We start from the raw sequence: 144,179 nt of genomic DNA, 5'->3' as shown, positions 1-144,179 counted from the left end.
AAGACTGAAAATTAAAATGCTATGTAAATCTCACAAGATTAGGGCATAAACTGCAGCAGGCAGTGGAATGGCTGAAGCTTCAAGAAGCTGGAAAAGCCTCTCTCCACATTATTCCTGATAATACAAAATCAATTTACATTGAATGAATTTTTTTCCAAATAACCATCCACCACATTCTATTTGATATTACTAATGAATGCAGAAATTGGATCTTAATACATGTCAGGGAAATATTCTGCGGAGGTTTTATTAGTTCTAAAAATATTTGGTGGCATCACAGTACTTTGTCATTAAAATTGCCAGGTTTTAGATAGATGATATAGATATTGTGGAATTGTAATGAGAATGCTGCGGTGCTGGCAGTGGCAGCATTTTGTTTTGAAATCTCAGATCCTTTTCGAGGGTTTTTGAAGCAGCGTGTATGAGATGCTGCCACCCCTTGCTTTCAGCTCTGCTATAGCTGAGAGCACGGCAGCAGTAAGGCAGGGTGGAGATGGTGCACGGGGACAAGGGAGGTATCAACCAGACCCACGGACAGCACTGAGCTCATATACGCGGCTCTGCCTCGGAGCTGCCTCGTCCTTCGCTGACACCCCTGAAGAAAAGGCAACAACAAACAATTAAATGAGTTTCTCCCAGCTGGGATGCAGCGGAGGCTCAGGGCTGCAGGGTCCCACCGCTCACCTCGTGCTTTGGGGGGTGCAGGGGCAGCAGCCGCTGGCTGAGGCTGCTTGTCCCAGGAATCCCAGCAAACCCCATCCAAAGGAAGGTATCTAGCATGTGGAGGGCGGGAAATCCCAAAGAGCCTGGCAAGGAAGTAAGACCTCCAGCCCCGCAGCACGCCCTGGGCTCACCATTCCTCTCACCACCTGGATGGCTGCTGAGATTGCCAGGAGCTGGCAGTGCGGCTGGATGGCACAGAGCCTAGGGAAATCGCTGCCGAGCCCTCTGCGTGTAGGGCATCCGCTTCGATCTGCCTCCGGTTAGGAGGAGGTGGAAGTCCCCTGCCTTGGCTGTTGCTTGGAGCTCCATCTGCAGCACTGATGAGGAAAGTATCATTCCTCCTGCGCGGAAGCCATTAATTCCCAGCTGCGGGAGAGTGATCCGGCATGGGGCAGAATCCAACCCGCTGCCTGGAGGAAGGTGCTGCGGAGAGCGGGCCTGGGGCTCCCGGCAGGTCTGTGTCGCCACATGCTATTTCTGACCTGCCCAAAAGCGCTGCTTATCTCTGCAGATTAAGGGCAGCCCGAGCGCGGGGCTCCCCTGCAGCCTCTCCGCGGGGCTGGGGCGACCAGGCAACCCCTCCCCTCCCCTGCTTCAGCTTCCTCACCTGGGGAATCAAGATAATAACATCTGCCCGTGGGAGCTTCATCACTTACAGCCAGTGGCTAAAATTGTCAGACCAAGAGAGAGAAAAGGGCCATGCATTGTTAGGTTTCCCATCAAGATTCTTGCCCCCCCCCCCCCCCCCCCCCCCTTTTATTAGTAAAAATCTACGTGAACTGAAAACGAGACACCTGGAAAAGAAAAAGATCCCCATGGGATCTAGATAAGACTCTGTTTGTGTGAGGCTTCCCACTGTCTTTATTCTGTTGTGCATACAGACAACAACACAGCTCCAGCTGAGAGGAGGAAGATCCCCAAAACGAGGGCTGTTGGAGGCAAAGTGGAGAGATGAGCTACAACAGCAGCATTAATACTTCTTTTGACATCCTTTTCAGACATGGTTACAGCTCCAATTTACTCTGCTACTGATTAATTTGATCAAACATTGTGAACAAATAATTTGTATTAAAAATCGTGTGAGTTCCACCCTTCCTGTAGTTGGCTTCAGGCAGGTATTTATTGGATAACATTGTCTCAGACTAGTGAATGTTGACATTTAATTAATATGGAAGCTTAGCATTGTGAATATGAAGAACAGAAAAAAGGCCCAAGAAAATCCTGTGATAATGAAAGGAGATGACAACCAGGTTCTGGTAGTCAGACATTTCTGTTGACATTGAGGGGTCAAATGTAGATATCTGGTGGAAGGCAGAAATAACGCTGCGGGTCAGGGTTTGCACGTACAGATAGCTCCACACAACGCCTGCCTTACACCCGAGCTGCTTGCACTTACACTGGCAGTGCTAGGGTGGATATTTTTGTCATGGTTATGCTAGGAAGATGCTACCAAGGTAGGGGGAGTGGTGTGATGTACCAGTACAGTCCTACAGCTGTGAATGCTCACCATACAACCATGGGATTGCTTTCCACAGAATTTAGAGGTTAAAAACGCCCAAAATTAGGCTAGTAAAATTGAGTCTGTGTTAGGGGATTAGGTACTGTGACCAAAAAAAGCAAAATTAGGCTAGTAAAACTGCATTTATATTAGGGGATTAGCCACCATGACCTACATGCCTATGTCAGCAGAACTCTGGAGTGTCTCAAAAGTACTTGTGTCCTGTCTAACTACCTGACAGGTAACATCCATGCTCATGAAAAGCAAACAAACTGCAAATAACTTAATTGTAATAAAAAGAGAATGGTTGATCATAGAAATGTAAGAGAAAGTGTTTCTCATGCATAAATCAGGAGCATGGGGTTGCCTGAATTTTCCATTCCATTAACTCTGCACTTTTTGAGTTGAGATGAAAATAGCTGGAGAAAGGAAATATTCTCTGCTGTACACTGAAGATACCACAAGGCATGTTAAATTGCTCTGTTTCTTTGTTGGGCATTAGCCTGCCACTAACTTCTGTTTATTATGTGGTTTACCTTACAAAGTAATTGTGTTCAGAATCCCATTTATTGCATGTGCAGGAAGGACATTGTTTTTTCCTTACATTAGTGGGCTTTATCCCCTATACTTTCATCTACTTCATGCTGAAATTTGACCAAAAAAAAAAAATTAAAAATGTGAGAGTGAGTCTTTTTCTCTGTTTCATGTTTAGATTCAACAGAGAGGTTTCTGCTTAGTGGAAACAGATATTCCATTAAAAGTCCACTGCTGCTGTATAATTTAAATGCTTTTTCGACACCACAAACTACCTCAAGCCAAACAGCTGGTGTTGACTAAGAACGGTATTTCAGCCTGTTACATGCTGTGATTATTACTTTCCAAACAAGAGTTTATACTTAATTTTCAGTGAAGATTAAATTAATTAGGATGGCAATGTGATACAGGAATAAGGAGGTGAGGGAAATTAACAGTTTTCACCTATTCTGAGATTTGTTTAATTAACTATTTTCATTTGGAAGTGGTGGTCTGGGACTATATCTTAGCAGTAATACTTCCTTTTGGGCAAACAGTACACTTCACAGGTCATGCAGGAAAACACAAGATCATCAGAAAGCTGATCAGTACTTTCATTTTGACTATGTGTGATATACTAAATGAAAAAAATCCTACTGAACAGATTTAAAAATCTACCTTTTCATAGCATGCATTGAAAATGAGTCATATCCTCCCAATAAGTAGGAACAATTGCAGTGCATGAAGAAATTGTATTCTGCTTGTTTATTGTATTTGAAGAAATTCCTTTCTCATGTTGCTGGAAAATTGTCACACTAGAGAAAGCAACTAATTCCTCTTCTCTCCATTAAAATGTAGTGAGCATTCTCCTAAACCATCAGTATTATTGCAATGTTTCTCTCTCCACAGATCAGGGACTATTTGTTTCTCATCAATACTAAAGTTTAGTGTTTAAAATATTATCTCTGCATTCATAATGAATTGTTGATAGAAAAAAAAATCTTCACTATCTTTTCAGTTGTCTTAAGATTTCATAAGTCATTTAAAAAAAGAAATAAAAATGAGAAACATCTGCTTTAGAGACCAACCCCTAACAATGTGATTCTACAACAATGCTGGCTGCCCTCACATGCCCTTAATGACCAGTTATTGGCAGTAACATAACTTAAGGTTTTAATTGATGTTTTAGCCAGGCTTTTGACTTCAGAGTAGTATTTGTAAAGATTCTAATTATCATGATATAGTAGAAATTAGAAGGCAATTTGTAAATGTTTAGATCATGATTAATACAGTAAAACTAGAGCAGCATGAACATGTATATAGCTTTACTTAGGGGAGCAATATGTGCTTAAAAAAATACCTAAAAATCACTGCAGATTCAGGTCTTAAGAGATAAAACGCCAGCAGTCTGACTAGATTTTCATTGCTACAGAAAGCTGGTGTGTAGTATGACTTGTATTCCACCAATCTCACAAATATAATTTGTATTCTGTCAATTATATAAACAAAATTAAGCTCTTCTCCTGTTTGAATCTCGACCACAAATGCATATTGAGAGATCTGAATGTATTAGTTATTTTAAAATATATAAGCAAGTAAATCTTAGTGTACAGCTTCTTCATGGGTTTTTGAGAAGCATCTGAGGTATTTTGACTGAGCCTTGAGGAATGTTTCTTTTCATGAAACACAGCCCTGGAAATCTGTATTTCCACCATGTGCCGTAGTAAATTCCAGATTCCCTTTCTGTGAAGATCTTCTCACTTTAAGTTAAAAATTACTGTATCAGTGACAGTGTCACCAAAACTGGACAATATTTTATCCCTCTGAAGTGCATTTGAAAACACTGGATAAAAAAGGAATGCAAACAAACTGAAAACAAATCAATTAAACAGCAGAACTGTTTTGTAGTAGCATTCTAAGGCATTCTCAGCCTTCTGCCTTAACACTCACTAGTTAAGAAAAGACCAATTTAGAGGTTGCATTTGCTGTTCCAAACAAGTGAGAAAAGCTTTAACTGTGCATTACTTACAGTTGTACAATTCCTTAAAAAATGTAGTCATTTAACATTTCCTGACCATAGCATTTTTGGTCATCTCCCAAACTGTACTTTTTGCATGCAAAAGCTAGCCATCAGAGTTTAAATAGGCTCCCCCCTACAATTCTTTTAAAAATTACTTTCCTTTCATAATTTTGGTACAACCTGAGGCACCTTTATTTCATAGAGGCAGAGAGGACAGAAGCAGTTTGTTTCTGGGCAGCACGGAGTACCTGTTTTGAGTTAGCTCTTGCTTGTCTGACTCCCCTGAATGATTCTATTGATTTCAAGGGGTCCACTTGCATGAGAAAAGTGAGCAGCAGAGACTGGATGCTCGTTTTATTGTTTCATCCAACACAGATTCATTTTATAGGATCAGTTATTCTGTGTGATGAATGGGAAGCGTAACTAAAAAATTGAGCCTAGAAATCTAATGTTAGCAGTGAGCGTATGAAAGTCTGATTGTGAAATATGATCCAGAATGCATTTACTAACAGACAAAACTCAAGACTCATTTCTCACACAAGCAGGACTGTTAAAGTCAGTAATACTTTGCTTTTCCATTACAGCCAACAGGATTTCTGCTGCACAAAGGCTAAGCAAAGCAAAGATAGAAAGATTTGGTACTTGGAGAAGTAATGCTTTCATTTGCTAAAACCTCATGTGTGCAGTAGGTAAAATTAATTTAATTGCAAATAAATGTCAAGAAATAAATTAATGAAATAATACTAGATTTTGCTAAAAGAATATGTTATGGGTAAGATATTCTTTTGTGTCAGTCTTCCTAAAGAGAGGGAAACAAAGGAAAATGGGTAGGGGAAAAAAAGGCTGTACTGAAAGCACATACAGAAATCAAACACAGGAAAACTGTTGGGGACTTAATAGTGCTAGAGGTAAATTGGCCACTATTCTTTCTATCAGAAAGGGACCAGAGAATTTGATTAAATTAAACAGGAGCCATTTCTTTGTTCCTGAGAACAGAGAAACCAGCATTTTAACCAGACAACTGAGACAGAGAACCCAGAAAAAAAAATCTATTAAAGAGATAACAAAGGAGAAAAGCACTTATACTAATTCTGTCAAAACTCATGAAGCATCCTGAGAGGTTTACAAAGGTGATATTCTTCTAAGGCACGTAGAGACAGCTATAGTAGAATATTTGTGGTAGGTCCAAAGGAGTGGTGATTTCCTTACAAGTTAAAGGCCCAGTAATCCCTATGAAATAAGCTAAAATGCTACATCTGTGAGGGTCAACAAAACAGCACAGCTGTGTGGCTTAGAAACTAAATGCCATAAAGACAAAAGCACTCAACCTCTGTAACACTGAAATTATTTCAAGAGGCTCTGTAGAAAGGCAGGCCAGCAGATTTGATGAATATTTTAGTTATTTTACCTAGAACAGGCACCTGTCATGTCCTAAAGAAGGGGCCAACACTAGTACTGATATAAATAATAAGAAAAAAAGCTTGTGCTTTCTTGAAGTTGGTAATATCAATTCAGTATCCTCTTATCTCCATGATAATTTATAATATTTACCAGAGTGTAAAATAAAACAAAACCCTTGCCCGAACCTATATTCACTTAAATCATTGTTCACCCTCAAGCAGAAAATAATTCTAGCTGTCTACAGTTATGTATTTGTCAGATTTTCAAATGTGAAGAAATAGTCAGTTATCCTGTAAAAAAAAAGTCTAATTCTCCGATTTCTGATAAATCCACACAGAATGTATTTTACAATGGTTTGTAAACTAAACACATTTTGTGCAAATACAAAGGTATCTTAGTAGGGCTAATTTAGGGTAGATACTGATTTGAGAGCAAAATATGACCCATCAGCTTCCATATTTAAGTTAATGCAAAGATTTATTAGTCCTCTAGGTAAACATTGACCTTGGCTTCACCTTGGTCAATATTTACTTCTCAAGTTAATAAATCTTTATATTAACTGCAATTGAAGTCACTCTCTGCTTAAAAGATAAAGACCAAACAGGTCCTCATATGAAGACAGCATTCGTCAGATAAACTCTGCAGCTTGATTTATCTTTTTGCCCACTTGCCTTAAAAAAATGGTAATCCATAGATGGTGAAAGATGTTCCTCTCTGGAGGGAAAGTGGTTTGGTTTTTTTGGTTTTTTAACCTGTAGATGTGTGCATTTTACTTATATTTTAAGGTAATGGCACCAGCTTTTTGTCTCTTGCACTTAGGAATCTTCAGTGTTTCCAGGATGTTACATGCCTACACAATCCATTTACCTATGGGCAAGCCTGGAGACTATTTTACTCAGTGGACAGCCCTCTTGCTCACTGATGCGGTTTCTATTCGGTTTCAAAAAGATGACATGTTTAACTTTTTGAAATTCATAGCTATTTTGGAAAAAGGTGCTGACTGGGGGTGATGAGAATGGCACTGCAATGAAACCAATAATAAACAAGTCAACTAACATGTGATGACCTTGCAAAAACAGGAAACGTTGAACTTATCAGAAGAGAAAAGACATCAAAGACTTGACTTAATCCAGCTACCAGAAATGGGAATCTGAATTACTGCAAAAGAAATTGTCTCAAGGAGCATTTGGATAAGTAGAAGATGAAGTTACAATTAGAGATTTTCTTGAAATTAAAAGTGAAAAGGAAAACCAGACAAGAACAGATTTACACATCTTCTCTTTCCATGATTTAAAACATTATTGCACTGATTAAAACCTCACCATGCTGTTTTCTCTGCATTTAACTCGTGCTTTTAAAAGCCAAAACAAACAACATATGTTTTGTCCATGGGTCTCTCTGATGGAGTCCGGATTAGATTATACCATAGTTCACTTTTTACTGGATTCTGAACAATATCAAGTCTTTCCACTTGCAGAAAAATTGAGGACTTGATGAGAAATACTCAATTACAGAGAAATTAAAAACTGAACTTTCAGAGAAAGAGAATCAAAACCGAAGTAACTTCAGAAACTAAATGGAAAAGGTGTTTCATTTTTTAAAACATATTTAAGATCTCAAATAAACATCAACCACTTCACTTATGCAGGCATTCCCTTTGAAGTCAATGGGATTAGCCATGGATAAAATTCATCCTAAATTCTGTGTAGAAAGACAGGTACAAAGTCACTTGAATCACTTAAATCCCACAGAGTCTCAGGCTTAAAAGCTGCAAAGGTTTCTTGTTAGTCCTTTGGACTGGAGTGCTCAAAATGTGGAAAACTGGGGGCAGGATTTGTCCTCACAGGGAGATGCTTTAAGTCTCTCCAGTTACAGTCCTCTCTTCCATCCATCTGTAGTTTCAGCATCCCCTTGTTTTCCCCATGCAGCGCTGATGAGTTTACAATGATGCTGTGATGCCTTTCTGCAGGCAGTGCAGGGAAATGTCATGCAAACTCCATTAATAAATCATCCTATTGGCATAAAGTCTTTGAATAGCACAGCCAGCTCTACTAGCAACACAATGTATTTGCATGGTGTTGTGCGTGTAAAAAGTATATATACTCATCTCTCAACCCCAAAAAACCTGATCCACGGTTTTATTTCTTTTTTTTCCCTTTCGTTGAAAACAGCAGCTTAGTCAGTAAATGACGAGGCATACAAAGGGATACAAGCTCTATAAAGCCAATGGTGACTGGTATAATACACCTCTGACTTTCATTGTAAATGATGTAACTATTCAGAGCTGTACTTCTCTCTACAGTTTCTTATTTCTAGTTCATGAAAATAAAACAGATAGAATTTCAACATAGTGATAAAATCTGCCAGGATTTTAAAAGAATTTTTAAAAGAATAAACTTTAATAAAGATGGTTTAATTTACTGGCATGAGAACTGGGGGCTGGGAATGTAGTCTGTTTGAAGGCTATACTGCGAGCAAGTGGCAGTCCTCAGAGACGGAAAACCAAACAAATTATGGCTGCTGACTCCCAATATTCCACTTTAATTGGTGGGGGTTGTCCTGAAGAAAGATACATGAGCCTTTCCCGGCGGCAACAGGAATGTGACATATACAAATACAGGGGCCCATTTGCTTTTGAGTCATTCACGCACCCGCATGAGACGTTCGCGCTGGGAGGCGGCCCGTGTGCCCCCCCGTGCCGCTCACGCCGCGGTGCCGGCGGCAGCGGACACGGCCCGCAGAGCTCAGAGCCCCGGCTCGGGACGCGGGACCACCCCCGCACCAGGAGCGCTCCCGCGCGGCTTCACCGCACTCCCGCCCGCCCCGCCGGGGCGGTTCCGTGCGCGGCCCGCGCCCGTCCGCAGGCTGCGGTGCGGGGGCTGCGCGGAGCCCTCCCGCCCGCTGCGGGCTCGGCCGCCCGGTTGCCATGGGACCGGCGCCGGCCGCCCCGGGTCCGCCGCTCCGCCGCCGCGGCACCGCTCCGCGCCCGGCACCCGCCGCCCTCCCGGAGCCGCCGGCTTGCGGCAAGGGCGAGGGGGGCTCCAGGGCGCTCCCGCTAATTTTAACAGCCTTCTTCTTTTTCTCTCCCCGAAATCAGGAGGCCGAAATTGCCGGAGAAGCGCCCCCGCCCCCGCGCCGGGGCTCTCGCCTTTGTTGTGCTGAGCCCGGCACCGGCGAAGGCGCCGCTAAATGAATGGTAAATTGTCTTTAAAAGGCGCTGGCGGGCGATGCCCGGTCCCCGGCGAGCCGGCGGCGGGGGCGGGGGGGAGGCCAATGCCTGGCGCTGGGACACAAGAGGCATATTGGGGAGGTTTCAGACACCTCTTTCCCCATTTAATCCCCTCTCACCCTGTCGTGACCGGTTCCCCGACACAAGGAGTGCCGAGCGAGCCGGACACATAGGGTAGGCAAGGGCGCATGTGTGTAATTAATAAAGTAAATTAAAGGGTTTTAAAAATTAATTCTACTCATTTAGTCACGAATCTGTTAATGAGGCATGGAAAGCCCCCGGGATCGATAGTCGGGAGTAAAACCGAAGTAGGTAAAGGAGGTGCCTGCTGAATGGTACAAGGTTTATAGAGGAAGTATCCGTATCTCAGGCGACATAAATATATATAAAAGGATGTGTATAAATCTTTGCCTGCTCTGGCGGGGTCTGGATTCCATCGGCACGATGGAGGCAGCCGCCGTCTCCCTAGTTTATGGCGCTCCGAACTTTCCCTTCGCCGGTACCGCGGGGCTTCAACCTTTGCTCCTCCGCATCCTCCCAGCCACAGGAGCCTCTGGCTCCTACCATAAATATTAATACTCTGCTCTAGTGCGAGGCATAATTATCTCCCCTTAATTGCAAATTCAACCAAAAATTGAGCCTGCTGTCATTCAGGCACCTCTAAATTATTGTAATTAGGGCTTTTTTTTTATGTCAAGTGAATCCCTGGGCTGAATGTTAGTCCTTGTATGCAGTAGTGCAACATGTAAACCATATGCTGTGCCGCTGCTCGGGAAACCCCACCGCCGGGAGAAGCCGCCCCTCGCCCCCGCTCCCGGGGACGGCTCGGCTCGAGGCAGGGAGTCCGGGCGGAGCGGAGCAGCCCTCGCGGAGTCCCGCGGGGTCTGCCGGCCGCGGCAGCGCCGTCCGGCACCGGGGGCGATGCGGGGGCGATGCTCCGCACCGGCACCCGCAGCTGCCGCCCCATTTCGGAACCGGCGTCGCGTCCCCCGCGGCCGCCGGGAAATCCCCTCTCGGAGAACCGACCCGCTCCCGCTGCTCGCCCCGGCCCTTTGTTCGCGGGTCGGAGGGGCCTGGGATGGGCTCTTGGAGCCAGGCAGGACGGGCTGGGCGAGCGCCGGTTCCTCAGTTGGGTGTTGAGCCGCCTTCCAGCGCCGGTGTGGGGGCTGCCGTCTGCAGGTGCTGCCCAGACTCGTGTCTGTTCCCATCGTCTTTTGGGAGTGAGAGAACGAGTCGGTCTCCAACACAGACCCCTTGAGTGGCCTGGCCCCCTGTCCCTGAGCCTGAAGCAAGGCTACCGGAGGGCACAGCGCAGCGCCGGGGTTGCAGATAGTGTTCCAGCCACGCCTCTTTCCTCACTCAACCAGCCCTCTGAGCAGCGGGCAGAGCGCTACTCCTGCGGCCTGTAGCCCTTCCCAAGGCACCTGGGTTCTAGGGCCTTCTTCAGCCTCAGGAGATAAGCTTTGTCTTTCTCCCCAGTGCGGTGGTAACTGGGGACTCTATTCCTGACCAAGGACATGCATCATTCTGTGTGAAGCTGGGGTGCTGTGCCGAAAGGAATACCAGGTTTGTTGGGCCAGCAAGACAGACAATAAGAAGGGAGCCCAAATTCCATGCTGAGGACCTTCTGCCAGGATGAAGGGAGCCTAGGTCTCTCTCCCCTATGAGAGTTATGCACTTCATGCAGTAATTCTCATACAAAATACATAAGGAACCTTTATGTCAGATCCTGGAGTTGCCCACTTGCATGTGATCTGCTAGTGCTAGTGTTTGCGAGTCTTATATCCTGCCTTCCAAGCTGAAAGGGTGAGAACTAATAATTTGTATGGAAACACGGCATCAAGCTTTCAGAAAACTGCTTAAAACCACAAGTTTTTAAATTGGGGCTCAGGAAATGATGTACCACAGCACTAGGTGCAAGAGCCATGTGAGTACAAAGTGTTGTTAACCAGACAGGAGATGCTGCTGGCTCTGCTTGTGATCTCATGTTTGGTGGCAAGGCTGTGTAAGGAGCTCTCCCCCCCTTATCTCCAGTTTATTCATTCCTGTCCTTGTGCTGCCTGCTGTGCTGGACTTCCAGAGCTATTTGTGTGGCCATGAGCAATGAAGACTGAAGGATTGTTATGACTATATTTTATTTCCCCCCCAGTTCTAATAACTCAGAATTCTACTGGGAATTTGTGCACCTCCCTTTCCTAGGCACATTCCTAAAATGTGCCTTCATTAGCACAAGTCACTCAGGACTCATCTGCAGCTTCTGATTTTCCAAGCCATGTGATGGAGTGCAGGATAGATGGAATTATAATCAGTGAAAAGTTTACTTTTCGTGATGTGTAGTGTTCTCAGTGGAAGGGTTTTTTCTGAGTAAGAAATTCACACAAGAGAATTCACATCAAAAGAAACAGTGCATCGAATGGAGCATTCAAAAGTAGGAAATGACAGGATGAAGCTTTTCCCTGTGAGTTACTATGGCCTTACAATAAAGGGCTTTTGGTCCATTTAGATTTTGAAATTTTACCTTATCTTTGCTGCAAGACTCTCTCATTTAATGCAGAAGATGCCACCTGCCCTGCAAGTGAGTCCAGACTGAGTTTCAATCTTTGTCCTGCCCTGGCAGGGGCTGCAGTGTTGGGCGGGGAACAGGAGCAGGCAGTGCTTTTGCTAAGGGGAAGCCCCACAGGCAGCAGCTTTGCCTCTGATGGGACAGCTCATCTGTCACCTGAGTTGGGCCCTGCCACAAACTTTTCTGAGATGGCTTTTCTGTCCTGTGCTTAGTTCTGGCCCTTAAGGAGCAGCTGAGACCTGAACTGAAGGGAATCTGATTTGGAAAAAGCTTCTGTTTAAGCCGTTGAGAGCTAAGCTGTGAATCCACGAAGTACTACAAAACATGAAAATATCACAAGACTCAGCTCTGAGGGTTTCCAGTTTGAAGATCCAAAACTCAAGGCACTGACATGTCTCGCTGTGCCTCACCTGGGGCCTCCCTGACCCTGCCCATGGCCCAGACTCCGTGCCAGCCCAGCCCGTGGCTGTTGGTCCCTGCCCCTTCCCTGCTGGCCCCAAGGGAGCAGCCAGCCCTTACTGCTCCCTAAAGAAAATCATTTGAGAGATCTGATGTTTCAGCTTTAATATTTTCCTTTCATTTTATGTCTTGCATATACAACTAAGAGAATAATGCCACCTTGCCTCTCAGTGATGTAGTGCAAATACATTAGTATTTCTAAAAAAATGAGCTGGCAAGGTGGGAAGGCCAGAGAAGGCCCCACAGAGAAAGTGGTGACAAAGTGAGTGCCTGGAAAGCTCCCACTGGAACACAGCTACAGCAGCTTCCATCTTAAGGCAACCACATGGGAGTGAAGAAATGGATACTTCTCATTTCATTCTTTCTTGTTGTCGTGAGCAGCTAAATTTCTTAAGAACAAAAAGGTGTTTTGAAAGTTACCAGACATATTAGCTGCTCTGTAAATAGCAAAATAATGCTATGCTGTGGTATTTTTCAGTCTGTGGCCTGTTACTTGCCTCCTCCCAAAATTTTGCTTGCTGAAGTGGTTTACAGTGGCAGAGGTGACCCTGTTCTGGCCCTGTTGAAGTCAATGGGAATTTCCCCCTGATTCATGAGTGCTAGTGTTCCCCACAGGGCAAAAAAAATTTGCATTCCTTTGCCTGCTTAAATTCAGCCAAGGTCAGTGCAGATTTGGTGAATCCTAAGTGTTACAGAAAGCTCTTTCCTTGAGCCTGCAGATACTGCCCCTGTTTGAGGTAAACTGAGTTGTGTTTTAAGTTCCAATTTTAGAAACAAACACAGATGTTAGAATTACCACCTATGAGCAGGAAACCAAGACGGTGTAAATGGGTCAAAATGCTGCCTAGGCTTGAGCCAGAGAAGTGTTTTATTTATGTAACAGAAACCATAGTTTGTTTAGAAGGGAAGTTTTAGATTAAATCATAGTCCTTTAGAAACCGGGGTAGTCAGTGATGCCTGTGTTGTTGTTAGTTCTCAGTAATTCTGCAGAGTTAACATCTGCTGTGTATTTTATTTGTACTGTGTATTATTTGCAACAGTGTTAATAACATTGTTTGCAATACTAATAATACCGGATTTCTGTGAACTTGTGCTGAACTGTGTGCAAGAAAATTATTTTGGATGGTACTCGTGGGGCCAGTAACATATCACCTGTGAATTTGCAGTTATTAATTAGCAGGCTTGGTTGGAAAGGCCACCATGCAGGAATAATGCCCTCAGCATTAAAGCTCAGCCTGAGCTTTGTCCCGGGGGCAGCATCCCACCCCGATGGGCAGGCGCCACAGCAGGAGGGATCCCGGAGGAATGGTGGTGGCTCTGCGGTGCCTGAAGTCGGTCTGACAGCATGGAAATGGCACTCAGATGTCTCTGGCCTGCTTGGTAATGGAGGAGGATGTGAGAAGAAAGAGAACGTTTCCAGAAGAAAGAGGACGTTTTTCCGGAGAATATATTTCTGTGCTGATGAAGAATTTCCGCTGAGTACCTTCGCAGCAAAGAAAAGCGGTTAATGAGATGCAGAGCTCCTCTTTGCCCAAGCTCTCACAGTGCGCTCCTTGCCAGGATCCAGCCCTTGCTAGCTGTTCTAACTTAGTCTCAACCCAGATTTTCTTTGTGCCCCCAAAAAAAGCAATTTTGGGAAGCAAGCCTTGTGCCCCGCAGCTCAGGAGAGGAAGGCAAGAGAGGGACCGTATCCCATGGAAACTGCAGGGGGCACAGTGTCATTACTAGAGGGCCGGGATAATTAGATGCTGTTAACTTGCCTACCCTAGCGACGAGCAGAGTGGGGCAGTGAGTGGCAGAAAACCAAGCCCCGGCTCTGATTACCCAGCCCTGTACAGCTGCCGTGGTGTGATGCCAAGCCAGAGCAGCGCCGAAGCCGCTGCGGACCCGAGGCAGCTCCTTGGCACGGCTGCACAGTGGCAGCGAGGCCTGTCGAGATGCCCCATGTCACGTCGGGGACACAGCCCGTGTCATCCCGTCACACAGCGCTCGCTCCTGCCTGCAGCAAAAGGGACGCTGCTCAGGAGGATGTGCTCAACACTCAGCATTGAAAATTTAAGGGAATAGGTTTGCCTCACCTTTCCAGAAATGTTAAAAAGCACTGAATATAAAAGAATTCTTGTTAACAGCATGCTTTCTGCTAATACAGAAATTGTTTTATCTTTGAAATATATTTGTTTGGAAGCCGAATACATTCACTGTTACTTTTGGTGTATTTTTCTTGCATGCAGCTGTGAGGGCACAGATCCCTCTCACCTGTTCTGGGTCAGCAGGATGAGGCATTTTCTTTTAGTGTGGGGACATAGATAGGGCCATTCGAATGGTATCTTGTGGCTTTTTTTTCCCCTGCAGAAATGCCTTGTATAGCTGACATCACCAGTTCAGCAATCTACAGTGCTGAATAATCGTAAACATGTTTGTCCTACTTATTCCCCTGGAGGATTTTTCCACCTAAGATATTTAAAGGAATATATTGCTGTGACATAGGTCTATTTCAGAAATACCGTCAGATTATAGTACTGTTAAAGTTCATGGATTTAGTAATTGTGTTCCCACAATTAAAACCCAAAAGGTTTTGCCTGTAGATACAGAACTCTTTACCAGCTGAAAATGCTAGAGCTGTCTAAGCAGAAACATTTATTTTATTTCGATAAAAACATCCTCTCATATTAAATATGTATATGTGAAGTGACTGTTTTGTGGTCTTAGAACTGACAAATCAGCTCTAGAAACATTTGTTTCTCTGGTGTGGCATCTCTGTGAAATATAGCTGGGTACATAAGGAGTTTGATACTGCTTGAGCACTTGCTCTTTCTATACCCTTGGGATAGTGTTAGATTTTGTAAATTTTCTCCCTGTAATATTTGTCTCAAGGGATCAGAACAAAAAGTACAAGCTGGTTTTTTTCAAATTATGTCCATGAAAATGACAGTTAAACAAGAGAAAAATACTAACAAATTTTAAAAATATAAGGATTGCTTCCTCTTATGTAAACTTAATCTTCAGGAAAACAGAGGAAAAGAGAAAATTATTGGGGAAATAGTGTTTCCAGAGCTTCCAGAAAGTGCTGTTAATAGTTTATTAGAATTTTTTGTAGTAATTCATAGAATTTCAACAAAAGCATTAATATTATTTAGTAATAATTATAGATTTATTAGTAATTATTAATTTTAGTTATTTCCTTGCTTTGTTTTTATCTGATACCAGTGTTATTTGCAGATTACCAGCCAAATAGAGCATTAGAATTTATTCAGATACTTTACTACAAAGCTAGTTAATTAAGGAAGTTTATGAAATGTTATCCAAAATACCCTGTTCATAACAGTACAGTGAGTTGGACCATATATCCTCCTAGTAAAAAAAAAAATGTATCTAGTACTTCTGCATATATTTAACACCAGAAGGATTCATTTAAGTTGGTAGAGGTTTCACCTATATTTAGGTGACTGCATTTTTAGCTAGTAAAGGAGTCAAGCAGAGAAGAACCTGCCAACTGCTTTCAGAGATGGAATTAGGAAAGGAGTCCAATGGAGAAGAATCTGCTGAGTACTTTTCATACATGGAGTTACTTATAATCCGTTTTCCAGCTCAGCAGGTTCCTGTGATGAAAGGGAACTGACTAGAGAAGATATGGGTGGGGGATTCCTGCAGGTGAGGCACGGCTCAGCTGCAGGGAAGATGAACCTTCCCCACGGTTTCTTCCCTCTGCCATGGCAGCACCACCTTGCCCTGACCTGGCCTGCTCTGCCCTGGTTGTCCTGGAGCAGTCGTGCCAGGCACATCTTGGAGGGACAGCTTTCTTCCCCTCCCTTGACTTCTGGCCTGTCAGCACCTTTCTGCATCTGGGGCTAAGCTCTGCTATTTCTGAGGGGAACCAGAACAAATAATTCTGCCCATCTGCCTTCACCCCTTCCAGCACTTCCTACAGATTTGTGTTTTGCGATTGATCCTGGGTTCCTAATGGAACTTTACTGTGAGTAAATATTCACGTGGTGTATTAGTGCCTGTTACCTTGGGGGATTTTACTTCCACTTTTCCTTGTGCAGGGTGCTTAGACCCCCTCTTCTACCTGAACTCCTGTTCCTCTGAAGATGTATAGGAAGTTCATAGCTCAAAGCAGTCTGTACCGCCCTGTTACATTTGGTTAAAGCTGGCCAGAGAATCTGCATGAGAACTGGATCATAGACATACAGAGACACATGGTGCCTTTGCATCTCGGTTTCCTTAGGAAACGAAGTTAAAAAGGACATCCGTATTTTTCCTAAGATCAGAAGCCAAATTAATACATCTGTGTCCATGGGGAAATCCTTCCTTTGTGACTCCTGTACTTAATAGCAGAAAACTTAAATGCGATACTTGAAGAAAATAATAGCTGGCTTCATGAGAGGCTACAAAACTTACAGGTCTGGCCAGTGTCCATGAAAGAGTTGGGTGGAAAACTTATTCCAGGGTCAGGAAGGAGAACAGCTATCCAGCCCAACCTAGGCATGCAGTTAGTTGTTCCTTGGCTCACACTTTTATGACTTGTTTTCCAAATTTTTATCACTTTTGTACAGCTTTCTATAAGGAAGCTGAGAGATTTAGAAAAGTGGGCATCAGAATTGCACATAGTAGTGGCCTTGGGAATGAATCATACTGTAGCAAAATCAATTCCTTTCACTCAATATTTCCATTTGCACCTTATGCCACAGGCTGGTGTTCTGGATGGCCTTTTCAACTTCCCTCTGAAAAACTAATTTTCAACATAGTCTTCTGTTCTTCCAGCATCCCCTGCATTTCTGATTTCCATTAAACTTTTCTGAAATATCCTGTAGGGCATTTATCAGAGCCTTATGAGCTCTGGTAAATGTCCTGTGTCCATTTATCAGAGCTCATAAGAACAACATGTTCCCTTCACTACTTTCTGCAGACCTTGGTTTTAGTGCCATGCACAAGCTCTTACTGACCAAGCTCTTATGACATTGAGTAGACCATTGATGAATAGATGAAAAGGCTGAGAACTACTCCCAGGAGAAGCCCTTACAGATATTTTCTAATTAAATGTCATCTTACATTTTGATATTCTTCATTAAGATAGTTTTTAATCTCTATATGCCTTATTATCTTTATATAAAGTATCACCTATTGTGTGGTTCCAAGTCAGACACCTAGGGGAGATCCAGCTGTACCAGCACAGCCTTCTTCTGCTTTCTACTCAGCTGTCCACTGATGTCAGGCAAAATGGTCCATACCTTCTGAGTAATTTTTCCGTGTTTTAAAACAAGGAGGCACAATTTGGCATTTGCTGTACTTTTAAGGGAACCAGGCTGTCCAGGCAGAGAGGTGAGAAGCTTGGTGTAGGTACAAGGGCTGTGGGTGGGCCTGAAATGCAGAGTGGAGGAGGGGGCAGAAAGTGGTCAATCCCAAAGAGAAAGGCTGGAAGTCTGTGTTGATTTTTAAAGCAGGGATGGGATCTATGGTTCCTAAATCTTTTTCAACCACAAAATAGCTGAGAAGTTTTCTGGTGAGTTGTGCCTTATGTTCCCTTCCAGTGCTGGTCCATGCAGATGTAACAACATACTCCTGCTGCCAGCTGCTTTCTCACCTCAGGTGGTGGATGTGTTTGTGGTGAACTTAAGGATGCCAGCCCCAGGGCTGGTGAGCCCTGTGGTTCAGCATCCATCCATCTAATACAATTGCTGCTTTTGGGGGGTTTTGCCTTCACTAAAATTTCTTCATTTGCCGTAGAGGTGGAATAGCCATTGTTTAATGATTAAAGCAGCCAAATGATGGTCTGGGAAACAGGGGCCTATCCTTGCCACTGCTGCAGGGCTCTACATTTTCCTGATGATATTATTATTTAAGCCAAATCTTCTCTAGGCAATCACTGTTTTCATGTTTGTGAAATAAGACCTGTGGCAATGCAAGATACTCAGAGGTGGAGTTGGTATGATGAGAGCTGTGCTTTGAATCTATGAAGTTCTATATAATGTCCAGTGCTTTGAAAATAGGTCACAGGCATCACAAAATCATTATTTGTCTTTTTTTCCCCTAACCTGCCTCCAGTTCATGGTCTCTAAAATGGGAGTAATAACCATGTCTCACATCTAATGTAGGAGAAAAATAACACAAAATTAGAGAAATTATACATTTGATGCAGTGATGAATGTCCATAGGGAAATGAGTAATTCCTTTAGGACAGTACAGTTTCAATAGCATGTACAAATAAAGTCTTGAATTATACCTTGAATAACAGGAAGAAAACAGAATTCTGGTCTTGTGTTTGTTAAATTAACACCGTCTTCTCTGCATGGAATAACATAAAGACCTTGTGGCTGAACAGTGTGCAATCATGTAATCAGAGATCATATATTTAAATCTGATAAACAGATAAGCATCTGGAGGCAAATCAAAGTTGCCCAGATCTTTAGTTCTACTGTTTTCCCAAATCCAGTGTCAGAAATCCACTAAAGTGTTAAATATTTTATTTCAATAGACTGCCTGAAAGATTATTTATCAGAAGAACAATATAAAGAACATCACGAGCTGTTTTGTGTGTCCGTCTCCCCATACTCCCTCCCTGCCTGTTGCCTTATACATGTCGTAAATCCTCTACATTGTTGCTCTCTAAGGAACTGTGCAACTGGTTCATTGTTCGTTTGTCAGTTTGCATATGCAAATGGCACAGCGCCATACATTTCAGCAGCAGAAAAAGCTGTTTCTATAATCAGGAAAACTAGCAATTAATGAGGTGGGAGTACGAGCAGATATTGCTATAGGCAGGAACAGCAGGCTTTTGTGCCGTTCCTCCATGACTTTCTGTGTCTCCGCCTGGGTTTTAAAACTGTTACGTAGTCGAGACAGCTCCTGGTCGTTGTCTTTCCAGTCAGTTCTGCCTTCCAAGGGCTCAGCACTATGTAAACAAGCAATTGAAAACTCATTCGCTCTGAGAATGAATTTGAAGGTGAGGAGACTCGATTAGAAAAAACTGACGTAACTGAATTGCTTTTAGAAATGTCGTTTCCTCAGCAGTGTGTTGCTCCCTGGGCTGCCTTACCACTGAAGGTGGGAAAATAGGAAACTGCAACAATTGAGGCAAACAACGACCAGAGATGAGCATGTGTGTGAGAGCTAGGAGACCCTGCCTGGAGGGACTGTGGACAGGAGATGCTTCATTCTGGACATTTGCTCTGCCATATCTTCTGTGTATACTTCCACATAACCCCTGTATTTATCTAGTAGCACTCTACTCTGGTATAAACTGACATATTTTACAAATGGTTTGGATTGTAGCATGGTATTTAAAAGGAAACACAGATGTTAGAGAGTAATTCAGAGAGGAAATGAAAAGAGGAAGAGCATCTGGAGACTTGAGTCTGGGCTGGAGCTCTGGTTGTTGGTTGATTTAGTACTCTGGGGTCTTTGCAATCAGATCTCTCCTTTCTGCTTTTAAGTAGGTGCTCCGAAGTATTCCCCAGCATACCTGACTTCGTTCTGGGTATGGGACTGTGCACTGTGTGAGTTTGAGGCTCTGGATAAAGCACAGACAGAGGAATTACTTTGATACCAACTCCAGTTGCAATAGTCACAGCCACAAGTTTCAGATCCCTTTCAGATCTTATCAACCTTCTAGTAACACTGGTGTTCACAAACAGTTGTCTGTTTTAGGAAAACTTTGGCAAAGGACAATCACCCAAAGAGAAGAGATTCTGGGGACTCTACCTAAGGGTTTTTTGTTTCAGTCACTGCCCTGAGTCCAGGTAAAGCTAGCAAGCCCGCTTCTTTCATAGGTTTAATAGACAGGCATGTGAGCATCTGCACAACAAACTGTTACACCACCTGTGGCGATGATAAATATTTTATACTGTGCAGAATTTGTGTCTTGGTTACAATTGCTTGCATGTTTCTGTTGTGCTTGTGTCTGTTTGCTGAGTTTGTGCAGATGGTATCTGTGCATCTGAACAGGCTTGACAGAAAATTCTTGTGTTATTTATCTTCTCTCAGGCTGAGGAATAGAGAGTTCAGGAACAGTTTTATGTTGGAAATGTAGTGGTGCAATGTAATCATAATTCCCTGGTATTTGTTGGGAGAGGTGTTTCCTTAACATCCCCACAGCCCTGTACTTGCTCTCCCTCAACCTCTCTTTGTCCTCAATGAAATGTGAGATTTAGTGAATTCTAAGGCATATACAAAGCCAGTCTCTTTACTCAGTTAATTTTATTATTTAAATAAATATTTTTATATTTTGTACCCTTCTGTTGACTTTGTCAATGCATAGCCCTGGAAATACTGAGCGATTTATCTTTTACTATCAGGGATGTAGTTTACGTCTCCTAGTAAGTAATATAGCTGTTATCTGTGTTTAATGTAGAAATTTCTTTCTTTCCTTGAGCTTTGGTGCTGTATATTATATGCTATCTGAATCTAGTCAGACTTAAAAGCATCATACAAGACATTGGATGGAGATCAACCTTAGGGTCAGTTCTTTGTTGTCTTTGGAGTTTGCCTGGAACAGTGTGAAGGAAAAAGTAGAATCAGTGAGATGAGGAAATGCAGGGCTTTTTTCTGCAGACTTTTTTTCCAATTTATATTTAAACTTACCAAAAAGAAAATTCTGAAGACAAAAATTCCTTTTTTCTTTTTTCTTTTTTCTTTTTTCTTTTTTCTTTTGAGATATTTCTTCCTTCCATTTTATTTTTTGTTGGGGGAATATTTTGTTCTGCTCTGGGGTATTGACCGTTTTAATCCTCTAAACATGATATTCAAGCCTCCTGGATGTTTCTGCCAGTGCAGCTAACTCAGGCTCCTAGGACTGCAGTGAGAGAAAAGTATGAGAATACATACAACACTTGTGGGGGCCAAAGGTATTAAAGGGTTCAGAGCCGGGTGGGTCCACTGAGGGCTATTAAACATAATGGCCCAGATGCGACTGTGGTGTTGGTGGAGATGGGGACTCTAAACACAAACTCTTTGGTTAGATCAGAAGATTTTGTAGTGTTATATATGTGGCTTTGGAAATATTTTTATTTAGTGTGTGTCTGTTTTCTAGATAACTAAATCATGTATGAGTGTTGTAAGTCTATCAGGGTTTTTATTTCTCAGAGATAGAAAAGAAAATGTACCCTTTACGTAGCTTCCTTTAAATAATATAACATATAGGAAAGTATAATAGGTTCAGCTCTAGGCAGGCTACACAATACTTGTTTTTGAGGCACTTGTTCTGTTCTTTTTGGAAATCCAGTGGAATATTATCAACATGAATAGGATTGAACCATAAATGCTTAAAACTATCAAAGCTAAATATGTGCAATTTAGCTAGCCACAAATTACATACAGTAATGAAAATACCACCAGCAGAACTTGTAAAGGAGTGTACATATGGGTTATGGTGAGCTTCAGCATTTAGAGGAAAAATGATGAAAAGAAAGAAGAAAAGCAAGCTGCTTATGGAAATCATTTTCTGGCTATCCTGGGTCATAAATAATCTGTGCCAAAATGCACAAAAAGCACTAAAAATATTTCTTCAATGCAGGTTTGACTGTTCTAGTATTTAAGTTTGCACAACTGCACAACTCCTGTGTGTGTAAGTTGCCTAATTTTTTAAATTGTTGTTATCCCTTCTGGTGTAATGAAGTTTCTATAGCTAGGACACAGAAAAGTTTGCAGCCTTGAGCCTTTTACAGAGTTAAAAATAAACTTCATACATAAAAAAAATCTTAATTTCTTTTTAAAACCAAATGACACCATTGTTGATTTTAAGTGAACAGGAACTTGTAGGTTGTTTTTACCCCACATCCATTGTCTTTTAAAGATAATGCAAGTTTTGATGGTGCCTTTATGCTCCATCATTCTCTTCATATTGTGAAAAATGCTTTCATGTTTCTGATAGGGAAATGATAATTTGCAATCTTGAAGAGATTGTCACATAAAGGAGACTGCATGTACTGAGCTGCATATGCTGCACAGATGAGGTAATGTCTGTGGTGCACACTTGAGATTAACCTGTTTGAAGCACAGAATACCATTTTAATGATGAACTAAAAACCAAAGGGGGGGTGTGTGTGTGAACATATTACTTTGGGCAAAAAGGTTAAGAAGGTTAAACGTGAAAGAAAAACACCATGCTGCAGAAATGAGCTGGAGAATTAATGCATTGTCAGAGGAAGTTTGGAGGAAAAAAAAGTATCTTCCCAACATGACATATGACTTAATGAGGGGCTGAAGAAATGTAGTGGAGGTGTAGAGGGAAAATAGGTAAAAATAATTCCTGTTTCCTCTTACCATCAGACTTCCAGGTGTTACATGTTTTCTTTGCCTCTTGAGTCTAATAAAAGACTTGTGGGAGTCAAAGAAAATATTTTTGCCTCTGTATTCTATTTTCCCCAATAATAGATATTCTGAGAAAAAAAAGGAAACACCATGGTAGTCTGAAAGCCATTCCTTTAGATGACATAGATTGCAAATTATTTTCTTCAGGACAAGCAGTGCAATCTTGGGTCATAGTTCAGCTTTTAAACCAGTTTTGATCAATTTTCACAAAACCAAGGCTTTAAGAAAAGTATTGCCAGACAGCTTCAAAATCTACTTACTATTGCAAGTGATATGTCGAAACATAACTTTTTGAAAATAATTGAGATATCATCAGTCCATATACTACCTGAAATAAACTGTTTTATATACAAAGAGGGGGAAGAGCATGTTTCATAAACTACAACACTGAAGCTTTAGAAATGCAGCACAGTATTGAATATCTAGATAGATTTAGTAATTGATGAGACTTTGTAGCCTAATGATTGAGAGATTTTTCATTTTCCAGATGTTAGGAATTTTAGCCTCTGTTGTGCAAAGAAAGTTCTTGCTTTAATTATTATATTTCTTTTAAACTGAAATTGTAAGCTGCTTTGCTAACATGCTGCATTTATCGTGACAGTTGTAAGAGTACACCTTCAAAAATGGATTTTGTGTAATTGCAAAAGTGGATAATAACAAATGTCAGCAAAACTTCAATTGTTTGTTGATGTCCCATTGCCATTAGTTACAATAATATACATTATATTTACAGGACAATTATATGAATATAGAAGTCCTTAGATAATTTTTTTATAATTGTAGAATCTAATTTTTGATAAACAAGTGGAAGAAACACCTATAATTAAACAACTGTACATAATGTTCATTAAACAACTGTACATAATGTTAATGGTTTTATGCCAGCCAGCAAGAATCTTTCCCCTGGGAAGGCAGCCAGAATACCAGCAGAAGCATGATGAAGGTCAGTGGACTTTAATTCAAGGATTAATGACATGAAGTGTGTCAGGGGGGGTTTAGACTGTATATCAGGGAAAGGTTCTTCCACTGGAGGGTAGCTGGGCACTGGAACAGGCTCCCCAGGGAAGTGGTCACAGCACCAAGCCTGACAGAGTTCAAAGAAACATTTGGACAATATTCTCAGTCACACGGTGTGACTCTTGGGGATGGTTCTGTGCAGGGCCAGGAGTTGAACTCGATGATCCCGGTGGATCCCTTCCAACTCAGCAGATTCTATGATTCTTTGCTGCTTCCAGTGAAACTGCAGCTGCAAGTGGTGATTTCAGTCGGTGCACCTTCCTGTACTGCACCTAGAGGAGTGGAGGGAGGAGTGGATTTGCTTCATATTACATATATTTCCTGGATTTGCTTCATATTACACTGTGGAACAGGGATTGGTGTCCTTGTGTCTCGCAGACCCGGCACCACCAGCGATGCAGCGGCTGCGCCGTGTTCACTCAAACCACGGAGCGAAGGCTGCCGTGCCATGCCATGGGGCTCTCCACACAAAACTGCTACACTTTTATTGTGCTTAGCCTGTGCAGTGAGCCTGAAGCTTCTGGAAAGTGTTGGATCCACTGTAAATGTGCAATAAATTTAGCACTTGGAAGTATTTTGGGCTTACTGTGGGTGTGTGAATCAGTTGTGCATTGTTAATGTTAAGTTGTGCAGCCTGTTAATGGCACATCTGAAGCTTCCAGGCAGTGTCTGACCCATGGTGTGTAATGTGCAGTCAGAATCACAGGTGGGGCTGGCTTGGGAGGGACCTTTGAAGACCAGCCAGTCCAACCCTGCTGTCTTGGGCAGGGTCACCTTTCACTAGGACCAGGCTGCTCAGAGTCCCCTCTGGCCTGGCTTCAACCATTTCCAGGGATGGGGCACCCTCAACTTCTCTGGACAACATGTTCACCTCCCTCACTGTAAAAAATTTATTTTTTATTCCTAATCTAAATGTTCCCTCTTTAGATTAAAGCCATCACCCTTGGCCCTATCACAGTTGATCTGGACAAAAACTTCAGGAAATGCATTTCATTTCCAAATGACAAGTAGCTGGAAAAGGGGCCTTGTTTGGGAAAATCTGGGCTAAGGCAGTCTAGTGCAGATTGCTGCAGAGCTGGTCAGTGCCTTCTGACAATCAGGGAGACTTCAGCCTTGTCTTAGTTTTGTTGTTCCTTTAAGAGGGTTGTGTAATGCCAGAAAAAAATTTAAAAAGTGGGTTTTTTTCATTATGGCTGTGCACTGTCTTCCCATAAGCTGTGTATGAGGCAGTGATGGAGTGGAGAATGTGGAGCTTCTGGAGACAAAGTATTTTGGGGAAACAGGTACAGGTGTGCATCCAAGAAAGCAAAGTGTGCTCTGCCTGTTTCAATGAATCAGCTGAAGAATGGATTTTTTTTTCTTTTTTTTAATCTCATTGGAAATAATTTTGCTTTCTAGTCTTGAACTTGGAGGCTATTTTTAATTTTAAGAGGATTTCTCTCTTGATGAGGTGATAACCTAAAACGGCACAGGAGGGTCTAACTCAGCTCTGTTTTACAGTCAAGCCTAGTAATACAAAAAGGAAGCTTGAAAAGAAATTGTTAACTTTACACATCCAAAGTTGTTCACTTTTCTGCATGTGTATTTATGGTTTTGAACATTACACTACAACTTACATGCCAAAGAAATACTTGGATCCCATGCAGTCCTCCAACTGCTTATCTATATCCAGAATGTCGCTGTATATGTAGAAATACACATATTGCATAAAAACCATCTTGGAGAAGAAGCAAGGAAAAACTGCCCAGCAAAGGACAGGAGGGGATCTGAGGATGGACTCCTAAAAACAATGAAGAAAATAATCGAATCATAGAATTGTTTAGGTTGGAAAAGACCTTTTAGATCATTGAGTCCAACCATTAACCCAGCACTGCTAAGTCCACCGCTAAACCATGTCCATAAGTGCCACATCTACATGTCTTTAAATATCTCCAGGGATGGGGAGTTGTAAAAGACTGAACTGTTAAGTGATAATGGCTCAAAACATTCCCTTATTTGTGGAGTGTGTAAGGGTGCTTTGTTGAGATGGAGGTGAGCTTTTGGGCATATAATAGCTACACCTCCGATCTGGTAAAACAGAGGGTGAAAGAATGAGGGCTTTGGGCAAGATAGGAGATGGATCCTGTGGAGACAGATTGTGCCTCTCCTCATGCTAAATTGTCCTCCCTTGCACAAACCACTGGGTTGTGGGGCTGCCCCTTCCTGCCCCTGGGGAAATACTGGGACACTGGCTGTGGCCTGGGGTGCTCATCTCTGCTGATGGGCTGTAACAGACTCCACGGCCGCTGATGCAATGGGCAGCTGTGCTGTCTTAGAAGGTGTCAAGGACTCCCAAGCATCCCATGATCAACACTATTGCATCAAGCTCCCCGCTGGAGGAGGTGCCTGGGCATTCCCACCTGAACCTGAGTGGATATAATCCCAGCAGATGGTGTGTTCCAGAGATTTTTCCCCACCACTTCTTCAGGACTTCCTCCTCCACCCGATGGATCTGCTCTGTGACCAGGACTACAAGCAGCCAAATCTTGTTGTGGGGCCTGTGGGTGATGAGATCTTCACTCCGTTCCTGTCTCTCTTCCTTTATTCTGTGCTTCACACTCTTGTCCCTTCTCTCTCTTTTCCCTTGTGCATGTCCTTGGATGATGTTGTTGCACTTTCATGTGGCAATGCTTTTATGTTGTTATATTACTATAGAAAATAATAACCAAAATGGCTACACACCTGCTTTCCTTTGCAACCAAACTGTTCTACAACAAATCCTATGTAGGTATGTTCACAGACACAGATCACTCAGGGTCGTTTCATTCTAATCTGCCCAAAGGGATCTATTAACAAGAACCTGGGTTACCCTCACCTTCTGTGGTGGGATGTAACAGGACTCCATCAATGCCCTGGGCAGCCTGTTCCAATGCTTGATAACCCTGTTGGTGAAGATTTTCTTCCTATTAGCCAATATGTAAACTGCCCCTGGTGCAACTTCAGGCCATTTCCTCTTGTCCTATCACGTATTACTTGGGAATAGAGACCAACTCCCACATTTTAAGTACCTCAGGAGAACCATGACTAGCAACTGCAGGACTTGTCCCAGTTGTTTATAGAATTTTTCATCTGCCTCTTCAGCCTGGTTGGGAGGTCTGTAACAGACCCCATCATGATACCTGCCAGGTTCTTAATCATAAAGACAATGCCAGTGGTACCATCATTAAGCTCCAGTCAAAACTGCCCCTAATATACAGGGCTTCCCCACTTTCTCTCCTTCCTTTCATATCCGTCCTGAAGAGTTTGTACCCCTCCATTGCAGCTCTCCAGTTGTGTGAGCCATCCCACCACTTCTGTCATGGCAAATATGTCACAGTTTTCCTGCTGAGCAATGGCTTCCAGCTGCTCCTGTGCGTTGCATTGGTGCAGATAGATTTGCACTGGTCACAAGGTTGAAGCCTGAACAAAAGCCAGAGGGCAGAAGGAATGTCACCACGTTGGGAAATATGCACTCACAGCTAATACTGTTGCTGCAGATGGATTTTTCAGGCACAATAGCTGGTAGCTGTCCCAGAACCAGCACAATTGGTACTTCTGCCCTACAAGCAGCTGATTGTGGGTGTTGAAATTGCTGCCTTAAAATCAAGTCAGGCCATGAACACCCCTTTTCTTTGTCCTTACTGTTTCTGTCTAGAGTGACTTCCAGGGCATCCTTAGTAACATTTCCCAGGCACATCCACCAAAGGTACCTACTTTTTTCACTTTGTTACCACAACAGCTGCATATTTCCCCCTGTTTGCAGCCCCCACCCTTGCCCTGAGGACATGATAGTAGGCTGTGAACTTCTGGAGTCAAGGATCAGTCCTTTAACTGCCATAAAAAGTAAAAAAAAATCAATCTCAATGAACCTTGGCATATTTTTCTAATTGATGAGAATGAGATGAAAGGGATAGCTGACTTCTGTGACCTCTGGAGGATAATTGTGTATCATGTGTTGCATGAATAAAGAGGTGTGCCATAGCTGCAAAAATGGGAATTGACACCATTCTGCTCTTTAACAACATCCACTGGTGTGTGACATCCAAGTACATTAACAGCTGTCACCCTTCATTTCTCTTCTGCTCACCTCCCACATACTTTGTTCATTTGCATGATGAAACTTGGTGAGTGAAAGAGTTTTATGCTTACAATTATTGAGATTCTTGTTCCAACTTATTTTCATAAATGCAACTGTAATTATTAGTCTGCTGGTACTCTTTCCATCTTCACCAGAGCAAGACAGCAGGAAACTCAGCAGAACATCTGGGCAGGTTCTTCTATATCTTGCTGTATTGGAACTTGGAGGAGGAGTCCCTTGACATAGGTCCACATTACAGGTAAGATCAAAGGAATAGGTTCTTCAGTGGTGCAAACTGACACGTACATTGTTAGGACTAAAATTGCTCTCCCAGGTTTTTTTTCCAATAAAATTATTTTGAGTTGATTTTGTGGTATTTCTTTCTCGGTCAAAAATGAGTAATATTGAAAAGGTTTTGAGAAAAATTGCTTCATATTATACATTTGTGAAAGAAACACTGCATTAAAGCTTTTGTGTCTGGCTGTAAACCAAGCTTCTGTCATGTCTAACTTCCCATGCAAGGTTTCAGAGCAACTAAAGCTGAAGAGCATCATCTTACTACACCATTTCAGTCAACTTAGAGTTGAAATGGTCATGCTTGTGTTTTAAATTATGTATTTAAGCATCTTTTGGAATTGAGAAGGTCTAACACAGACAGAGTGAGCTTGCTTTCCCTTCCCTTGGTTAGGATAGAGACTTCTCCTGTTGCATTGAGAAGCTGCACGGTACTAATTACACTAGGAAAACTAGCACATACTCTGTGTGTGTGCTGGAGCTGGATTTGTTCTGCTCTCATCTGGTCTGTGGGAATTTATTTAACAGTTGAAAGGATGTTTGAGCTGGCTGTTAAGTACTACAGGAGCATTAGGCAAATGGGACTGAAGATTCTGTTCAGGAGAAGGTCTGCTCAAACATCTGTCTTGATAACTAATTATACTCAATATAGTTATAGTCAGTAAACCTTTTGGTGAGAAGTTTGACTCTCCTTTTAAAGCTGCAATTATGCTGTAAAGCTTTTAGTACAAGAACAGTCATACTTCTTATGCTGGTACAAAGCAGAATAACTTCAATAAGCATCCTAAGGAAATACTGGGACGTGGGCTAACAACATAAGTACTTTTACCAAGATGTATCTAGATCCATGGTAACAAAGATTGGAAATATGAGTTTATGCTGGCACTGTTAAAACAGCAACACCTTTTAGTTTCACAGGGACTAATTTGTGTGAGTCATGGATGATGAAAAGGTTATGCTTGACGAACCTGGTTCAATAACTATTGAATTTAGATGCAGACTTTCCTGGGCTTTGGATCAAGTTATAATTTCGAACTCAAGTTATTTGTAAGTTAGAAAATATTTCAAATGCCTCTGGATTTCTTTTGATGTGCTGAATGTGTTCCAAAGTGAATAATGGTTTGAAGGAATAACATGTGCTTGACAGAGTGAACTTCAGAAATAGTACAACTTGCTTTTTACCACGGTAAATCTTTGCTATAGGGAAGTCATAGCTAAAGCCAGACCTGATTGTGACTGCACAGGGGGCAGTGCAAAGGAAGTTGATGAGACCATTTTCTATAACTCTGATTAAAAACCAGAGCAGTGCACTCCAGGCTGTGAATTAGTTTGGAAGGTAACATTTTGATTTGTGGAATAAACAAGAAGGGGCTAAAGCAGTTATTGTGAGCAGCTTGCTTGAAAACCACATTAAGCTACATAGGAGGTCTGTTTAAAATTACTTCGTTTAGCAAAAAAGCAACAATTACAATTAGAAACAGTTTGGCTGTTAACATCTAAAACTAATTTCCTAGCTGAGACTTCATGGAAATATCTGTATGATATGAAAGACCTAAACCCAAACATTGGTCAAAAAATCCTGAAAATATCCGGAAATATGTTTGTATGTGATCCTTGCCTGGTTTCTTTGAACTATCTAAACTTTTCCACCTTTTATTTTCAGGAGAAACTGTGAAATGTAGCCCTCTGGTTATGCTTGGCTGTGAAATTAGATTTCTAGGAGCTGGCAAGTCCGCTAGCTCTCTTATGAAAACTCTCTTCTTTAGTTGCTCCATGTAATGAGAGAATGTACGTTTGGAAACATAACAACAGTTTTTCCAACCACTCCTTTCTCCCAGACACAGCCTCTGTATTTATGTGGGCTGTGGGTGCAAAAGCTACGCCTGCCTGGGTGCCCACAAGGTCCAGCAAGCACAATTCTCTCTGAGCAGGGTTTCAGCAGGGTTTCTGTTCTACTCACAGCTTGTGTAACTCATTTACTCCCTGACTTTGGTTACTCTGATCCTATTATGTCCCAGCTGCATTCTTTACCCTGTCTGCCTATAAAGCACAGATTAATTTAAGCTGATAATTTTGATCTATAAAGCATTTAACAGCATAATGCTTGGCTGTTTGCAGATCATCTTCAGCCATCACCTTCTGGGTATGTGTGTATGTTTCCCACCCTCTTGCACAAAATTAGAGATCTATACTCCTCCTTACCAGGGTGCAGCCTGCTTTGTTTCTCACCTGTTTGAAAAAGCTTATTTTTTAGTTTTACTATGTAAAGAAATTTGACTAGTAACAACAGTTCTGTAACTTCTTTCTCCTCTTCTGTGAAGCCATGTTTGTCAAGAATCCAACAAATGCTGTTTCAGTAATAATCTTGGCAGTAAATGCACAGTTGCTCAGTGGTAATGTAGGGCACTGTGCCTTTGGAGAGGGTCTGGATAATGAGCCCTGTTCACCAGCACAAGAAAATATATGACAGTGATGCCATGAAGATTTTTTGCCTTTTCTTTTATACCCCTGTTACACCTTTTCTACAACTTCTGTATTCCTAGTGCTTTTTGCCTACATTCTTGGACTTATTTGCCAAGCTAAGAGACTAAACATTTTAGAAGCTTCATTGCTAGGGATCAGTGTGCCCCAGACCCCAAGGTCCTCTCCAGAATACATTCTGTAAACTAAGATAGAACCATCCAGGGAAAGGTTCCTTGGGGAGGGGGGCTCACTTGAGCCTCTCATTGGGGAATCTTTGATAGATGTGCTAATTAGTAAGACCTATAATGTTATACCCAATCTTTTGGGGTGTGCATTGGGGTGCATTCCACCTGGATGTGGTGTACCTAAGGATCCTTAAAATAAATACCAAGGTAAAATCCCATTTCCCCTTCTATTTGACTCTTGATTTTAAGACCAGGAAAAGGCATCAACAGCAGCTCATCTCTGGATGGTTTTAAGTACAGAACCCCATTTTGGGAAAGCATTTTGTATTTAAAACATTTGTATTCCAATTCTTCAGAATAACCATACATTTAAAACATGAGCCTTCAACTGCAATGGATATTATCAGACTGAGTGACTTCTAGGATATGAGTTGTGACCTGCTCTTCCACTGCAGCATCATGTAATGAATTGATGAGACACTTGATGCACCTTCCCCAAGAGGGCAAGTTAGAGCCCTGCTTGATAAATAAAGGCTGAACTGAGGGTTCAAAGCAAACCCCCAATACTTGAGAAGGAAGAGCTGCTCCATAGTGGACCTTAACAGAATGAGAGTGTTTTCACACCCATCTTCTCATCTGAAGAGCCTGTTCCTTTTATCAGCTCTCCCTTGCCCAAATGTGCCCATGAAAACAATTGTGTTAGGCCAGACAACTCAGCACTCTGAATGGAGCCACAAGGTGTGCTTGCAGGGACTGTGTCTGATGAAGAGGCTGAGTTAGAATGGTGGGAGATACAGGCTACACAGTGCTTGAGGAAATGTTTCTGTCAGAAGAATATCCCATCCAAACAAAGTGTTTCCACAGACTGGTTTGGGTCACAGAAAAAGCTTATTTTGATGATGGAAATGTTTCACGTGGCCATCTTCCTGCTCAGTCTTTTCTGTATTAGCATACTATCATATGATACAAGTCCAGCAGTTTAATTATGTTTTACAGGGTTATCTCCTTGAAGCTTTTACTGCCTTGCTTTCAAATATGCTGTGGGTTTGTTTGTTTTGGGTGGGTTTGTTTGTTTGTTTGTTTTTTAGGGTTGCTATTGTCTACTTTCTAGGCTGATCAGTTCTCTCTGATTTGTTCCACTGCTCTACTTCCAATCCTACACCATAGCACTTCTCCCATTATTTCAGGTGAGAAGGGAACTATTGTAAAATGCTTTTATGGTGTTGTCAACATAATATTTTATGCCTTTCCTTTTGCATTATAATCTTTATGGTCTGAGATTTTTCTCTGCTCCCATATGGGATTGTCCTCCCTGACCCCAGAGCAGATGCAGATGATGCCAAACCCAGGGAATTATGTTCTCTGTAGCTTCTTTGTATTTTGTTTCTCATTCTCAGCTTTATTTATTTACTGGCCTCAGTACTGTCTCTTCCTTGCTGCTTTAGAAAAGGTTTTTTGGTTTGTGCTCTCCTCTTACCCAAAATCCTTGTTACCACAATCTGTGGAACCCCACTAGTGACAGGCCTCCACTCCAGTCTGATGTCACCCCATTCACTGTAACCCTTTGTGCCCAACCCATGAGCCAGTTGCTCACCCCCCACATGATGTGTTTATCCACATGTGAGCTGGACATCTTGTGCAAAAGGACACTGTGAGAGACAGCATGGAAAGCTTTACTGAAATCCAAAAAAAGATCACATCAACTGGCTCCCCTTGATCAGCTAGGTGGGTTACCTTGACACAAAAGGAAATCACATCTGATTAGCAGGACTTTCCCCTCATGAAGCCATGCTGGCTGTGACCAGTGACTGTGTTGTACAGAAAGCACGTTTTTCTCCCTCCAGACCAGGACCTCCAAAAGCACCATTGTACTGCTGGGTCCAGTTTCAAGGCCACAAATGCACTCAGCTTTCTCCCTTCCAACTGACTCAGTGCCATCCCACTCTCCTGCATCCTGGGGTGAAAGAGCAGCCCAGCACAGTGATGCGGCAGCTTGTGGCATGTGAAACACAACTTGCAAACTTCTGCTCCAGAGCACTTCACAGTGTTATCAGATCAAACACTGTAATTCCTTCCACACAGATCTTTGCTGACTGAAGCAGCAGAGCAGTACTAAGCAGCCCAGCATGCATGTCACTGCTTAACTAAAGGCAGATTCTCTCCATTCTACCCTATGAAGAGATGATCATCATTGCACAGTACGACTTGATATTTTAACACCTTAAATACAAAGTCTTTGGTGTAGCTGATGTACAAATAAATTTCTATCTAAGACTTACTTTGGAACTAAGAGAAAAGAGTAAAGCCCTTCAAGGCATAAAATATTTAGTTTTGTTATGCAATTCCACAGTGTGAAGGAAGATAGGGCCCTGACCCAGAGTGTAAAGTTCAGTTTAGCCTGGTTAAAGTAGGCACTAATCAATCAGACCTACTTGGCAGAAAGGATTCTTATGCATCACTCAAATCCAAGGTGCTGGGATAAACAGGCACATCTCGGGAACACAGGACTTTCTCCTAACCAGAATCAAACATGACCCTGTTATCCTCAGGTGGTGGAAGACAAACTAGAATTGTTGTCAGCCCAGCAACTGGAGCCAGCCCTTCTCTCTGCCCTGGTACAACACATGCACTCTAGACATTAGAGTGACTGAGATATCCTCATAACAAAACAGCTTTATGCATCCACTTAAAAATACATAAAATGGAAAAGAAAGCAGAGTGCTTTGGCCTTGGGCAAGGTGAAATACCAGAAATGCAATGAGTTAAATTACCTTCCAGGCTTGTGTGGAAGTGCTAAACATCTTCAAAACAGAAGGTTCTTACACAAACACCATTTATTCCAACAGGACATACATTGCTAAATAAAACGAGTAACTACGAATGAATCAGATCAAGTTGGAACAAAGTAGAAGCTTTTTATAAGCTCAAAGCATATTGGGCAATAACTAAAATGCCTACAAATATTAAGAGCACTGGGTAAGAATGAATTTATGCCGCCTTGCAAGAAGTATTTTTTGTATCTTAATACCTATGGCCAAATAATTATTTTATTTGATTATCACTAATGGAGATGAGACAAGAAGCTGTGAAAAGGGAATATGATGAGAAAAGCTAAGATCATGATATTATTTACTTTGGGAAAAAAGAAAAGCAGTATAGTTGCAGTTATAGCAACAACCACAGCCAAGCATTAGCTGTGCTCATTTTGAAACTGCATTTCGGGCAAACAGCAATTATGATAATTATTTTTTATTAGATGGTAAACGAATGGCTAAGAAATTCTCAAAACAGAAATTCAAGAAGCACCATTTTACCTTTTTTTTTTTTTTTTTTTTAAATTAGGCATTACAGAAAATGGAATAGGCCATTCTGCCTTGCTCAAAGCATTTTGATAATTTTGTTAAATAAGAGAGGGAATATTCAATTTAATATGTGCAAAAGCTAATATTTACATTGTTCAGTACATAGAGGCAGGATCACATTAAGAGAAACTGGAAGAGAATAAACTGTTCTTAGGGTCCACTGTAGACAGAACAAATATTAATGAGCTTAAAGCATAGTAATGTAGTCAGGTAAGATTTTAGAAAAAAATCTTCATAATGATAGAGCTAGTGAGGCATGGGAAGAGATAGCACAGGGAAGTCATGGAACTACCCTCCCTGCAAAAGATTAACCCGATTTTCACCAATGTTTATTTACAGCTGAACTGCTCTGGGACACACTACAACTACCTCTTCAAGTCCTCTCCAGACCTGTTTTTTAACAGTTTTAATAAAGCAATTGTTAATGATTTAATCTCACACAAATGGCCTTTGTCACTTGGCATTGTAAGGGATATGATGATTGCCAGAAACAATTCCTGCCATAGAGACATCAGGACAGACAGAGATGAAACAGATTTCTGCTCTAAGTTTACTGCTCTCTATTTTTGTATTTTTTCCCCCCATTAAATATATGAGTTTGAGAGAAACCAAAAGGACAGCACATAGAGAGAGCAGACACTGGATAAAGGTAGGCTTTGAGACCATCAGAATGCAATCGTCCCACTTGATGCAGGGACTTGCCAACTAGTATTACTTTGGAAAAGAAGTGTGCACAAAGGAAGGAGCTGGAAATTCAGATTATATGTTTAGGTTATATAGTTGACATAGAAAATTATTGTTTCCAAGAATTTTTCATTTTTCTTTTGTTGCAGTCTTGCATTAACAAGCCAGCTGGATCTCCTACGTGGAATATCATCACTGCCTTCAGGAAAGATAACCTTTCCTTACACACTGCTATATACACACTTCTGCTAAAGACAGGGTCCTGCAGCTGCTTGCTGCCCCCCGTGGCTAATGGTCCATGTAACCTGAGCAGCATTCCTTGAGCACCATGCTCACACTAAACCCTCAACAGCTGGAGCAGCTGTGTGAAGTGCAACCCTGGATTACTACAGACATCATTAAGTGAGTAATTAAGAAGCTGAATCTCTCCACTCTCTATCATTTCACCTACTTTTAATAGAATAGCTCCTCAGCCACCTCGTCTTTGGGGTATATCTATCATTAATTCAGTCACGTATTTTACGAGTAATACTGCTGAAAATATTTTTTTGCTACATCTGTGCAATAAATTGAAAAGACCAGAAAGTGACAAATGTATTAAAAGAATTAAAAGTTAAGACAGAATAAAGACAAAAAGACACTTTTCTGCCATTTGCCCACGATGTGCAGCACAGACTGTCTCACGCACTGAAAGCCCCGACAATCAAAGTCTTGAAATTCTAGACCAAAAATCCCTGCCGCCTTCCCATGAAAGTTTGGACTTACTCCCAAATACTTTTAAAATAATTGTTTTAGCATAAGATTACAGATAGCACAGTTCTGCCAATCCTTCTATTAATTAACTGTTGTGGATGATCTTCCTGTTTTGTTGTTATTACTAGGATTTAGTCCACAGATTTGCCAATTACAAACCTCAGTATTCACTCTCAGAGGCAGTCTCAGCCCAAAACCCCAGAGACTAAATGTTTCAAGACCCTTAACATAAGCATGGAAGAAGCATGTTAAAATCTAGTGAAAACCTTCAAGTTTATGTTTTGTCTTACTTTTTTTCCTTTGTTATACAGGCATTTAACATCCAAAATTCACCTGTAAGCAATCAAAACCATAGGTGAAACACAAGAACAAAGGATTTACCTAGTGAGTCATCAAAGTGCTTTATTTTATAAAGCCTTGCTCATGTTTGGAGTGTAATCTAAGCACTAACATACACAATAATGAGTCTTCCTTGCCCCGTCCAAATAAACAGTTTATCAACAAGAATGAGTGACAAAAATGCTACACAGACAAAAGGAATGCTTTGCTGTAAATGTCTAAAATGGTTTAAAAATGTACACTCATTGGCCGCAATTAAATATGTACTCCAAGTACCTTATTTTTATTCCAAGGTCTCCCTGTGGCCTCATACCTTCAGAAGCTTCAGAAAACGAAACTTGGGTGAGAACGTAGACAACCAGGGTGTTTAGGGAGAGGACAAAAAAAAAAAAAAAATCAAGCCGCAGTACCAACTTATTTAAATACATACAATACAAAAGTATACACATACATTACAGTGCTGCAGACATCACTAAGTCAAACATAACAAAAAATCCTGTGGGAAAGGTCAGGGAAAGGAAAAAAAATTAGTACACAGCAACAGGAATAGTATTGCCTTTGGCCGCTGAAGAGAGTGTAATTAAGGGGTTGCTATTGTATGGGCTCGTCTGAAGTGAACCACAACACAGGTTATGCACAGTTGCAGCTGAGCAGCACTGACATTAGTTATGGAGAAGGCATGCTGGCACTCCTGATCCCAGTTAGAAATGATGAGAGGGAGGTTTGACTTCTCTTACGTTGCCTACAAAATCTAACAATTTCAATAAAGAAATTTTAAAGGCACAGCTTTAGCACAGTGTATAAGTAGATAAACTTTTAAGCATATGTAAATTTGTCTCTTTCAAGCATGGAGTCTTTCAGGGAAAATACAAGAGGAGAAGGAATACAATGTTTAAAAATTTTAAACAAGTTAAACATGATCAGCACAGTTTCAGGCAATGTACTATACAATCAAAATTGAGTAAATGGTAGGACAGGTCATTTTGATGCTGAAAGACAACCTTGGGAAAAATCCCTCTGAAATACCCTTTCGCATTTTATCATGAAAGAGTCTATGATGGAGGTGAGCGAGACATTCACTTTAGTACACTACTGCACATTACCTCTTGGAAGATGACAAACATTACTTCATTTGTACTGCAAAATAACTTTACATGTAAACTCAAAAGTCATATATTGTACACGGCTCTGAAATTCAGAAATATCCCTGCTTTCCTAATAATGTAAACAGTAAAATTCGGGGTTCATTTTTCAAGGGATAATCTATAATAAAATACCGCTGTTTCAACAGTACAACATAAGCATTTAAACTTCAAATTCCCAGTAAATTACAAGGGAATGGAATTTCTATCAGTGTGCACATCTTTCAGGATGGGTAGCAGATGGAGCTACTATTGCCCAAAACTATGCGCTTCTTCAGATAAGCTTTTTTTACACTTGCAACCTTATTAGCTCCTATATTGCAAGAATATAAAACAAATGAAAACTTCAGGTAACAAAGTGAAATAAGCAAAGTTTTCCCTTAATATAAGTTTACCATAGCAAAAATGTACACATAGCATGAATTACGTTAGCTCTTTGTAAGGTAAGAGATGCCAGCTCTCAGACGTCTGAGAGGCTGAACTTCCTGATGCAATGTGCTGAAAAAGAAGACAAAAACGGGAGAGGGAGGAAAGAAAAGGAAAAAACCCAACTGCTAAACCAAATGGGAAAAGCCTCTGGCACCAGATACTTTTTTTAAGGAGTGCCAGTGTGCCGGGTGTAACATTTGCAGTAAGGTCTTCATTATTATCGTCATCATCATCATCATGAAGAATACTGTCATGTATCTTTTTTCAAAAAATAAACTGATCCACAGTTTACAATTTGATATCAATATTGTAGATTTAACATGCATTTACTCTTCCCCACCCCCACCCCACGCCTCTTTACTCATTTATTCCACTTCAGCTGGTAGCATCAGAGTATTACTGTCACAGTGCACTCTGAGTAAGCTGTTCTATTTATTTAAATTATTTAAAATTTTTTTTTGCACACACAAAAGAGTCAGAAATAGCTAGAACTATGCTGGGAATATCAGGCAGCTGTTAAAGCGAGTACTCCACCCCACTTCAGTCATCTTTGCCAGCAGATGTAAACAAAGGGGTTTCTTTCTGTAAGATGAGCGCTTCTCTGAGTTCCATTTTTTCCCTACACTTGTAGCCACTGCTGCTGTCCCCAGGTCTCGTGTCTGTCCTATGTAACATGATAGGTTACGTCAAGATGTTGGCAATAAAGTCCAAGAAGCGCTTTGAATACTGTTCAGGATTAACAGTTGAAATTTCTGCACCAGCCTATACAGAGAATTGGGAGGAGAGAAGAAAGAAGGAAGAAGCAGTGTTTTATTTCATGCTTTTGTCACTGAGGATGTTACTCAATAAATTTCATATGCAGTTTCAGAAGCAAAGACTGGAAACACAGATTGTAATGGCCCTCAAGCAGAATCTTACTGGTGCCTTTTTAGGCTTCACAGGACACTGATAGCCAGTACTCACCACTGCAACAGCTATCTTCCATTTTTGAAATAATGCTCTTTTTACTTTCCATACTTCTCTTTACTTTTATTGTACTTCAGTCCTCTATATGAATTTTTACAGCACAATTAGCCATGCTACCCACTGATTCACCATCAGATTCTGGTCTCTTGAGCAGCAGTGCCTTCATACAGAGAAGACTGAATTGCCATACTTACATCTGGCATGTCAACACTTGTGTAACATGTACTGTTATCTGAATGCTAAATAGCCTCGTTTGAAATACATGGTAACACTAACACTTTTTCAACGTTTATGCATTTAAATCTGGACTCACTGAATAAACCATACAATTGTTATTTCAATGAAGTCATGATTTCATTCATATTTTTACTCTAGTTTTTCAGAGCCTTACCCACATTTTTATTTATATTTTTCCTGTTTTACAAAAGAGGAAAGTTGCATGCATGCAATTCATGAATGAACTTCAGTGTTTTGTGGCTCAGGATGGAGACAGTGAAATGAACAAAATGGATATCTGAAAGTAATGTTCTGTAATAAGTTCTAATCACAATCAGTTTCAATAATTATAGCTGTTGCTCACAACGTATTTCTATCCATTATTTAAGCCAGAAGTGTGAGTTTTTAAAGTCTGCTACTTTCAAAGTTCAATAATAATTGCCAGATAATGGCTGCATATGGTCTGCATCAACTTTCAGCTGCCCAGAGAGAGTAATGAAAGCATTGCTTTAGAGAGACAAAAAAATACCTCCTACAGGCCTTTGCAGGTCACATCATTCTCTACTGTAATTAAAAAGCCCTGAGCCCTTTGCGTAAAACTTCCCACAATGCCCTGACTCTTTAGATACTTAGACACAGGAGGGATTTTAGCCTCATGAATGAATATGCTCTCTTTAAAAAGTTTATGAAATTTGAACCTTAAATCACCACAGGAATGATAATGGTAGATATAAATCATAAATCTGGAAGACCGGGCTGTTTCACCACGGTTCTTTGCTGTCTGCTGCTAAGCAGCAATTTCAGTCAAAATTAAATAATGGCCGTCAAACAGAAGCCTTCACTGAACAGCCTCTGAATATTTAATATGTACATTTTATTTTTATGCCTAATTTTGCAAATTGTACTTTTTTTTTCTGAAGAAGTCTTCTAGAGTGAGCCACATTATATGTTGAAGAGCTAACTTTCAGCAGGCTGTACCAAATAACGAAACCATCATTAGGACCTGCATCTGAAATTAGATTCATGACAGCTTTCATAGAGCAGTGAACAGCTCTGTTTGCAAGAATAAGGTGCATGTCACAAATTTAGGACAAAATCTTAAAAAGCATCTCACTAGAGCTCTTTGTGGGTGAGAAAGCTGTGCATACAGCTGAAAACGGAGTTCCACTCTCAGCATGTCATGTGTAGCAGTTACTCTGTACATTTTTATTGCACATTAAACTTGAAAAGAATTCTGATCTACTTCCCCTTTCCCTAGATTTACTGAACTGTCCCGTAAGCAAAAATGCATGAATATAAATGGAGTAAGAGGAAGAAACCAACCCAGATACTTACCCCATGCTTTACTGTCTTTGCAGCATGGGCAGCTTTCTTTTTTGCATCATAATGAGTAAGAATGTCAATAATGGCCATAAAGTACACTTCCTTCCTGGGTGCATCTGCAAAGGCAAACACAGGGCAGTAAGAATGACTTCTGAAAACAACAAGTCCTCCTCCTAACAAAGGAGACTTGGCAAGACACAATCAGCAGCTAAGACAGGTCAATGTCACTCATAATGAAGATCGGTAAAAACTACAGGCTCAAGCTCTCCTTAATTGAGAGTTTAACTGCACTCATATATAATGCAAAACCCCCTAAATGAGTGTAAAAGAAAAAAATAGCATACAGAAATAGGAATTATTGCTCAGTTAAAGTAATGTGGATTACATCTTTCTTTGTGGAAAAATTACGAAGTGTTATATGAAAGGTAATGCTTCTGTGTCAACAAAAAGATCATATTCTCTTTATGAATAAAACCATGTATTTATCTGTGTCAATGCTTATGAAAAAAAAAACCACGTAACTCTCCTGTCTTGAACAGCCACAGGTAACTAGTTATACTTAGTTTTACACACTAATATCAAACTCAGTTTCAGGCTTCTTACACACTCCTTATGGTGACTTTCTTAGCTGGAGCATAGAAATTGGGTATGAGTGCACAAATTTTCAAAAAGCAACCAAAAAAGTGAAATATAATCTGGAATGCTTCTTTTCTCATTCATTTTAGACTGTGTTTAACAGTGTTACCTGCCAGAAAAGACCAATTCTAGATACTAGACTTCCTGAAGGGGATTAAAACCCCATGAATTAACTGCTGAAAACTGGTGAACCTGAACAGCTAAGCATTACAGAAATCTTCTCCTTTCTGCTGCACCAAAGAGCAAGTTTCCTTTTCCACAGAGTAAACTTCTATTTTCCAGTTTACATTTGCCTTTATATGGGTGCGAGGGCTTTAGGATTCTGATGCAAGAATCAAACCACCTTAACATAAAAATATTTCTTTTACTGCTTACTTTCATGGGATTTTATTCCATAAACATCAATAGCTGGATCAAATTCCCCTGGAGCCAAAGGCAGTGAGCTGTTCAGTGTATTTCCTGGACTGTCTGGAGGGGTTCCAATGGGGTGGGTCCCATCACTTTCACCTTCCTCTTCTCCATCATTCTCTTCACACTCTATTTCTTCCTGTTCAGCTCTTTCAACATCATGAATTCCAACCAGCAAGCTGTAGTCCATGAGTTTTAACTGAGCAAGGAACTAGAAAGTGATAATAAGCAATCTATCAATATTGCTGAAAAGCATAACCTCCACTTACAAACAGAAGTTACACAAAGGTGTCACCAGTTGAGGAAAACTTCTAAGGCACTTCTGACAGAGAGCAAAAGGGAAGATTAAGTGATAAAGCTGGCAAAGAGATACTTGATTTTATTAAAATGTAGTAACAGCACACAAATGACTTTAAACTTATACTGTAGCCCACTCCTCCAAAATCCTCAGGAAAAAAAAATTGTGTGTAGTGAAGAGCAGTGTGCTTGCAAACCAACGACGGTTACTCCTGTCTTGTGTTTCAGTTAAATTAGAGTCACAAAATACCATGAGTTGGAAGCGACCCCCAAGGATCATCGAGTCCAACCCTTGGCCCTGCTGCACAGAAACATCCCCAAGAGTCACACCATGTGCTTAAGAATATTGTCCAAATGCTTCTTGAACTCTGTCAGGTTTGGTGCCGTGACTACTCCTCATATGGCTTCCCCTCAAGGCCCTGCACCATCCTCTCAGCCCTCCTCTGGACAGCTTTATATCTTTGTTATGTTGTGGTGCCCAAGACCACACACAGCACTTGAGGTGGGGACTGCTCTGCCACTGCTCAGTGCCCAGACCAGCTTCTGTGCTATCAGGTGCACAGTGTGCTATGATTTGGTGCTGAACCCATCCTCTCAATCCCTTATAAGTCTTATTAAAGAATAATGAAAAAGTGTTCAATTATTCTTGCAGCAGAAAGCTGAGAAGTTTTACACCCTGAAGACATGAGATGATGTTGTATTCTCTTCACAGTGACAGGCTCATGATTTACATCACTTAAGCAAAACATGTAGTTGAATGAAAGGGTGGTTTTGAATAAAGAATAAGGATCGGAGATTTTAGAAAATTAAAAGATGAATACACTTGTGTACAAAATTATTTTAGTTGAGGAGAACAGAATAAGGCAGAAAGAGGAGGATGGAAATAAGGAAGGTATAAAAGCAGAAAAATGGGATAAACAGCTCAAGGGTGTGAGGGATAGGCAGGAGAGAGCTGTGCTGCAGCTTAAAAGCAGTACTGTGATTTCAGACTTGTGAAGTCCATGCTTATGGTACGCAGAGAAAGTGGCTGAAAATAAAAATTGCTTCAGTTTTTATAAACTCTAAATGGTTATAAAAAGGAAGTTACAGCAGACCAGGGAAGAAGGCATTTAAGCTAGACTTTGGCACAGAGATAGTGATGGTGATGAAAAAGGTGAGTATAAAATACTAGGTAATGAGAAACTCCAGTTTGTCAAAATCTGATTTTGAGAAAAGAGGTGAGCTGGAGATAGCTGTAAATTCAAGTGCTAGAAGAAATATTGTGAGATTGAGAAGAGGTTTTAAGAAGAAGAAACTGTTTTTTAATGATTTCAATATAATACAACAATAGACTCTTCACAAGACTAGAAAGGATCTAAATTTGAAGAGATGATGCACAACAATATACAAGACAAACAGATGAGACTAGCCAAAGGTGATGGGGTGAAAGAACTCCAGGCATATTGTTCACTACTTGCTAAATACAGGGGAAAAAAATCTACCAATAATAATACAGAACAGCATGAAAGAGAGTGGGCTCTTGGGAAAAAATGGCGAGCTACAGATTAGAAGAGAATGGCTCTTGGAAAAAAGTGTGCTGCTGCTAACAAAAAGACTTAAGGAGATCAGCACAAGGAAAAAAAAATCTGATTTTAGATGGAAAAAATATGTAGTCCATGGACACCTGCAATGGAGTGAGGAGGTGGGAAAATAGACAAGGGGACACCAAAACAGCAGTAATAATTTGTGTTTGCACACAGAAAGGGGACATATGACTTGATTAGGAGAGAAATATAGAAACAAAACTTACTGAAAAACAAAAACAGATATAAAGCCATATAACTCAGAATGGTACTCCATAATACGTTTAACTATAAATACTGATAGGATAATCATATACTAAGTGTTGCTGCATTTCTTTTCATTGTAGTGAAATGTGAGCATTTATACATTGGTTACAAAGTGTGTCTATCAATTATCTAATAAGGGCAAAAGAACCAGCAGAAGAAAAGCAAGGTTAAAGAACAGCTTGCCATTGTCAAAATCAGGAGCCAGATCACTTCACACCAGTGGTTTACATGGGTATTAAACAATTCTCTGTGTAAACTTCAAACCCATAAAAACAGCCTCTCAAGACATAATCTGGAATCTACCATTATATTCCCAGTCTGGTAAATGATATAGATCATACACTATCCACTTTTTGGGGTAAGAAAGTATCTTCCACATTCCTTCCACACACTTAAGATATTATCTGCAACATACTTACTGTAAAAGCAGTAGTCAGCAACAGCAGTACATGTTAAAAGAGCACAAAATTTTAACCCAAATAAACTTATCTCTAGAGCTGTGATACCAGTAGAGCACAGTATTTTAAATATAAAATAAACACACACTGATATTTCACAAAACATTTACGTTTTCATCATCCTCACCACCATAAATTTCCCATTGTTACTATGATGGGAAATTAGATTTCCTCAGAAGCAAATTACTGGGTAAATTCTAAAGTAACAGTATTTTGTTTTGTGCAACTAATGAGACACAGATCTGAAGAATTCAAAAAGTCAATTCACAGAGCTCTTTTGATATAAATAGCTGAAAGTCTTATTAAGTCACAGACACATTTTCCTACCAAGTCTCTTCCAAGTCTCTGCCTTTTTACTTGAAAACAGATTTTAGGCTTTGAGTATAAAGCTGCAAAATATTCTGTTTAGGAAAAATATTTTCGATTATGCAAACTAAAGGCAAGTTGTGTGAACGAGTTAGTCTGATATTTATTTTATTAGCTGAATAAAATCAGTAAAAATAATACATTAAATTCATACATTAACACTTTTCTTTCAAGTATTTACAATATTCAGCAAATTACAAATTTATATGAAAGACTACATTTAGATAATGAGAATCCAATTGCTGTATTCAGATTACTGAAGCACTCTACTGTTGTGATACTAAGAATGATTTAAAACTGGATTACTAATATGAAACAAAAAGGACATGCACAGCTGTGAGTGGGGGAGAAGCCCCTCCTCTCTTATGGACTACAGTCTGTATTTGGCCTTAGCCCTGGTGGACCTCCACCTGTAACATACAACCCACAATACTCACCTCTCTCTCAGGGGCATTTGGAAGCACTAGGCTTGTAAAGCATTTAAGTACTAAGCAGTGCCATCATTTTAACATCACATCATCAAGGCAGGAACAATGTATGGCAACCAGCTATGGCAGCAAGCCATTTATCACATCAGCAAAGCAGTGATCAACTCCTGAAAGTTTAAATTGTGTTTCATTTAAAATAGTCAGTGCTTACAGTCTTATAAACAAGAATTTTCATTAATGAATCACAGGTATGATTTCCTGGGATATCCATAATTTGCCACACATTTTAATCACATGCAACTGAACAGGCACATTCTTACCTCAACATCCTTTTTGAGTTTCTCAAGGAACATCTTTTTGTTACTCTCATCAATATGAATCTTTTGGCCATCATTAATAAAATCATTGTCTTTGAACGTCGGCAGATCTTTGGCCTGAAACAAATAAAAATTCCTGTAAGAGCAGGATTGCAAAGAGGAGTGTGGTGAAGCCGCTGCCCCGGCGCAGCCCCAGCTGGCAGCAGGGCCTCCAGAGATCCCTGGTACCTGAGAGGGCACCCCCAAGCTGCCTCTCCTTCACGGCATGAAGCTCTCCATAACTGCACCCACGAAGCTCTTTCCTTAGTTTATCCCTCCTGGAAACAGCCTAGAAGATATCTATTTACTGGGCAGCAAATGCAGCTACGACAAAATCTCCAACTCAGTACTGGATTTGCATTGAACACCGATTTGCAACAAGTTTCTTCCAAGATGTCATTTGTCAAAGTGACTGGCAATAAATGAAGTCAAAACACAATCTATACCTCATAAAGAGCCTACATCAGATCTTATAGATTGGATTGCATTTTGCACAACTACTGTGAATGTTTACAAGTGATTAATACCAAATAATTATTGAAAAGCATCAAATGAACATGAATTATGAAATTCTGCCTAAAAGTAGCAAATGCCAGAGAAGACCACTGCCTCTTCAATATGTAATTAAATATTCTTGATGTTGGAGCAACTTGATCATCTTCAATTCCCCCATGAAGTGATTTGTAACAGCGCTAAGGAAAGTCAGAGTAACCACTGGATTCAGTACTAACACAGCTCCGATGGGCTCAGTTTTTAAAGGGTAGTGACTGGAAGTTTACTCAAAAAACCACAGCAAACCAACAAACAAAAGAGCAGCTCCTTCAAGGCATTTGGTTGAGCAAACTAGTGGCAACAGTAACTCCTGCAATCAGAGCTTTTAAAAAATTGGCCCATTAAGAGCAATGAACAGCCTTTCTCCCCACCCCAGCTTCAATCAATAGTATGGAAGAACAGGTTTTCTTTACAAAGAAAACGTTAAGGAACAACCAGTGCTGCAATTCCTATGAACTGTCAGTGGCCATGAATTAGTGAGTATCCCGAGTAAGTAATTTCCCCTTAATCTGAAAGTCCTTCTGCTAGGAATTAAAGGCAGCTAACATCAGTTTACGGAAATGTCCTCCAGAAGTTCAACTAGTCAGACATTGCTTATAATCTTACTAGAGATGGTATTTTTCATAAAGTTTATTTTCTTCCTATGACATAGTAAGGAAAAGAATCTGAGAGGTTCTTTCCTCTGCTCCAATATATATTGGAAAGTACAGTATTAAAATGCGAGCACCACAGCAGACTCTGAAAGGCCCTTATAGATCTTCACAGTGGCCAAACTTTCTTTTTGCTGTTGGGCTGTGTGCACTGAGGTGGCCAAAATACTCAGTTCCCTGTCTGAATTCATTTTTTGGACCTGGAATTTGTGAATTGCTTAAGATCCCACAATGCTACTCTTGTTTCGAAAAGTGATCCTTTTTTTCCAATAACTGTTCAAAACCACTTAAGAAATTAGTAACATTGTAATAGTTATGAATCATTTATTAAATCAATGGCATCCTGATACCTAAGAAGTTTGGAAAAAAATAAGGTCCTAGTCCGGCTGCTCTGAGTTATTATTGTCTTCCATCTAGAACATTCTGATACATTAAAATACCCTCTAATAGAGATCCTCTATTTATATTTGAGACAAAAGGAAAACAAACACCCAAGCAGCTGAGATGGAGCTATAACCATTCATTCATCCCAGACTCCACCTCCATGGAGGAGTCGTTCAGCAGTGCTCTCCTGCTTTACTCAAAAACAATGCTGGACACTTTTAGAAGCTCACAATGAATTGTTTACCACAATATGACTGCACAGCATGCATTGATTTTCTTTCTGGCCTACTCAGTAAGAGGTTTAGGACACAAACAAGCAGGGGTAACATCAGATATGCATTCCAGGCTAACAGCTGTAGAGATTATCATACTCTAACTAGCATACTGTCCCACGGACAGGGATAATTCTGCAGAGGCAGGACTGTGGATCCCGGGATGTTGCCAACACCGGAGGATGGAATCCAGTGCGTGGGATGCTTAAGAATGGAGAGGAGATTTGGATGAAATAATTTAAGATGAAGCAATAATGAAAAGAATGCAGGAAACCAAGCTTCCTTCATTTTTAGCCCAAAATCACTAAACCCCCCCCCCCCAGCTTATTTTTCCACCGAGTATATCCAAGTTATTGATTAAATTAGGCAGAGGTTAAAGTGAAACAAACCCATTAACACAGAAAAAGAACCCTACTAGTGTCGTTTAAAGCTGGGGGGTGAGCACAGAGGAAGGATGTGCTTGTGGTTAAGGTGCTGAGACGTTTTTTTGCCTCTAGGCTCTGCCGCAGGCTTCCCGCAGAGCACAGTACCAGTCACCGGCGGGGGGTGTGAGGGGAAGCTGCCTCGCCACTGAGAACAGCCCTACAGTAGTAAAAATAAATTTAAATTACAAGCAGTGTCTTTTTTGGAAGATGCTAGGGATGGTAAGCCAGTTGTGCAGGTGCCATACTTCACTTTAACCTTGTCTCTGATCTATTTTTAATAAAAGTGAGCTTGCAAAGCTGACAGTGCTGCAGTTCTTGCCTGCCATCACAAGACCCAAGGGGTACTCCCAAGGACGGTCAGGGCAGTGAGTCAGCACTCCCAAAAAGCCAGACTCTCCACTGCCTTTGTATGCAGGTTCCCCCAGTCCATGGTAATACCTCTGAAGATATTTATCTGAGGTAATTTTTATTCACCCAAATATCCAGAGTTGTAAAGACTTGGCAAGTGTAGAACCACATAAGCTAAAAGCCAGTTCTGAAGCATGTGAAGAAAAAAGATGAAGTAATGGGTCTCATCTAAGAAACTGAAGCTAAAAAGCTCTGTGCCAGTGTGTGGTTGCCCTCACCACATTATTTGCATGATGCCTCCCAGCCTGTTCTCTTCCCTCTTTCCAGGTGTTATTAGACAAAACTTTTTATTTTTTTTTTTTTTTTGGTGTGCTAGGCAATATTATTCTCCCTATTCCTTTAAAGCTGAATAGTCCTAGGATACTGTTGTAGTCCCATATATTACTAATGACAGCCAGCAGTAGTAGTGATTCTAGTAGTACTTCAACTGAAATTTGTCTTAAAATTGATTTGTGAATTTAAGAATTGAAACCTACGAAATACTCAACTAGGAGGCGCTCTTGTAGTTATGCAAAATTAATAATACATTTATTAATTAAAAATCCTACTATTATTATTTTTATTATTAAAAATCCTACTATGTTCATTTTCTTACACACTGAAATAAACACAAATAGAATCACCTTGTGGAAGTTTAAAACATTCTCTGAATGAAAAAAAAATTGAGACTTTGCTTTAATGAAATAATTGATATGGTTAATTTTTTATGATGTCTCAAATATTTCCAATGAAGCAAAATCCTTGTTGGAAAAAGATTCTCCTAGAATGTAATTCATTATAATGAACATATTACTGTCATTAAAGAACTAAATATTTTAAGAGCTGCACAGGAGATGAGCATCTAACTACTTCCACTAAATTAATAATAGCTTTTCTTTCTGAACCACCTCCACTGTTTTTAATCCCCTACTTAAAGATACAAGAAAGGCATAACAGATTTTATAAATATTAAATATTTATTTATTAAAAAAGCATGTTATTGGCACACTTCAGGTTTGCATTCCAAATTTTACCATGGTCACAGAGAATTCTAATGGCAGGAAGATTTCACTGCCTTTGAGAGGCTGAAAATCAATAAAGATTTCTTAGTAACTAAGATGACAGAATGTGTAAAGCCTTATTCAAAATAAAAGTATAGGTTAAGAGCTGATACTGTTTTGAGTTAAAAAAATCTTGGAATGTAGGAACCAGCTGAAGCTTTACTTCTAGATGAACATGGAAATAGTTTTTGCATATTTCTTAGCACGTCTCAGTTCAGCATCCTATCCTAATGAGTTGAAATTAGTATTATCAATTCTGTTTCCCTAAAAGGATTTTGTGTGCATCCTGGCATCAGAAATAATGGTCTTAGCTAACATTAATGCTGACACATTTTGGAAGCAGCTTGCTAAAATAGCTGTAGGTCAGGTAGGTTTCCAAGTAAGTGATTGAAAAAGGAAAAAGACTAATTGTCCTAACAACCCAGAAGCAATTTCTCATCTAACAAAGGCAAAGTTTAGGTTTTAGGAGAAACATTGCACAGCAGCCTTATTTTTTCTTTGGAACTAGTCACAAGTCACATTATTTGCACAGCTAACCATGGAAAAATTTGGCTTACAATTTATAACTTTTGAAAACTATGCAAAACATCTGCCAAAAGTGAAGGTCCACACTCTGGACTTCTTTAACAGCAAATGGCCCACATACACTTTAATTTTTTAAAGTACTGGGCTCATCAGCATATATGGAAGGCAGTATTTGGAAAAAAATAAGGCTACAATGCTAAATATAGTTTGCAATAATTTGGAGCAGGTGATTTTGAATTGAATCAAAAGTTTGGAATCATTAGATACACAAGATGGAAGAATAACTTCCTTTGGAAGGCTGAATTACGCAGCTTCTTGCCTCCAATAGTTCTATGAGCTGGGTTCAATTTGTTGTACAAATTGCCTTGCCCTAGACAGCGGTTTCTATACAAACAAGGGTCTGCAGCTCCACTTGACATCACAGTATAAAAGGCAATGGAAATAGAGCTGTAACTCCAAAACAGGGCTTGAGGGGAAACACTGGAATGACTTTAACCAGTACAACAAGTATTTTTGTAGGAGAAAAAAAATTGTCAGGATGCTGTAGAATTAGCTAGGTATTCAAGCCTGCACCAAAATAGAAACTGTCTTTTTCAATGCTCAAGGAAATGCATCCAGAATTACCCCTAGCATTAATGTCTTCCTGCTGCAAAATGAACTTGCAACATATAAAATGCAACACAGAATTCCAGTTATTTAAAAAAATCTTTTAACACATGGAAAAGAGACTTCTAAACAAAAATGAAACAAAACACCCCTCACCCCCCAAAACCAAACAGATGCAAACTAGTGATTTGTTTTGAAAAACTGTAATGGGGCTGGGTGTCATGAGAAGGCTAAATGCTGAAACCAAGACCCTGAATGTCTATTCCTGTCTTTGCAGTGTGATGTTTTGAAAGTTATAATCTCTGTACATTGCAACCTCGAGATTTATTTCACAGATAAATCTAAGACACTTCACAAGTCTGTTGTGTGAGATCAGCACATGAAGCTGACTGAAAACACTAATAGGATAAGTAAAAAAATGCTGTTCTGAAATTAGCAATTCTAAACCAGCAGGAAAATATAGCTCAGATTTTGGAATGATCTACCTTGAATTAAGTGTTATGTAGTAACACCAAAAGTAAAAAAAAACTGAGTCAAGACTGAGTGATCCTGTTGCTATGCTCTGCTACTAAAGCCCTTCTTCCTTGGGTTATATTTTCCCCTCAGAAATCAGTTAATCACTATATGTTGTAATATATAAAGTAAAACACAAAGCTAATGTCTAGTGACAACTTCCAATCTAATTATCACAGCTAAGTATTCTGCACACAATTTAATTAAGATGTAACATAGCTGTCAACTATGGCAATCTTATTCCAAAAAGAAACTCAAATAGAAAATCCTTTGTTCAATTGTATTTACTACAGTTTTTCTGCATTTATGGTGATTTATGAAACAACACATACTAAAGAGGTGGCAATGCAACCAGTTTCAGATAGTTTAAAAACATGTAATAATCTCTGAAATTGCTTGAGTAAGATGAAATGTGGTGGGTATCAGTTCAGTTAGGTTTTATTTTTCTTCTTCAAATTTCTTTCTGAGCTGCTCACTCACAAGCAACAGCTTAGATTCTATCAGTACAAGTAGAGTCAGCTGTTACTACTAATTTGATATTCTGCTGCAAGTACAGCATAATTGTGAGCAGCCAGACCACCAGGGGAGTTCTGCATTATCCTCGTTTCACTTAAGAGGGCAAAACTGTCCAAAGAATGAATAGAAAATGCCCACTATAATAAAAATTTTTAAAAAGTAGTAAAGCCTGAAAAATAAAAAGTAGCAGCTGTTAGAATTTGACAACTGTTGAAACATACTGTTCTTTCAAAATCCAAGGCATCTGTAAGTGCATGTTACGATACATGCTGCCAAGCAAGTAATGACTTTATTATTGAAAGTATCATTTGTAACACAAATAAAAGGAATTGTGTGTTAAGGTGAGATTTGAAGGAATGGTGCTTGTTTCTGCACTGATTATCATGAAATATTGAAATGACAGTTTTCAGAGCTACTCATCAGTATGTTAGGATACTAAACAGCTGAAGACAGTCAAACAGGAGGTAAACTGCAAACAGCATGGAAAAGGACCATTCTCAATCAGACTTTTCATCCTAAAAACTGATCTTAAAAAATGTTTGAATACTAACACCTATTTTACACTACCAAACAAAAGTAGAATCGTATTTTTTTCTCCATTTTCTTATCCATTAAATATTTTTGCATATTTGTCTCTTGTTTATTAATTAAATAAAACTTTTAGTTTGATAGGAAGAAGACTTGAGAACATAAATTTCACCAAATTTGCCTTTACAAAGTAATTTATCTAAGATTTACAGTCTGCATTAGAATGTGACTGAAAGACTAGATCTTCTGTTTTCTGACTTCTGCAGTTTTAAGAGAAGTAAACATATTATTCTTGATATTCTGAAAACCATTTGATTACTTGAATGTTGTCATTTGAAACTCAGTATTAATTACTTAAAAGCCCATTTAAAAACTAGCCATTGCCAGACATTTTAGCCATACATTTAGCACCAAAAGCTTCCTTTCTTTTATTACTCTCTGATGTGAATAACCATACCTTTACCATCATTAATTGAAATTCTATTAATATTAATGTAATTTCAAGATAATAAATTGATGATTTAGCTTGCATCTGGCTAAAAATTAGTTAATAATTTACTACACTAGCCAAGGTTTTCAGATTGTCTGGTTTTGTTTAATCGCTCAGGACAATTTCTTCTATGAGAGGAGATGCCAAAATCTCTTCAGAGAATTTGCTAAAATGCCTCCCCACCCCCTCCCGCCCCCTTTTCAAGTCAGATTTTTCCAGTTGTTTTCAAATCTTAAGATTGATTTGAGATTCTCATAGATAACATCAAAAGGTTTGAAATACTGACATCTACTTAAGAGAAAATGGAAGTAAAAAAACATGCTACAGGGCTCCACTTGCCACTCAGGAATAATGGACTATTTACATATTCAGGTCGAGAGTTCTCAAGGTCCTGAAACCAGTGGCACATGTGCAGAGACACATCTCATGACAGCAGCTCTTTAGCACTGCTCAGTTTCAGAACTAAACTTTTGTTGTCTGTTCATATAAATATACAACACCCTTTTTATTTAAGCCTAAAAACTGTGTGTTAGAAACATTTGAGTAGTTTAAGTGAGTAAATCTGTTGTCATGCCTACTGCAGGAGTCAGATCATAGTGATGACAAATGTTCTGAACATCTGCAATCCACAGGCAAAATGTATTCTGGCCCTTTCAAATCAAACAGCAGACTCCAAAACTTAAACAAAACCCACGTAATAAGGAAAATACTAATTTTCCCTTGCTTGAATCCCTAAGAGTCTCAATGTGTAAAATGTTGTTCCCTCTATGAACATAGAAGACTACCCAATAATTCCCTCTCTTAGAAATCTTTGTTCTGAATGCAGGCTTGTCACTTCCCTGCTGCATTGCACTGGGGTTTTGAGGGGAATGATGAGAGACAGAAAGCTGTTCTGAAAGCCTCAGACTCTCTGTTTCCAACATCAATAAGCATTGTGCAGTTCCATCCCCAAGAAATCAAACTATTAAAATAGCAAAATAAGAATTAGGGGGGTGAAGTTTTTATGTATATTTTTCAGAGAAGTACTCAAAATCAAAGGGAAGGTTCTAGATGTGAAGTTGATAAGTTATGGTTTCACATAAAATTTAGAGAATAATTGTTGTATGCAGTTATATAAAACTACGTAATTTCATTTCAACTTAGCTATAAGCTAATTCAACAGTAATTTTGCCATGAACTTACACAGGAGCAAAATTAAGGCACTGTTTCTTTGAGGTTCTCACTCAATGTATTAACTACAGTATATGTGCACTATTAATAATCTATTTATTATGAGGCATATTCCTAAGACTGCTCAAAACTACTTCAGTAAACATCTGTATAGTATCAGCTCCTGTATAGCTGACTATACATAATATCATTAAATTTTATGTTACTATTCCAAGCATTAATGCTGCAACCTGAAGCAGTCCCATCCAAATAATATCCTCCTCGTTTCTGTCAGATTATTTTAATAGTACAGCAGAGGTTTTCAATGACATTAGGTATTGTTTGCAAGACACTGAAGGGTTAATCCCTCCCCTTTAAAAACACTACAGTTGCACCACTAAACAAGAACAAAAACAGATGACAAGGAAAGAATGGAGACCATTCAAGACATGATCTTGAGGGCCTGGTACAGCAAAAGAGAGCTAATGCTGACAATTGTAGCTGCAGATGGCATGTGGGGTGTGGTATTGCCTACTGCTGGAAGAAGAATTTTAAGTGTTCCATCATGCCTTAGGAAAGGTGGAAAAACTTGGCACAGAGTTTTTCGTGCAGCAAGAACTGACAGCTACTGCATGTCCCTTCCTTCTTTGTGCAGTTGTGTGATCTGTAGAAGACTCAGAGAGGCAGGTATGGTACAACTACTGCTTAGGAAAAAACCAAATTATCTGAATGGAATTTGGGGACAACATAAAATGAAGTCTCTTAAAAGCTGTTGAATGATCTCATGCTAATTCAGGAGGAATGTGCTTGGACAAATTAAGAAAACAAGGGCCATGGATTGTTAAACCTTACCCAAATTTGAGCTCTAAGAAGTCTTAGATGATGGAGACTATGTTCCACTTCCAATTATCTGCAGAATCTCCAGAGAAACCTCTCCTAAAATGCCATCTGGCTATTTTGCTAAAACCACAAAGAAAACCTGATTTTGAGAACATTAAATTTCCCAAATAAACTGAAGTTGGAGGTGAAGAAAAACAAAGCAACCTATTTCCTTTTAGAGCAAAGTTAGAGCAAAGAACTTTTCAGCCCAGAATTTGGGGGAGACTGTCTCTCATTATAGCTACATGTACATCCGAATCTGTCAGTCATTTGCTCATTTGTATGAACTTTACATACCCAAAGGTTCTCATAATACAAGGTGTGGTTCATCCTCGCATTCAGTTTAGAAGTGGTGTCCCATCACATAATTCCATTAACTGACAGAGTATTCATAAATCTCAATATTAAAAGAGGAAGAGAAAGAAGATGAAGCAGGAGAGAAGGGAACAAAGTTCTGATGTTTTCCTAGCACAAGGCAGGCCCTGAAGAAACTAAGAGAAGAGAAAAGGAAAAGGAGGAGGTAGAGGATTGGCTCACTTACCTCTGAAATTTCAACACCTTTGCAAACCAATATTCAAAGGTCTGCAGGAAATAGAGGAAAGATAAAGGAGGGATAAGGTAGAACTCAAGAGGGAAGAATATGGAAGAAAAAAAGGAAAGGGACAGAACAGCACTGGTTATGTTTGTTCTGAGTCTAGCTATCAGGTTAATTAATTGAAAAAGAAACAGAAATGCACCATACCTTTTCTTTGTCACTGGCTTCTCGAGCCACAGTAGAGCCCTGAAACAGAAAAAATGGATCTAAAAATGTGCATATGTCAGAAACTAATTTGAAAATGTTATGATAACAGGTCAAAAAGTGGATGAACTGTATCCTTTTGAACTTGAGAAATGTTTTAAAGAAAGGTGATACAGTAGGTAGAATGTCCAGGACTGCTGAACTGCTGCAATCATGTGAAGAAGATGCATCATGAGAGAAGAAAGATGGATTAAATCCTCAAATGCTCTACATCTATTGTCCTCCTAATTCCTGGAGCTTTTCCTCATCTCTCATCCTCATTTTGAATGTATGATGCTGGAAGTTCAGTTTGCTTGGCAGACTTCTCATCTTTTTGTGCCAATTTAGGTGCATGGATATGGAATAGCCTATTCTGTATAACTGTTCGGACATTTGTAATACACATTTGAAAAGGATGTCACACAATATAAACACAAAAAGTATTGAAAAGATCATAAAGTACAAACAAGAACAATGCATCTCACAGCAACATGGAGTAAAAAGAAGAGACCAACTGTGGATTCACAAGACTTACAGTGCTTGCCAAAGACATTTTGGATTTTTTTAAAATTTATTTTATAGATTAAAATTAGTAGGCAATATGGTGCTTTCTGAATAACCTGGAGCTGACAAAAAAAGGACTGTATATGTTTCCTTACAAATTTCTTGGAGCAGGACCACATCTTTAAATACCCAGCATTTGTTTATCACATAATAGCACTGCAAGAAATAGTAACTACAAATATGGTAACTGGACACTGAAAGATGGCTAAATTAGCTCTACTGTTTTTTAGGCGTGCATTGTGTAAAGAAGTGCTGGAGTGGAGTCCTACTAGTTTAAAGAATGTGAGGATACCCAACAACATCCTTTTATAGCATGTTTTACTCTGTTTACAGAAAGAAACTTAGAAAACTCAGAAAGGATGAAGAGAAAAGATGTATGGGACAGTATCTCTTGGTTATTATGTATGGCCCAGCAAGCAGGGAGTTCATTGAATTATTCTCCACTGATAATAAAGCCTGGTAAAAGCCTAACATTTTAGTTTACTCAGGAGACACTTTTTATATTGTCTTCTGTGCTCCAACAGACTACTAAAAAAGAGTCACAACAGTAAAAATTAAGGAGGATGTAAAATTTGACACTTGGCAACAAAATGACATTGAAATCATCATAACAAAATGCATCCATGGCCAAGAAAATACCTTTGAAATCCTATGCTGATCTGTGGTCTTTTTTTCTCATATCTACAGAGGTAGAGACTTGCGCTACAAAGCGAGTTCTAAGCTGGTGTCAAAAATATTCCTGTACAAAAAAGGACTCTGAATCTACAACTGCAGATGCCATAGCAAAGAATATCAAGAAAAAGTAATTTATAATATATGCAGTGTCATTATAAATCTGTTCAGTGAAGGAGTTTGTCTTGAGGAATATGATATTGATGTTAAATTAGAATTGCATGAGAAGTTAAAGCAATGCTGTCCAGCTGGACAAACTGAGTAGAGTACAGAAGCATTCACAGAGGCAAATAACAGCAAGAGCTGTTGACACCAATGTTAAGAACATACTGTATATAATTACAGTTTCTTTCTGTTGTGCTTTCATGCCCTTTTTAATGCATCTGGGCGTTGTGATGATCTAAATCACAGTTCTCTCAAATTAAAAGAAATAACTTTCTCTGGTAACAACTGCTGCCAATAATACTAAATATCAGAAAGTAAATTGTTGACAATCTGGAAATCAGTTCTTATAAATCAAGTTCAGTCAACTATCCAAGCAATTGCTAAGGAGACTTGACAGTAGAAAAGGATGGTGCACTACATATCATTATAAATCTCTTAATATAGAATGATAAATGAACATCTTAAACCAAGCTTGCAGATGCACTTAGTGGTTCAGCACATAGAAATGAAATGTATTAGAAAGAAGTAGGTTTCTAAGGGGATACTTTACCAAGGAAATTAAAATACAATCCCTTAGGTAGAAAGACTAAGACTACATTTTGGGTATTTGTTGTAAGCACTGTATATTAACTATTGTCAAAATTACAATGAGCAGATAAAGCTTCTGAAACAAAACAGATCTTACGATAAAAGCAGATGTTTTGGTTTTTTAAAGACTCTTCTCCTTTTCACTTGAATTATTTTTAAAAAATAACACAAATTATTAAGCTTTTGCAATAGTGATGTACTTTGTTAGTAGCATTTATTGGCTTAAATGATGCTATTTAGTCGTTTTATAAAAGCCCTCTGTAGAATCAACTGTGGCTTTCCATAATGTTGATAAAAACCTATAAGAAGCAGAATTATCATTGTACTAGTGTGAAGGTTTTACCTTTAACCACTAGCAACATTTAGCAAACCTACTGGGCTAAACTGCTGTCCTTAAAAATGCACAAAACAAATAAATTTGTATAATGTCTATGAAACCATCCTTTAGTTTTGATAAACCTAGGTGTAGAATTAAATCAGTTATGCTGGCTCTTGCATAACACAATTTTAAATTAATTAAAATTCTGAGCAATATTCAAGCATCAGCATAATCTAACATTTATAGTAAAGACTTTCAGCTACTTTGTCAGTTATTTAATCAGCAGTTATTTCTCACCTTTAAATCATATTTTCTATAAACAGATAAACGATGGCTGAACACATTTCTTGTAACAACCATATATACTTCAACTCCATCAACAGTAAGCCGGTACATGCCCAAAAACTGGGGAAGAAGTGTATTCCCATGACACTCCACAATAAACTGCAGAATGAAAAGAAAACACAGAAATGAGGATTGACATATATTATATAAATCTATATTTAGATTTTAAACATAAAATACCAAGAAACAACACATTTATTTGCTGAGCATCTGTGTGGTGACAAACCTTCAAAAAAATTATGCAAAAACAAACCCCTTCATCAGGAAGTTATTCTGCTTTTAGGCCAGTTTTTAAAAATCAAAATCTTGAACTGCTTAACTTATAACTCTTGACTTCCACAGACAATCTCACAGAAAGAGGAGACTCCATTTGACAGACCTTTTAACTCTTATGTTAATACAAAAAGCAAACCTAAGCAGATAGAATATTTGGTACTTATGTCAAAACCCAAATATTTTTTTTTTAATATCACACTGCTGTAATTTGTACTGTGTTGTCCCAGACCATATTTAAATTGTATGTTTCTCCATTCTCAGTATTTGTTTATTATGACGAACATTTATGGTGTTGTCACCAGCATGGGGTATTATTTATTATCACCAGCTTTCTGCTAGTTCCTATGCGGTGGTTGCATTTCAGGGTCAATAGAGCTGAGCAATGAAGTGCAAATTCCCTGTATTTTTTTATTTACAAATCCTTATATTTCCTTAAGGTCACTATATTCCATTACAAATGGGCTATTAACCTTGAAAAAATTTGCCACCTGCAACCTGCTTTTTTTTTTCTAATCACTTGCCTTACAAGTAATTGTTCTATTAGAAAGACCACTGGAGGAAGCAGAAAAAGCAGACACACATTGATGATGAGAACTATTGAAGGATGAATTTTAATTCCCAGAATAAAAATGCCCATACTATATTAATCCTACTCAACCACATTCACTTATGTATTTTGTGGAACCAAGGAAAAGTTAAGCCACAATGATGCAAACCAGAAAAGGACTCGCCAGCTTTCCTTTCTGTTAGTACCAAGTCTCAAATAGAGGAACTTGGAGAAAATGTAAAAATTCAAGGCCCAAATAGGAAACATGAAATCTAGCCAACAGTCAGCTTTTAAATTTTCATTGAATACTGAAGCTGCTGTTTCTTTTGTGCCAAAGTGACCCGGTTATTAGAAACACAGAAGCATTTTAGAAGCATTTAGAACAAGTTAACTGAAGAAGCCATTTGAATTGTTTAACAAAGGCAGGTAGTATTTGCTAACAAATACCGTATGTAACAAAGCTCTCAGAATCCTGGAGATTTTGCAATTTTGGGTTCCTCTGCTAATTCTAAGGAATTTTTCTCACTAACTTTAAATGGGAATCTGCACATATCACAGACAGACTTTTTAATTGGCAAAATAAAAATAGACTTAAGAGTCCTGAGACAATCCTGTCCACCAAGAAACAAAGGAAATGAACAAAACAGAAATTGTTGACTGTGAATTGAACCTAATTTTGATTGACACATGAGCCCTGTTGAATCTTGCTGGCACATTTTGGGCTGCAACTCTCCTTTCTGTCTGCACTGGAGCTGTACTGGAGGTTCAAGCCCTGAAGCAGAGAACAAAGTCATGATGTAGTTGTGCCACTTCACAGCAAAGCACATTTAAGCTCAAACTGCCTCTGAATAGGCAAAATATCTTAAGGCGCTGTACAGACTCAGTGAATACAAATCAGAATCTTAGGAAGGGAGTATGATTGTAATGCCCCAAAATGCAAACAAAAGCTTGGCAGTAAAAGGCCACAAAAGCAATGTCAGTCATAAGCGGTGGACAAAGATTAATCAGTTTGCACCTGAGAAGATTTCTGTATTTAAAAGATACGGAAGTTTTAAGTTGGAGTTCTCAAATTGGAAGATTTTCAGTCATAAGGCTGTTAACAACATCATAAAACAGTTATAATACATTACAGGATACACAGCTTATTTTGACCATCGTTTCTGTTAAAGATCCAATCATTAAAGTACTAATCCACACTAGCAAAAATACATTGATTTTTTTTTATAAACATCAAGTACTTGGCATATATCCTAAATGTAAATACTTTTATAAAGCTTTATAAAAAGTAGGAAGGGTTGTTTCTACAAAAATATTCACTGACTTCTACTTGAAGATGATTATGTTCTACAAGAATGATGAAAATGAATCTAGCTTCTAACAAGAGTTTAGTGTCATAGAATTCATAGCTACTCAACTCTTTAATGGACCCAGGCATTCCTAATCTTATGGCTTTTAACTACAGAATTTGAATTAAAATAAATACTATTGTTCCAGTTTTCCATATGAGGATCTGAGATGCAGAACCTTTATCTGAAATCATACAGAGAGTTTGTGCCATGTGAAGGAATGCCATCTAGGCATCTTGAGTACCAGACTAGTAACCCCCTGCCCTTCCTCTCAGCTGTGACTGCCACAGTATCGACACTTAAACCACCCCTTCAACCCTAGCTGCTGCTAATGCTCAGATTTTAACCTTTCTGGTCCTGAGTGTACCCATCTGTAAAACGGCAATGCCATTAACAGAACACGAGCAACATACCCACTGTAATATCAGAAAATAAATTATTTGGTTAGCAGTACATAACCCCCTCCCAGACTGTTCTGTATTATGCAATGAGGACAAAAAGGCCACTAATGAGAGTTGCCTCAGTACTACTTTTAAGTTAGGGTTTGCCATTTGCTACCACTGTTGTTTCATTTTCATAGTGTGCAAACAAAGCTTTCTGAAAGGGCAGTGTTACCAGAATGCAACACAAGACATGAAAAGCTCTGCTAGTACCACTCCTCTTGATAAAAAGGGACATGGCCATGTTCTTGCAGACTTCTAAGAGACCCACTCAAAGCAGGCCAGGTACTGCACAGTTGTTTCCTATTTGCTGCTGACTGGGGACACTTGTGCCATTGCAATTTAAAGAAAAGCCTCTAAAATTATTTCAGTGCTTCCTATGACAGTATTTCTTATCCTGATGGGAGGACAAAGGAAAGAGGAATGCCACTTGCTTTCAGCATCTACAAGGTTGGTCTAGAACTTCCTACCTTTGAAACTATCAATCCCCCATATCTGCATCACAGAGGAGGCAAAACGTGTCATCTGTTTGGGTGGGAGTCCAGCAGGACTTGCACTGGTGACTGTGGTTGGCAGATTTTCAATTTGTCCATCTTGATATAAAGAAGTGGCCATTTAGTCACCTCAAGGTGCTTTTTAGGAATGATTTCCTGAAGTTTCCCACTCACAGCTGGAAAAAAAGTGAGCCTAGAAAATAAGCCAGTACATGCTTAACAGGACCACTAAATTTCAGTGAAAGAAAAAGACCTTCACTCCTTTAATTTTTTCTGAAAAGAACATTTAAACAATTGTACTAAGCAGACTTGCTAAATAAAACTGTAATGCTCAGCTAATACATTTACAAGTCTTTATATGCAGTAACAAAATCCATCTTTTTTTAAATGAGTGTTGTAATAAACACCCCGTAATTTTTTTTATTAATTCAGACAATTTTCATGTTTGTGCACAGCACGAGGACAATATTATCATTAACATAGTAAAGTAACATCAGCATATTGACATGTTTTATCAGCTGTGCAGCACAGGTTCCAAATAAGGAAATTTCTGAGCTCTCTTGAACCCCATGCTTCAAGTTGAAAATTAGGAAGAAATTCTTTATGACCCTATTTTCTCATTAATTTTTGTATAAATACAGTTTCAAGATTTCTTAGTAAGAATGAAACTTTTCCTATCTCATTAGCTTCTTTCCGTATGGCAATGCTAGTAAGGTACATAAAAAGATAACAATGCATACCATTTATTGGCAAAGAAGTTATACTACTTTTGGCTCTTTTTGGAAAAACAGTAAAATTTCTGTTTCTACCATTTCTCCTCCTCCACTTGGAGATCATCTATGGAATGATTTGACATCAGTGAAGGTTAAATCTGAATTATATCTATCTTTGTTCTGTGTGAAAAGTCAACATTCCTATTTCTCACAGCCCTATTTTGTAAACATTAATTCAGAAATATACAACATGCTCATTCTCTGTTACCCCTTTATATATTATTTTCACAATTTTCTGAATCATGATTAAGGCAATTGTGCTTGAATTATCAAATGCTTTTACATGCTATACATGCACCTAGATACTTCCATTAAAGAAACTGAATAGCAAGTTACATAAAGATTTAAAACCATTTTGGACATTGTGCAGGACTAGACACTGATAGTAATTTTTGCACTCAACTTTTTCTTTTATATCCTCTTGTCTGCAATCAGAAATACCCTTCACCAATATATTTTGCACACAAACATTGATATGTGGAATCACTCCCCTCCAAAAGGATTGAGAATTTGTTAAGAGTTATAAATATTTCACTTATTGCCATTTTCCTGTACCCTAATAACTGAATATTATGCATTGGGTACTTATGTGATACATTGCAAGGATTAATTAGCCAAACTATATCACACACCAGAAAGTTACAGATTTTCAAGGCATATAAAGCTGTTTTCTTCAAGTAAGCCATGTAAGAAAGTAATTTAATTTGAAGAAATATTCAATAAATATACAGGTTTTTATATACAAGCTCTGTGATTCACAGCCTTACACTTCACATTGTTTCAGACATGGCCAGTTGTTTTTACTTCGAAGTGCAGTGTAATCACAATGTTACCACCACAGGTGACTATCCAGGGTGCAGATCTGTTACCAGGAACATTATACTTGTTATTGATGCAATTGAGTCACTGTGTGGACTAATCTCTTCTGAAAAGTGCTGTGCACAGCAGCAATAGCTTATATATACAAAACCCAATAAATACATAGAAAACATCTGCTGGTGAAACCCAGGCCTCAACAGAGCCAGTGCAGCCAAGTCCATTCTGCCATTTTGCGTAGTTATTTACCTATGAAATGTTGCATCTTTCAGGCAAGACTTTCAATGTGTTTTTTGGTTACAGTTCCAGTCTGTGTGGTCTCTTTGCATATCACCCCTCTACAATTCCATCTCACAACCACTCTAATGAGTTTCTCATTTTCGGGGTCATGGGAAGAGTGGGCCTCATGGATGCAAGTGAAATGTAGACTGCTTGGATGAGAACACATACATTCTCATCTCTACTTTTTCTGCTTCTCCTGTTTTTTCAGATCAAAGATGCTTTACAAGTCAGTTATCTTAGCACAGGGCAGAGGATATGTTTTGTGCTGCCTCTTGATTCTTACAAGAACTGCTGAAAGGCTTTTTTCAACTGCATTTCTTTGCAAACTTCCCAAAAATCTTCATCTCTTACTATTTCAGGACATACAGAGTCAGGGTCACCATTACATGGCATATATCCTTCTCCATTCATGTTTGTGTTTAAATAACCTTACATTATAGTGCCTTGCTTTGCCTTTTAACCTTTTCCCTTTTTTGTGATGCATATGGATGCAATTCATGAAGCAAAAGCAGGGATGGGGATTAGGAGGAAGCCACTGAACCTGTGCAAGCATTGATGTGGAGGAAGGATGATACAAACTTAAATGTAGTTCTGCTTCAGCAACCTACCAGCTTGAGCAGCCCATGCCAGTGCAAATTCCTAGGCACCAAGTCCCCACTTTCTTTTCTGGGACATTCTCCAGCCTACATTGTCACCAATTCTTTGACAAAATTGTTTTTAGTCTACTATAATGTTTTTCTGTTTCAATATTTATCTATTTATGATTTTAATTTTTCTCCTATGTTCCACACAACAATCTTCTGCTGTTCCTTGCTTCCTGTGCAGCCCTGAACTCTGTTCTTGGTACAATTTCCTCTATTTTCACCTGACTGCCTACATTTTCCCCCCTTTCATTTGCTTTCCTGTTTCTTTCATATTTTTTTCCCCTCCAGCAGCTAAGGTCATATTTTTCTGCTTTTGTTTTGTTTTGTATGCTGCCATTTCCCCTTTTTTGCTCATTCTATTCTTTCCTCCCATTCACTTCCCCATCACTCCACTGTTTGCTGCCTCTAGTAAATGGGCAGTCCCTCTCCTTTACCACTATTCACTATTTCTGCTGTTGCCAGGGAGACAGGCAGTGCAATAGGTGTCAGTTCTGCATACAATTACCTGCGCAGGGAAGAGAACTGTGCCACCAACAGGAACAGCTGCCTATAGAAAACCTAAAGGCTACCTGCACTCATGAGGAGCTTTATGCTGAAGGTTTGTACGCTAACAATTCCCTCTTGTTCATCTGCTTTGAGAAGGCATCTCTTTTCTTTACTAAAGTTACTTGGGTGTCAGCGCTGAGGAATAAGTCATCCCTTTTGAAGTAATTTTAATGAAAAAGAAAGAAAGGGTTTAAAAGGTGTTGGTTTATCCAAGACACTAAAACTGCTTTCATTTATTTTTAAAAATTTCTATCCTGCCCATCATCTGTTCTCAAAGAGCACAGTACTCCTCTTTTAGACCAATTTATGATTTAAAACAAGTTTATGTCACTGGAAAGGGCAGGATGTCTTGATTCTGACATTTCAGATACTATAAAATCTACCTTCAGAATTTTACTCAACTGATACTGATTTCTGCCTTTGAAAATAATATTTGTACTTTAGAAAATACCTACGAATACAGTAACATATACAATACATATTTTATATAAATTAATAAATTTTTTGCACCTGACAATATATGCAAAAGAAACAGATAACATAACTTGAATATATGATGAAATAGAAACTTTTCCTTTAGGAGGAAGCAGGGTATTACCCATTCCTTAAACAGGGTGAAATCCTGACAATACACTTATCACAGATGACTTCGCTGAACTCTCCCTTAACAATGTCAAGGGGAGCCGTAGGTTTAACTCCATTTTTCTGGTCCATGCTCTTGGGGTCAGGATCCTAGGTTAAAAACAAAATCGCACTAGATTTGGAGGTATTTCCAATGAATATTTGATTTTGCTCTCAAGTACTATTTAATATAAACATGCTTGATTAATTCACACAATTTTAAATGGCCCAACTAAATCTGTGAGCCCATACAGCAATAGTTTTCCTAATACTTGAAAATCTGACCCATTTGAGCATATCAATGGTTCTACTGCCTTTGATAAGTAAATGACATTCAGCTGAGTAACACCTAAGAGTGATGAGAAGAGTTCTACTAATAACTGACAATATACCAATAATACAAGCAGTCCAAAGTGATTGCAAATTATCATTAAAATGTGACTAAAAGGAGTATTTCAAACTATGTATCAAAAAATATTACTGTAGTTAGAACCTGACTAGCATGGAGATTCACTTAAGAACCTAGCATGCCATATATGTATTTGTATTTACCGTAACACTTCAAAACCTAGCTCTAGGACATTTTGTCTTACAAATGTAGATAGAAGGCTGATCCATGCATGATGGACTTTATAGTCTAGTCATAAACCACAGGACGCTTTGCTGCTTTAAACATGGAGAAAGGCATTATTCCTCCTGTTTGCTTAGTGGTTTGTTTTGCTTTTTTTCCCTTTTAACTTTGGGAAAGAAAATAATTATCTTTAGTGTTTCTACTCAATACTAAAAGTGTCAGACTCATCTGATGAGTTGACAGAAAGAGTCAGTGCTTAGACTGAAGTGTTCACCATCTGTCTGAGGTCGTGGGCCTGACTGCCACTAAAAAAAGGCATCATAAACAGGGAAATGAACTAATGCAACTCATCATTTTGGATAGCAAGTATAATTTACAATTGTCAAGATTATTATTTACAATTCAACAATTTTAAGTTGCAATCACTATGTATACATATGTGCTATTTCTGTAACTTCTCCTGACACTTCTTCAAGCCCAGTTCACTTTCAGTTATTTACACATTTCTACCATGTAGCCCTAGGCTTGGAAATTATCTTTGATCAGATCGTCTTTGATGATTTAAAAATACCAATCTAGACTTGGGATTTTTAAACTTACAAGTGTCTACAGGCCATGAACTATTCCCACTCCTTTTCTAATCTCCTACATACACAGACTGTATAACTACAACCTCGGTTCCTCTGAGCTCCAAAGAGCTGACAGGTTATTACACCTTCAGACAGATGGAGAGGGGAAGGACTAAAAGAACTGGATGGGCTTGTGAACTGTACCTCTCCATGATCTCCAGTTACTGATAAAATAACCTTTATTTCTACTTGCCAGTGGCAGTCTACATGTCTTTATCTAACCCTCTGGTGACTTGACAAAAAAATAACTAGTACTTGGAATTAGATTTTGGAGGTTCATGGGAAAAGCTGCTGTGCTACATTTCTCTGCCAATCACACAAACACCCAGATGCTTCATTGGTAGCTCTGTACTTCAAAAAGGTGCAAGGAAAACAACAGCTTTTTTTGCAAATGCCAGGATGAAAACTGTTCTGGTGAATGAAGGACACATCCAGCCTCACACTTCCGCCTCGTGATGGTCCCCTCTCCAGCATCCTTAGTTTCAAGATAGATGTCTCCTCTGGTGTTTATTGTTAAGCAGTTCAAGCTGTCTTGGAAAATATTTGATAAGGCTTGTTTGGTCCCTAAGCAAGGACAAAGGTGCTTTCAAGGTCTAGAATGATTCTATCAGCCTGGTCCTATTAGCCTTACTAAGGAAACAGGTGAGTAAATATGATGGTTTAAATGAAACTTACACAGTTTCAGCCTGGGGAAGAAACCTGGAATGAATTTGCAGAGGGGAAAAAACAAAACCTGAAAGATCATTTGTCATAAATGGCATGAATTTCACTCATATTTATGTCAGAAGTAATAGAAGATAATTACTGCCTTCTTGGGCAGGTGAAAGAGGGTGCAAGATAATGAAAGTTTACAAGCCCCTGTTCTTAATGGACAGATGATCTAACTTCAGTTCCTTTGGGGGAACAAGGGAGAAAAAGCCTAAAATTCACATGGATCACCTCCCTAGACTTCATGCACCTGAAAAAGGCTGTTTTTTCCAGGATGATCCTTGTACTACATAATTGGGTCTGCACGCTCCCTTTCTCAGAAGGCCGAACCTTTCAAATACAGCTCTGCTCTCAAAGCAGATTGGCACAGGGTATGCTGCAGAGGCATGCTTCCAGAAGTTCCAAACCATTCCCAATCACACTAGGGCTCTGAAACACACTTAGCTCGGCCAGGAATTTTCACATATGTGGTGACTGCTGCTGGCAATCAGTGAACTGAAGTTGGAGAAAAGCTAGCAAGCAGACTTTTCCCTAAAAATCCCATATTTGGTACTCTAGTGTGCAATTATTAACAATCAAGAAAGATACTGGACAGTAAGGTATGAAAATCAATAAAAGGAACTTGACACTTCCTCTATTGGTGGAAAACAGGATGCCAAAATGAAACTGAACTCACGAGAACTTGTTTTATTAACAAAGATTTCTACACGAGTACCAGTGCAGCATCTGAAGTCTTGTACTACTGCAACTGTGCCATCCTACAGAACCACAGAGTTACATCCACACCAGTGAAATAGACAGCGTCTTGGCTTGTCTTCAGGCATCAGTTCCAGCTGGAATGGAATAACTCACGTCTAAATTATAAAGCTCCCCTCTAAAAAAAGGATGCTTATATTCAAACTCCTAAGTAGAAATATTAGCTCATCTTAATTAACACCTTTGTTCTTGCCCAGAATTATTTGGGAGATAGTGAACTGGCCCAAATCAAAAACACAGTAGGGACCATTAATGAGCTCAAGTGCCAGTGGATGGTGTCTGACATTGCATTGTTTGCTAGCAGAAAGGTACGCTAAGGCCAGTCTGTGTGGGACAACTTGGTCAAGGGAATTATTAATACCTTCCCACTAGGATAATGGGGGTTTCCTAGACTTTGAAAAGCAAGTGAAGATAAGCTTCACATGCCTGAAAAACATCTAGAGAAATGGGAGGACAAACTGCTGTATCTAGTGATCCCAAGCATTCAATTTCCAGCAGCAACACAGAGGACACTGTGTTAGCTGTCATTACAGCTCGTGGATTTAATGTAGGTCTTGTTCAGTACATTGCTGAATATAATGAAATGAATTTATTTCAATAAAAAGTCCAGCTATTGAACTGTCTTTGTACTTGAGTGCTTCTGTACTTACAGTTTTGTACAGTGCTTTCAAGTTCCGAGACACGAAGAAATACAAGTTGTGTCTTTATGAATCTCTTGGAGGCACCAATGAGAGCTTTTTTACATGAAAGATTTTCCAGTATAAAGTGAAATTAGGTGCCTGGTAGAGGTAAATTTCAGATCATTTTTCCTTGTAACCTAGCCTAATATGAACTCTGATGTTGGAAAGCATTAATGACAAAAGATTCCAAATTATTAAGTTAATTCATGTTAGCACTGTCTTCATTGATAGTCTTGAAAGATTACTGTTTTGAAAAGCAAAACGACTTCTCAGCTGGATTGAGTCTCAAAATCTGTATCATTAATAGCAGCTTCTAATGCCAAACATGAAACAGACTAAAACTTTGATTCTGCTGTACAGCTTCACAGATCAAACCCTTTCAGCTCAAAACTAAAATGATAAGTTTGAAAACTCACATTTAAAAAAACCCCCAAAATACAATTAGATAATGGTTTAAAAATTTCTTTGGTAAAACTGTCATTAGAAGATGTCTTAAGAATATTTCTGAGAGTAATATTTCTTCACATTAGAAAAAACATATGATGGTCCTACATGTTATTTAAACAGAAGAACACCACAGGAAGAGAGAAGAGTTAACATCTAACTTCCTTGAAGGCTTCCCAAGTTACTCTGGACTTGGAAGGCCTTCAAAGATCTCACTTGGAGATTTATAAAGATGGGTGGCAATACCTTCAGTTCCAAGCACCCTGAAAGAATGCTTCGGCCTCCCGCTTCAGAAGTTAAAAATGGTTCTACAAAAGTAATGTATTAAAAAGAACCTACTACAAACAAGAACATTGCAGAACAAAAAATAAACCACCTAAACAACAATAAAAAAGCCCAACCCCAAAAGTCCTTAAGTCTTTACCTGGAATTCCAACTCACAGAAAGGAGAAGGAAGATGGAAAGAGGGACTAAAACCCCTTCCTATTATGTAGCATATTTTAGGTGATTTTTTTAGAGGCTTTTCTGACTTCTGCAGCTTTAGAACTTATTCAAACATGTAGGACTAAGAAAACTAGCACTGATTTTATTAAGGCTTTCTGTAATTCCCAGGTTCTGCTCTCCTCTGTGCCAACCAGACAAACTATACACCAGCACAGTATGGCAGCTATCAAGGCTGATTTGAGGGATCTCCACTGTTCATTTTTAACTTTACTGTTGTGTATGAAAATTCACATTATCAAAACCAATTTTTTTAATAGTAGGAATTTTACATTAATCATATCCAATTTTAATTTCTTATATAATACAACTTTATTCCTTTGAAATCTGTTGTGAAACACACAACATTCACAACATTCAGAAAGAAGAGGTCACCTGCAGCATTTATACACATGTACACAGATATCTCCAAGCAAGCCCAGAATAAAGTACCTTCAGGCCTGGGAGTCCACTAGCCAAAAGAAAGACCACCTTCTTAGTAAGGCAAAGGACCTCACAGCCTCCAAGTTATCTTTATCATGTAGACATATCTTTTTATGAAACGCTAGTGCAGATATTTAGAGAAGTCCATCCTTGTGAATTACAGACATACAATAAATTGCTGATGCAAACAGGAAAAATCTGAAGTGATTCTTTTTCCATAATTATTAATTTAAAACTTTTAAGACTAAAAGAGATTGGCATTATAATATTTAAGACAACATCCCACACCTTGGTAGAGTTCATATATTACCTGATGGTACTTCTTCAGTATGTTGTGCATTTCTGCTACATCTTCACTTGTTATAGTTTTGATGATATATCTTTTGTCGTAAGATGTATGAAAGCGGGCACCACTGCGTGCTTGGGAATCATTGGCAAGGGGTGCACTTCTTGTCAATGAATTCTGTCAATTGATTTAAAGCAAAAAAAGCATCACGTCAGACAAAAGTAGGTAACTTTTAATTAGAGCAAATATAAACAATTTACATTTAATTAAAAATATTTTTCAATACATAAGCACCAAGCTGAATTCCACAAAGCATGTATTCACAGACTACATTACCTTGAGAAAACACTTCAAAAATATTCTGAGAAGAAAAGCATATTTGAGGAGGAAGGTATTGCTCATCAGTGGTTCAAAACTCATTCTCAACATTTAATGAGAATTTACTGGACTTTGATACGTATGCATTACCAGCTTTTGGGCATACAATATACACTAATTAAAAACCCAAAAGGAACACTGCGTTACACCACAATAATTATAAATAGAGGATTCATCCATAATTACAGTTTCACTTTAAAACTAGGAGGATTTGCTCTTGAGACAGTGTACATAACCAAGATCTGTTACATAACCAAGAACACAGTTACATTTCTGAGTTCTAACACCAGAGCTATTCCAATGATTTCATATATAGAGTTAAGCAAATAGTATTGTACAATACTTCCTTTTGTAAAATAGACCTACCTCCATACTGTCTCAAGAGAGGAAAATTAATTAATGACTGTATAGCATTTAGAAGAAAAACTGCCAGAGATTAGGAACTATTTATAGAGTGAAGTTTAAAATTACTGGTGCTTGAACAGAAGCAGGAGAAGCCCTCTACTTTTTTCAGAGAGTAAGTAGTACTCAGGTAACATTTCTTTATCTTTATAAAAACAAACAAAAAAATCAGGCTAAGTATAACAACTTGTTTTTGCCTGGAAACATCTTTCTTTACCAGTAAGAACTTACGCCAATTGTTATCTACTTGAATTGCACTTAAAAATAAAAATAAGCAGCAACACACATGAGAAAACAACCATGTTCTTGGACCCCTCATGTATTTCCATAAATATGGACATACTCTGAAAAGGTTAAACAAGTTAATTATAGACTACTGGAACACTTCTATGTTTATAAAACAAACTTGCAGTAACCATCTGGTATATCCCTACTCACAGCAGAAAACCCCAGCTCCTGCTATCGTCCCTCATTGTACCATGCTGCACAAACAGCTCTTGCTAAACTGAAATACACCTCCCCTCTTTCCACATTCACACAACATAATGTTCTCCTTGCTAGGTGAAAAGCCATTTTATTTTTAAAGATAATTTAAATAAAATTTTATATATAAATGCAAACATTGCAGATTCCTAAACAGCAAAAGTTCAGCTCCAACAGTTACAGAATTAATGTTTGTGTGGTGTGGTAAGGCACCATGAACTAAGCCACAAAACAGATTTACACTAGAAGAATAATGATGCTTTAAGAGAGTAATTACCAATACATTTCATTTACCACACTCAGGTACCAAGCCAACACAATTTTATTTTTGTAAGACCTATATTTTTTTTGGAAGTTTTAACCATTGTTAAACTTGTTGGTTTATTTAGAAGTTTTAACCATTGTTAAACCTGTTCACACGCTCTATGGACTTCAGCAGGAGCTGGACATGCAGATTCAACCCCTGCGACAGAAGGTCAGTAATTATTATAAAGTAATAACCTCAACCAAGAAGTTTGGGCAACTATAGCCCCCAGTTTAAGAAGACACTTGAACACATACAATTATGTCTCTGTATTTTGGAGATCCATTGATTTCAACAGGCCTTCAAGCATTGCTAAATTTATCCCAACTGCGGGGTGCTTTCTGAAATCAATTTAATATGAAATAAAACCATTTTCCCACAAGGTTACCGAGTTCAGCAGAAATACTCAGGAGTAGCAGGAATAACAGTAAATCACCTAAAAGCACACAGCTCTACAAGGGCTTATTAGAATGAAAACCTTAATTATGACATGTAGGAGAAATAAATCTTTTGCACTTCTTCCTGTATATTTCTAGGCTTGTACAATGAACTAGAATAATTACTAACATCTATGATAAAAACTGACATCTTTCTCCATTATTCTCTCTATTCACTAGTGAAAGAAAGGATGGGGGTGCTTCCCTAAGGTTTATAAATCAACAATTTTCCTAGACTAATCAGAACAGAGCTTTAAGGACACCACTGCAGACACCGCAGTTCCTTCTCTGCACTGGCTTTTGGACAGCAAAACATTTTAACAGATATAAGTCCTGATACACCATCACCTCACATGATATTGAAGATAGTAGAGAATTTAAGTATTACAGCAGTTTTCTTTGCCTGTTTTCAGATGTTTTCTGTTGAAATTAATTTCCCGCCACTTCACCCCTGAAAAGTTTTTATGTACTGAAGTCTTTTCAAGGGAACAAGTATCATAAACCAATTAAATTTTCTTAATGCTACACCTGATACCCGTACTCCATTAATTTTCAAATTGAATTGTGGAGTTAGTGGTAGAAACCCTTTATGCTCTACAGTCAGAACTTGGTTTCTTTTCCAGGCCTATATTTAATAGTTCAAGATGAAGAGCTGATAATAGAAGTTAAAAGCCAAAAAAAGAGGATAAATTCAGTTGCCTTCATCACAAATTGGAAATACAATGTAATATAATAATTATTTTTAATTTTTAAAACAGTGAATGCATGGGTAACCATTAGTGTATGTAGTGAATTAAACTACTGCTAAGTTATTAGGCTATAATTCAGTTAGTAATAAGAAAGGCTACTAAGTAATTACTTGTTATTGTTCTCAGCATAAAAGGGTATGTTATTTTGAGGTTAACTATTGCAATAAAGCAGCAACCACAGTCTTCTGAATGTATTTTTCCCACAGAACTTTAGTCCTCAAACTCTAATCCATATATAAACCTTGAAAGCAATTAACCTGGCAAGAGATTTAAGTTGTTTAGCTATAAAAAGCTACAAAAGAGGGTATTGGCTAGTCTGCCACTGAACATCTGAAGGAGGAGAAGGCGGCAGATGTGAAGGACCTGAACTCAAAGTTTCAAATACTCTTAAGGTGTATTTTAATATGCTTCATGAAAACATTTTCATATTTAAGTGAAATACAGGCCTGGGCTGTACTGGGTATGAAAGAGATGCCAGTTGACTGGACATTAGAAAACGTGATGCCCATCTGCAAGAAGATCCAGGGAACTACAGGCCTGTCAGTCTGATCTCGGTGCCAGGGAAGGTCATGGAGCAGATCCTCGAGTGGCATCACATGGCACGTGCAGGACAACCAGGGGATGAGGCTCAGTCAGCAGAGGTTTGTGAAAGGTAGGTCCTGCTTGACTGACCTGATCTTCTGAGACAGGGTGACCTTCTTAGTGGATGAGTGAAAGGCTGTGGATGTGCCTACCTGGACTTCAGGAAACCCTCTGACATCAATTCCCACAGCATCTCCAGCTCAAGGCTTGGCTGGATGGGTACAAAACTGTCAGGAAGCCAGGCCCAGAGGGTGTTGGTGAAAGGAGTTAGATCCAGCTGGTGCCCGGTCACCAGTGCTGTTCCCCAGGGCTCGGTGCTGGGACCAGTTCTGTTTAATATCTTCATCAATGATCCAGATGGGGGGATCAAGGGCACCCTCAGTCAGTTTGCAGACACACTGAGCTGGGTGGGAGTGTTCATCTGCTGGAGGGCAGGAAGGCTCTGCACGGGGATCTGGACAGGCTGGATTGATGGGGAGAGGCCAGAGCTCTGAGGTTCAACAAGGCCAAGTGCCTGTGCCTGCCCTTGGGTCACAACAACCCCTGCAGTGCTACAGGCTGGGGACAGAGTGGATGGAAAGATGCAAGCTGGAAAAGGACCTGGGGGTGCTGGTCAACAGCAGCTGAACATGAGCCAGCGAGTGCCCAGGTGGCCAAGAGGCCAATGTCATCCTGGCCTGGATCAGCAACAGTGTGGCCAGCAGGACCAGGGCAGTGATCGTTCCCCTGTACTTGGCACTGGTGAGGCCCCACCTCAAATCCTGGGTCCAGTTCTGGGCCCCTCAATTCGGGAAGAACACTGAGGTGCTGGAAAGAGTCCAGAGAAGGGCAATGGAGCTGGTGAAAGGTCTGGAGCACAAGTCTGATGAGGAGCAGCTGAGGGAGCTGGGGGGGTTTAGCTTGGAGAAAACGAGGCTCAGGGGTGACCTTATCGCTTTCTACAACTGCCTGAAAGAAGGCTGCAGCCAGGTGGGACTCAGTCTCTTTTCCCAGGTAAAAAGCAGTAGGACAAGAGGAAATGTCCTTAAATTGCACCAAGGGAGGTTTAGATTAAATATTAGGAAATATTTCTCCACCAGAAGAAATTAATAAAGCCGTATTTTAAATCATCTTGAGAAAACTTTGAAAAGACACTGACTTTTTACAGATGCCTGTTTTTCCAGCAGTAGCTTTTTTCCCCTAATGAAAATTTATTCTGCCTAATTGCTAACTATAATGAAAGTCAATTTGCAAATACAACTATCATACCAAAAATGTCACTAACAAGAGAATATAATATATATCTGGATAATGATGTAGCGCACTTTACTTTTTCTTAATGTTTTAATGGATTACAAATAGTGATACATTTATTTTTTAGTAGATGGCTACTGTATTATGAGTTATCTATATCAAGATTAATTAAGAATGCACACAGCTATCATTTTACCATGCATATTAATTTGTCAGAATAAACCAACCAACTTTATGCTAAGCAGCATCTTTCCATACATGCACAGATAACCCAAGTGCCCTCTCTACAATACTTTGACTCTAGTAATAAACTAAGATCAGATGTTTAAACATTAAACATGTTTAAATAAAAACAATTAAATAATTAAATCTAATTAAATAACCTCTTTGATACTTTATTTTTACTAACTCCCCACTCTTGCGATAAGTCTCTCAGTACAATGCACTTTTCAGATACAGAATGTAGTTACTTCGAGCTTTAAAAGCATGTGGAACATTGAAGACATTTAATATTACTGTTTTCTGTGTTTTGTTTTGATACCTGCTCAAGTTTTTTAAATAAGCACAGTTTAAAAAGCAGAAAGATAAATCTAATTATATAATATTGTGCAATTACTGGTAATTGCCACTTTGTATTGATAAATACACAGCTAAGTTTTGTATGTCGATTATTTTATTTGTAATGGTTAATTCTCACTTCTGTGAGCAGAGAAAAGTTCAAATTCCTTCTAAAGTAAAGCTTCCAGGTACCTTGCAAAATACCCTGTCTCTCAACTATACTAGTTACATTTGTTCATAGATAGAAATCAGTCTTCAGTAAAATACATCTACTGTTGCCTGGTGATGACAACAATGAATCTTTAAGCAGAGAGATGACAAGAATTGGCTAGCACTGGTAAATCATCATTAACAAGTAAGATCAGGAAACAGCTTCACTGAAAGGATCAAACTAGGAGATTTTAGGGGCTTCAAAGAGGAAATTATATGGCTCTTTAAATCCACTGTGATTCTTCCCTTTTGATGTAGGTGAAGCTAACTTACTGTTGGACTCAGACTGTTCAGGCATCTCATGGAGCCAAATACTAACAAGTTAATAATACATATATTGGAATTGAAGAGATTCTTCATTAGAAAATGTTTCTTTTGTAAACTAAGACACAAAACAGCCAAGAAGGTCCCACACTTAAGCCGCTTTGAAGCACAGCCATTAGAAAACCTATAACCAGGAAGAACTATCAGAAACACCACGTGGTATCAAATTTCACTTTTAAGTTAGGCTTCAGATATATTCAGATAAGTAAAAAAGTTTAACTTATTCTGGGGTTATCTTGTGCAAGTTTTTATGTCATTGAAGTTTATCTTAATGCAGACAATAATAAGAAAGTTATGCAGTAGTGCTCATTAGACAGACTAAAGATACCCATTTATTTGAATTATACTATCCTGTTGTTCAGACAGCTATTGGACACAATGTATAGACTTTTCTCTTACTGTTGAATGCATTTTTTGAGATGATACATGGTAGAACATTCCTGGGATCCAGACAGCTTTTGCCAGAACACAGATAAATTTCAGTGATGATTTGTACAAAAAGTAAGAAAGTTGCACTGTAGACATCTGTGCACAAATTTGTTGGAAGCAAAGCTAATTGAACCTGTCTAAAGACCACTATAGGGCTTTTCCTCTGCTTCCTTGTGTCCAGCAGTAAACTCAGTTAAGAGAGACCCACTGGGATCCCTGGCAGCAGTATCTCCTTCTTAAGTGCAGCATCTCTAGTGGACTAGGAGGAAATAAATAATGAAACTTAAGCATCTCCCTTTTCCAAAAGGAAAATATAAACGGGGTTGAGGGAGGGGGAAAGGAGAGACATGGAGAGAGAGATCATGGCAAATACCAGATTGAATTCCCTCTGGCTCTGCTTCTTAATTAGGGGAAGACTAAGTGGAATATGAACAGATGGGAAATGAGCCACTCCTCACTTAGTACAGACATATCTATGAGCCACAAAGCGAGAAGAGAGAGGATATTCTTCAGATGGAGACAAAAAATGCCCAGCTCTTATCCTCCAAGAGACACAGGTTTGATGATCTAACAACCTTTGTATCATTACTTTCTGCTACGACACAGCACTTCCCTGCCATGCCAGGAGCCAGCAGAGCATGTGTCTAGCTGTACAATGTTGGAGGCACTAACCCCATTAAGTTAATAAAAATCAGCTGCTTATACAATAGCATTAGCGACCTCAAAATTCAAAGAAACAAGGGTCAGACTGCCCTGTCCTCTTCAGATTTTCCCAGCCTTCTCCAACTCTTCCACAGTGTGCCTTGGTTCTCTGGCACAATTAAAACATCTGTCAGCCACGCATACCCTGTTCCACTTAACAGCTTCACTTAGCAACTCACTGCAAGTCTCCTGCTCCGAGTGTGCGTGTTCTGCCAATTCCCGATTCACTTCTCATTTTGTGAGGTTTTAATCTTGTGCCTGCTGGTTTTTTGGTCTCAGGAGAAAGAAAAGGTTTTGTACTTTTAAAGTGTGAATACTTTCATGAGGTCACTTAAAGACTACACTAAATTACTTGTGTAATTACTTATACAACTGAAGACACATTTAACATGCCAAGCTCACAGATACCTCTACTAGATAAATTTCTCCATACATCCCCCTCTTTCCCAAATAATTTACCTCTGACAAGTCACTGGCTGGAAGCTTAAGTGCCCTTACATAAATGAATATAAAAAATATCACCCATACTGCACTGACTAGCAGGCAACTAGAAATATTAATTTGACCTTCAGTGCTGAGAGGCTGCAAATCACAAAGAATTTGTCCCATGCCACAGAATTAATTTCTGATAGAATAATAAAAGTTTTTAAAAAAAAGCTTTAAATATAAATTACTAACAGCTACACCATTTACTAGTACTTAATTTCCCAGAGAGTTCTCGATTAAAAAAAAAGTTAATCAGCACACCTAAATTACATGTCATAATTTCACCCAATAACAGCATATTCTTTAGCACATTACCTGAAAGGTTGTTTAATTTCACTATAGACCCACTCTATCTCCTCTTTCCCAAACTCAGCAATTTGCACAGAGTTTTATTTCCTACAATAAGTGTTAGGAAAGAAAAAAAGGTTTTTCCATAGGGGCTTTTAGGACCTGATCCACAACTCTTTGACATTTACAGGAGCTTCTTCTGGAGATTTTAACAAAATTTCATAAACTAGAATCCAACACAACTGCTACCCATCAGAAGTTATTTCATTTCATCCAGCAGTTCCTAAACTGAACTCCAATCTCTACTTTTGGATTAGGCATGTTCCAGAAAGGCAGTTCTGATTTTTTCCACTTTCAGAAGACCTAGATTCACCACTGTAGTTTTTCTAGTATTCAGCCATTTGTGTTGCTGAAAAGGTGAGTCTAATTTTGAATTTTAATTAGTTCCTTTTCTGGTGACTCATATTTATTTTTTTTCTTGAAGTACCTAGTATTCTTTTTCTGCAAAGGTACTCACATACTACTTCCTTCTTAACTCTAATCTTTTCAAGTGCAGCAGGTCAGACTCTTTCACTCCCAAGCACATGGCATTCTCTGTCCTTAAATTCCTTTCACACTTTTTCATTATTTTTTCTACATCCAAATTCCACCTTCCTTTTTAAAAGACTGCTAGCATCAAAACTATGCTTATTAGCTCCAGGTATAAAACAAGCAGATGTCAAAAAGAAGTTAGTACTCTTTCTGATCTTATTTTTATGCCTTATAATTTATCTACCCTAGGGTGCAGTTACTCCTTCTAGTCCGAAGGTCCCACCAGTGTTAAATTCTTTTGTCCTCTTTGACCTCTTGTTCCTTCTCAGAGCAACCACCTCCCTGAACACAGCCCTCATCTCTGTAGTTCTGTACTCCTTTTTTATCCATATAAGTATTCATCTCACTGTATTAAAAAGGATCTCATTTAGACAGGCTCAGAATGCCCAGTGATCGAAGTGGATTTTGTACAAAATCTTTGTCTTTATTCCACTTTGACATTTGAATGGATTTTGCATCCTCTCAAGGTTTCACTAAATGAAATGTCAATTGCTCGTTGACAATTAAATTTTGACTGTTGTAATTTAATCATCCATTATTTATATAATTTTTGGGGTTTTTTTATTACAAAGCTCTGCAATAATTAGAATTTTAAAAATCTAAGACACAAAACATCAAAGCAAATACTTCGTAAGAAGCATCCTCAAGAGTCCTTAGAAACCAGCTAAAACACTACCTAATGCTTTATCATTTGGAAGTCTATTGTTATGTTGCACATTGGTCAATACAAATAGCAACTTACTGTAATTAAATAACAGTAATGACATTACTCATTATGTTAGTTATACCAATAGCAGATATCAAAAAAACTAAGCTAATTTCCAGAAAGGCTTTGATTGTTTCTAAGAGTAATAAGTTAAGCTGTTTGGAGCTATTTTTTCCAATTGAAACTATTTTTGTGAAGAAGACACATGGAGCAAAGCCCCTGAACTACAGGAAGAACTTGTCCCCCTACTCACACCATAACTGCAAGCTATATTTGTAACTAGCAAAGTATTGCCCCCCTCTTCAAACTGCTGGTGAGACTCTTCTTCGTCTGCCCACTTTGCTTAAAACGTTCACAGCACGAATTTTTATCTCCACAGTGGGAGGCCAAGGATTAGCCCCAGTCTCCAAGAGGGTAGAGAGATTTAAAGGTCAATTTAATTAGCTCATTCTAATCTCTCGCACGCCTAATGTAAATGTCATTGTTTTCTAACTGCTACTTTAGCAGACAAGATTGTATTTTAGAAACTTTGAACATGTGAACTATGTGTTGGATCTAATACAAATACTCTGTGTAACTAATTTAAAAAGGAAGCCTAATAAAAATTGTCATTGAGTCAGAGCTTTTCCTAAGAAAAAGGGCAATAGGAAAATTCTGGTGGTAAAGCATAGAGAACTTTAGAACAACAGTAATCTTTCAAACTGACTGGCTTAACAGCTTTTCATTGATTTAAATCTTCCCCATTTCATGATGTCTGGACAAAGGCAAACAACAGTTTCTAGAGCTGTGATCTCATCCAAAAGCTGTGGAAAACTAAAATGAGCTTCACAAGCTCAACGCACCCTAAAGACAAATCAGATCACATCCCAGACTATTTAAGAGTGCCTCTGGGCAAGCTTTGCATGAACAAATAGGCAAAAACAAGTGCACAGATGATGCTCTGTGATGACTGAAATCATAGGTCAGTGGAAAAGCCTGGCAGTGGCTCATTACTGTTGGAGGATGATGTACACATGGTCTGGCTGTTCTTCTGCCGCAGCAGTTACAGTGGTGCTCTCTGGCCCAGGCACAGCTTCTCAACAAGACAAGTCTGGAGCTCCCCCCAGCCTTTTTTAATCTTTTTTACAAGACCTCAGGAATCATGGATATGGAAATTAGATCTGGATTACTGATTACAAAGGACATCAGAGAGACAGTGTCATACAACTGACACAGATGCTCCAAGGTTATTTGCTGTAAATTGAAACAAGCAGCCCACTTCTGAGATGATTTTCAGGACAGTGTTTTGTCAGTGACTTGTAGAGGGAAGAAAGGCAAAGCACTGGTGTTTCAATGTAACAACAGAAGCACCAAACCCAGAGATGTCTGGCTTGTCATACAGGGACAGGTAGGAAAGACCTTTGGGTCTATCTTGTATTCTGGCACTGTGCATTCTCTCCATTAAGCAGGTTCCTATCTGGAAACACTGTTGTGGAAGCATGACCAGGGAACACTGATCTCTGACACCGGAAGGTGTATAAGGAGTCTGGCATGGAGCAAAGCATACCTGACCTACCAGTAACATGCTACAAGGACATTCAGGCGTAACCTCCCCCTGCCTTTGCCAGAAGTATGGACAATTTTGCATTATGACTTTCTGTCAGCTCATAAGCATGGCTCTCAAAAGGCATATGGTGAATATCATGGGAGCACCAAAAGATGAGAACAGGATACCACTGGTCTTGTGGTGCACGCAGCAGAAATATGGAGCTTCTCCTATGATCTTGCCAAGATGTGGATGTACACACCCAAACACCTATGAACATTTATAAGAAAACTGTATTCAGGGAGTGATTGCTATGGTGAAAGATGTGAAAAACTTTGACAGAGAAAGGAAAAACATGAACTTTTTCTTTTTTGCATTGAGCTATCCTTCCAAGAGAAAGGTTATGGGTTCCTTAACATTTTTGAATGAGAGTTAATGAATAAAACATGAGGGTCTTTCCTAAATCAAGTTATCCTATTGAGACCATAGATATGGATTTGGAGCTGTCAGCTTAAGGCATACACTTGCTTTGGGAAGAGTCAGGGCTCCTTTTCTGGAAGTCTTTTCCCTTCAGCCCTGCAAAGCTTGGCTTGATGCCTTCCTTTCAATAGCTGTGTCTGTAAGAACTTGGGGAGCACCTATCAGTTTGTTCTTTTGATCTTGCCAGCACATGCTAAATTACTATTTTCTAGTTTGAATGCCTGGTTGTGAATGACACTCAGTTTAGTCAAGGAACAGCTGAAAGTAAGGCAAATTAAATGTTTTCTAGGAAAAACTGAGAGAAACCACAAGTTAGAATTTCTGTTGTCATATGTACTAAGGTTAAGTTCCACCACCTCTGAATTATTATTTGGGCTGACACGGCACCAAGTATTAGAATATTGGATTTAGATTGCAAAGGTCATTTTTTATGTGCTGGAAAGACTACAAACAGCACAGTTTTTGTTACTATGGCTGGTTCAACAATTTATTACCACCACTGTCTGTACCCATGGCAAGCAAGATGGCAGCAGTTCTGAATGTCTTGGTGTCAATGTCCATTTGGGATCCACAAACTGTATACTCTGCTACAGGAATCTCATCTGACAGATAAGCCCAAGAACTTTTCATGCACTGACAGACTTACCATGCTTAAAATAAAATTACTAGCGCTGGTATTTTCTTTACAAGACAGTTGTTGCTCCAATGATTTTTAATGCACTTTATTGAATTAACTGAAGAGATTGTCTTAGGAATAAGCTCCAGCTCCTAACATAGTTGTTGCTAACCTTGCTGTGTGTAGTTTGATGCTAGAGGTGGCTTGTTCTTTCCCAAAGCAAGGGCCAAGAAATAAAAGCATGAATTTCAGTGCAGAAGCACCAGCTGAGAGCTCTGATTAATATTTGTTCATCTGAAGAATCATCTTGGATTGCCAAGTAGTTTTTAAGTTCTTAAGATGATGGTTTTAGGACTGGGTAAGTCATGTAAAATGAGCCAAAAATATTTAGAGATTGGTAAGAATTTTGATGATCTGAAGCTTAGATACCTCAAAAGAAAATTATATTGAAGGCTGACATCTTAAAAACAAGCCTAGAATTCACATTGTTTTCCTGATGCCTTGTTATGAGTCCGGACTACAAATCCTTCTGCATAGAGAGCTCTGGGAGATTTTGAAAAGTCTCCTTAACAGCTTTATCAGAAGAAGTGAAAGATACTGAGTTCATATGGTTTGTTTTTAGGGAAATTGCTTAAAGGCAGGAATTGTCATTATTATTTTAGATTTCAATTTTTTATATGGAAAAATGCTTAGAGAAGTATCAAGCATAAGTAAATTAAAAAGAACTTACAGACCCATCTGCTAAAAGTTCTTTATGAATTCTTTGTACTGTACAGAGAATCTCTACAAACTGCTCCTGCAGACAGGAAAAGTCAGGTCTGAGCCTGTCTCCTATTACACTGAGTACTAAAACTTCAAGGGAAGTCAGTTGTGCTCTCCCTCATCCCCAGTAGAAGGCTCATTAGGTACCCTGGGACGCTGGTGCCCTCTGGTATGAGCAATTGTGCTTTATTGGGCAAGAACCCAGTCTTCCTCTTTTGCCTAGCAGAATCCAGATGTAGGATTCAGCAATAACTTTAAGCAAGAACAGATGTGTTGGAACACAGTAAAAAAAGATTCCCTTCCCAGAGCAACAGCAGTGGAAGCATTTGTAACAGTAGTAGATCCTATTTTTCTACAGATTGTTGGGGGGGGGTGTTAGGTGAGCTGCCTGTCTGCTAATCTCTTATAATTTTGCAGTTTACAGAAGCTAATCCTCTAATTCTTCTAATAGAACTCTACTCATGGATTTTCTAAGCTAAAAAAATTACGTCAACTGAGTTGAAAAGAAACCCTAAATAAAAACAGCTATCCCATTAATTGGAGGGGGTAGGGGGGGAGAAATCTTTTGTAGAATAACTTTTACAATGTCTAAAGCTGAGGGGGAATGCAGAAATTAAAATTAATTTAGTGCTGTAGTGAGGGACTTTACAGTATGTGTTTTCTAATCAATTTTTTTCTTTTCTACTAGAAATAGTTAATGCTCTCAAGTATTGTCCTGTGAATTTTAGAAGGTTTTTTTCAATTAAACAAGAAAACACTAACAAAAATACATAATTTACCCTACCAAGGCAAAATTGGTCATTACTTAATGCTCTGGCTCTTGGAATTATTTTGACACTTAAAAAAGGTATCTTCAATCAGAGATCCATGTATACTTTTCTTGTAACATCCAACAGTACAAAGCAAAACAATAGTCTCTTTTCCTTTGATAATTTATAGTCTTTGTAAATGGGTAAGATGGTTTCAAAGTTCTTCCATGATTTAAATGCAATTTTAATTCATACTGACTAATCATCACTTGTGTTCCCCTTTTTAAGAAAAAACAGCCAGACCAGTTTTTAATTTGATGCAGTAACAGTTTTAGAATTTTTTTTTATATAAGAATAAAATTTCGTAACATAATTAAAGACTTAGTTTATCATAACAAGTTTCTACAGGCAATCTTTGAATAAGACTCAAAGTTTCATTAACTTCATGCTATATTTTCTACACTGCTGTCCATAATAAAGCATGAATCACAAGGAAGTCCACACTCAGTATTAGCAGCTATGTATGTATCTCCATGAAACGTCAATCCCAGTTCAGTACTAAATATCTCTTGGAGATGCCCAACTAACTATGAAAGATAGAGAGATGCAGGACTGATTATCAAAAACATCTCAAAAAAGGGAGCTGGTTTGTGTCATGTGAAGGAAGGGAGTTCATCCCAGGAACTCTAATTGCCATTGCTAGAAATGGCTTCCTGTAAGTGAACCATATACAATTTAAGGAATTCCTTTGACTGTAAAGACTACTTGCAGGAAAAACATGTACTTTGTGAGATTTAAATCTCTCTTCAGAGAGAAAAGGAAGTCTCTGTAAGTCAAGTCCCATATTTTAATTATTCCACATGCGAACTAAGTCTATGGGTTAAGCAGTCCACAAAACTACTACAGAATGAGAAACACAATGTAAAGAATTCAAATTAGTATAGCTGACTACTTAGAGCATACTCTACCAATTTTTTTCATGAGGTAGGTTTTTGGGTTTTTTTAGTGTTTACTCATAAGGAAAGACTATTTGCCCTCTGGAACAACTCATCAAGGATATCAGCAGAACACTCTGAAAACAAAGGCATTTAAAAAGAATGTTCTTTGAGACTGTGACTGATGTGTCTGACTAATGAACAAGGTAATTGAGTTTATTTATCTTAACCAATCCTTTCTGGCTCAATAATAGGAATGACCTTGTTCACAATTGACTAGGACTCCATTCCTGAAAACCATTATATAAGAAAAACTATCCAGAGAAAGTAACTTAATATTTCTTCCATAAGCTTGCCTTCACTTCTACACTGCAAAGAACTTTACAATTTCAGGTTTGATTCTGAGTATAAGACAATCATTTTAACCAATAATAATTGGGATAACTTCCTTGAAGATAAAGATTATCTGAAAATAAGTACATATACTGAAACTCCTTTTGTCAAAATTAGATTCCCTTTTTAAATCACAGAGACTGTAACATTAAAATGAAAGCAACTCCTACTTTTAATAGGGATAATCCCTATCTTGCACATGGGATGACACAAATTTTCTTTATGTTTAGTTCTGTAAAAATAATTTAATTTTGAAACTGAGTTAAAAATACATTAATACTTGGAGCACTTAATTTATTTTCTTTTTAATCAGATTAGTCCAGTAGAAACAAAATTCAGAGTGATAAATTGCTTGGGCTGAGGAGAAAAACAATAGTGAAGGCAAACATTGTCTTCCCTTAGATTAAAACTAATATTCACTATCTTCTGTTTTTCACTAAATACACTTTAAATACTAAGTGACATTAATGTTTTTTTCTAATACATAATTTTGTTGTATCAAAAACCAGGATGTAGTTACTTGTTCTTATTTTGGATTGTTGATTGGTTACATTACCAAAAACCCACAACACATAGCTACAAAGAAGTATTTTTGGTTTTAATCTGAAAATATGGACCGTTTATCCAGTGACAGTTCTTTAATGCGGTTTTATCATTGTTATCATTAATAAATTCAAACAGCACTGTAACAATTACAACAGGAATTTCTGTTGTAGAACAACAGTGCAGATGGAAACATTTCACAGTGCTGTGGAATGCAGCATTTTTGATTATGCCAAGTTTGCCAGTTTTAACTCACTATAGCATCTTAAGTCTTCCAACATATTTACTGAACTGTAACTTCCATTGTCTAGTAATGTCAAAAGCCCATGTTCTAAAGATAGCAAGCATAAGTTGACATCACAATTTTAAGAGCAATCACATGTCTTCCTTCTTTGACACTCATCCTTTTCCTTTGTCAAGAAAAATGTAATCTTCATATAAGGGATCAAGTAACTTCTCAAACAATAGGATCCTGCTTGGTCCATGAGCAGAACTGAACCAGGGATGTAATTTGATATACCTGTTTAAACTGCTGGCCTCAGTCTTGGTGCATTTCCTTTTAAACAGTTCTTCATAAACAGGATAATAAAAAATTGTGGAATACAATCATGACAGCTCCACCAAAATAACAATCCTCTTCTCCCCCGACTGGCAAAATGTCTTAGCAAGGTTACAGTGGCCGTATGGTGAGGCCCATAACCTAATCTCTATCTACGTCCCTGCACATTTTAACCCACCTACACATTTCTAACACATTGTTTGATACTGAAAAGGGGAAAATTGGTAAAAAGGATTGTTGAAGGACTCAGATATAGATTTTGGCTGCAACATTTAGCTTGCTCCATTGGCAAGAATGGGAGTGTTACTGTACAAATGCATTTTGTACCATTTGTTTAATTACTTTAAACCATTTCTTAAAAATTCTTTAATGTATCTTAGTGACATTATAGATACAACTGCAGCTCACATCAAAACAGTTTAAAAGAGCAAAAGAGCATGAGAAGAAGTAGTACTGTGTTACACAGCAAGTATTCTTTAGGACAGGACACCTTGCAGTGTGACTGCAGAAGGAATTATCTCTGTGACTGAAACGCTGTGCATTAGGAACTGTTAATGGAAAAGGGAACTGTCAGTGAGAACTGGCAAATGAGGCTGAAGCAGAGTTCAAGGACTTTCTTTTGCAAAGGCAGAAAGAAACTCTGACTGCATGGAACTACCCTGCCAAATCTAGAGCAATTTCTTGGTTTGCAGTATCTGCTTTACACAAGCAATTTGTTTCCAGATCCTCTTAACAACGGGAAAATAAGACATGATGAAACAGGATGAAGCTGGCAGGCCACAGGTCACTCTTCTAACCAAAAAGAGCATGAGGGGGGAAAAAAAAGCGAAAAAAAAGCAAAGAAAAATCTGTGGTCATTTCAGAAACCACATCTCATACAGGCAGACCACTGAAGCAACTGAAGTAAGTGATTCAGCTGAATATAGAATCTCTTGTCAGTAGTGTCCAGACATTATTTTTCCTCCTTATTGCAAGAGATATTACCCTGCAACTTCAATAATGTGGCTTATATGGAGGTACTCTAATGGGAAACACAGAACTAAATATGGCAGAAGGAACCAGAAGACAGCTTGGGCAGGCCAAGAGGTAAAACAGAAACATTTATTTCACCAGTTTAGGCTTTTTCAAAGAGAACTTACCTGAAAGTCTTGATCATCAATTCCAAATCTTTCTCTTAGATTGCGGAAAACCATTGGACAATATTCCTTAAATTTGAAATGACTTGGCATGTTTTCTCTGAAAGAAGATAAAACCAATTCAATTTCATTATCGTGCATATATAATAAGTAACTCTAGAGAATTTTGTCTCAACGTTGTTCATAGAAAGCTGAAGGTAACAATCCTCTTACAATCTCTTCTAATGCTTTCGTTTTTTCAGTGAGATTGGGTTATTTTGTTTTTCTTCACAATATTTAATGAATGTTTATTAGCTTGCTATAACATCATTATGTTGTAGCTAAGGAACTACAACAATGATGAAATCACAAATCGTATTTTGACAATTCTGAAACATGGACTCAAAAGCAGAAGAGAATGCTTTCCCACTGCCCTAAACTTACTTCAAAGGTGAAATATTAGATTGGATTATACAAGAATTACTATACCATCTGTGACATCAAAAAGTAGTAACAGTGCCAAAACCTCAAGAAATTTTGACTTGTTCAATACAGAACCAGTTTTAATATCCTAGTGTTCATTTTAGACTTGTACAAGAGAAAAGTTATTTTGACCTTTGTCACAGAGCAGAAGACACAAAGTAGCAGAATTTTTCTTTTCCACATATATTCTTGAAAAACATTCAGGTTATACACAAACCAATACTAATAGTTTTATACGTCTGTACATACTGCTCATGGGGCATTTTATTTTTAAGAGACAATAGATATTACATTAAATTACCTTAATACTTTCGAAGCTTCTATATGATTGGTATGATTTTGTATTATGGAAAATAAAAAGCTGAACATTATTCACATTTGATATACCCTTTAGATTCTCATTCTTATTCAAATACTACCCTTAATAAAGGGCACGTACACATGAATTTATGTTTTTAAAAATTCACAAATAAATGCTTATATCAGCCATAAATAATCACACCAAGAAAGGATCACCTTCAATATCTAAGATACTCATAAGGCAATAATAAACCATATGGAGGAAAAATTCTACCCAGCAGCCTTTGCTGTTGCTTTTTAGAACAGCACAGATGGTTATGTTTATCTCAGGATTAACTTAATCATCAAAACTTCAGTCCCATGCACTGAAAAATAACAGAGTTCATAGTACTTCATAAAAATATCACTGCCACTATCTACTTCTACACAAAATTGTTACTTGTACTTACTTGTTGAAAAGGTGATTGTCCACCTTTATCTTTGAGTAGGCTTTGAAATCATCTGGCATCAACATAACAGGGATTTGAACATGGCTCAGTTCATTGATCTAGAGAAAACAGAATATATTTAGTTGCTGACGTCTCTGCAAAGATGCTACATATATGTGTCTTAATTCTGAAAGTCTACTATTTCTTGTGTATATGTTCCAGGAGTGAATGCAAGTAATGAAAGAATGCAAAAGCAGTTTTATTCTTTCCAGATCAAATACTAATCTCAAGAGCGACACTTTGGAAGAAAAGAAACAGCATTCCATATTTATACTTGTTTCAGAAATAAAAAAAGTGCTTGAAAGCACACCTGGAGTGTATTTTTTATGGAAGGTCAATGACAGTGTCAGCAAAATGGTCTCCTATACCAACACATTGTTCTTGTTTTGTCAGTCAAGCTGTGCTTTCCAAAGATGATTCACCTTCTTTATTTCCAATGACTGTTTACCCCTGCAACTTATGAAGTAATCTTACACACCTGCATCTTGAACTGTTTATAGAAAACAAAGTGAAATTTCACATCCACATGAATGCACATACTTTCAGCTCAATAAGCAGAGGTTTGTTGCTTACACTACTGCAAAACTCAGACGAGTTTTCATAAGTCACAGTATTCAGGCATTTCTTTGATTGTTCAAGTTGGCCAAACCATTTAAATAGGTAAATTTTTGCTTAGAAATAGATGTGCATGCAAGTCCTAAGGTTTTCCTTATTTTCTTACATTTATGTGGACCACCTCCTCTTTCTAGCTTTGAAATGAACATGGTCAGTATTCTCCTGATTAGGATTTTTCCACTTACTTTTCTAATTTACTTCTGACCACACTGCTATTATAAAATGTAGACAACTTTACCATGACCTAGTTTGTTGGCACATTTTTAGTATTGCATGTATTAATCTACCCTTACTTTACTTAAGTTTAACTAAAACATGATAAATATAAGACAGAGAATTCTTAAGCTTGCAATGGTCCTTCCAAACCAGGAATGAGATGCTCATTACAACAACAGTCACAAAATACCCATGACACACATTTTATCCATGTTTTTATGGCACTCTGCACCCTGGTCATGCATCTCAATTTACCCAGTCAAATCCTTCTGCTCATACAGAGCACATTTTTTCTCAGCAGTTTTCTACATGGTTTAGAGGGAAGCCCCACTCTCTGTTAATGGAAATGCACACTGGGGCTGGATGTAGCGACAGAGGTGTGCTCCTCTGCTCCCTAGCACTGCTTATCCACTATTTTTCAACTAGGAAGATGTTAATTGCTGGTAAATTCTACCCTGCTTAAGAAAAGCTTTTGGAGAAACCGTCACTGAAGCAGCTATAGGTTAAAAAGACTGGAGGAAAAAAACCTGCACTCCCTGCAAGTACGACCTTTAGCAGAACTGAAGTTAAACAAAATAAGAGAAGAGTGAAGAGTCTTCTAACTCTTAAGCAGAAGAAAGAAACCAATACAGGCAGGCAGGTCAGGTGGCCTCCTTACCTTTCAATACTTTAAAACCCCAGTACTGTTCCCTGCCATGTCTCAATTTTTATCATTCAGATCCTTGCAACCTATATGAAAACTGCTAAGATCTGTTGAATTTTACAGAACACTTCTTTGGAAAGCCCTGAAAAGTTCTAGACAGAAGCATGGCAGCTATAACCAGAGCAGAGAAAGGAAAGAGAAAGATGTCTGGGATTAGCTCAAAGTGCTCCACTCCTTGGAGTTGTAGGGAGAACACTCTTTCCCCACTCCAAAGGGAGAGAAAGGAAACTCCAATAAATTTTTGAAAACACAGCTGTACAAGCCTAACAAATCATGATGACACATCATTAAATATAACAAAATAACAAAACACTGATTGAAAAATCATTACATCCAACATACATGCTCTTTACTGAAGTTGATACCGCTGCACATCAATCTCACCCTGAAGCCACAAGTCTGCAGAACCAGTCTAGCTGCTGTACAAATAAAACTAGGGACATGTAGATACATTACAGAGATATGAAATTCTGAATTTGTTTTACAGAATTACCATCTCTTTCAGATTGCCAGATCACACAACAAATTTCACACTTGAACGAAGAGTAGCCGAAACCTACATGCATACACAATCCAGATCAAAGTGATCCCAAGAACACCTTCTGCTGAATACTGTCAAAAAATGCTGAATTCAAATATTTTCAACTATCTACAACAACAGAAACTTCACTTGCAAATTTACATTTTAGATTAACAAAACTGCATTGATCAAATTTTTATGTGTACTCGCTTTCCTAATTTGCTGATATAAAGTTTCTCTGCATACATCTATATATTAGCTTTCATGCTGTGGATATTTAAATTTGTGCTGTATGATGGCACAGTTTTACTTGTGCCTGTAGGCCTTATAAGCATCATCTACACAGTGGAATGAAAAAGCCTTGGTATGTGCACACTTCGGAGATTCTTTGATTTTAGGAAAAATTCCCAAATACTTCTCCTATGAAGTTCCCTACAAGATGTGAATGTATACTCTTCCCCACTCCCCAGTCAAGCAGAAAAATGCACGCTAACAGAAGGTTTGACAGTTCGGGTTTTTTTTACAGGAGGAGTGAATTTTTCGGGGTGCTTTTTTAAGATTCATCCAACTCTGAGGTAAGTAGAAGTAATTTCTCTAATATTTTTGGGAATTCCTTTCTAGCAGAATAGGAAAATAAAAAAAGCAGGTGATGAACACACAGCAGAGATGACCTTTGGTATAGCACACCAGCTGAGTAATGGCATATCCCAGCAGTACAGGCCATTAATTAATTTAAACCTTTTAAAATTAATTTATACCTTTCAAGTATAAGGTCTGGTTCTTTGTGCAATAGCACATTTTTGGATAAATTTGATGAGGCCAGACTGGAAAATGCGCACAAGACAGAACGGAATACCCGTGTCATTAGATCTTGGTGGAAACTGGAACCATATTGTGGGGGGGGAAGACAGAAGAAACAATATCCATGACACCCCCCCCGCCCCCCCCCAGGCTCTTGAAAAGCTAAAAGAAAAGGGGAAAGGTCAGAGGGATCAATTCTCTACTTTGCCATCACTGTGTGAAGAAACAGTCACATCTGAAAGACACAATATGAAATGCAAAGAAAACATTTGGAGTCTGCCAACTTACCTCAAATGAGTATTTTGCTTCTTTTTCTGAGTTTGAAAGTTAAGCACAACAGCAAATGTGTTAAGATGCATGTGATACCTTTGACAAGTATTATGTTACCCATTAAATACAGTTATATTTACTATATATAGCATATTCACTATTTCCCTTAGCAATAGCAAATGAAATGTGTGTGCAAGGATGAAAGTTCAGTACTCCAATTACAACAGAAACTGTGTAACAATAGCTGTAATAATTACCTACGAAATAAGAAATACCCATTTTCCTCTAAGGAGTGCTTTTGAATGTAATAAAATCATAAGCAAGAAACAATTTCCCCACAAGAGATAATTGCAAAGCATAAATGAAGCAAAAAGAGCTCACTGGACAAACATTCATTTAACTACAATTACTTCTGAGAACCCACATGTACAGCATCTCTATAATAAGTGCACATGCATCATACTGAAAAGGAAAATTCTTTTAGTCCTGCAACCTGCATCCTTTAACTGCCTTGAATTATTGTTGCCAATGCAAAATTTTGCTGCAGTTTGTCCTTTTTGAAATGGACAATGCTTGCTGTATCTTTGAGGAATTTAAATCCCATATAATAGCCTTAGAGAATGTACTGTTTTAAATATGAATGACTAAAATTTTAGTTGCACAGTAACCATGCATATTATGTATAAACACTTCGTGCATTAATAACATTTGTAAACTCATGCACTCACAATATTAATAAGCGACCCAGAAATCTTCCTTTAAGTAATTAATTCAGTATCTTCTGTGATATTAGTATAAACACAGGTGGTTATGTGAGTTGGAAACATCTCCCAACAACTTACAAGCTTTAAGACAGAAGAATTTTAAAAGCCTTAGACTGCCATTGCCCCTTTAAACACACATACAAAAAAACTGTGGCTCAGAGTGGTCGCTCAGTCATGGGAGGCAGCCAAAGCAAAAAGAAGCTTTCAGGCAAAAACCAACTGATTGCAACTCATTTTGCTCCTGCAGGTTTAGGATTGAATTCACACTGTCAGGAAAACAGAGGGTGTAATTAAACTGCAAATAAGGGAATAATAAAAGCCTACTGGACATTGAATAAATAGTAAGACTCAGCTGGTAATGATTCTGAAATTAGCACACAGAGAGGTGTTCCCACAAAGCCATCTTATATTGGTGACATTTCAAATAAGCTTCTCTAATTTATATGATTTGAAATCAAGCAATGAATATATCATAAATTGTTAGGCATTATTAATGGCCCTTATTTAATTCAGATACATTCACCTTAAACACCACATTACTAAGGCAATGCATAATTAAGCATTAGTTTTCATTCTGTCAGAACATAAGCAGCAATAAATTGCTTGTATGCAAAGCAGACAATGAGATATTTAAACAGCATATAATAAAGGCAATTTACAGCATATATTACATGTTTAGCTAGAGGAGTCAGAACAATAATCCTGTTCTCCAACAGATACAAGCTGATGCCTATTGCTATGATCCTATAGCAAGAAACCTATGTAACACATTACAGCTGGTATTACTCATTAAAAAACTCAAATCAACCAACTGACTGACCAACCAACGAAAAACAACCCCATAAAAAACCCAAAGAAGCCATGCACAACATTCAAAATTTAATCCCCCACTGACCACAAATCACACTGAGATTACTTAGCAATGCCTAGCGGTTTCTTCTGAAACCCTCTTATTATTTAAAGCCTCCATCCTCTATGGAGTTTTTCACATTTAATGTTGCAGCTTTAGTATACAGCATAGATACTGTTTGCTTTTAATTTAACATATCAGCCCGCCAGACTCGCTGAAACTATGGAGGGGTGAGGTGTTTTCACACGGAACAGCCTGATAAAACGTCTCAATTGCAGTTACAGCTCTTGGCAGTTTCACACACAGGAAAATCCCTGCTGCTCCTGATGCTGGATGTGGCAGAAGTTGTGGAAATGCTACTTTTTTCAGCTGTTTATCTCCCAGCTCTATTTCTGTACTGAAAGCTAATTCACACCAGTCTCATCAGCTGAGACAAACAAGCTACAACTGGTCTGTTACTCTAAGAGAAAGTCAAGTTCATTTTTCACCAATTTGTGTATTTTTAAACACTGATTTTGGAGAAGTGGGAGTGGTAGAGACTTCGGAAGAAAGAAATTATTGGGGTCTAAAAATAGAACTGAACTTTTAACACCAGCAGCAGTTCTGAGATTTTTATGTTCATGGTTCTACTTTCTGCATCACAGCTTCTTTGGCAAAGAAACTTGCACAGAAATCTGAAGAGAAAAAATATGAAACAATATTTTTGGTTCAGACACAAACTCACCATTTTGAACAGGCCACAGACTTCCTCAATGGCACAGTTAATTCATTTACTGGTAGGTTAATGCTTATGAAAGCAAGCCTATTGGGCTTCTAATGAATTGGTCTTACAAAACAAGGCTGCAGAATAAGAACACAAGGGAGGAAAAGTCTTTGGGGTATAAAACTTTACATTTAGGAGATTATTATTTCTCATTCTTCCAGCACCTTCTTGATACTGAACACCCTGCAGATCTTACCAAACAGTATTTTCCTGATCACTAGAGCACAATCACCTAGAAGATAAAGTTTCTTAAACTTACTCATTCTATTGTAAAAAGCCATTTCCAAAGCTGCTCCTATTTTGTAAGGAGTAGAGGTTTAGGTTAAGCACAACAGGCCGAGTGGTGACAGGCAGCACTATCGGCAGGCATTTACATCCTCTCCTTCCCAGATGTGGAACACACTGAGGTATTGCTACCAGGACAGTAAACGCCTTGTGCTGAAGTATAAACTGCAAGTGAAGTGATTATTTTACAACTCTTTGAAATCTACCTTGAAGGGTCTGAAAAGGGTGGATGAGGTCAGCAGCTAATCAATTTTGTGGAAGACATTTGCCTGTTACAGGGCAAAACCATCATTTGATAAATGTCATTTGACAGTTTAAATTACACTCAAACCCATTCTTGCAAGAGAAATAAAAGGTTAAGCTAAGTTCTGCTGTAGAGAAATAAATCAGTTCAGCAAAATACTCCTTAATTTGTTTTAAATGAGGTTTTCATCATTTCAATCACACAAAACTTCATCTCTTTCCCCCACCTCCCCCCGCTACCCTGCAAGGTAAAAACTATACTGGCTTTTTCATTTTTTTTTTTTGATTTCACAATGTGCTAGACTTTAGAAGGCATAAAAAAACTTCAGTATAAGGAATTTCCAGTTACCTATTCAGAGTCAAGTTCTGAAATTAATGCAATTATATGACTAAGAAAAACAGAGGGTAAAGCATTTAACCTTCTCTGAGTCTTTAGAATAATTTCCATTTAAGGTTCACAAAGAGAAAAAAAATTCAAAAAAAACAACTTGAACCACCTTGTTGCCAGGTAATAGGCAGCTACATAAAAGAATCTAAGTTTTACATGTCTTACAGAACAAATGTTTTACAGAACAAATTACCAGAGCAGCTTTGTGTTTTTACAGTTCAGGTGATGCCTGTAATTAGATTTTTGGCTTTCAATAAAATTCAATGATTTAATACTAGAAAAGTAGGCCCAACTGAACCAAAAGTATCCCAAACTGCCTTAACATATACTTTTCCTAGAGTACTAACCACAGAATATCTGAAATTCTCTGCAAAAGTATTAAATACGTATCGTATTTAGCAATACTGAGAAATTAACACCTCAATTACAGCTTTTACTTTTTATCAAAAAGAACAGCAAGACCTTTCTGAAATCTTATGGTCTGCCTTTGAATTAAAACAAGCAAACAAAAAATTTCACAGCAGACCCCAGATATTTTCATGAGACTTCTTAGCTGCTGTTTTTCACAGCAAAAGGATCTGTTTAAGCATGGAAGGTCTGTAGTACACACATCCATATGGAAAACAGGATATTGCAACATACTCAACAAAGCTCTGAACAGGATATTGTGACATACCAAATACAGTCCTAAAACAGGACAAAAAAAATGGTTTTCAAAGAGCATTCATGTTTGTTTTTAAATTTAGAGGATCAGGATCCAAAAATCCAGACAAAGAGTTTTATAGCTTTGTTATCACTCCTGTTCAGAGAGTTTGGAGTGGCAGGGTTTAAAGAACCTATAACAAAAGCGCTGAAATCACATTCCTGTCACAACTGTTTTGAAGCAAGCTTTTAAGTCTTTCAAGTCTCTTGGACATTTGCACAGTCTAGAATATCCAGAACAGCTGCTGTATACTGTCAGACAAGCGTAAAGTCATATTTCTACAGATTTGGTTAAAGTTACCATGAATCTCCTTACACATTTCAATGACTGCAAAAATTAACACCTCATAATGTGCCAAATAATCAAAGGCCAAAAATAAATTAAGCAGCTCAGATATAATGTCTGCCATGATAATCCCTCATTCTCCTAAAAGAGAGGTCAAATGTCATAATATGTACAAATCTATTATGCCCATTAATGAAATGGAAAATAGAATAATAGAAATATGACTTATTTGTAGTGGAGATTTTTGACAAGTTAAACACTTCTAGTAGCAAATAGCACACAAAAATAAAATCCAATCTCAAGCCAAAAGAAAATTGTAAAGCACTGTAGGCTCTTCATATTTGGATGAGTTGTGAGGCATGCTTTACACATGAGCTCATCCTTGTTTGCAAATGCAATTGTTAAGACGACAAGATGGCAAGGGACACAGCTCAGACAATAATTTGCAAGCTATTAGCTAGTGGGCTTGCCACAAAACTGATAAAAGAACATTTTATTTTTTGAGCAAAAATATCAAGTCGTTCTCTTGAAACTTATATTTATGCTGGGAAGTCGATGCACTTTCACAATCTTTCACAGCAATAGGCATCCTCAATTACTGTTTGGAATACTGATTTAAAATACACACACTTGTCACAAGGTCTGATAGCCATCTGGTCTGTATTTTTCTAATTAAAAAACAAAATGCTTATCTGGCAACAGATAAACTTTTAGTTCACTTGGCTTTGTCCTAAATGCTTCACAAGAGAATGACTAAAAAGATGATGGTAGGAGGCACCAAGTGTTTATTATGACATAGGGAAAGGTTTAAAGAAGATAAGTTCAATTCTATATACAAAGTGAAATATACAACTCACAGACAGATGTGCTGCTAAGTTTTTAAATTGCCTATTTATTGGGGATTCTAGAAGAATTCAACAAGGAACAACAAAATGAAATAAAATTACACTTATATTCCATGAATCATGTTACTCAGTTGTGGAGAAAAACCAAACTTTCCAACCAACCAGAAAACAAACCTAAAGGAGTCTATTAAATAATGCTCATCTCATAAGAGCTTTTAAGACTGTATTTTTCAAGTATAATATTTCTGAATAGGAAAAATGAGTCCATGAAATTAAACAAAATTCCAGGAAGCAGTTGAACAAACATGGAGATGCTGTAGCCTTACCTGAATGCTGTAACTCAAAAATGAAAATAAAAAAAAAAATTCTCTTCAACAAAGAAAGGCAATGTATAATGGGAAAAGAAACCCAAGGAACCATTTTGCATACAATACTTGTCTGCTTAATAAAAAGCAAGGCTTTAAGAGCATCCTGCCTAAGAAAAACAAACTGGGAAGTATGCAGAACAAATGCCATAAACCAACAATTTAAGGCATCAGATGGACCTCATTATTTTTCACAAGTTATAACAAATGTAGAAAAGGCAATTTTTTGCCTATTTTTACGCTGCTATAAGGAAGGTAATGCATTTCACATTATTACTGTTATTAGTAGTAGCAAGAGTATTAAAGGAGGAGGAAGACCAATTGTGAAGGAGCTTTAATGTGCTGTCATATTTCCAACCTCACAAATATGTTATTATTTAGAAAACTGTTGACTTGTGAAAAGATGGCATTAAAACATGATTCCTTCTGGCCATTTCTGACTATCCGTTAGGGGAAGGCTGGAGCTGCGAGGCAAATTTTCTGCAAACAGCAGCAGTACTATTTGCATGATAGAAATCTAATTTTAAAAGTTAATTAACTGACCAAGAGTGACACTGGAAGTACATGAAGGTCACAGTACCCATATTTCTGCACTCTGTAAAGTGGTGCAGCAGTTGCTCTCGGTAACATGGACCAACATAGTAACTGGAGAGCACAAGGGACAGAACTTGCTCTGCCAGCATGTCTTAGCCTGCAGCTAAACGAGCCTTTTTTTTCCAGCCTCAACCTACATCCTTCAGGAAAAGTAATAACTTCACATGTAAGCACTATGCAAAATACTTTCCTAGGTGCCCAAATGGGTAAGACTTGCATTTCCTCACTTTAGAGAAATCCCTCCATGCACCTCTATGATGCACCTCGGTTGCACTGTATTCCTCTCAGATTTACCATAAAATCGTTTACTTCAAAGTAGTGTAATTTCTGAGGTTGGGCTAACAGGTCTGTAGTCACCTGTGAGGGTTTTCAGCTTTCCAGGTTTTATCAGGATGTGTGGTGGTGCATTCCCCTCCACCCCCTTTCCAGGCCACACAGCGATCTGAGAAATGCTCCTTAGGCCTCAGCCTCGAAAACAGCACCTGGGTTCAGCTCTTCCCAAGCTTATCAGAAACAGTCTGCTCCCAGGAACTGCTGATGAGCTCCTGTTTTCCTTAGGAATAGCCTTGGAAATTTTTTTCTTACCTGAATGGCGTAATGTTCCTGTTTTCACACTTTCAAAGAAAGTGTCGACCCAAAGCGCCCAGGATGAAACATTGTTACGACTAAAGCCCGCTCGCTTGCAGCCCTATAAGCAGAGTCCTTTGAGCTCTTCGGGGCTGCAACCAGTGATCTCTGAGCGGGGCCTCTCAGAGCCAGTGAACTCTCATGTTCGCCAAACTGGGAGGATTGCCAAACAATGAGCCCTGGACTTACAGCCCCATTCCTTGAGGCTCAACCATTCACCCATCAGGAGATGCAGGGCATTCGAAGCAAGTATTTCACTGACCTCTGAGGGGAATTTTTCACAGGTACCTTATTTGCACTGACTCTCTATATCTGTGTGCATGCACATACGCATATGCTACAGCAAATCCGAGAGAAATGCTGCTTTCTTAGATGTTTAAGTACTTGGATATTGAAGTGAGTTAGGCCTGTAAGTAAGCCTGACTTACAACTTAACCTTACTTAAATACTGCTAAGTATTGATCTGTTGCTAAGTTGCTATGTATAACTTCAAAGTTACAGTTAGGTTAAATGCTATTAAGTGTTATTCCTGTTAAATTGTCATGGTTAAGTTATAAATTAAGTTTAAGTTAGGTATAAATTAAGTGTTGTTCCTTTGTTAAATTATTAGGTTTAAGGTATAAGTTAAAGTACTGTTAAGCTTGAGTGCTGTTAAGGGATATTTTAGACCATCCTTGCCCTCACTGATCTTTTATCACAAGCATCTAAACACACACCCCCCTAGGTAGTTGTCAGTTCATTTCTGTTTTGATTGCCTGGATTTTGTTTGGTTTTGTTGTTGCTTGTTTTCCCTTGTTGTGCATTAACTGTCCTGTAAGTGGTAGAGTGAATCTTGCCAATGAACTTTGTCATGCTGTCGCTTAATATTAAATCTGGCTTTTGCTGATACCCTTGCCGATGATTTTTTAAGCGATCTCAAACACTCATTCATAACAGAGTGCCATCCAGACAGTTATTGCTGCATGAAGCCACTGTACGGGCTTTGTTTACGAAAATGCTGTCAGAGCAAAAGCAGAAGCTCTTGCTAGTCAAGACACTACGACGTCTGGGAGGAGACATGAAAGGCCTTAAGTCCCAAGGAAACCAAAAAGAGCTCAAGCTGAGTAGCAAGCTCAGAACAGGTATCTGGGATTGTTTAGAGGTTGTTTCAGCACTTTCCTGTCCACCTCGTGGTCACCGACTTCTCCTATGTACAGTTTCTAAACATACATTAATCTCCCCTTCCCACAGACATTAAAATACACATTCATTCAGATACATACTCTGCAGCTCCTGGCTACTGAAGCAAGGAGTCGACATGCCACTTTTTCAGTGTTTGGGAAAGACCAGTATCCTGGTGGGGTTATAATGAGCTGGGTTTTGCTTCTGCTCTGGATATCCTTTTTTCTCACAGAATCTCAATTTATTTTGGCAGTAATTCGATATACAAAATTTCATTAATTTATTATCATTACTTATGAGATATTAACTGCCCAGATATAACAACTGCAATATTCATTTTGCTGAAGGCCAAGTATTTAAATTACTGCACGTTATTTCAAAACCCCAGAAAGTCTTCCCAGCCCTGCATAGGAGGAGGGGTGTAAGGGGACGGTGGAGCAGACTCACCAGGGGCTCACTGGCTCCCTGTTACCCTCCTAGTCCAACTAAATTGGGAGTTGAGATAATTATACAACTCAAGGTAAATATCTTCTTTATCCCTTGGTATGAAATAAAATGTAATTTGTTAAAAGCAACATAATATAATTGCACAACCTTTTTCCTCAGTTTACAGGTCAGTATTTTGTGATCAGAGGATTTCATAAGCTTAGGGGGACAATAGGACATGTTCAATAGGCAAGATGACATAAATCTGCTTTCTATTTATACTTTTTATAGCCCATAAATAAAGAGCAACCCCAGTGGTTTTAGTGCTGTTAATCTGAACATGCAGCAGTGCCACAGTACCTCTGAAAGGAGATCAAACAGAAATTGCCTAACTTTGTCATTCAGTAAGCACGGCGACAACAAAACATCACTTCAACTGTAAAGACAAAACCAAACTGTAATGACATGAGGTTTTCTGCAGCAGTTTCTATTATGCTAGCCATGGTAACACTGCTCCAAATCCAGTCAAAAAGCATTTCCCATGATGAGATGGTTGGTGACAGTATTTGATCAGCTGCCACTCATTTCCTCTCCTGAACTCAGGAAACACATTTCCAAGACTCAGAGAGCAGAACCACCCCACAGAAACACTATCACTGACACTTGACTCAGGTTATGTATTGCTAATGAACAGTATGAGAAAAAGTCTAGCTTTCTGATTATTTCCATACGTGAAAATCCAAATTCAAAACATTTAATGATTTAATTTATCCCTTAAGCAAGAATTTCATGTACATACATGTATATCTTACATATACACATAAATAATTTAATAAAAAAAGCCCTGAGCTACCAACACACATTTTCAACCATTAATACTAATCTGAACACAGGAAATTCTCCAATGCAAATTAAAAAAAAAAAATACAAAATTAAGAGTTCTGAATAATGCACCCACAGTGAGCACAACATTACATTTTTGAAGAGCTGAAGCCACATGGTATCAAACCAAGCAATATTTTTGGGACCAGAGGCAGGAGCAGGCTGCCTGCACAGCACAAGGGCCAGTTAATTCAACTCACAGCTGCTTTGCATCACCACACCAGCACAGGCGATCTGGAATGTGCACCCTCATGCCCTCCACGTTCCTCTGTGCACACACACTCATTTTTCCACTTTCAGTCTGAGAAATATTTTCTGAAAAACTGTGTTAAGAAGGAAATACTGCCCTTAGTTTTCATTTAGATATAAAGATCTGAAAAGCATATTTAATTTTTTTTTTTTGAAAGAGAAACTCACAGTAAAAGACACTGGCATTTTTCTCAAGAAGACTGAGACCACAAGCGGCCATACCTTTGTAAAATACATCATAAAATGAGAAGTAACAGTAACCTGCACTAATGACAACACAGCCACTGATTTCTACTATTAATTTCTACAGCAGCAGAAAAGTGAAGGGGCTGTAGGGTCAGGTGTGAGGTGTAGCCCTCTAAGCCATAAGGAGTCAGAGGGAAGCTCACATGCAGCAAGTTAAGGACTGTGCTTGTCGCTTTTAATCCATCAAGAAACATACAAAACCCAGGATGGATTGAAAGTATCTACTTCAAGCTTGTAAGCTCAGGCTTTTATTTCTTGTATTTGATCCCTCCCCATTATTTATGAAAGCATTTATGATTTTGTACAAATTTGACTAAAAATATGCAGTTAATACTGGGGTAATTTCCAGGAAATCTGGAAGAGACATGTGTTACAAGAAAGCTTTTGAGAAGAAAACAGGCTCAGTGAGCCACAGATGTTCTCAGAAAAACATACAAAGGCCCATGCTTCAAACAAGTCAGTGTTGCCACTATCCCCATAAAAGTTACACTTTAGATCTGCCCCATTTTTGCCTGCTTTTGCACCAAAATTTTTCCCCTTCTGACTTACACAGGTGTGTGGTCAGTTGTGTGACAAAGCAGAGCAAAAACCCACACTAAACCTGCCAAAAAAAGGATTTTTGTTCATTTGGATGACTTGCCAAACCTGCTAACTGCAAGGTGGCAGGGAAACAGAGGTAGCAGAGAAAATCTTTCCTTTTGCAAATCCTCAGCTTCAAGTGTTTGGACTATGAGCTAAAGCCCCTCAAGTTGGGAGTGCTGCCTGCAGTCTGAGATGTGATCATTACAAAGTGAATAAAAATTCATCCAAAAAATGTACTTCAATACCTTGTAAAACATATGACAAAATGAAAGATAACAGTAACCAGAACTCATGACTAAACCTCCTGCACACCAATCTATTTTGACATTTGATTTTGCTGCCAACATTTAAGTACTTAGGAAACCCCAAGTTTGCTGAACTGCAAAACCAGCTTTAGGTAACTAACTTGTTTTTCAGGTGCAAACAGAATATTTTCTTCCTTTCTGCTAACAAAGTTGAACAGAGAGGTCATTCAGAGTTGAGAAACCAACTGGGAGTCAAAACAGCAAAAAAAGACTTGGTTTCCTTTTCTGGCCCCCTAATTAAAAAGTGTTACAGAAGAAGAGATCTAGTTTTGAAATCTTAAAGCATGTTTGTGAGTTGAACTGATTATAGTCTTCAGATAATACTTCCTTTGTTTAAAAAAAATATTATGATGTCAAGTATAAAACTTGGTTTGATTAACTTATTTTCCAGTTTGTGTATCCAGGATATTTAAGGTCGCTTTATTTAACTTAGGAAAAAGAATGCTGGTTTAGTGCATTGCTTTGCAATTTATCAGATGGAGCTTGACAAAGGGGATTTTAAAAAGGATCTCTCTTAAAAAACAAAACTCTTGCCTGCCAGCCCACTGTCAAGAATCTTCAGAGGAAACTGGCACACAGTGGACTTTCCTACTTAGAAAGATAGTGCTAACTTCATTAAATACAAATACAAAACAGAATTAAAATCAATTACATATCAATATCAATCAGTTGCTTATCAATTTAAGCTTCATTTAAACTTCTGCTTTAGAATTCACTACAGTCTGCTCAGAGCCACTCAAGAAGAGCCTGGTTTGACACGTTTTTTTGTCTCATGCTACCTTTTGGAACCTTAATGGATGAGATTTCTCTGATGCCCAAGTAAACAGAATTTCATCAGTTCATAGCAAGGATATGTACAATTGCTAAGCAGTCATCAAGAAAACAGAATAATCCTCAATTCTTGGCTAAGAACTGCTATGCCTAAGCATCAACAAGACTGAAAAAGTATACATCATTCAAAAGAAAAACATTAGGTTTCTTTTTGTTTTTAAATATTGTCCTTCTTTAATTCAATTCTGTATGACAAGTTTTCAATATTTACATATCTTTCCCAGGTAAATTTACTGTCTGAATATAAAAGATGACTTGTAAAAAAATTTTGCATATTTATCAAATGCAAGACAAACGTATCCTTTCTTGGACAGCCAGATATTAGGAAAAAAAAATCATTTACTCCAATGATTCTGAAGTTCTACAAACCTAGTGTTAAGTTTTTCTTTTTAAAGTTTGAAGCGACAAACTTTTTAAAGTTTGAAGCACACCATCTCTGCCTAGGCTTACAGAAGCAGTTATGCCAATAAACTCTTTATCAGCCAACAAACTTTGTTTCACAAACTTTAAAACTTGAATTCAAACAGCAGTGAAACCAAAAGCTCTGCTGAACTTTTGGCTAGGAAGATTATCTTTCCAATTCTCATCTCTGTTTCCCTTAGACTGAAGACATCTTTGCAGCCTTCAAACACAGGAAGGCTGCCAGCACTGTAAGGACATCTTCTTGTCTTCAGGCTCCCTGTATTGTCTCCCTCCCACCTCTACTGTCTAGTAGTAGATAAGCCCAGAAGGCAAGACAGATCAACTAAAGCCAATTTTCAGAGCTGCACTTGGCACAACATGAGGAATATGTCGTTCTTATAGGGTCATCATCCCGGTGGGGGGGAAAAAAACACCACAGAAAAATAGAAAAAAAAAAAAGAAAAAATAAAGGGTAAAAAAAACCTATTTTGGACCACAATGTCTAAATCCAAAGGGATAAAAATGACTCATACAGCCATGGCTAGTTCAAGTGACCTCAAATACTAACACATACCATTAAAGAAAACATTAAATAAATACACATTCTAAAATAACATACCATCTATCTGCCAGTGCTAAGAATAGCCTTGTACTAATCTCTTAAAATACTGAATGATGGATAAACAGACGCTGTCGTACTGCGATCTCTCCAACCACAGCAGTGATTGTGCTTACCAGACGCAGGACTGAGATATAAAAGCAAGCACAAGTATCTTGTTCATGTCTGCCCACTGCTTAAGAGGAAAGGTCCTCCATTTCCTCCAACACAAAGGCTCCTGAACATTACCTGTAGTGCAAATGGGCTCTAGAGGAACCAATGTATAGGCATTCACAAAGAATCAAGGTAATTCATCTCTCTCTGAAGAAGCAGAGGTTTTATTTCTCAGTGTCTTCTTAATGAAATAAAAGATGTCAAAGAGCATACAACTAGCTCAGATGAATCCCACAAGGAAAGCAACCCAATTTCCTCAACAGTTGGGTGGAATTAAGGACTAGTACCAACCAGGAAGGCATTTGAGTTACTTCTTTTGAAGTGTTAGTACACATGAAACATATATACAGAATACTGTATTCTCATATTTCACTTTGGTTTACCATCTGGAAATTTGTTTTATTCAGATTGTAATGCAGTTAGAGCTAGCTCTGCACTTGACAATGTCATCAGTAAACCACAAAGCAGGCCTAATTTATGCCAGCAAAAAATTGCACCTCTGCCAGTGTAGCTTACTTCACCTCATGTGAGCTGGAAACATCAGTACAAGCTGTTTTGGAATGAGTGCAGTTTCACAAAAAAATTGAAAACAGAAAACAGCTCTTGTCTGTCAACTAGGCTTGTCAGAAACCAATTCCCATTGAAAGGATGGCTGGTGCACCCAACCGTACACAGATTTTTGGGTGCCCACTTTAGAGTACTTCTCAGCTGGTTTTCAGGAGAGCGCAACAGAAACAGCTCCCACTGACTCGTGTTCAATTTTGGAAAGTCTGTTCTTCCAAGAACTAGACAGACAACATTTCTAACTGAGCTTTGAACAGGAAAAATAAACTTTTGCAGACAAGGTTTAAGTCAGACCTTTCAAACTGAGGTAGCATCAATTGTTGTTGAGATGTCTCTACATTACAGTCAAAATAAAAATCCACTACAGACATAAGTTAGCATTAAATAATTTACTATTGACTATTGGTACTGTACAAGCCATGTTTTTTCTGTAAAATATACAGGTCTTACAGCCTAAGAAAGTAATAAAAGGTCAGTGACATAAAACAGGAACAACTTTAACTTGAGAAAGCATGAATTTTGCTATTTAAAGAATCTCCTGATAGAGCAAATGCTGGAGAGAGTGATATGAAAACAACTATTGTCCAATTTCCCTTTCAGAACTGCTAACGCACAAACTGTCACCAGCTATAAGGTTTTTTTGTTTTTGTTTTTGAAAAAAACAAGAACAATTTTTTAAACTAGTATAACTGCAATAACCTCTCTTTCAGCTCCTGACACCATCTCACACACCAGACATTTCAGCTCTATTTTAACAAGTGCTCTGGAGGAAGCAAAACATCCAGAGGACTTAAGGTCCCACTCAGAGATAAGAAATGCATTTGCAGTAAAATTATTGAAATGCTTATGTGGCTCTTTAATAGGATCTATCCCATCTTTATACAATTAGTCATTTTAATATTTTTTTACAGTAGATTCTTTGAGAAGAGGGTGCTTAAAGGAAAGATGTTCCTGAGCTCACAAATTACTGCAAATTTGTTGTTTTATAGAACCTAGGGGAAAATACAAGTATAATTTGTCCTTAAAGCATCCACTTCATTGTTAACACTTTAAAAGCATATGGAAAGCATTTGGTGCAAAAAAGAGGAAAATAATATTCAAAACATTAACTAAATTGTTTCAACAAAGAAATTTATGCAACTTGCTTTTTACCTTAATAAGAATTACAGATTGCCTGCTTTCTTTGTGCTACTAATGTATTTGAATAACAGGCTGAATTTGGCCACAAAGTGCTTTTTAACAGTATGCTTAAGTGCCCTGCTTACATTAATGCCTCCGGGCAAGCAGTAAAACCAAAAGCAAATCTGGCCTTCACTAGCTGAGGTGGAGGCACTTCCAAAGCAGCTTACTTGTGTGCTTTTACTAGAAAAATACCCAACAACCCACTCCCAAAACAACCCCTGAGACACTTCACTAGCATCTACTTACCTGTCAGATTGGTTGCTGTTTCAATTGTTATGAAACACTTCCCATTCATGAGTGTAAATCAAATCCAAGATCCAACCTGCCAGAGCCTGCTCCCAGCTCCCAGCTATACAGTGACCAAGAACAACCTCAAATATTCATACTAAGTTGTTAACACCCTCTTAACTTTCTCTCTTCTTCATCTGATCCAACCAAAATCAGCCTTTAACAACTCCTGATGTACAGGAAATACAGCAAACACCTACATAATTTCTCACTCGCTTCACTTTCCTTCCTCTATCCTCCTTCAACAAACCTTAGTCTTCCCAAGACAACAAGAAATTACATTGATTGAAGCATTTAACTGTAAGCTGCCTTAAGATTCAATGCAATCATTTAAGTTAGAAGTAGTTTTTGCAACTATTAATTAAGCAGAATTCAACTGACAATGGAAATAACATGAGATGAAGCACAAGACTCAGCTGCACTTACCAACTTACCACGGCAGTGACCTAGTCAACAATAAACTGGGTCCAGAATGATCTTGTCATGGCCAAGTGTTTGAAACAGGCCATAAGATCTACTGTCCTTAGTGCAGAGAAAGAGGTGTTTTAATTTCCCGTGGAGTTGAGGGTGACCAGTTCAGCTCTAGACATCTGCTGCTGTAGAGGCACCTAGGATTTCATTTATCATTCCTTTGCTGCTCTGCTATTCAAATATTTGCAAAGCACCTACTTACCAGGAATTATTATGCAGTATGAACAATTTTTGGAGACCAAGGACAAAGATTGTTGACTCTCATGCAAAATACATTTTACCTCGCAGAGAGTATAAATGCACACAAGCAAACAGCAAAGGGGACATGCAAAGGTGTTAGGAGAAAAAACCCAAACCAGACACACAACAAGCAGAAGGCCTGTGAGCAGCTACTCCTTCTGCAAGAACTATACCTCTGCAAGTGCTTTGAACTAACAGTAATGCTCACTGCAGGCTGAGGAGGGGGCAGAAAAGGAAAGAAGAGAAAAAAATACAAAGCTTTAGTTTTGGTTTTTTAAACTTAATTTGATGAGACTTTTATAAATAAGCATGTGTCTTGTCAACACATTTCAACATGAAATATGCAGTGTTATTGACAAAAAATATTTTCCTGGCTCCAAGTCTGAATTATCAGTCATTTATACTGTAACTAGTTTGAGATCTGTCCTCTTTTTAAATAAATATATTATGTTTCCTGAGTATTTTTCTAATGTTTTTAGAGTTGTATTTTACAATTAGCCACAGATTATTAACTGTTTTTTAATAAAAGTACAAGTAGGGAAAAGGAAAAAAAGAAAAGAAGTCATTAGCTAAAATAATCCTAGACTAGAAAGAGCAACTAGCAAATACATTTATACCACCAAAAACTATTTACTCTTTTTTGAAGCCTTAACTATGCCAGACTTTCCACCTCACGTGGAGTGAGTCTAATTTTATCAGTATATAATTATTAGCATATGTAATTTCCATGTGAAATCCTTCTATTTCATGCACTAGTTTGCCCCTACTGTCACTGTAGAAAGACTCCTAAACACCTTAAATATAAAATCCTGGGTGCACTATTTAACCTATAACCACATCAACTTTGATTTTGTGAGATTTTTAGTTAGGAAATCTAAGTTACTAAAAAGCAAGAGTGCTGCCATTCAAGGATAAACTATGCTCTTATCATCAGTCACTGCCCAAATTAAAATATTTAGTTGCAGCCGCAGCATTGAGAAATGGTTAATGAACTGGAGGTGCTTAACTATACTTTTGGAAAGCGCTGACAGGCCTTAGATCAACTCCTACAAAAAGCAACACACCTTTATCCTAAGAGCACAGAGGCAAAAACCTGCTGCCACATTGGTGAGGAGCCATTTAGCAACATGGTGATGAACAGCACCCTGGAAAGCAGGCTTGTGCTAAAAATATCCACTTTTTTCTTTTTCTGGAAAAATCACAACACGCTCAACCTCCAGAAGTGGTAATCTGCCTAATCAGGAAAGGAAGAATGCAACAACAGTGAAAGTCATAAATACAGTTTCTACATGCAATGCAAATAATTAATTGATTACAGAATGGATTTGCTTTTTGAGAGGACCAGAACAAATCAGGAGGACGCTCTGTTCACAGTAGTCATTCACCTCCCAGTGTTACAGCTCCAGTGAAGATCTCTGCCTTTGGGCAAAGCAGCACTTAAATCCAAGTATCTTCATTTCCTTCTCCCCGCCTCCCTCTCAAATTGTGCCCTACAAGAAGCCTTAGACCAGGTGTGACATAAATCTGTGGCTGCAGACAATCAAGTCTGGCAAGCAGTTATTATGAAAAGTGCGTAGAAGTTTACAGTCACAAGAAAGACTCCTTGCAAACACTTCGCAGCAGTCAGGAATGGGGACTCATCTCAATGGTGTCTTTTATAAATGCATGTCAGGATCTCTTCCAAAATAATCTCTTGGTTTTCTGCTGAATCACCAGTAACCAAAGAAAGCAGAACAGATTAAACTAGTTTCACAGCAGGTTTTTTGTGGGTAGCCTTCCTCTCTCTCTGAAATGCCACACCAAGACATTGAATTAATGATAAAACAAGCCAGAGCCTTTAAAACAGAAAGAACAATTCTTTTATCTAGAAGGGAAAAAAGCCACCATTGTTTGCACAATAGAATGAATGCTGATGTCAATATTCAGTTTCAAGACAACCTAATACTGTGTGGAACCTCCAAGGTAGGACAGATACTTTAAAGACAAGACATTTGAAGTACCTCTGACTGGAGTCTTAGGAGGTCAGACAGATAAGCAGTGCTGAAGAGACCCTTAGTGTTTCTAACTTTGACATAATTACAACCATGAGTGTCTCAGCTAATATGTAGTAGTAGCAGACTGGTGTCTCCTGACACCAGACATTATGCACAGTCATCATGTTATAAGCTGCTGCTTGACTTTCTTTCTCAAAGGCTGTGGATCAAAAATACCTACAATGATATCTGTGGAGCTGCCTCATAAAACCACTGAAAAAAAAAAGACACTCAGTGTTTGTCTTCCCTGTATCCAAGAGAATGAGGGCTAGGTTGCAGAATTGGAACTACAGTAACTTAAAGGAAATAACCCACAGGTTAAGAGGAAGAAATGCCAAGAGCTCTGTAGAAAGAAACTAAATGAAGGAGAGAGAAGCTCAGAGGTAGGAAGGAATAAACAAAAAAAAGACCCTGGCAACTCCCAAGGTATCAGCATGACGCTCAACCTAAACCAGCTATTTTTGGAATTACAAGTTGTTCTGGGCACATCATCTGCCCAACTACTACCTTTTTAGTTTTGCATGTTTCTAAAATAAACAAATCAACAGAAGGTTACTTGGCCTTTCATACACAGTGATTTGGAAGGGAAACAAAAGACTGAACAATAATATGGGTAAAACAGCAATTCTGCATTGTAAGTTAAGCACTGCAAATTCAACAGTTATTCTTGTTCCAATATTTCTGCCCCAAATCTTGTTATTGCAAGAAAGAGCTAAGTCAGCTGCTTTCTGAATTAAATTTAACTGCTTTTCTATAACCTGAACAACAAAAATTATAAAGCCTCAGTAACAAGAAATGGCAAAGAGCCTCAAAATGGTATTTCCTTTTTTCCTAAAAAACACTTTTCATACAAATCCTAATGTCAAAGCAGTTTTTTTGGGTGGGGAACTACAAAGAGCCTGACAATCTAGTGCATCCCATCCTTGTGTCTCTCCCTTTGTTGAGTCACAGGAACAGCTACTGTGATTCCTCTTCCTTTCAGTGGTTAACAGGCTGAAATGGCTCATCGATGCATCACATCAGTGCCACAGCCAGTGTGAGAGAGTGGGATGGGGTGATACAGGGCACGATGGCAAGGAGTGAATTAAGCACAATATTACACTGTTGTACATTATTTCACCCTGAGCAAGGCACAGCATGACCCCATAACAGTCCTTCTGTCCATACCAAGGCTTTCCATTAATTTGTGTCAAGTTATAAACTGGATCTAAGCTACTGGTGTCTTGCCTCAGACTGAAGGGGACTTTTCCAGGAGACCAATGGGACATGACCGTGACAGTCTCAACTGCTGGACCACAGATATAAATAAGCAAATGACATAGCATATATTTTGAAGCTCCAGGAATTTGCTGAGCTTTCAAAGCTTTCAAAGACTGAATTAATAGAACTAATTCTTCTCATATTATCTGGTATTGCTAAGCTAGCAGTAGGTTCTAGCATCTGATTATTCTAGAGTATCTTCAGTTAGCCAAGAAATGCAGAGGTGCTTTTCCTCAATGGTAAAAAAAAACCCACAAAAAACCATACAAGCCCTCAATAAAAACCAATGTTTGTAGCAAATCCACTCTACAGACTGCTTAAACAGTGCTCTACATGGAGTCTACAGTTCATCCAATTTTTTACTTCACCTCTTTAGATAATTTCTGCTTCCTTGGACAACACAAATCCTTATGAGCCATCACATTTATTGGTCGATATTAACTCATGTATTAAGTCCCATAATAAACCTACATACAGCCATAATAAATGATTTGTATTAGGAAAATCACATTTTGTTAAACAGTTACATCTCACTGCCTGTTTAAAGACAGCTTTAACACCAAACAGTGTGAAACTGCACTCCCCAGTAGTAAGCTACCACTATTTCCCTGAAAAAATACAATGAAATCAGGGATTCTCATGAGAAATTATGTATTTAATTATAGCACTCATCTTTCTGCAAGTTTTAAAATTAGTTTAAAAATACAGTGCCCTAGCTTGAAAATATAAAATGTATTGAAAGCCCCACAGATCCAACAGACTCAGATCCAATAGATCAATCCAAAGCAGGTCTTCAAGATATGGAAACACAAGGCAAGTTTTTCAAGTTTCCTCCAGCAGCACTTAAAGAAGCAAGCTGCAAAGCTGAGAATATACATGTAAGTGATTTCAACCTTATCAGACCCGAAAATTGACTTAGGTCTACACAGAGGCAATAGGAACTCACACAGGTGTATATTTATATAGGCCCCACTTGCACAACAGTGAAACCTGGCCCACTTAGAGCCTCACCCAGGCCACAAAACCCATCCCAGAAGCTATAAAGCTCACACTTCTAGGAAGCACAGAACTGTGTGTTGCTCCTGCAGTAGCAACAGATTAGTTCAAGTAAGTAATGCCACTGTCAGTGTCTGTAACAGCATTAGGAATCCCTAGTCAAGCAAGGAGAAGTCTTGGAGTTAGATGCTATCTCACATTGATGGTTAAACCTCAAAGCAAAAAGATTTAGGACAGAAACAGAAGGGTTGAGTCTGCCTTCAACTATTGTTATTTCCTTATTTTAGCGCATTAAAAAACCAGTAACACTCCCTCCAACTCAAGAACTTGAAATTATGCAACAATTTTGCTCTCATGATAAATATTTATCACTGCAGACAGACGTAAGAACCTTAGAGTGGACTACTCTAAAAAGTCCTTCTATTCTCACTTAATTCAGGCTTGTTTTGACTTTTCAATAGGAGTTTCTCATGTATACAAATCACATTACATTTCCTGAAGATCGATGAAAAAGCTAGCATGAATTCAAGACCAGCATTTTTTTCCCAGAATTGCTAGAGAAGATAACAGCCTCATTTGTGCAAGTCTGCTGGAGCATACTGGCACACACTGCCAGCTCCTGACTTTTACACGTCCCTACCGTGCTTTTTGACAACTACAGGGTGCTGCAGCAAAACATGTACTCTGACTGAACTAAAGGTTTAAGGACTTTTCCTTAAAAAGGAACAAATGCCAAGCTTTGCTATTTATACCAAAGATTTCAAAGTAACAAATCTATATATCTACAAATTATGTATCTACAATAGGAATAGTAAAGTCACACCACAAAATACTCTTCCTCTGTCCTTGCAGAGGTTAGGATTAGAGATGTAGTGCACGTCTGTAGTTTGGCTATATTTTACTCAGTGCACACTTTCAAAACAGTGCCTGATGAACAGGAAACCAAAGATGTAGAAAACCTGTATCTTACAGATTTTAATACATTCATTTTGAAGTGCAGTTTATGAAATTTTGATCAGGCAATATAACAAAATACTGCAGACCTGGTTTTTGTCCCATCTTACCAAATAACTGTTAAATATAATAAAGAGAGCTTCTATAACACCCTCACACACTTTCTCTTTGGTAAAGAAACTAGACACATCAAATGTAAGAAGCTGACTGTTCATTACATGAATCATTTCTTCCACAGGGAGGAAATTCCTTTATTCCTTCCTGAAGCCCCATCACCACTGCAGTTTGGTATCCCAGGCTTTTCAAAGCTCCCCCCAGTCCCACCTCTTTGGTTGAGTTCCCAGCGAGCACAACATCTCAGGGCAGGAGTTGCCGTTCTAGTTATGGGCTATTGGTCTGACCAATCTGTTTTTATTTTAGAGGAGAAAGCACCATTTTCCAAACCACTAAGCTGACTACAGACAAGATTCCCATTCCTCCTACAGTAGTGATGACAAGGAAAATGCAGCAGCTTGTGCAGCTCCTCTAAGGCTGTGGATAAGGGCAGTTTTGGGAGATTAACTCCCACACCACTGAGCACTGCAAGCTGCTGGAATTGTTTTGGAACAGTCAGGACCACTGCCACCTGACTTGCCACTCTCTTACAGCTTGTCTTGGTACAAGAAGAAAGTGAATCATGACAAGGACAATGACAATATCCAGAAATTACCTTAGAAAGAAGTAGTGACTTTTTTTTAAAAGCATCAGAGATGAGTGTGGGCTAAAAGAAGCAGACTATGCTTCTCTGATCAGCTTCTGTACGATGCCAGAATGAAAAGGAGCATTTTTCTTCCCTTCTGCACAATCCTGAGCTGTAGAGATCACACAATACCACAAGAATCTCTGTTGTTTCAAGCCAACTATCATCAGCTGACAGTACGATAGAAATCAAAGGATCCATTTAATTGCTAACCACTTGTTGTCAAATCAGCTGCAGATGCTGCTGTGACAAGGAAGCATGTAATTTACAAGAGAAAGATACCACAACAGGAATGACTTGATATTTCTTAGGAAGATGATGGTGCTTGTACAGGATTTTTCATTGATACTACTGAATTTGTTATTTTTGATACATTCTTCAGCCCCTAAAAACAGAGGTCTATTTTGCTTGCTCTGGTGCTTGATCAAGCCATTACATATTCCAAACACTTCCACGGAAAAATGCAGAACATTACAGGAGCCTTGCCTATTTTTCTTTGAAAGTTTACAGCTCAGCAGCAGCTTACAGCAGCGTTCACATACTCCTTATTCCACCTTTGAATATCCACTTACATCCTGCACCTAGATAACTACAGAAACCTCTTTACTGGTTATTTGTATCATACAATGAAACCAACATTTACAGACTGTGATACAAGTGTATGGAAGAGTAGCAATAGCAACAAGAAAGCAAGAGGCTTGAAACTCCTGAGGTCTAGCTGCAGTGAATGACAAACACCATGTTATCTCAGCTGTATCTTAAAATGTGAGGAAGGTATAAGTATTCACCTCTCAAACAATGAACACCTCCTCCTAAAACACAAACTACCTTACTACTGAGCAAGGTTCTTCTCCAGAAAGCAAATTCACTCCTAAAACATCTACTGCTGGTAATGGGAACAATATCCTTTGTCATTTACTACCCTCTTTTTCAACATGCATTATTTTCCAGTAGAAAAACTTCAGAAAAACAGATTAACATACTGATTTCCCCCCCCCCCGCCGACTTCACACAAAAAGAAAAACTATTAAATGCTTCACTGATAAAACTTCCAAAGTAAGGAGAAAGTTGCACAAATAACATCATTACTAAGACATTCCACTTGGTTAACTAATGTTTTTAAACCCTAAGGAAACAGTAAAAGTAGAAATTGAGTGCTGTTTCTAGCACCAAGAGAGCTAGGCAGCAAGTTTTTCTTAGGCACTTGCTAAGCAATCTCTATCTCCAAGATGCTTAAAAAACAACTAAAACCACCTCATCATTCATCTAATTCAGAAGTAGCCACAACTAGATATCAGAACAATTAGCATTCCTTTTATCCCTTTTTAAAATTATAACAGATATTTAGGATAGAGAGCATAAATGCAACCCATTACTAAGATTGCAAACTGACCTGCTCACTAGGGTACATCATATGAGTAAAGACTATTTGACTAAGGAAAGTCTCGGCAGCAAGTTTCTCTGCTGGTAACAGCTCGTTCTTTTCTTTCTGGAGGTGTTTGAAGGAGTAAGGAGGGAGTGAGATCCCCTGTTGCACAGATCTGGAATCTTCCACTGAAACCCCATGCACGTTGTCACAGCTGCATCAATTGCTCCTGCAAGAGCCCCTGCTATTTGCTATTTACTTCAGAAACGTTATCCTGAAGACAGAATTCATTCTCTGAGCAAGTAGTAACTGATATTCCATTCCATTTCCATTAGACTTCAAGTCTCTACAAGCTATTTAGCTCTGAATTTAATATTTCCTGTTTAAGTTTCCACAGAAACTTGTGAACAAAGCACTATATTCTAGAACCCAAGTAACTCATTGAGTAAAGGTTATGCTACAGCTGGCTCACTATTGTTTCCTCTGGGCCTCAATATTTAGGGTTTAAAATGAGATTTCAATGGAAATTATTGTCAGTTTGATTTCTTTCATGAAATCATCGATTGCCTCCCTACACAAGGATGTTTTTTCATTGTCAGAGGATCTGTACTAGCCATTCCCATCTCAGGAGGAACATGGTGTCATTAACTGTCACACACAGTGCTCTGAGGCTGCATAAACACAGGCTTGGCCAGTTTCTGCTTTTTTCTCAGTCACTATAGCAGCAACTGTAGGATCTAGACTTATGTGCAAAAATATTTAAGGTCTGGTCTGTAAGCTGTATTTCTTCTAATTTTCCTGTCCCAAAAGGATGTTTTTCTAAACATTAATCATTTGCAAAAAGCATTTAAATAAGAGAGGCATGATGAAGTTGTTACAGCTGCTATTTATGATGCATTTAAAAGTCTGGCAGTATTATTTTAATTGAAATGGTAAGAAAAATGTGAAGATCAAATTCCTTTTAATAGCTCAAAGGCATGCATTATGAACAGTCAGTAACAAAATTAGATTGAAATGTTTTAAGGGCAACCATAGAGGACTGTAATCCTCCATTCCAAAATGGCAAATTCCAGTGTAAAGTGATTATAATCCTAAGTAGAACCATTGTACAAGTCTGATTTTTTCTACTGACAGGAAATACCCCCATCCCCACAATCCAATCTTGTCAGTTTGGAGTCAGGTGCCATGATAAGAACTGCCCTGCACGAACAACAATTTTGCAGCAAAACTTGGAAGTAAGAGACTATGTTGCTAGTGTCAAGATGTAAGATTTCTATTCAGAAACACCTTTTTAGATTCTAATGCATGTGGATTAAAATGTACAGCTGGTGGCAAACGAAGATACTAGAGCCCCCCACATTAACCAGTTTGTACCAGATCTTTCCCTGAGATTAAGTGGCTAAACTCTGCCTTGAGCAGCAGCACAAGGACCTGAGCTGCAGTGGTCCGGCAGCACAAGCACAAGTTCTGCTTTACCTGCAGACCAAGCACCTGTAACTGAGTAACCACTGCAAGAGTGGGAATTCTTCAACTGAGGGAGCAGCTTGACCCTGATGCAGGCTGATAAACCAGCCCTGTGGTCTTTCAGACTTTTAAATAAAAATGCATTATTAACACAAGGAAATGAAAAGTTGCACAGGGTTGTAGAGAACAATGGCTGACAGTTTTGTTAGAGAATTTTGGATTACTTTATTCTTCTCATTTCTCAATCATGGTGGTGATAAGCAAGTAAGAATTAACTATGTTCATCAACCATGAATAATTAACTATGCTCATAAACCATCTTTACATACTTACGTAGTAATATGAATCCTTTCTGTTCCATGGAAGTATTAAATACTGTTAAGTCCTTGCTTTCAGCAAGAAAAAAAAGGTTATTTCCTGTAAGGAAGAGCAGCTTTTTTTTCTCCCTGTCCCTATATTTGGCTATATAGTGTCTTGCAAATGCAGACCCACAGATAGTGTTTGCTCACTAGTCCATCAAGAACCACCTCTTCTCCCCTGCAAATCAGAGCTTTCTTTTTTTTTTTTTTTTTTTGGAGGTTGGAGGTTTTGCAAGTTCCTGTATCCACTTTAGTTCACAGTTTAATGTTGTAGCTTCACATACCAGTACCTCTGGCATATCTCTATTATGCCCCTTGGCACTCCTCACTGCTTTCAGCAGCCTCATGTAATGCTGTAGCTACGAGGGGAGAAGGACACCACATCAAGAACTCAGAGCCCTCCAATGTTTTACTGCAAATTATTCTCCGGAAATCTTTTAGAACCAAGATACTCAGGTGATAACTTAGGTGCTCTTAACCTCACTCTTATCCCTCAGTTTTTGTCGTAAGTGCTGTCAAGACAAACGTTGAAGATTCACCAGGAGCACTAGGATAGTCCATTCCTAGATAAGGATGGCAGAGGAGGTGCTACTTCCTAATGGTAAGTACTATCAGCATGACAAGGAACCCCAAATGTAAGATAATTTCCCTTTTCTGTATAATAAAGACCACAGAGTTCTTGGCTATCCTTCTGTATATCTACCTACCTCCCTGCCTGCAGAAAGCTGGATTGTAAGTAAAGACACCTGATACTGTATTGCTTTTCCAAGTCCAGGTATCTCTTAACACATTTTTTAACAAACATAAATTTCCCTAACAACTTCAGCAGTCAAAAATAGTAAAATAAAATAGCAGCAAGTTAAATATTTATCTTCCAGAAAGCTATTGTAGGGGAATTAGCACCATGCAGCCCAGTACAAGACTACAGGATGGATAAAATAAAAGGGAAAAAAAGCAAGTTGATTTTACACCTTCACACTTTCAGATTTCACTCGCTCTCACTCCCACATAACCCAAAGTATGAAGATGTTGTTTCCACCACAAGTTTTGACAGAGGGAAAACAATTAGTCTTGTCCTCCTGAAATTTTTGGGGTCCTCAACTGGTGATAAAAAAATGAATTTTAGGCTCTTTTTTTTGGCATTCTTTAGGAGTCACTGATTAATACTGGGTGGTCCTTTGTCTCAAAATCATTAACTTCAGTCTCATCAGCTTTAGGTCAGGTTGTCTCTCCATTATCAGGTTTTCCTCCCCAGTTAAGAGGGACAGGGAACAAAGAGCGTGTGCTGCTCCTTCATGACTATTCTCCTGGTGCTGGGATGCAGCATCCTCAGGGCCTTCTTTTTAGCCTTTTGGTCTTGACATAAACAGCACATTCCTCACATTTTACAGCTAGGAATGGTGACCTTGGTTATCAACACAGGCTGTATTTTTAACCCTTTTTTCTGCAGTTTTCTAAGACCCTTACTATGCACACTTCTATTCATATTGCATTTGGATCAATCTTGACATTTCTTTTACAAAACTTCAATTCCACAATTTTTTCAAATGATCACAGAGTTCATGCCTACATATGCTTAAAGGATTAAGTCTCTAAGATATCTTCAGGCTTTTCCGTGGTCTAGTTTTGCTACAAAAAGGAGACAGAAAACACAACATGTCTTGTTCTTTCTCCTTTTGCCTCTGCACGTAAATCCCCAATAGTATATTAGCACTATTTCAAGCTGAAAAACATGTTTGGGATGTCACAACTAACCATTTGTAGCCCTGAATCTTGTTCAGTAATAAAATAATAAGAGGTCAAAGGAAGAGCCAGTTTCAGAACAGAAGACTACTGTTGCATAAAACAGAACGGGTATAACATGAAGAGATGCATCACCTACATCAAAAACCCTCCGATTTATATAATACTTATAAATCTTAATGCTTGAGCTTTAACTATTATTTTAATTGATCAGTGACTACATATACTTCCCACTATACTAATTCTATTTTTTATGTTTTGCTGAATAATAGGGTATATGCAAGTACACACGTAAACTTGTATAACAGAGATATAAAGACTTCCTCGGCTTTTTAGAATATTAGAAAACAGCAATTGACAATTGTTTATCATAAAGTAGCTTTTTAATTCAGAATTTGTATAGCTTACTGAAAAATAACTTTAAAACGGAAACCAGCTAATGATAACTGCTTAAACAATCTTGACCAATGACTTTAGCAAAGCTGCTTTTTTCAAGTTATCTGTGCCTCACTACCCAACCTGGTTAATTTTATTCATTTTCTTTCAAGACTTTGGAGGTAGCATATTTCACTCTCATACCTTGGTTTTATTCACACATAGAGCAAGAAAGGAAGACTCTTGTAATTTTAAGTTACCAAGCTAAATAAGCTTAAATAAAAAAACCCTCTTAACACCTACAAGTAGACCTCTGCCAGACAAAGCTAATTTTAACAGTCTAAAGTTTGAATCAAGGTACTTGCTGTAAATGAGCTTTTATTCCAGTTTAGCATTCTGATCTTTAAAAATCTGAAAAAAAGCATACAACACCCTAAAATTTCAAGTACTATAGCACTACTGGCACTAACAGTTTTAGCTTTAGAAAAAGAGTAATGGTGTTGCCTATTGTACCAATTAAACACAAAAAAACCCAATTTAAAATGGGGTTTTAACCTACTGTGTAAGAGATAACTGCTTGCCTGAGTAACTTACTGGCACAGAGGCATTAGATGATGCCTTCATTGGCAACTCCTTGTCAAGCTATTTTTAAAACCCTAGACAAAAGGTCTTTTTTGTTATTTTTATTCTTCAACAATACATTTCACCTCCTGAAGTACTAGGACAAATTCTTGTGCCTAGGTGGGGAGAGGTGGTGAGCACTAGGCCTGACGTCGAGATGCCACCTTCCCAAGGCAGGTGGGAGCCACAGGGGATGTACAGCAGGAATGTACCTTCACATCTCTGCTTTAAATAAAGCAACCACACATCCAAGCCACACTTTGCTTTTGCAGTCCAAATTCTGGGTCCAGACAAAGCTGCTGATAGTCCATTTGGCAGCAGAGTCAGATCTGGGAAGAGAAGGGAGTGCCAGAAATAATTTGTTTACATTGAGTTGAGAAGAAAATCAAGTCCCTTGTGTTCCCAAAGCTATCAGCAAATGGACAGAGTGAGAATCAGAACTCCATTAAGATCAGTTAGTCTTATTGATTTAACTGGAAACTAGATAAAGCCTTAGATATCTGATTTTATAACAGTGCTTTTCTACTGTGCTTCAGTCAAACCATGGCTCATTCCACTGGGAAGCCATGGTATACCTTCTCAGAGAAATTACTATTTTTCTGTCCTTTCAGTTCCTACTGTATTTATCTCCAATAATGGTCACTGCATGTCAAATGAGAGTATAAATTCATTAGAGAAAATAAGCCATATTTATGCTCTTACCACGTTCTTCATTCTCCTACTCAAAAACGAATTTATTTACATGTTCAAGAACACTTCTTTAATATTAAAAGCTCAGACACTAGTGCTACACTTTAAAGCTGATGGCAACTGTTGCTAGGAAGAAGACCCAGCAGAGATGGCAATCAAGTGAATACACAACTTCTGCCAAAACACAACCATGGCAAATCCTGGACAAATCAAAAACCATCGCTTGCTGCAGTTTATTCCACTGTTGTTTTGCCATGAGCACTTACTCCTACCATCTGTTTTGTGAATTCATCTCTTGATACGTATCTAAAATGGTATAGTTGCAAGAGGTTAAAAGGATTACTGTCTTCCAAAAGTAAGATAAAGTCTCTTTTTTCCCCCCCAAGAAAAAAAAATTGCATCCAGTATTCCAAAGATCTAAAGAAAAAACCAATAGCTTCATATACTATAAACAAAATCCTTACTTGCTCTGGTTACCTACACAAATCCATTACTATTGAATTTTATGGTGCAACAACATTGGTTTGAAGTTAGTAACTCCTGCTAATTTATATAAAAAGTATTATCAGAGAGTTCCAGTTTCTAGGATCATTGCTGGCATCTGTATCCATATAAGAGCAAAGTTAAAATGTCTAGTCCACATGCTTGCATAATAGAGAATAAAAAACCTTGTATGTGTGGAAATTATTATAAAGACTTAATGTTACTGGACCTAACAAGATGCATCAGCATATGAGTAAATCACAGGAGTCAGAACTGTAGCCAAAGTTATTTTATATACTCTGAAGCCTTAAAGAAATTTACATCAAAGAGCATAAACATTATCAGCTAACTAACAGCATAACACATCAGACCTGTACAACGCAAAGGCGTTGTACAACCATAAACTGCCTTAGAGTATGCATTAAGGGGCAAGACAAAGGGATGAGACTCATGACCCTAAAGCACTCTAATTATCCTCAAATGACTCTAAAACATACTCTAAATACCCTCAAATCAAACTACAGATTACAAGTCTAACAATGCAGAGGGTGTTTTTTCAGGACCACTACATGGAACAGTTTTGCACATTTCAATAATACATTGGGATGCCACTTCATCAAGGAACAGAACCAATGCTGTCCACATCCATGAAGCTTGATGCTGAGGAGCTTGCAGATTCAACTGTTTGAATTCCAAATAAAATAAGAAGTGAGAAATACAGAAGAAAGGGAGAAGCTATCACAGAGATAAACTTAAGTACATTTTTATCCTCTCTCAGGCACAGCAATTAGACTGACAGGCTGCTGAGAATACATGGAAGTTTATTTATAGCAGAGACTGCATATGGTCATATCAACGAGATTTAAGAGGTTTTATATCAAAGTATGTCTAACTTTCAGCAATATCAATTACTAATTTTTCAAGTAATCTTTTTCTGTAAGCTCAGTCTAAGCAATTTAAATTATAGTCTTACAGAGGACGTAAGATCTGCTTTATAAGTGGGCAAGTGAATTTGATCACAAACTATCCAGAAACTACAAGTCCACCAGAACATAATGAATGCAAGGCATTTAAATTTCATGTTGTCATACAAAAGCTTCTTTTTATTAAAATATTCATCTGAATAATAAAAAAACCCCTTTCACATTAACGAGAGTACACTGAACAGAAAGCCTTTAACTACACATCATGTAGAGAAGCAGGTAAGTAGTCCTTAATTGATTTCCTTTAATGCTTTCATGTTTTATTTCATAAAGTCATTTCAATAACTGCTCAGATCCTGTTAAAGCCAAAAAGCATCAAAGCAATTTTACTGTTTTTGTTAGACACTGTAAAGAGATTGCATAGTTTTCACCTCTGACCACTCATTGTAGTTCCTTTTTTCACTTCATCATTACATTTTTTCATTAAGACTCAAAGAGAACAAGTGGCAACCTCAGACTTTGATAAAAGGTCACTTCTCATAATTTTGTACTTTATTCATCTCCTAAAAGTTGTATGAAAAATTAAAATTACAGCTCAGTCTTATATCTCAACACAAAGTAAATAATGGTATCACTCCATGCAAGACCAGATTTTAGTTATGTTTTCAAAAAACGGTATGAAGTAAAACTAACACATCACAAATACATACATGCTAAAGGAAGCCAGTGGTCCTGGAAGCAAGCACTGCCACTCCTGGATGGTGCAGCATTGAGGTGAAGTTTTGAAGCTCATCAACTGTAAAAATCCTGTGTTTAAAAAAACTAATTAACCAAGCTGCCAGCTACATGATTTGAATAAAGAAAGCAATCTTTAATTTTAGCTGACATGGTGTGTTGAGGACAAGGGCAAGATTTACTTCTTATAATAAACTCTTCAGCAGAGCTTTCCCTCCATCTGTCCCTTTAGAAGGGTCATCTCTTCAATTATTTAGATGTGCAACAGAAAGCACCAAGATTAGAGAGTGAAGCAAAGACTAAACACAGGTCTTATCAGCTACCTTGCCCATAGTGATGAGCTTTTTCTACAGCGTCTAACAAAACTGATTGAAGTCTTACAGCTTAAACTGAGGAAGAGAACATTAAGCTTGGTCAGAGTAGTGTTCCCACAAAAACTCATACAAGCAACTACAAATCACAACACTTCTCAAACAGTAGTATTTTCCTTCAGATTTTAATAACAAACATGAAACACATAACCAAGCTTCAACTAATTAGCTAGGAACAGCTTTACGGTAAGCAAAAGAAACATTAAAAACAAAGGTAGCATTATTTTTGGATTGGTTTCAAATTCACTACAGTAAAATCATTAGAATTCAATTCAGTTTCTACAGTGTTGTAATATGTTTAAGAATGAACATAGAAAATATGCATTATTTTTGAACTGGAGTAGCAACAATAGCTTGTCATTGACAAAGTAGACATCTATCACCTTGATAGTTTAAAATTCAATTCTTCTCTTGCAATGTAGACATCAAGTCTATAGTACATCACAATTATTTATGCCCTAAGATTAAATAAAGATTGTTAGCTTTTATCTTCTAAAGTCTCAAATCAGCTGCACGAAGAACCACTTGGTGGTTTTGAACCTGACTTCTACATCTTTCATGGAAAAAGGCAGAAATCACTTCCTACCCAGTCCTCAGTTTAACTCATGACTTTAGAGACTTCAGATCTCCTTCTATTCAGATCTATTTTCCATGCTGACAACTTTTGATGCTTAGCCAAGTTATCTACACCAAAGCTGTTCCGTATTTTTCATCATCCTTCATGCCCTCAACTGAGCTTTAAGCTCTACTATACCTTTTAGCAGGAAGGGGACCATACAAAGTATTCATAATGCTGATACGAACTGGATTTACACAGTAACACAGCAAGCTTTTCTAGTTTACCCTGTATTCCTCTTCTGGTAACTGACAATTGCTTGTTTGACACCTACTAAATTATAACAGTACTAAGACCTTGCTCCTGCATGGTTATGGCCCGTTTAGCACCCATCATTATATGTAAAGCTCGAGCTGTTCTCCTCAATGCAGCTACCTGTTCTCCTGACAAATGACAGCACTAGAAATTCAGTCATATGACTTCTGTGGTTCTTTTCAGCTTTCTGACCCTTACTATCCCAATTAATTTAGTATCAGCAGCAAGCTTTCCTCTGCACTGGTCACCAGGGCTTTCCCAGGTAATTTAGCAGAGTCTTAGATTCCCACAGCAATTTGTTCTGCCTAGAAGTGACTTTCTTTACTGATACAGCCAAGCATTTACTTCCACCTTATTTTCTTTACAAATTAAGGAATTATTTATCAGCACAAAGACCTTCTCTTCTTATGCTATGGCTTATTAGCTAGTGAGGGACCCTCTCAAAATTCACTTAGAAATTAGAGCCACCTAAATCACATTTATCCACATGGTTATTGACCCTCCATCAGCCTCCATAAAGTTGGAAGACAGGTTTCCTTACAAAAGTCACACTAACTGTAAGAGAAAAGGCAGAGACTATAAGGACAGTAGTGGATAGCTGCATAAACAACACTACTAACTGGACTATGTCAGACATTAGCATCAGAGCCTTACAAGTGCTATAGTCTCCCTTCTGCAAATTTTGGCGCCACACCTGCCATTCTCTATAGCACTGGCAACACAGATTTATACAAGAATTTACACATCATCAGCATTCTGCTATTTCAACTTTGAGTATTTAGAACAAGAGTTAATACCACCCTATCCCTGTACTTTGCTGCTCGTAATATTATCAGCTACATCCACAAACTCTTCTCCTGCCTCTATCACATTAGAGCCACCAGTTGAAGAATCCCTCACAAAGAAAAGTTCAGAAATTGAAATCGCCAGTTTCCTCCCCACTGAACAAAGACACAAGTTATTTAACTTCCCTGAAAAAGCTGTATCTACTATATATGCTTCCATCCTCATCATATGTTTACATCATCATCATCAGCAATTCCTACAGGCAGTGGAACTCTTCTGATCTGTAAGAAGAAAGCATCATTGATGCCTTTTGTTAACCACAAACTTTTCACTGTGTTTCTACATTAAGATTACTAGACTCACAATTTTAACACATTTGAACACTCCTTCTGCTCTTTTGTTTGTTCGTTTTGAAGGCAGTTGTCTCCATGCTAGCCAGGCTTCTTCTGCTCTCCTGTAATTCTGCTAGATAGCACACACTGGCACTCTGTTTCACAATTGATCTCCATGTCATATCTCCACCTCCTTCACTATGCGCCAGGTCACCTTGAGAGATTTAGGTTTTAAGAGCTGTCAGTTACGTTCTTTTTAAAAAGTTCTTTTTTCCTATTTTTTATACCATCTCTTTGAATGAGATGCACCTTGATACACGCATTTGATGATGCACAAAAGACTGGAATGACTTAAATCTTCCTTTAAAGAATGCAAATTAGTCTGTTATCACCTACCATTTCTTTAAGCCATGCTGTGCAGCAATAAGTGTGCAATAACCACAGCTGGGCCACACCATGTGTGGTGTATGTGTTACACAAGCAGACACTTCCATTGACTCAAGTTAGACTTCAACACCCTTAAAAAACCAAAACCGGGGCAGGGAGGACAATACAAAAAAAACAACCTAACCAAAAGACAGAGGCATGGATTTGATAAAATTAGATTTATGGCTCTCCTAAATGTCTGCCAGATTGTTTTTTGTTTTGCTTAAAACACAGAGTGGTAGCTGAACTTTAGTTGTTCAGCAGCTTATTCTCTCATTGCAAGATAGCAGCACTGGAATAAATCAAGTTTCCACAGAAATAATTCTTATGTACTGATAACATTACATTCAAATTATGAAACAAAACTTGTGCTGAACAACAACAGTTAAAAGGCTGTAAGAACTAAACTACAAAGACTGAACAGCATCATTCAGATTTAATTTTGTTCATTTTCCCGCCCACAGACTGCAGACTGTGCATCACTTCTTATACAAAAGAGATATGAATAGCTACAATTTACACCACAACATTAAATTTACATTAGCTATAGAATGGGTTCTCATCAGTTTCCAGAATAATGGTGTTTAGAATGAGGCTAATGCATTTCAAAACAGTTTACCTTGTAGTTCAAGATTGCGAAGGCAGGACCTTGATCCACCCATAAGACAAGATGGAAGTTCAGTATTATTATTTCTTCTGTCTGCCTCCAAAACCTCAGTGTTTAAAACAAGATTTTAGTACTTGGCATATTTAACATCCAACTGGCAGTCACATTTCACTTCCAAATATTCAATATTCCTTCAGAGTAGAACACTTACTTTAAAACACACTGAAATAGGTGTATCTAATGCTCACCACATCATAGCAACTAACAAGTCACTTAACTACATTTTTTCAGTGAGGGACAGAACATAGCTCCCTAGTTTCACCTCCCTTAGATTTAGATTTAGCCTTAGCCTCAAAATAATTGAATTTTTTTTAGCTCCTCTGCACAATAAACATTCCCATTTTTGTAAGAATCAACCCTGCACATAATAGCCTCCCTTCACTACAGAGTCTTGGTCCATCTCTTCAGCATGAAAAAAAGTATAGTGAAGACAAAGGAGTCTTGCTTAAAGATGTAACATAGTAAGTATTGCTGGACTCTCACCAAACTCTGGGAATTTTAGCAGGAACTTTTGCTACACGAACAACCTTAGTCTGTTCACTTGCAACAATTTGTAAGCTAACCAGTGTAAGTAACAAAAGACTGGAGAAAGAAATGCAGCAATAAATCAGATTTTTTTTTCATAACCAGAAAGTAATTATTTAAAATTCATAGACCTCTATAATATATCACATGTAATGGCACACCAAAACATTTCAAATATTACAGAATTTAACAAAACTGAAGGTATGAAAAGGCATTTCAAAGATACTAAAACCAATCTATATGACATCACTGCAGTTACATCCCAGTAGTATGATATATTAATAATTAGGAACAAAAATCACTTACTCAAGAACCTGAAAAGTTCCTCAAACAATTCAGATGGGTGACTTCTATTTCTCTTACAGATACAGCCTTACTTGAAGATTTCTCATCAACAATTCTTTAAAAGAATTTTACTGAGGCATAGCCATTCATTTTGTAGACTCTTATACAATTATGTTCTTGCATTAATTGTTTAAGGTATTTTTCATGAAAAGTATTACCTCACCTTTTACTGCTGACTTCAATTAGATTGACTCCTTGACCTGAAAAATTCGTAATGTAAAAACCTAAAAATTCTAACATACTTCTATGTAGAGAGCTGAATTAATCCAATATATAGCCACCTACTCTGTAGGATCATACCAGTGCTCACACAAATGTTACAGTAATCTACTCCTCCCCTTGTCTCAAACTATTTGTGTTATTGATGTAAAAAGCATTTATAGCCTTTTAACAGGCGTGCTCTTGCAGAACTGAACTTGAGCCTAGCAATTCTTATGTATTTATTCTGTGGGGTCTGAAATTTAACAAACTCCCCATTTCTTCCAAATTAAAAGAATAACCTCATCCGAAAACCACCTTACTTTAACATGATCTTCCTTTCACTGACATGTCTGGAAGTACAAGGGATTGTCCCACCATTCCATTTCTTTGCAACATTTTCAGCTATAGTAAAATGGAAAAGCAGTCAGTCCAGCAGGCTCATGTCCAAACTACCACCCTGAAGTCTTGTCAAAGGCCCCATTGACCATGCCACAATTCTACTATATTAGATTTTATTTTTTGTAACCAGTTAATTATGTCAACTGTAGAACAGATTTCACATAACTAATGCAGTAGTGTTTCTTAGGAGGCTGCAAGGCTGCCAGCACAAATATTTCAAGGCTTTTACAACAGCTAGTTTTTATGGTAGGGCCTTTCACGTGCTGGTGTTTCAATCTTTATTGTGCTTAACATAAAGGAGAGATCTATGTCATGAGGATACTGTAAAGTTACTTTTGAGTATTAAAACAGATTTTAAAATTAAATATTAATTGTTAGAAAAGCTCACAATAAGAGACAAGCAGACCAAGACTCGGTGGCCACAGTAAATTTAATCAGAACCCACACACCATTAACAGCTGGAAGAGTTCCAGAAGCAGCCTGGGTCCTTGGCCATCTGCCAAGACCACGGATTATGTTTTAAGTCCCCTGAAATTACAAGGATTTACTAGAATATGCCATTCTCCACTCTTGGTACTGTATTTACAATTTTCTTTTGTGGCACATATAAAAAGTAGCTGTCTACCTCACCACCAGTACACTTGCATGCTACAGATGTACACAGTCAGACATACTTAATGCCACCTCAATTGCAACTCTGGTACATTTTACAAATGAACTGTAGGAAAGGCACTAGTGACACCTAACATCAACAAACCATAAGCAGCATCTAAGATTTTAATTCAAGTATGAAATTTAATCTATTGAGACAAAAATGAAAGCTTTCAAGCATTTAGCAGAGCTATCTACTAGTATGTTAGAGACAAGCATCAAAATTCTTGTCCCAAAAGCTTCATTCAAGTCTACTGCTCATTAGTCATGGCATGCACTAATACATAGCTCTTACAACAGTGTTGTAGAGAGATTCCTGAAAAGAGGAGGAAGTGTTAAAACTAACCACACTACCTGAAAGTCTTTAATATCAAAATGAGAAGTTAGTTTGCCACATACCAAGAAATCTGATGTGTATAATATCTCCCAAGAACATCTGCCATGCAGTCATAATTTTCTCTGGAGACCTTCATATGATACAGTATTTTACTCAGGTAAGACATCAGAACATCCAGATAATGAAAAATAAATAAAAATCAAGGTAGGTAGTGATGACTAAAAACTCTTGCAGAAACAGTGGTAGAAAGGGAAGCAGAAAACACCCCACAAAGCACAATACCGGTTCAGCTGCAGGTCCAGAATACTTTGGAAGTATTTGATGTACATGTCATGCATGGAGTCAACTCAGCTCTGAATTCCTCAAGCCCACATCAAGATCTACCATCATTAAAGGAAGAGCTAGAATATTTGCACAAAGTGTGTGCATTACAACTCACACAGACTAGAAGCTGCTCTTGAAAGCACATCAGTCCAAGTACCTAAGTACCACCAGGTACCAGGTTTGATGTATAGAAGCCTAACAGCATAAGAAAGGGAAAATACTCATTGTCAGAATAACTCTTTCAAACTCAGAAAACTACTGTACAATACAATGCAGCACTACAGTGCTAACTTTGCTCATCGCCTTCTCCAACGTAGCTATGGCAGAGTAACCCAGCTTGTCAGCCAGATCTAGCCTCCCACCCCCTGGCATTCAACATGCCTTTTGTTGAGCTCAGCTGGTGACCTACCCAGACAGTAGCCAGCATCAAGACCAGCTCAGGCTGTGGTTTTTCCAGCCTTCTGCTTCCCAGCTAAGCTCAATTACATGATTTGCCACTTGGCAAGTGGGAATAGTCCTGCCTCCTTTTCCCCTTTCTGTGAACAACCCCTTCGATCAGAAAACAAGTTGATTCAGCCCATGAATCCAGCAAAAATAAGAACAAAACAAAAGCCCAAAACACAGACTTTTTGCCAGATTAGTCTCTGGTCTTTTAGCATGCTGAATTGATTTACTGGATCATCAGACAAATACTAGAGCCAGCATAAACTAAGCAATAGCAACTCAGCCTCCTTTTATTAAAGCCACAGACACAGCTGCGAAGGGCTTGATCAGAGTTATTGATCCCTGTACCTTAAGCCACAGGTAGCACTGCTGCTCTGCTGCAAATCATACTGCTGGGACGCAGCCTAATAGAAAGACCACATGAGAAAATACAAATAGGTCACTCAAGAGAGAAACCACTTGAATCTGAAGCATGTCTCTTATTGAAGCAGCAGAGAGAGGAGACCTCAGTCTCTGAACAAAGGCAAATTAAAACAGCGTGTTGGACCAATAGTAGATGCTGAAGGTCGTTTTTAGTAAGCCAGTTAACTATTAGATGTAAAACACACAGTAGTGCACATTGGCTGCACAAACATATGTAATTTCAATTACAGTTCTCTTTTTTTCCCATGTAAATACTATACCTGCTTGCCCAAGATACTTGTAGAGTAGCACTGCTGTGAGAGTCTTATAAGTGTACCCAACACGAGTGAAGTTAAAACTGGAAAGGATGAGACTGAAGGGATGCAAGACACCAAAGCCAAGAGTTTGCTCCTATCACAATGGGACAGACTCATTGTTCCTGCATCCTGCCAGGCAGCTCTGCCTGTCCCTTTTGCACTGACTGCAGTACTTGTCAGATCCCACGAGAAACTAAGTACTTAATTTCCTAAAAGTACTTTCTCCATTCTAGAAAACAGTTTGGCCAAAGGCACAATACTTAGAACAGTGGGGGGGAAGGGGGGGGAAAAGGAAAGAATAGAATCAAGACCAACAACTGCTGCTAAAAGGAGGTAAAAGTGAAGCAACATCTCAAAACGAACCACAAGTTATCCCTTCCAAGACTCCTACTAGGAGCATATAGTCAGAGTCCCTAAAGACAAGCAAGCTAATATAGCACTACCTATCTGGAAAATTGTTATTCAGAGTAAGTAATAAATTGTCCCTCAGGGGAAAAGATTTACTAGAGACACAACCCTAGACTGGAAGGGGACACAGCGATGGAGGCATAAGTGATGTACATTCAAAAATAGAAGGGAAGAGACTCTAGGCATGGAGAAAAGGATATAATTTCTGTAAAGAAGACTTTTCATAGTCTCATATAATGTCAGAAAGGAGTCTCATCAGAGGACTAATCAAAAGAAGTAGAATAATTCTCCCATTTCTTGATGAAGAGGCCAGGGAACAGTTTTCTCAGGCTTCCTTATCACTTACTACAAAACTCACAACATTACAGACAGAATACTATGATGGACTAAGTCCAACACGTACATTTTTAAGTTCAGCTACAGACTAAAACTGGTGTCAATGTCTCCCACTGGGAGAAACAGAAGCATTTCCAAGATATCAAAAGCTACCATGGATATGGATGATCTGTATTCCAAAGGGATTTTTACAAAATCCCATGCCAGAGACTATACCTTCATTTCCCTTACATTTAAGTTGCCTAGAATTTGCTGCATATACATCTAAAAACATTTCCCCTAAAAGACGGATATTTAAACTGCCAAAATCAGAGTTGTCATATTTTACTGCTTCTTTTCTTGACATAGAAAGTACAATATTGATTAAGTGTTAAGAGACTTGGTATCTCTTGTTAGAGGACAACAAGCTCAAGAATAGAGAGGCTTATTAGGACAATGCTGTTGGTAAAACCTATAGAAGCAGAAACTTCAAGTAGCAGCTGAGAGAGATTTCACTTTTTCATCTATTGCTCCTCCTCTTGAGGATCACCATTACAACCTTCCAAGTTTCAAAATCACTACCCTCCGTGCAGGGAAGAGAAACCAACAGCATACCAAAAAGGATCTGTTTCACGGCTGGCAGAGCCCAAGGCTTAGCCTTACCTCTGCAGCAAGGCATCAAACAGCTCAACTCCCAGCACTCTCTCTTGCCCACTGTTCCCAGCAGTGCTGGCATCCCATTCCTGTCCCTTCTGCTCCTCCCTGCCTGCCTTCACACAGGGTTAGTTTTCAGCAGGCAAGCAGCCGACCTGGCTGACCAGAGACACACACACACTGCTGGAAGCTGGGCTCACCTGTGGAAAGGACAGGTTTTAGGGAGGCCCACACTCACAATGAAGCCACGCTTTTATATTTAACAACTTGGCCAGGAACCAGAAAAATACAACCGAAAACCACGTAATCCCCCAAAGAAAATTCCCCTCTCGTCTGCAAAACACCCTTCCCCTTCCACTTGTGGAGAGTGAAGGTGCAATGCCAGCTTTAGATCCTTGGAAATCTTTAGGAGTGAAGGCATTACAGTGCCATATTACTGGTGTCAGGTTAAGTTATTTCATACTTCCTGACCTTAAGTACACCTTGGAAGGGGGGGGGAAGCCAATAAATAATTTAAATAGTTCATTAGTAAACCACCATGGAAAATTAACAAGATTAAATGTCTTTGGTTTCATACTGCTGGAGCTAAGTGACAAGGAAAGTGTCACTTAGGTAGATGTTTATACTCACATAGGATATATTTTATATTTACAATAGTCGTGCAACAATTTTGCAGTCATGGCCTGGATAACTGAAGATGACTAACAATGTTGTGGAGTTTTCATTGATGGTTAGCTTAACTCAGATTTGGAGTAATCTTGCGGTATTTTTTATTTCATTCAAATTTTTGGTGGCAATTATCATTCCAAAACTTCAGACATCCACAGCATGGGCACCTCTCTCTAATCAGTCACCCTGGATGCTTTAAGAGCAGATTTCAGTGTCCATGACCTGTGCCAGCTTGACTGGCCCAAAAGCAGAGCTTCAGGCTGGATTTGTTTGACTGCACTTCTATCACTGTTCCATTTACCATGCCCCTCCAAGGTGGCTGCAAAGCTGTCTGCTCACTGGGGGAGCTGTGAAACAGGCACCTTGTGCAACAGTGAGCGCTGCCAACTCCACCAGAAGCCCCAGTCAGATACTCCTGAGCACTTTCCCTTGTGCATTACTTATGCAAATACATGTAAATGCACAGGATCTCAAGGCTTTAGAAAACACTTCAGAAAGCAGTAAGTTAATTAGGCAGGAAATCAGCTTATCTGTCCTGGAAGATACAGTAAAATTCAACAATACCAATCCTTTGGATAGTTCATTTAAAAAAATTTTAAAACTTGCAAGCTCCCCTCAGTTATGAAGCGACAGTGCTGTGACTCACTGCACACTGTTTATTTTATGTTCAAGGAGTCCAAAAGCTGAGCATTTTCACTGCTGGTTTGTCTCGCCCCTTTTGTCCACCCCTCCTCAAGCTCTGAGACGCTAGATATATCTGAAAACTTAAATAAAACTTAAAAAAACTGCATGTTTTTCAAAGAGCAGTTAAGAAGTCTAGCACAAATTGTAGAGAGATTGATGTATGGCATAACTACATCAACAACTATGCTGTAACAAACTTTAGCATTCCTGGACTAAAACTTGAACAACTGAGAGATAATTTCCATAAACTAAGTACCCTATATGGTTACAGCTCACAGAATAATATTTCAAGTATTTGACATATCAGTGACTTGAGGAGAGAGAAAAACACTACTTCCCAAACAATTACTATCAGTCCATATTGCACAGCACAGAAAAGCAGGATGCATCAAAAGCATGGAGCCAAGCTCCGGACACACTCCATAGTACCCAGAAAGCTGTGTACTTGCATCCCTCAGCAGAGCTGCCTAGCATGGGAGGTTACACAGCAACTTCTGTGAAACACTTATATTCAAGTTAAGGGGAAAAGCAGCAAGCATGAATCTGACAAACTAATTCTGAGCTCAGACTTGCCAGCTAGGGAAGCAATGGTAAGTTGCAGAGAAAATGTAGCTCAAGGACCATGCTTTACTATCTTGGCTCACAGGTGCTTCTTCTACCTACTTGAAGCAATAGTATTAAACTTCATCATCCAAATGATCCACGCCAGCTTGCACCACTATTTGAGTTAGTTTGCAATAGCAGGTGAAGAAAATCAGGGAAACGTTTGCAGTAAAACTACTTGTCCTTATGAGTAGCTATACAACTTCATGTTGAGAACTCCACACAACCAAATCTGTGTTCTTCCTTTAATGAAGGGCCTAGGTTTTTTATTTTTTAAATACAGTGCTTTCCATGTCAGAAATTAGTGTGTCCCAAATTAACTCTTTTCAAAGCCTTTGACCAGCAAGTCCATTGTTCACAGAACATTTCAAACTCCCCCACTTTTTTATTACTTTTATTTTTTTGAGGAATAGGCTATATATATTTCAAGACTACCAGCGAGATGCAGATGATCCAGATTCCTTTCAGTTTTGCTTATCAAAAGGCCACTATTGGTCAGAATACAAGTCTGACTGAAGAACATGCAATCCTGAAATCTCAGTTACCTGCTTATATGTGACACGGATCTCCTGGATGATGTCTTCAGTTCAAAAGGGGTCCCATGGCAACACAAACAAAAGCAAGTAGGTTACTTCAGGTGTTACTTTCCACCATCTGAATACAAGGATGTCTATGCCTTTGTGTCCAGGTTTCAGCTGACATCTTTGCCAACTCAACTACATAAAGTAGTACATTAAAATATATCAATGTCACCTTGTAAATAAAAAAACCCACAGGATCTCTTAAGCAATGAATGCAGTTTTAAAGTTAATTTTAGCCTTGCTATTGAGATAATCATATGCATGTAGCAACAGCAACTTCAGTGACTGAATTACTGTCTGCCAGCTAGACATATCTCTATATCCCTCATCTGTTTTTCATTTCTGAACTTTTCAGCATTGCACTGCCATAAGAACAGTATGCTATCTTGTGACAAAATCAAACAAGAAGAATGTTTTCATGACCCTAGTAAGTCTTAAGGCACATGGATAAAACAAGCATTTTTCCACATCAAATACTATAAGGATGGCTTACCAACTTCAGCAGTACAAAGACACCCTCCAAACTACCTATCATTACATACATTCTACTGTAAAACAGAAACGTGGCTTTTCAGGAAGGAGTCTCTACGTTTTGAAGGGCATTTATAATGGGGTAAAGAAGACCTCAGACACATTGCTCCAGAGTAGTTAGCAAGAAGCAGCCCATTGTAAAGGAGTCATCACCCATCAGAACCCAAGGAATCTTCAGCTTTCAGGTGACCAGCACATTATGCAGGAGCAACCACTACTTTCAGGCTCTTCCAGTAACTTCTTAGGTGCTTAACCTTTAATTGTGAAGTCAGTCACATTCAGCCAGGAACCTCAGCAAGTCATTCACAGGAAAACAAAAAACTTGACTTAAATATGAAAGTCTGGGAGATTTCCTAAACAAGACAGGAATATTAAAAATATCCTATTGAATGACATCTTCCAAGGAGAAAGTTGCAATACACTTCTCTGAAAGATTCATCAAGTACAAAAAAAAAAAACATCTGAAGAGTAATTAGCTTGTAAAGTGGACTAAAAACACCAATACCAACCCCAGGCAACTGTTGTAACATGGGGAAAATAACCTCAAAAGGTGGGAGAGATTGTGGAGAAGGAAGAGAAATCCACCACAGTCACACCAAGAAAAAGGCATAGTGCACTAGCAATACTCAAGAAACTCAATATTTCTATACCGTTTTGCTTTGATGTACTGCAACAGAACAAGCAGAGGAGGTACAAGGGGTTTGGGATTCTGTGAGCTCAGAGACATCTGAACCCTATTAACATCCCTGAGCCAACATAGCCTGAAGGACATTGCTCACTCAAATGAAATAACCAGCCACAACTGCCTGCAGCTGTAGGTAGAAAGAGAAAGCAGCATTGTTGAATCAGCTGAAGCCCAAAATAACAGCTGGTAAAGCTGCTGTATCAGGAACAGAATGGGCAAGAGGTTCCAGAATCAGTGGCTGCAGTGCTTTTTGCCTGCAAGTAGGTATGTGGGTTTGTTAACAAGCATTAAGGTTTTGTTTCTGTAAATGACTTTTACCACCTGTCTTCTCTGAGCCTGACAAATATCCAGAAACCTTTTCTTGTTTGGTCCTGTCCACTGTGTAATCATAGGATAAAGCTGGTTAACATACCACACACTGCAAAGTGAATCATGAGTCAGACTGGAAGCACACTAATCTGACAATTCTGCTTAAGACCGAAAAGAATTATTAAACAAGAAAACTTCTTTTCAATTCTCCTCTGCTGCTGAGGGCAGGGGGGAACACACACTGAGAGCAGCAGGGAGACCCTAATTTGCATCAACCCCAAGGCACTGCACAGGAAGTTGGTGTTGAGCATCTGACACTGCATTTCAGTCTGAGTGAGTCATTTCTGAGTCCTCTACCTGCAAGTTTGCAGTGACTGAGACGGTTTGGTATGGACTTTCCAGTAAAGTCAGCTTGTCTGAGACTGCTGTCCTTCCCAGAGAGACAACCAGCTCTTTTGAATAGCCAGCTGAGACAGCATGTGCTGATACGTCCTTCCTCTTCCAGAAGTAAAAATAGATATCCCATTCCTCAACTCAACTGTTTTCTCAATTTTTGGTATTTTGCAACTTGGTCTCCCAAAACTAGCCCTATATTCAGCTCAAAATACAAAAAGTCAGAAAGACCAAAGTGGGAAGCTCAGAGATTAGCAAACTTGCTTTCATTATGTCAATCTTCTGACTTTTGCTCAGCTCCAGGAAACCGTAATACATGAGATTTGCACATTGTAAAGGGCCCAGCAACCACAAACTTTAACAAGTATTTCTCTCTTAGCTCCTCTAGAAAGTTTTGTTATAATCACCCAGAACCCAACCCAAAAGGGCCACACCACACCATAACACCAATAAACACTAACTACAGAAAACTTATATTTCTGAGAGAGAAAAGAAGCATACCGAATAAATAAAAAGCACAGCCAGCAGCACTGACATCGTAGCCTGCTGTACCAAAACCACTTTTGGTACCCACATGATCTAGCAAAGGTCTACAAAACAGTGGGCAACATGATTATTGAGGCTTGGCACCACAAGCTAATCAGATATTTCTCAATTTCAGTTCAGTATAGTAAAACTATTAATAAGCCGCTTTCTTTTAACTCGTCTTAGGCTAACCAAGTTGGGTATTTTCCTCTCTCCCCCCTCCAAAAAAAACCCCAAAAAGTCAGTGACTGCTACAGCCACATACTTGATAGCCTGCAAGAGACTATTTAAGGTAGGATTTTCAAGAATTGATATTGTTCAGAAGTTCTGCCAGATGTTAGCATTTAGCTCTAAAAGAAACCTCAAAAACTCCAGCCCCTACGAAACCATTACTACTTTTCTGAAGACATCTAGTCTCTGGACATGCAAGTTATGAAGTCAGATGGTTCTGAAAACCAAGATGTAGAGATGACCAGAAACCAATGGGTACAATATAGACACTTCTGTCTTTTTCAAAATACACAACTATTTCAAGAGGCTAAAATAGTTGAGAAAGGTCTCCTCATTGAAAGTGCAGAATCCACAGTGAGTTCTCTACTCAAGTGTGGTTTTTTTACTGTGGACAACAGTTTAACTTGAGGTCACTACACATGAAACTGAGCTATAGATAGGAGATCAGTCAGAGCCCACACTAGAGCTATACAAGTCCCTCTAACTGTCCTAAGCTACTATAAAAAAAATCACCTTAAAGTACACGTACATCAGACTCTTCCCTTTATGCTCCCTGCAGTGTTTGCAGTTCCTCTTTTAAGCTGGGACTGACACTTACGAACATGGCCTTTTGTGGTATACAACCCCTAGCCCGTTCACTTTTCAGCACTCGTTTTTCTGTTAGCATATCTCCCCAAATGAACTTGCCACAAGGATCAGAGCACTCCCAGAGAGCACTACCAGAGAATGGAAACCAGCAGCCCCAGCTTTAATAGGCTTCAGTACTATGGAGGCTGTAGTTTGTCTAATCCTACGCTAGCTTAAACTGGCACTTCCTTACAAAGAAGTTATTTTCCTCCATCTCTTCTGTTTTTGCATCAACTCCACATTCTTTCTGCTGGCACAGCTGTTTGCATAGCTGGGTCATGAACTTCAATTAATTATGGTCCACCTAAAAAACTCCTCAAAATGCATTACTTTTATTGAATTATTACTTTGGAGCTGAGTAATAACTGATAAGGAAAACAGATATGGCTGAACTTGTTAACCAGGAAGACTGGAATGGCAGAGACTTGATTGATAAAATGCAAACACAGGTATAGCAGAGTTGTGTGACAGCATATGACTAAGACATAAGGAGTGAGATGAGGAAAAGTAAAAGACTAAAGACAGTTAGCTCAAGCAGCTGAAAGGTGGTTCTGCAAGTCTCAGTCTCACCAAGGAGCTCCACAGGCTTTCAATAATGGCACATAAGGGAATGTGATTTTTTCAGTTTTGTCTTACAATCTAAAAGGATCGTGCATATATTCACAGCTGTGAATATTAGGATTGCCTTGGGAGCTTACAATGCACACAAAAGAGTTGGACTAGACTAATTACCTTGCCTCAGCACACAAGGTAGCTGTTCACCAAGCCTGAGGAAAATCAAGTACTCTAGAAGATGTATGGTCATTAGGTACTTCTACTGCAAACTATTCAACCCCATCCTTTGAAGATAAAGCTAATGTTTTCTTTTCAGTTTGAGATCCATCACTACAGCATTCAGCTACTTCAAACAATTTTCACAACACCCTTATTAAGCAATCTCTCAACACAAAACCAATTAACTTATTATAGAACAACCCAGACTTTACAGGAAGATCATAAGACAGATGATCACGTAGCAAACCGCATGCAAGAAGTCACCATCTCAACAATTCAAAGCTAACCCATTTCACCACGCACCAGGATGCAGACTATGAAAACTAACGAGGTTTGCCATTACCATCCCATAGCAAGGCAGCAATTTCTTGTACTGCTTCAACTATTTTGCTAAGTGCAAACACATGGTTTACCAACAGTAAAAATGAAGAAGAGAAACCAGAACTTGTGCTAGACATTTGTATAGTAAGTACCATGTAAAAGAAATGGAAACACATGGAAATATGCCTTGGAAGTAAACATAAAATAATGAGTTCATACTGGAATATGAATATGTACTACTTTCAAACCTTTAAAACCTCATAGTTAACAACCAAGATGACTAACCTCTCAATAAGTCAAGATATCCCTAAGCCAAAATGACTACAACTCCCGAGTGCTTAGTTTTGGCAAGATTACACTGGAGAGCTGTAAATAATGGCTAGTTTCACCTTACTCGAAAGTTGTCATGAGGTTGCACAATGTACAGCTAGTGTATGGATCCCTAAGGCACAAGATGTTTTCAAGGAAGAACAGAAAACAGGACTGTAGAGCAGGAACTGAGAAATGGGGTGAGTCAGTTATTGTAAATAAAGTTTGCCACCATGAAACGACAGAAGGAAAATAAACATCTACCGGGCCCTGGCCAATGGGCATAATGCAAGTGTCTGCTTTAATGAGCAAGGAATTCAAAAATAATACCCTAGAGACTCTTAAGGCATCTGGTGCAGGATACTCAAATAAGACAACTAAATTGAACCAGCAAAACAAATTCACGCTGCCTATTTGCTTCACAGAACATTGTCCAGCCCTCTCTGCTGGGGTTAATGAAATTCAGTTTCAAAAACCCACAGGGAAAAAAAATGACCCTAGCCTTTGCAGCACCTTATCTTGTAGATTGGGAGAAACTACAGAAAGCAATTTTGAAACTGCTGTCAGAGCTCCTTCATAGCTCCTCCACTCTCATCCCTAACAGAAGCTATTGTATGTGTCCCTTTCAATAGTTTACAGAAGGACATGAAATATCACTCCCATTTGTATTTCATGGAGGCATGTTTACAACCCTTAACCTAACCATAATATTTACAATTTTTTATTTTTACTAGTCCATCCACTAAGTTGCAAAAGCAGTATCAAATTAATTTCTGCAGTACACAGAGCTTGACACCCAAAAAAGAACCAAGTTTTCAATAAATTGCTCTTCCTGTTCTGCTTCCTTCTATATGCAAACATCTGGGCTGAGTGCCCAACTGACTTTTAAAATAGTTTTAATTGCTTTATTATCTGCTCTAATGTAATCAATGCTTTTTAATACATTGTTTCTTCCGGCTTCTTAGAAAGAGCCTTCTCCCACAGTCCAACATTAAACAATTCATAAGATGTTCTTATTTTCCAAGCTCACTGTTTAAAATCCTGATTAGTACCTTTAGTTTTACTTAGCCTTAGTTTTGAAAAGCCACTTATAACACAGCTGCAGCAGCGATGTCCTGCATTAAATACAAATAGTAAGAACACAGCTGTCAAGTGACAAGCAGCCCTCTCCACCCCAAGACAGTTTCCAGCCAACCTGTTGTGCTGACAGCCAGAGCCATGAGTCAACATTATGGTCCCATATCCTCAGGGTGCCACCAGTAACACCATCATTTAAGACTGTATTAAAAATATGGACGCAGAAGTTACCAACTCCTCTAACTTATGAAGGCATACCATCAGTATTCAGCACTGTGGGCTTGTTTTCATCAACTGATCTCACCCTTTGTTTCATGAAAACTAATCATAAACATGTAGTTTTTATTCCAAAGGGCATAACCTAGTTTTCAATTATTTAGGTTTCATCTTTCTGGAGAACAATTCGATAACATTTTTTCAGTATAATTTTCCTACATTTACAATGTTTCAGGCTAGAAAGTTCTTAGGAGAGATGCTAGGTAAGTCAGGACTAAGAAGTCATCTATGCCACAACCAAGAGGCTCCACTTTACCTAACAAGCTCTCCATTGACACATTAAAACATAAGGACAGCCATTAATAAGTGAACTACTTGTGTATTTGTCTGGATAAAAGTTTGTAACAGAAAAGATCAGGATACTAGCTAAAAAAAACCCCCAAACTGAAAACTGACTAGAACAGACACTTTGTAGCTTTCTGCAGATACAGAAGCATTCTTAATGTGATCAAACATATCTTACTGCATGAGACGGGAGGAAAGATGCATTTACTTGTCATGCTCCTCTCCTCCCCCTCCCACCCCCCCGCCCAGTTTCTAACTCTAAAGATGAAGGAATCCAGGAGGTACACTGATAGATAGGAGTCCCGCACCTCTCTTTTCATTATTCTGTCCTGGTGTTGCTCCACTTCTGTTAAAAAGATCAAGCAAGATTACAAGTGAGAGTGCAACAGTAGCATCAAGCTCACAGCGCCTCATGTGAGCAGTTGAAGAAGGTCATGGAGTTTATTACGGGTTGAATTCTCTAGACACAGAAAGTACACTCTTTCTGATGTACTCCTCAAAATGCTGGGGAGAAGTAATTTTATCCATGTATTCTTGTTGCTCTGCTTGCTTATTAGGCAGCAAGTGCTAGTGAGAAGTCAGGCACTGTCAAATTTTTGGATCCGCTTGTAATCTTCCAAGAAACAGATGGCGATTACAGATTCCAGGGGCTGGGGTGGGGGGAGCTGTTTGTTTTTGGTTGACTTTTTTTTTTTTTTAAACTTGTACAGTATGCTCAATAACTTCATTAGGCATTCATGCTCTTCTACTAAATACATTTAAGTTAATGGTTGACACAGTAAGCAAGCTCTCCAGCAGTCTGTTCTTTATCTCAAAATCAGTTACAAAAAATCCCACTTGTATTAGTTTTCTGCCATCTTTCAGGGTGATGTTTTGAAGGGCCTAAACCTACAAATTCCCAGCTTTCCTAACAAGCTCCTAACAGATGCAGGCAACCAATTCTAATTGCACACTCACCATCATTGTGCCTGGGATGATTATCATAGGATGCAGAAAACACAGAATCTGTGGCTTTCATTTTTAGGCACAGGAAATAAGGATGGAAGAATTACTTCCAAAAGCACTATGCAACAAGTTACATCCAGCCACCTTCCTTTCCTCTCCTCCTTCCTACGGTTATTGCAAATCCAGCAGCAGTGACAATACAAAGGTAAGAGAGGGATGTTATTTACCACATCAGTTGTAAATGAAATACAATTACATTAGGTTGTTAAAAATATAGCTTTAAGTCATACTAACCACTGAGTTTAAATATTTATTTCAGTAGCACAGCCAGATTATCTTTGACACAGGGTAAAAGACTGAGATTAAATCAACTGTTAATGATGTAGATGCCTGCAAGATCCAAGCACTGACAATTAGTCTTTGCTTCTACAAGTCATCAGTACTATAATCAGATCTACAAAATGGGACACAGTTGCTTTCCCTTTCAGTTAGCAGCAAGCTTCATTCCACAGCATATGTCAGAACACTGAGAAGTGAATTTATGGCTCTGAATCTGAACACATTTTTTCTTGCTTTGTAAGACATTTGGGTAATGTTCACATGTTTTCCTCTCACATGCCCTTTGAAGATATTACTGAATTTGACTGCATTACCAAGCAGGATTTTGCATTAGGTATCTCTCTACTTCTATGCAAACAGCAACTGAGAGTTGCTTACAGTTTCCTGAATGGGGTGGGGGGGACGTAATTGATAAGGGCCTTGGGTAACAGACATGCCTCTGTAAATTTTTTCCCTCATTAAGAATTCACACCTCTGCTGTCAGCCCTCCGCTTTGTGGCACCAATGTTCAAGTTTTCCCTTTAGACTCATGTTGTCTCCTAGGACAGGAGAGTTAAGAGAACAGTTTTTATATTTTTCCTTAACTTCTTCACACATTCAATTTCAAACTCTGAAAATCCTCCAAAACTCAACAACCAAATATAGTCCTGAGATTAAAAAGTTAATAAACCCACAGAAAAATAATTTTTCCTTCATATATTCACTGTTTCTTTCCAAAACATGCAGCAGTGTCAGAAATGTAGGAACTGCATCTCACTTCACTGTTTCGATATATACGTATTCCCCAAGACAGTAAGACTCAGAAACTTCTATTGTCTCATTATAAATAGGCACTGCAGGTAGTCTTAAATACAATTTTTCAGATTATTACTATGTTCTAAGTTTAATTACTATCATCATGAACTATGGTCTATGCTCAGTTCCTAGTCTAGCCTTTGCTTATAGATTTCTGTTTATTCTGCTGAGAAACCTAAGGATCCTTAATTCCTGTTCCTAATTAATCCACACACTGTTTGTATTTCTCCCATGAGAAACTCTTATTTGTGATAACAGAGTTAAACCATGCTGCACACTTATTTTCATTTGCTGGACAGTGACACATGAAGCAGTACAAAATGACAGGAAAGGCATCTAACAGAGGAGCCTGCAACACTTCAATGCTGCCTTTTGGCCAAGAAAAGATGTTTAATTTGAATGTATCAAATTAACTTTTTTTTCCATGCTCTTTCATTCAGAGGGATTTCGCTTCCACAGGGCCTCCAAGCATTACTCATCACCACATTTTGCATGGGGTAAGGAAATGGAATGCTATCTGCAGAACACAACAGATATTCACACCTACAACCATCTCCTTCATGTGAAAACGAAGCCTCTTTTCTCCGAGCCTGTTGCATTGCTGGCATTGTTTTTCAAGCCTCTCCAATGAAAGGATTTCAGTTCACAATTTTGAATCTTCTGCGCATGAACCAACACACTTTATTACATTTTTAGTGGGAACAGCTATGCACACTACAGCAGATGGTTTGCAGGATGGTGATCACATACAGTGTTGTGTTTGTCACTATTTACTTGGTCATTATTTGTACTGAAGAGGTCTTTCCTCTAGAAGTAATGGTATTTCCAGTGTGAACTCACATAGCAATGAGCCGTTGCAACAGGAAGATCTCTGTTTTCATCAGTGATCTCCCTCTGTCCTCAGGGAGACAGTGAACAGCTAGCACATGCTGCCATTCAGCACAAGTCACTCACCCTGCAATTACCAGCTTGCTTGCTTTCATTAAAGAGGCCTGTTTGGGAATTTTTCTATGAATAACACTAGCCACTAAAGAAGGAGCAAAAGAAATTTGTGTATTTATGCCCAATTCAGGCAAACAGAATATCATTTTTATATATTATAAATACGTTATATTATATATATAATATCTACAATTAAAGATATTTCTGCTTTGTAGATAAACAACTACTGTCTTATCAGTTCATGACATAGGATGTCACTGCTCACAACTGACCTACAGAAAACTTGAAATCCTTTGTTACCATTTCCTACAGCTCACAGAGCTACCTTAAGCAGACTATTCAACTTCACTGGAGCTTCTCCTCTGTCTAGTATGTACAGCCCAAGCAATTCCCCATGATCCTCACTTCAGGTACTGTCCTGTTCAACACAGCTCTAACAGAGCTCAGTCTTGATGTACAGACTCCAGGCTTTGGACAAAAACCACTGAAACATCCACAGAGGAAAAAAACCTCATGCGATATGGATGTGTAGGAAACAAAAGGAGCAGCGAGTTAATACTACAGGCTGCTCCGCTGGTTTCATGTGGCTGTTACAAAATTTGTAGTCTAATCTCAAATTGCACATTGACTTTCTTACAGGCTCGTTACACAGCAGCAGATGTAACCCGTGCAAACCTGACACAGGCGTACAGGCTTCGCTCCGCCAGCAGAAGGGAATACGTTTTTTGCTCAACTGCCCGGATACCCGATTTTTGGCGATCTTTGGGCTCTACACTTTTAACCTGCCACGGTGGCTATTTAAAGATGCAAAGCTGCGACCTGAGCCTCATAATGCTCAAACCATGTGACATCTTTACCAGGCTCCTAATTTTAACGCAGACCAGCGCCCGGCCGGGGGTTCTCCCGGAGCCCGGGCCGCCCGTCCCCGCAGGGTGATGGAGCACTTCGCAAATGGTGCAGTTCTGCCGCCTTACCACATCAAGCCCTTCCTCCTCCCCTCCCCCGCGCACACCAGAGCAGCGGACACTTGCCGAAACAAACTGCACGGACACTGGACGAACTTGGCCAGTTCCCACTGATAAGCGGGATTTTTCCCAACTACAGCACATCCATGCGCCGCCCGCGCGCGGCCGGCGGCAGGAGCGGAGCTGCTCGGGCTCCGCTCACAGCACCGTCCCCTCCCGCTCGCTGCCACCGAGCGGAACCGCGGGGCGAAAGGGCGGACACGGGCTACCGCAGGCACTCGGCACGGCCCCGCGCATCACCCGCGCCCGGGCAGGGCACTGCAGCCGCTCCCCGCCGCACTCGGTAAGGCGCTCCCGGCCCCGCCGTGGCGAGAGGCGGCAGCCGGCGGGGGGCTCCTGGCGGCACGTGCCTGCCGCGGTGCCACCCGTGCCCCTAGAGCCCCCGGGTGCGATGCCCCAGCGAGGCGGGCGGTCTTGTGTGCGTCGAACCGCGGCGCTTACCGAGTGGTTGACCCCCCACATGAGGACGCTGAGCAGCGGGTCGCTAGCCCGGAACAACTTCACTTTTTGCGCCACGAAGTGCTTTTTCTTGGTCTTGGTTTTACTCGCCATGACGGGCACGATGCTGCTGGGGGCCGCCATGGCGCTGCCGGCGGCAGAGGTGGAAGGGGCTGGTGTGGGGCAGAGCGACGGGCGGGCAGGACCGAAGGACAGGGGCGGTCGGCGATCAGCGCCGCAGCCCCGCGGGCAGGCGGTCAGCGGGCCGGCAGCCACGGGACCCCGAACGCATCCCGGCCTGGCGGCTGAAATGGCCCCGCTCGGCGCGGCGGCCCCGCCCCGCCCCCCCCCGCGGGGAGCGGCCACCGCCCGCCCGCCACGCACAGCGCGCCCGCCCCGCCCCCGCGGGAGCCGCGGAGCGTCGGCTCTGCCGCCCCACTGCGCATGTTCCCCGCGCGCGGCGCCTGCGCGGCCGCGGGCCGTGAGGGAGCTGGGCCGCCCGCGCCTCCCTCCCCTCAGGGAGAGCGGCCTGCGGAGATGGATTGCGGCTCGGTGCCGCCCGGGGGAGAAGGTGGTTCTCGTCCGCTGCCGTCCGCTCCTCACACCCATCTTCAGTTCTCCGGGAAACCAGGCCTGTCGTCGCCCTAGTCTTTAGCTAGCTAGTCCCTCACACTGTAACTTCATGCGGTTTGTGTGATAGTTACTCCGGTTTCCAGTTCCCTCTCTGTAAAGGGACCTGTAGGAATGAGTGGGATCTCTGCTGCAGGGCTTTACCAGCTGCTCCCGCCCCAGCTCGGCTCCCCGAGCAGAGCGGTTCCTCACAGCCGGCGTGCAGTTAATACAGAAAGCTTGGTCCTATGCAGGAGTATTGCACCCCTGTGACCTCACTGTCCCGTTATACCCCCAGCAGAATGTTTCTTAACAGCCTCCACGGCCACAGAGGATGTGGGCAGTGACAGGCGACATCCTGCAAAGGCATATCTGCTCAGCTCAGAAATACCAAACACCACATACACTTTGCTCCGCTGTATAATGAGGAACCCCCATGACACCCCTGCCGTCACTGTTCAGGGTCAGTACCCACGGGTTACACAGAGCATATATCTCCTGTGCCTTTACAATAAGTCATCCATCCACTTCTGAATAATATCAGCTGATCTCTCTGCTGTAGATCTTGCTTTGTTCATCAGTTGATACTTCAGCAAGGTAACCAGATCCTTAGGCAGAAACAAGAGCAGGGCTGCTCCAAGAGGTGGACAAACCTGCAGTGAGGGTCATCCCAGTGCTACCAGTGCCCTCAGTGACAAGGCATGGTCCCAAAGGGCCCACACTCAGTGAGCAGGGTGCTGGCAACAGCATACGTCTTATCAGCAGTCCCAGAGAAGCTGAGGTGATGAACCAGGTCCTTCCAGGAAGGCACAATGTAGGCACAGGGTCTATCCAGGGCCAGAAACGGAGGTGCAGGCAAGCCACCTACAAGAGAGGTCCAAGGTATAGCCAGAATACAGAGCTGGATAAAGGTATTCCTACAACATAGCTCAGGCAAAGACCTAAACCGTGCCCTGCCTGAGCTTAAGTGGAGGTCCTGGGCAGAAGGTGTTCGCAGGTGTGGCTGTTCAGGGCAACTAAGGTCAGTACATGAGTCTGGGACCCCAACACAGGCTTACATAAATTTAAAAATGTGTTGCACGTCTCTATTTCTCTTTTGTCATTGTGATCTCAATGGCAAAGTTATCTATCATGCTGGAATCTAAACCAGTAATGTTTAATCTCCCTCCTGCATAGAAACAGTTACTGGGATTTATTACATCGTCCCTTCATCTTACAGAGAGTAGGACAAAAGAGAGATGTATTTAATTTTCTGTCTTTTTTTTTTTTTTAGCAGAATTACTTTGGAGTTACAAAGATACTAAACTGTAATTTTTTTCTCGAAAATAGATTCGACAACAAAAAAATCCGTTATATTCTGCTGCAGTCAATGGAAGCAGCTGAGTAGTCAGCACCTTTGAATAAAAGCAGGTCACTTAGATGCCTAAATATAGATTTGAAGTCAGACTTTCGGGAGAGTTCAGTACCCACTTTATCCTTTACATTATGCTTAGAACATGACAGCTGAGCATCGTGCAATGCTGCACACAT

At 39.0% G+C, this 144,179-nt stretch overlaps 1 protein-coding gene across 2 annotated transcripts; it reads right to left on the bottom strand.

The window, feature by feature from the left end:
- Window positions 1–36,045: 36,045 nt before the first annotated feature.
- PIP4K2A (phosphatidylinositol-5-phosphate 4-kinase type 2 alpha) lies at window positions 36,046–142,371 on the bottom strand. Of its 2 annotated transcripts, XM_082296516.1 has the most exons (10): window positions 142,044–142,371; window positions 86,684–86,781; window positions 85,476–85,572; window positions 68,937–69,089; window positions 57,082–57,228; window positions 54,441–54,479; window positions 44,726–44,839; window positions 40,995–41,238; window positions 39,996–40,099; window positions 36,046–38,240 (listed from the first exon to the last, which is right to left on the bottom strand). In XM_082296516.1, exons 1-10 carry the CDS (start codon window positions 142,182–142,184, stop codon window positions 38,160–38,162), a joined length of 1,218 nt encoding a protein of 405 aa, XP_082152642.1. In that variant the 5' UTR covers window positions 142,185–142,371; the 3' UTR covers window positions 36,046–38,159. The 2 variants fall into 2 exon arrangements, with proteins under 2 accessions (XP_082152642.1, XP_082152643.1); XM_082296517.1 differs by lacking the exon at window positions 54,441–54,479.
- Window positions 142,372–144,179: the final 1,808 nt, after the last annotated feature.

Source organism: Coloeus monedula (genome assembly GCF_965178545.1).
Source record: "Coloeus monedula genome assembly, chromosome: 1".
Lineage (NCBI taxonomy): Eukaryota > Metazoa > Chordata > Aves > Passeriformes > Corvidae > Coloeus > Coloeus monedula.
This window is presented reverse-complemented; position numbering and strand designations above follow the sequence as displayed.

Bases quoted from the DNA above. Each gene is read 5' to 3' on its own strand.
- PIP4K2A (XM_082296516.1), bottom strand. From the start codon at position 142,184: ATGGCGGCCCCCAGCAGCATCGTGCCCGTCATGGCGAGTAAAACCAAG. The intron at 86,782-142,043 runs GTAAGCGCCGCG...TGTTTTCTCTAG, and splicing joins TGTGGGGGGTCAACCACTCG to ATCAATGAACTGAGCCATGT. The intron at 41,239-44,725 runs GTAAGAATGTGC...ATCACTTTCTAG, and splicing joins AACTCAAAAAGGATGTTGAG to TTCCTTGCTCAGTTAAAACT.